Raw genomic sequence first — 121896 nt, forward strand, 5'->3', positions numbered from 1 at the left:
GAACCAAGACAAATGACGAAGATTTGTATGCTCAGTTCCCACACCGCCCGCGTGCCCTTGACGCACCACATGGAAAAACAATACCTTCAGCGATGGACTGAGCTTAAAGGGATAAAATGTCGGAAATGAAAGCACTTAAAAAGCCTACAGCCAGAGAAAAGCCCCGAAGCTCACATTCCCTCAAGGATTTATGCCATGTAATACTCCGATATCATCAAAATCTACCTTGAAATATGAAGACTTTGCCATGAATTCTTTCTATCAGACCCGACTTGCCTGGCAATATCATTTAATGCCCAGGAATGCCACTGCGGTCACCTCTGAGCTTTTAATTTGAGACTAATAACACTGAAGGAGGGAGAAAAACATCTGATTAAAAGAAGCCAAAAGCTCCATGAAGAACAAAGCTCCATCCAGCTGTTTTACACCCAGTCGGGCAGCTCCTATGAGAGCTAGCCCAGGCTTGTGTGCAAATCACCACATCACAGCACTGCTGAATGGAAACACTGGACAGTGGGAGAGACTTGATCCCCCGACTCAGCTGGTGGTATTAGTAACGCTGCTCTGTTTGCTGTAGCTGATCTTAAAAATCAAAGGAGACACTTCACAGTTTGCTGCATGTTATGCATGTATGTATATAAATGTTTTTTTGGTTTTTTTAACACCTGCACTCGGCTTGGACCACAGCAACGATCTGAGCGGCTGCCAACAGCTTGTTTTCACTATGATGAGAGCAAAAACTAACAGTGTGCGCTTGAGAGTGTTAAAAAAGGAAACCTGGTGAGATGTATAATCTAAAACACACTTAACACTTTTATGCAACCCCTTGGGTTTAATAGCAGGTGAATTTAAGGGTTGAGCACATCCAAAAGAAAACTAACAGAAATCTAGCTGCGAAACTGTTACCCGGTTATAAATTAGGTGAATAGAACATAAAGTGGTACACCGTGCCATTATGTATTTAACAGAAGAATTTTTTAAGAGAAAATGCAAAAGCAGTTCGGGGGTGTGCTGGTGTGGAGCATTCAAGCAGGAAAGAAGTCAGAGATGATCTCAGAGAAGCTTTTGTTGCTGCCCATTAATCTGGGAAGGGCCATTTCCAAACAGTTTGAAGTCTGTCATTATGCAGCGGAAAGATTATTCACAAGTGCAAATCATTCAAGACTGTAACCAATCTTCTAAGGAGTGGACGTCCCAGCAAATTCACCCCAAGGTCACAACGTGCAAAGCTGAGATAAATTGCAAACCCCCCCCCAAACCCAAGCGCTACATCTTAGACCGCACAGGCCTTAATTAGCATGTTAAATGCTAAAAGTTCAGGACAGCACAATCAGAAAAAGAATGAACAAGTATGGCTTGTTTGGAAGGTATGCCAGCCTCTTGGCTCTAGAACGAACAGGAAAACCACAGGACCTCTTGGACAGTGTCCTTCAAACAGATCAGACCAAAGTGGAGATGTTTGGCAACAACACGCAGCAGCACGTTTAGCAAAAAAAGCAAAGGCAATATAATAGAAAAAACAGCTTATATCAGTGTTGATTGAAGGTGATGATTTGAGCTTGTTTTGCAGCCAGGACCTGGGCACCTTACAGTCATTGAGTTGACCGTGAACTCCTCTACTCTACAGTCAAATGATCCCCATGGCTGAATAGCTGAAAAAGAAAAGAATCGAGATGTTGCAACGGCCCAGTCAAAGTCCAGACCTCAACCTGATTGAAATGTTGTGGTGGAACCTTAAGAGAGCTGTGCCTAGATGAGTTCATGGAAACCTCAATGAACTGAACGAAACTGTAAAGACGAGTTGGCCAGAATTCGTTAGCAATCAAACGAGAGCCCGATCCAGTCGCACAGAGAACGATTACTTCAAGTTAAAAACTGTTAAAGATGATTCTACAAGCTAAAACCTCAGAGGGTGTACTTAGTTTGTCACACGCTTCTGCATTTTGGCTTCGTTTTTGTTAAACAATGACAGTGTAATATGTCATGTTGTGGTTCATCTGAGATTTTATTTGCTGATTTTTTTAAAATTATATCCTATATGTAAAACTAATTTTATCCATCAGTCTGCTAACATAATGTTTTCTGAAGTTTGTGCTCAGTGGAGACCCGGGGATTGTCTGGAAAACTGGGGAATAACACTATCGGATCATTTTTTCTGAGAAAAATGAAGATTGGAACGGGAATTTCAATTACGGTAGATATACTAGTTGATATTGACAGTGCTTTTTATAAAAAAAAAAATAATAATAAAAAAGGTAGATCTGTGATCTTTTAGCTTTACCTGGCAGAGTTGGGTCTGGAATTTGTTCAGAAGCATCATATAAGCCAGAAAAGTGGAACTAAGAAGAATCCTGAATAGAAATTTGCCGTTTTCACACCTCATCCACAAAGAGCCAATCAACAGCTGAACTATGAAACATTTGAGCCAGTCATGTTGCACTGAAGCATGCGCACAGCAGAGACGGAGTTTCAACTGAGTGGTGGGACACAAATCTGCTGGCTATTGGAGTAAAGATGGTACTTGGTGTACTTTTTTCTCACATTACTGTGTGAGCATAAGTTCATTAACCAAAAAAACCTCCCCAAAACAAAAAAGAAACAAAAAAAAGGACAGAACTAATTTTTTTGAGGAGGGAGTGGTTTCTAAAGGTTACTGAAGCTTAATGTCAGATTTACGCAACAGCCTGAGAATGAAGGAGGAGAATAATAAATCTTTGTTTCTGTGAAAATCTGCTGTTTCGTTAGATTAAGACATAATTTGTTATCTCCAACAATGTTTTCCTAAGTCGTGGTCAAATGTTTTTTTTTTCTCTTTGTGATAAGATTGTGAGCAACATCGCTGATATCTTTCTGTCATGACGTTAGACAGACCTGATCCAGAGTCAGCAGTGTCATAGGGAAGCCTGTGCAAATATCAAAATTATAATGAAACGTGAGCTTCGTTTTGAACCACAGTTACAAATCTTCTTACATTACATCAAAGACAAATGTGGACCTACTCGAAATGGAAAACAGACTCAGACAGGGAAATAAATGAGGAAATGATTATATGGAGGTTATACGTAGCTTGTTAAAAGTGACTTTATAAGAGGAGGCATCAGACGCCTGCTTCTTTGCACTTTTTTAGTGTTGAATGTGTGACTTTCTTCCACTAGTTTTTTTTTTTTTTTTTTAACTCTTCGTTCGTGAAGGCAATAATCAGAACGGCTCCACTCAAACTCTTTCTGGCCCTTCGCTGCTGCTGCTGCTTTCCCAAACTGCTGCTCTATCTAAATCAAAGCACCCACAAAACTCCCAGAGTCCCAAACCACGGCGAACATTTCCAGTTGGCCCGATCCCACTGGTGAGGTAAGAAGGCTGGGACCCCTGACAAGAAGAGAGACTGTACAGTATTTATGGGAAGAGAAAAATCCTAAATTTCCAGAGCAGAGACCAGACAAAGGACTTTTCTTCTTGTTATCTCAGAGTCTGGCAGTGACCGCGCAGGAGTTGAAAAGGGTAGACAAAATGACACTTCAACTTCAGGGCAGCTGCATCCAGAGGTGGGAAGTTATAGAGTACATAAAAAAAAAGAAAAGAAAAAAAGAGAAGAGTGGAGGTGCTTGAGTACTTTGAAAGGCTTTCTACTTGGAGATCAGAAGGAAAATTGCACATTTCGAAAGCCAGTACACATTTATCTAAGTTACTTACACAGATTAGGAAGTAAAAGCCATAAAATACTGCTTTGGTTCAGTAACAAGAGAGTAGAGCCAGCTGTCAGATTGTACTTGCATGGGGGAAATGCCAAAACAATGTCAAAGGAAAGAGGAGCTTTGAGCTACACTTGACTCCCTGTTTTTGTATTTTAGATGCATTTAGGTAAACTTATATAAACTTGAGAGAAAAATAAGTAATAAGATACAGTACAGCCATACAGGCTGTAATTTGGCACAGAAAACGCTCATGTTTAGCAGGTGTAATGCACGCTAGCGGTGAGCATTAAACATTAAGAAGGCTGAGCCAGGAGGGAACGTCATTGCTTCTAGTCTAAGTTTTTACCCGAGGGTGGCAGGAGTAGGAAACCCAGTTTTAATTTTCCTCAGTGGGACACGCATATCTACAAATTTCAAGTTGCTAAGACAAAACCATGATCGTCAATATCACAGTGGTGCCAAGTGAAAAGCCATCAGAAACAGCAGGTATTTTCAGGCTCTGGGGCTCATGGCAATCAGGTTGATGAGATTTTTTACTCTGGACCAAATGTTGGAAAATACATTTTCTATTTTTGTTCAGAATTTTTCTTCCTTTGGGACAAATTAAAGACATCCATCCATTTTCTTCCACTTCTCCAATTTCCTTAATCCAAACCTTTGACTGTTTTTGAAAAATGTTGAAGAAATAAGAAAAAAAGTCACCACCATAATTACTATTAATAAAAAAAAATAATACTTTTTTAATTCTGAAAAAATACACCAACATAGACCACACACGAATGGAACAGGAATTTCACAGGGCCCCTGTAGTCTCATTTTAGAGTATTTAGCAGCTGCTTTGGCACTTTAAAGGTTTTTGGGGGATTTTTCTTGGAAGCCATCTGATTCTTCGTAGCTCAACCTTCAAGAGGAAAAATGGAAATGTGAACATCTGCATTTCAGTGTCAACAACAACACCTCCAACAGCTGATGTGGACCATGCTTCACATAAAAGTTACAGAAAAGTGACTAAATGGACCTTGAGATGAGATTGTTTTGTAATCCATCCAAACTTCACAACCAGCACTTTTACTGCATTCCTGCACTGGCTGCTGATACAGATGTGCAGGACAAACCGGGCTACAAATTGTGCCTCCTACTTCCTTTCCTCGCTTCCTTTCGCTGCAGTTTGACTGCATCTCTCTCAGTTATGCCGGCATGACTCTCCCTCTCGCTATGAAATTATTGTGCAAATTGTCTGAGTGATGCTTTGCAATTATGGAAATGGTTATTTGGCGTCTTTGGAGATCTGCTAGTCTCAAACTGCTTTGACTTCCAGACCACTTTAACAGCTGATAAATGCTGGTAACTGGCATCCAACCCAGTGCAACCCCAAATTACAGCAGCTTTTGCAGAGCCAGACCGATGCATCGGCAGACTGACAGCACTAGCTGATACGATATATTATGTTTTAGGCATTTTGCACAAATGCTTTTATGAACCTTCAAGACATCAACACAAACTCCTTTAAATGATTTCAATCACAGTGTGTCAGCAACGTAGCCGGTTTTGTTGGTGTATTACCATTCACTAAAGTTACTTTACAGTGACTACTGTGATGTTAAGTACAGAATTATTGGCTATGATTTTATAATACAATAGCACATCTGTCCAATCTGGATTTCAGAGGCAGGCATGAGATTAAAATGTGTATTTTTTCTTTTTTTTTTAACCCCTTTTTTGAACCAAAATGCCAATTTTGGCAATATATGTGTAATATTAGTCAAATTATAGCAAATATGGGTGAAATGTGTTTCTATTTTTTTATTGCTACTTTCTATTCTTTCAACTTTTCTGAAAATTTAAAGAAACTATAGCCACATGGCCACCACACACAAAATAATATAATGATAAAAAAAAACAACAGCAACTACTCTGAAATGAACATTAAAGTAAAGCTGTCAGTTAAGCCAATATCTATATGCAGATACAATAAAAACTTCATGGCTCCATTGAGGTCCACTGAGCAGAATAGATTAGATTCAGTAAAAAGGTGAAATAGAAGCAGCTGCTCTTCCGTGGGTCCATTTCTTGGCTTTTTTTTTTAACCTTTCCGTTTTGCTCTCCAAAGACACGCTGAGGTTTTCTCTCCCAGTAAATTTACAGCGCACTCTAATCTAGCCTGACAGTGCATTTTCATTGCCACTCTGAAAGGCTGCAATAACACACCACTTAATTGAACGTTCGGATTCACTTAAACACACTTAAGGATAAGTGGACCCCAAAATGTTTTTTTATCTCAACCAGGTTATTTGAAGTTGCTGCCAAATGTTGCCTTCCACTGTCACTGGCAACAGATGGATTGGGTCAACTGCAGTCCCATAATCCTCTGCTGCTCAGACAGGGTTTTCATCAGGATTGGATGTTTTAAGTGGCTCTTAACTCTCGCAGCGCTTTCATCTGCCCAGCAGCCTCGGGGAAGATTTTTATTGCCTTCTAACCTTTATACATCACTATGGCATAAGGCGCAAAGTTAACACAAAGTTTGTCCTGAATGGAGGCAAACATCAAGCCATGATAGTGAACAGGTGTGATGAAGGGAATTTTAACCTATGAGTGACCCACATCTTACATATGTGCGGTTTAAATGATTAGCAAAGTAAATAAATTAACTTAAATGACCGTCTGAAATTGTTCTAACTGTACAGCTTGTATAGAAAAACAAATACGAAACACATGGACATGTTTCCAAGCGCACGTGGAGTAAAACATGCTTTGAGCTCAGTTTTTTTAAAATCTTTTAACACTGACACTTGTTGCAGCGCATGAAACCTCAGAATAACAAACACTAGCACATGGGGAAAAGTTTCTTACCCAAAAAAGCAACGAGAAGCAGCTTAGATGACGGCCCCATTTCAGACTTGGTTGGATTAAAACGAGCTTCACGCTGGTCACAACGGAGATCAGGCTTCCCTTTATTCAGCGTCCGAAGTTATTCCGACAGAAATCCTCACATTTTGGATCCAAAGCGTGGAGAAAACACTTTTGCAAAATCCGAGCATCATATGAAGAATGCTCTCGATACGCAGAGGGAGAGAATAAGAAGCCCGCTGTACTTTCGCATCCGAACAAAGAATCCTCTGGAAATCAAAGTAAAGTTTAAACTTTACAGCGAGCCACCCTGAAACAGTCAGAGATTGTGGTGCTGAGTTCAAAAGGCTTTCTTACTTTAGCGCGCGTGTCCTGTGTGCTGCGCCCCGGAGGAGTGTTTGGAAGTGTGTCCAGAGATTGGACTCACCCCGCCCATTTAGATATTATATGGGCGTGGGGAGGGTGCTTAAGCTTCCCCAGTGAAGTGCAAAATCCAAAGAGAGAAAAAAAAGGTATTTTTCACCTTCTCATATTTTTTGGGGGGAGTACATTTTCTGTATTTTCGGGTTGAATATGTTATTTTTCTCATTGCATTTTAAATATCCATGACTGTAAAAATAAGATGCCATAAAAAAACAGATATTGTATTACTGGTCCAAAATTTGAGAACAGTTTTGGTTTTGTCTCTTTTTTCTCACTCAAAAATATCTTCGCATTACCTGATACCTGCCCCTAGTTTCTCCTGCAACTCTCTGGGGTTTATCAACAAAAAGCCAGAAAGGGTCTAATGAAGAGGTGAACTGATCAAAAAGTAGAGGGGTGTATTATATTTTGTGGTTAAAAAAAGTCAGTTTGTTAGTGATTAAAAATGCCTTGCACCGAACATGAAAGGGTAAATAAATTAAAAAAGAAAAGAAAATCTCATGTTGTTTAGGATGAATTAGGGTTAGCCTTTACTGGTTCCTCCTTCATTAGGTCCCACATCCTCCTTCTTATCATCCATGATGGATGCTGCACATTTTTCTTGACCATGGCTTTCAAATTATACACCTTCAGATCGTATCCTCCTGCCTGGAGGGAGAACAACAGAGGTTCAGTGTCCTTCTCCTAGAACACCTGTTATGTGTGTGTGTGTGTGTGTGTGTGTGTGTGTGTGTGTGTGTGTGTGTGTGTGTGTGTGTGTGTGTGTGTGTGTTTGATAAAGAGACTGTGGCCTTGAGTTTCCGACTCTTTTCAATTTGAGGTTCTCTTGTCTCTCTCTGATCTTTTAACCCTGAGGCTGCACTCCAGCTCCTCCATCACTCACCCAGTCTGTTGGAGGCTGAAAGTTGGAGGCTGAGGCATCTGTGGTACATTTGCTTTTAAAACTCTATTGTATCACTGCAAAAGCACCAAATCCATTTAAAAATTGAAAATCAAAAACTTACTTGTTAGCGTCATCTTACTAGCTTATAATCACCAGACTATTGATTATAAGCTTATCGATTTATGACTTTCACTCAGTTTTAACTCAAAATGATCGGTTAAAAGAACAAAATTAATAAAAACTTATAGAGTAAATGATCTTGAGAAAACTTTAGAATAATTTAGAAGTCAGTGAAAAAGATCTTTTAGAGATCATCTCTGCAGCTCTGAAAAAGGTTTTTAGCAACTTACTGGGAGGCAAATACACTAAAGTGTCATATGGCACATCAAGAACAGGGGTGGACCTGCAGGAGTCCTTCGACTACATTTCCCCCACCAGTGTGCAGCAGTGTGGTTTAAATCTCTGTGTATTAGCACCTAATGGCTTCATTTAGAAATGAAAATGGGCTATAGAGGTTTGTATATGTTTTTCTGTTTTTTTACAGAAACTAGCAGCCTTTAGCACCAACCAATTTAACCTGAAGAGGCATAAACTAAAAACACTTCACAGATTTCAGACAGCTTCTTCCACAATCAGGCTTTTCTATAACTTAAACAGTTTAATTTCCCTTTAAAACTTACTAAGCTGTAGCTCAGTCAGACAGTCAAACAGATTTTATATTCATAGTTTTTTGTCACATGTCCATCACAAAAGTTGAACACGCAAGCCAACACTATACTGGACACTGCAGATCTGCAGCACTTGTCTGTCCGGCCCATTCTCATCCTCAGGGTGCCAGTTGCTGCTCTTTCGTCAGTTTTGTGTTATTAAATGACAGTAAAAATTGAAGGGTTGGCCTCTGCAAGCACTGCAAGACATGTTGAGGAGGTAATTTAGCTATTTGAACGAGCTGTGTTGGATCACGGACACATCTAGTTGGGGACCCCTGCCCTAAAGCAACTCCAGGTGGGGAACTCCAGGCCTCAAGGGCCAGTGTCCTGCAGGCTTCAGATATCCCCCTGGGACAGCACGCCTGAATCAAATGATTAGGTCATTACCAGGCCTCTGGAGAACTTCACAACATGTTGAGGAGGAATTTAGTCATTTAAATCAGCTGTGTTGGATCAAAGACACAGCTAAAACCTGCAGGACACCGGCCCTTAAGGCCTGGAGTTTCCCCACCACTGCCCTAGAGGATGGCATCATATCCGTGTGACCTTCTGCATGTTGCCACTTTCTTGCACACTCTTTGATCTTCATCCTCCCTCCAGCTGAATCTAACTCTACTCATCTACAGGCAAGGGGTTAAGTTCTCCTTTGCTTGTTTATTGTTCATTTATTGTACGGCTTGGAAAGGACTGAGAGATTTCTGTCACAAGACACCTTCAAATTAATTTCCTCTGTTATCAAAGAACAAAGTGGACAAAACTTAAAGCGATTTAAAAAACATAAAGTAGAAAAAATTTCTCATAGAGAGCTTGATTTCCATTATTTGAGTCAACAATAAATGTGATGTGTTTTGCTTGAGTTTTTTTCCCCTCAACCTTAAAAATGTGTAACAAGCTTTAACTTGTGTTCTGGAGTACCAGGTGCGATTTGTGTCATAAGGTGCTAAAACATGTTTTGCAGGGTGAAGCTTATATCCATGCCTTCAAGATTAAAAGAGTAGCCTTTTTGAAGGAGGCCTCACCATATACAAAAACAGTATTTCATGTGCTTATCCAGTAATCCTCCAATCCTTAATCAGTAGAGCAATGCTCCACTGAGGGAGTTCTAATTAATTCCTATTGTTTGGAGTCTTAACCCTCGCTGCTGCCTCCCCTCGGTATGCTCCACGGTATTTGCTCTTTTTCCTCTAATCCTGTATCCACGCTCTGGGAGAGTGACTCCAGGCCTCCTCTCTCTCTCTCATTCCCCTTTCTCAATTTCTTCTTTTCTCAGGATCCGGAAAAGCCGTTGAGCAAGATCCGGACAAACAGAGTGATGGGATTTAGAGGAAGCCCGGAAGGGGTATTAATAAGAAGGCTGTATAGAAGAGAAGCTGGAGGCAGGGAGGTGAAACTGGGGAGGCTTGTTCTGGTGTGTTGACCCTTGTGTTGTCCTGTGTGGCTAATCAAAGCATCACTGCACCCTCTTTGTGTTGCTGCAGGAATGCGATCTATGAGAGGTGGAAATAAAGCTGCTTTGGTTGTCAAAAGGCTCAATGGGACAGTAAAGCCCCCGAAAGCCTGTATCTGAGGTATTTTGGCGTCTTTTTTTGTCTGCAGGAAGGGTTAATATAACATCTTTTAAAAAAAAACAAAAAAACTTTGCCTTGGTCAACATCAATTATGATTTTATCTGCAAATGATAAAAGCTGTTATTCCCTGTTTAAAACACCAAGGCTCTTTCTGACATGTTTTTTGCATTAAGTATCATCAGTGTCGCTAAACATGTCAGAGCAGATGAATGTAAGAGGGGACGTTTCAAAGATGCTTTCTCTCTGTTTCTGATTAAGCCTGTGTTCTGGAGAATTGGATGACTGTGCTGTTTTCTGTTTGCCTCTTTCTTCATGTCTCCCTGCAGACATTTGTGTCATTTCTGGAGAGCGTTGCAAGAGGCGGAATGAGAAGGGAGTGGCACGCAGTGAGCATTAAACTCACACTGAGTTATGAGACATTAATTGTTTAACCGTTGATTATTTGTTACTGTATATCAGGACAGAGGAGATACTGACGGCAGCTTTGTGGTGGGTATATCAAGTTAGAGGGTGGCAGCCAAACATTGCAGAGAACCACATGATTTTTAAATACAAGATAAGTTTGAGGATATGTGTTAAAAACAGAATAAAGGATGCACAAGACAAGGATTGATTTTAATGGAATTGTGCAATTATATTAAACATAGAGTGTCATGTTTAAAGATTTATTAAATGTGTGTTTCAGATATAAAAAACATACTTCTGAAAAAAACAACAACTGTTTAACTTGGGAGGATAACAGTGATTTTCTTTGGTGGTACCCTCTCACAAACAGCAGTCAAACATGTGAGGTAGCCCAGAGCCCAGCTGAAGAGGCCTGGCTCCAAGTATAGTTCCAGTATGGCCAACATATGCTGCTGCACAGACAGATGAAGCAGTACAGTTAAGTCAATCCAGACTGGGAGTGGGAAGCAGAGACAGAAAGAAAGGAGGAGGCAGGCGAGGACTGGAGGGAGGTCTTTTCATCTGTGTTGCCTTGGTAAATACTCCCATGTGCAATGAGAGATCCCATTGTGTAGAAGGTCTCTGAAATAAAGTGGCCTGCAGGGTCAAGGATAAACTGTCCCTGAAAATATATGTTAACAACCCCAAAACAGTTAGGAAGACACAAAAGGATGAAAAGTGCCAAAGCTGAAGGAACACATTTAGTTGGTCTGATTTTCTTTCCATCAACCATTTAACAGATATTTTATCATTTGCAAATCGAAGCTTTCGTGTTTGAGCTTTAGAGGCTTGAAATCTGAAATCTGTCCTCCTTCAGAAAAACCCATATGTTACACCACATTTCTGAGACAACAAGCTTTTGAGCAGGTACTTCCTCCCAGAGACCTCCAGGTCCTCCTGCGGGTGTGAGGTGACTGACAGTGAGCAGAGCGTAACCCAGTGCAGCGCTGATATGAAAACACTCTGCTCGGCACACAGGAATAATGATAAAACCGAAACACTGACAGAACCCATATGCTGTCATGTTTTCAGTGATGGATTGTTTACCTTGGGCGATTTTCAGGACTGCTGAGGCTGTGGTTTTTTTTTTTATAGCGGATAAGAATGAGCGAAAACATAAAGCCGGGGGAGAAGATTAATCAGTGTGCACAAACCATGAAAAGGTAACAGTCTTAAAAGTCACTGGAATCCATGATGCAGGATGGATCCATGATGCATGCCTGTTTCTCCTTCTACACGGACCTAAAAGAGGGCTAAGCTGTTGCTCTGCCTTGCCAGAGTTGGGATTCTTGTGGTTTCTGTGGCCTCTGGCCCGTCCAGGGGCCTCTGGCCTTCTCTGACAGGCCACTGTTTGTCCTCCCTGGTGCCAACTGCTTGTGAACACACAGGCTGACTTGGCACTATCCTGGACTGCCGGAGCAGATATCTTCAACCAGTGGAAGCTGCAGTTTATGTTAAAAGGTCTGATTATGACATAGATATACATGACAAATGATTTTAACGTGTTTGAAAAGAAGATGTACGAGGAAAAAAACATAAAAAGATAACGATACAAGTGCACTTTATTAAGAGTGAATGTTGGCTGGTCAAGCAGCTTCAATTTTGAGCACGAACAGCTGTGAGGACGTGAGAAAATGTGCTTGGTTTGAACTCCTATCCCACACGTTCTTTTGTCATCTGTTGTATAACGATCCCTGTCTCTTTTCTGGCAATATCGAAGGAAATGATAGAAATATCTTTCAGGAGAGAGCCTGAAAACATCAGCCGCACCTCTCTCCGTGACAGATCACTCACATTGTTGTAAAATGTAATCAGTAACTGAATTAGAAATGCATTTCTCACTGCAGCTGGCGTAATAATGCGAAAGGAATCTTATAAAAACACGTAGCCCGTTCTGGACACTTTTGGGTAACTTCAAAATCAAACGCTGACAATTTTGCACAAAGATTCACCTCGCCACAAAACTTCTCACAAATATTTGTTCCGTCTTCACAGATTTTCAGTGCAAAAACTACTTTGCAGTTGGACATATTATTGATACAATCACGCCAAAGAAACATTTTCACAGTACTCTGTGCAGTCCTATTAAAATCCAAGTCATAACTACCCCATGCTTTGTTCTTTGTGTGACTTTATCAGTATGTCACGTTGTTTTGGAGGAATTTTGGCCCACACTTCTTCACAATATTGCTTCAGTTCATTGAGGTTTGTGGGCATTTGTTTAAACACAGCTCTTTTATGGTCCAGCAACACCATTTCAGCCGGGCTGAGGTTTGGACTTTGACTGGGCCATTGCCTCTCTTTGATTCTTTGCTTTTTCAAACATTCTGTTGTAGATTTGTTGTTTTGTGTGGGATCATTGTCCTGTTGCAATGACACAGTTTGGACCAGACAGATGTCTCTCTAGAGCAATTTGGTATACATAAGAGGTCATGGTTGACTCGGTGACTGTTAGGTGCCGAGGACCCGTGGCTGCAAAACAAAACCAAATCATTACACCTCCACCACCGTGCGCTACAGTTCTCACCAAATGTGCCGCTCTACATCACGGACTATATTGGTCTGATCTCTTCAAAGGCTGACATTGTTCCAGAAGTCCTGTGGTTTGTGCAGTGGCAACTATGCAAAACCTAACCCATGCTGCCATGTTCTTTTTAGAGAAGAAGCTTTCTCTTTGCAGTCTTTCCAAACACTCCAGGAATTTTAATGTTTAACATCGTAACCAAGGCCGAGATGTAGCTCTTGGGGTTTTTTGCCGTTTCTCTGGCTATTGCATGGTCTGACCTTTGGGTGAATTTGCTGGGATGTCCACAACTGGGAATATTGTGGCATGTTGTTTAAACAATCATGGATGCTTTAGACCTGCCAATGGCCAAAGCTTCTGCTTTTATACAAGTCCACTCTTGTTTAAGATCAGTTAATGAAGTGGTTTGATTAGCATTACTTTCATAGGATTAGAATTCCTATGAAAGTATAGTTTTTTACATATGACTGGATCAGATCCTTTTTTTATGAGTACATATTTGTGATTGAAGCCATCAAAAAGTAATCAACCATTTCTTGACAAATACAGCTTTAATTACACAATTTTTCAAATGTAAGCCTATTAACCATCTGTTATGGTTACTTTTTTTTGTTAATCTGATTACGTAAACTTTATATACTGTCTACTAGTGTCCAATAGGAGAACTCAGTGCACAATCTTTTCTATAGACACAGGGCCAACATCTAGTTTATAAGAGTCAGAGTTTTTTTTCCCCTGAATGCTAATTTAATTGTCAAATAGTGAATGCAAAAATTTTCTGATTCAAATATGTTAGGAAATGCCCAGCAGACATTCACCATATGAATCCTCAGCCTAGAGTTATTAAATTTTCTTCCGTAGTTTTATTGATTGTTGAAAAGCAATTAATATACAGAAAATCTATATATGGCAAGTGGCAAATATTTAAAAAGAAACACATGTTGTATTTGTTGCATGTAGCAAGTTTAGTAAAGACAGGAAAAGAATGATAGATCAGAAGTGAAAAGTGTGTTTTTATAATGAGTCAAAATGATGCAAAACCTAGCCAAGTTGGAAAGTTGGCAGCCTTAATCAGTCTCTTTGTCTAAATCTGAGGTATCTGCAGGTCAAAATGTGTTTTTTTCCTTCTTCTTCGCCACAGGACTCAAAGGTTTGACGGTTTTTAAACAGAAGCACTGGGCACAAAGTCAGACACAAAGATTTCAGCTTGTCGGTGTGTTGGACAGCTGCAAGCATCAAAGAAATGCTTCCTGTCCATCCAGAACGTCCTGCACACAAGTGGCACAAATCACACGACTCACTGACAAGAAGTTATGGCAGGATTGCAACAACGCTGGGAGATGGAGAAAGGCCAAAAGGCATCCATCATTTACATTTAAAGTCCGTGGCACCACTTTTAGGAGATTTAGTAAATTTGTGGAACTTTTTTAAAGATCTGTTTTTTGTTTTTTTTTAAAAGAACACAAAAACCCCCAAACCCACACACATTGATGACATCCTTATTTATGGCAGAGCTTTAGAGAGATGAAAGTTTAATGTAATAAAAAAGAACTTTCCACATCAATAAATCTACTTTGACGGTTGGTGCCACTCATTAAAGGTTTTACATTTGGATGCTGTAAACATCTATGAGAGAGCGAGAGAGCGAGCGAGAGACCCTTTTTGATGAGAAACATGTTGGAATAAGAAAGCTGAAGCTAAGATTGTACACTAAGAGCTGCGATAATTTATTATGTTATATACATATGTAATATTAGGGACTCATTAGTCATAATTAATCATAAAACACCCCACTTTCAGGCTCATTTATTGCTGATTACCCCAATATTAGTTTTTGGCATTAAGTAGTTATTCAGTAGCTTCTCGTTAAACAGGTCATCCATGTTTCTGTCCTGTTTTGTACTGTTACTCTTAAGTATTAACAATATGATAAAATGCACAGTAAATGTTAGTGCATAAACCTTTTTAATGAAATTTGACCTCCAGTTTTGGTATTTCTGTTTTTCTTGTATATGTTCTTGGCTCTGTCTGCTAAAATGACAGCTGGATTTGGCCTTTGCACTTCCTTGATAGCCTGAAACCAGAGGGTTTTTGACCCTTGGTTCCTGAGGTGACATTAGCACATGGCTGCCATTTATATATTTCATTAGCTGCGAATTACTCACGGTTAAATTAAAAATATATCATACATACATTAACTGTCCCCTTTATTAGGTACACCTGCTCGACTGCTCGTAAACGCAAATATTTAATCAGCCAATCGCATGGCAGCAACTCAGCGCATTTAGGCATGTAGAACTGGTGAAGGTGACCCACTGAAGTTCACACCAAGCATCAGAAAGAAGAAGAAAGGTGATTTAACTGAGACTTTGGCATGGTTGTTGGTGCCAGACAGGCTGGTCTGCGTATTTCAAATACTGCTGATATACTTGGATTTTCCCACACAACCATCACTAGGGTTTAAACAGAAGGAACTGAGAAAGAGAAACTATCCAGTGTGAGGCAGTTTTCTGGGAGAAAACCTTGTTGATGCCAAAGGTCAGAGGAGAATGATCAGACTGCTTTGAGCTGATAGAAAGGCAACCGAAGCTCAAATAATAACTTGTTACAACCAAGGTACAGTATGTAGAAGAGAATCTCTGAATACACAACATGTCCAACGTGACGGGCTGAGGCAGCAGAAGGCCACAGCGTGTGCCACTCATGTACAGAAAGAAGAAGAAGCTGAGGCTACAATATACACAACTGACTCACCTAAACTGGAAATAATTAAGTGACTGTTTGCATTATTTTGAAATTCTTAAATGAATATTTACTCAGCCTGGACAAACAGTTTAAAACCACAAAACGTCCTATTGTCACAAAAGACTGGATCAGACCCTTGCTGAGGTGAGTTGACGGGGCTAAACCACCGAGCAGAATTTCATGAAAGCTGGTGGAGAGGTGGAGCACAAGCCCAAGCACCTCAATATTTAAAACTGTAAAATACTGGGTTGGATTTTGGTTGAAGATTTACTGTGCAGTGATGGATTGAACATCTTTCTGGTTTAATCTGACTCACAGCTGTCAGAAGAGATGAACATCTTCACTACACATTACAACAAAAGCGTGCTTGCTGAGGAATCTATGCAGGTATTCTTGCCCAGCAGCACTACAGCACTGGTGGGTTTGAGTCAGTCTTCCCTTTGCTTTTTAGCCCTGCTCACCACTCAGCTTTCATCTGTTACTAATTTAGATGACATAGAGCAGAGCCTAAATGCAATTTAATAGCAATTCATCATTCTTCTCATCAATCGTCAAAACATGTCTGAACAGAGTAAAAAAAACTCTTCTCTCAGATCTCAGCTGTCTCACACGGAGAAGCAGGAAAAGGCAGGTACACTCATGTTTGTGTTTTGGTGCCTCTGAATGACGGGAAAATTGCTGGAGGGTCGAATTTCAAAACGTGCCATCACAGCCCTCAACATTTGATCTCTCAGTGTGCCTCAGTGTGCATGTACGTGCCCAAGCCTGAAGACGGGAAAGGCATTAAGAGGACTTTTGATCGCCGCTGATCTTTTTCACAGCGCAGATTTGTTTGTTCGGGAATTCCTTTTGATTTCTTTTTTCAAACACACGTTAAATCCTGTCGTCACAGTTTCACTCAGACGGTCTGTTTAAAAATGATGCAACACTAATAAAATAAAAACTGACAATAGAAAAATGTCCACCCAAAGCCTGTGAGGCTGTAAAAAGGATGAGCGTGGGAGCCAAACTCAGACTATCTGTATGAGTGAAGCGGTTGCAAAGATTGATGGATTCTCAACGCAACACCACTGATGTGAGCTGCACTTTATTTTTTCCATGAGCAAAGACAGATTTGCGGTATGTGTGTGAAACAGAATTTGTCCCAGATTTTCTCTCTTCTTCTTCCTCCCTCTTTGCTCTCCTCTCTTCTCTGTGGGCTGAATAGAAAGAGCTTTGATGTGGCACTCTGTCAGTGTTGTGACCGCAGGCCCAAGAGGAACCAGATGCTCTTTGGACTGGCTTGTGGTGGAGAGGCATATATATAAATAAAAAAAAGAAAGAGAGAAGAGAAGATGGGTGCAGGGCAAGAGGGGTGGGAGCTGCCTTCATGCCAGCTAAGTTTACTATAAAATTACCTTCACCACAGCAGACAGCTTGGTCATCATCTGAAAACATCAGAAATTATTAATGAATACACAGAGATGACCAGAGAATATTCAACTGCTGACACAACAAATGTCAACAAATTTCCAACTTTGTTTTGTTAAGGAAATAAATCACATCATCGGCATACGTGTGTATGTCACATTGTAGTTTCAGGGTTGAAAGATCTTCTGTCTAAAACAAAATTGCAAAGTCAAGACTAAAAATATTACCTATAACAAGAAAACAAATATCAATAAATAGCAACAATTAAGCACATTTGTTGAATTTGTTAGCTCAGGCGGTTGAGCGGATGTTCTGCAAATCACAAGGTTGGTAGTTGGAACTAGATCCAGTACAAACTAGGTTTTTGATGCCACAAACATTCAGGTTTCAGTTTGTAGTCAGGTTGTTGTCCAAGTTATACTGACCAATCATATCTGAGCAAGCTTTGATTTGGATTTGGAGAGCAAAAGGGGAACATTACTTTGCCAAAGTGCAGTCTTGAAATTATCAGATATTTAGGGTTCAGGCCTAGAGAGCTGTTGGCTCCCTAGGCTTGTGGGAACCTAGGGGAAAAATATCTATTAATCAGTCAGCTGACAAGTGGCAATAGCTGGGTGAAAATGAAGAAAGCAGGTGCTGCACCAAAAAGTTCATTGTGATTGCTTTAGCCACTAGAAGGTTGCGAGGACTGGCTGCAATTTGTATGCAAGATGTTGAAATACTCCCTAATTATGCACCAAATAAAACCTGATGACATGAGTTGTGCAAGTTTACATATCAGACAACTGCAACAGCAACCTGCAAACTGTAAAGCAATCTCAAAGGGACTTTTCAGTTCAGAAGATTATTTTTTTTAGCAGTTTAACTTAGCTGTGTGGCTGAAAGACTTGTTGCTTTGGTGTTAGCAGCTTTGATCATAATGAATGGGCAAACTGAACAGTGCAACATAATATCCACTTCCAATCAGATCTGCGTGAAAGACTTTAGACTTTTTTTTTAAAAATCTTCTGACATGGTCTCTAAAAGAAGCTGTTATCAGAACAAAACTTTAATGTCAGCAGTGAACATCGTGACTTTCCAGCCCCCACAAAAACATTGACAATAGATAGCAGATGAGCAAGTAGATGTCTCTCACCACAAAAACATGACTGCATTTCATGTGACTCATGGACAAAAAAAGATGTTTTATTGAGGAACAATTTTTAATGTCCTGGGCAGAGTTTTAATGAGAATCGTAAAATCCACATCCAGAAAAAGGCCATTGGAGAATCACAAGAATGGCATTCACGGTTATTTAAACGCTTTAAGCAAGGGCAAAACTTAATTTGTCTACATGTGTTCCTTTGCCCCTTAACTTTCCCTGTATTTGACGAAGTCAGTGGTTTCCTACATTTCCCAGAAGGACTTATGACTGCACACCAGGAGGCAAGCCTGAACTTGTTCCTTGTTCAGCTGTAGCCTTTTCTCTGTATGCGAAGGGAATGATGGCAGCAGTAAAAACAAAGAAGCAGCCTGATCTATTAAATGAAATACTTTAACATACTTTAAAAGTAAAATACTAGAATTAAACAGCATAAGGAAACATGGCTAAAGCTTTGAATTCTGAGGTCAGTGAATGTACAAGTAATTAAACATGAACCAACCACTGCTCTTTATGCTCTGTTACAGATATTTTTTCTGCTGTTGGCTCTATACTTGTAACATGGTTACCTCAGGCACACAGATCTAGGTGCAAGCACTTGCATCTCCACCCACCTGCTGCGCAACCTCCAGTTGGGAGGGGTAACTAATCAATGAGCAGAAAGTTGGTTTAAAAAGAGGGCGGCCTTTGAGTGTGAGGAGATAAAATGGTTTGTTTCACACAGAGGATGAACAGAGGGGGTGCACCCAACTCCAGTATGAGATAAATAAGGATTATTTTGACTTGAGAATCATGTAAAGATTGAGTGCATACATATAGAGTTGGGAATAAATAGTCTGTGTAACTCAAAGATGGCACTTCACTAATAGCAGCCATAAGGCTTCTGAATGCCATTAGATGAGTTAAAAAGTAACTTATTTAACATATTTCTCAAGTTATTTAAAAATAACTCAAAGTTAAGTGAAAACACTGGAATAAAATGCCCATCATGACCAATGTGTCTCCTCTCTTCTTATTCCATGACAACATCCAAAAAGATAGATGCTGAATTTCACACAAATAAATCAGAGAGTGGAAATATTTGAGTCGAGTTACTGAAAAAATAAATACAAATAAATGACATTAGAAAACAAAACAGACAAAATGATTTCTCTGAAATCCACTGTGCACCACCGGCTGGTGTTTCCCCTTGTTTCATTTAAGGACTCTTGAGCCGGATATTTGCTGACACAGCGGGTTCTCTTCCTGTCTTTGAAGGACACTCTGTCTGACCACAAGGCCACCAACAACCACATCAGCATCAGCTGCATGACGAGCCGAATCAAATCCATCTCCTCCACGACTCTCCGTAACGGCCCGCACTGTACCATTACAGAAACCTCATAATAGTTTTGATTTATGACCCCCATGTGACACCGTAGAGTTTGGCAGGAAACCTATGCAGCTCCGTCTTCAGCCACGACCACAGAAACATAAAGGCTTACATTAAGAATTTTCCTCAAGCTGCTGGCTGTTTCTGTTCTCTCGGAAAGGAAGGAAAGATTACGGCAGAAAGAAAGTCAGTCTTTCCGTTGTTGTCCTCTCCCTACATCGCTTCATCGTTGTTCTCTTTGTGAGGCTTACATGACATGAAGTGTTTATCTTACATGTCACATAACTGTTTATGCAGCAAACCAAAGCATGGCAATACAAGGAGTCTGTAATGGATGCTAGATGCTAAGTACAATGGAATGATCCGGCTGTTTTGATTGGAAGACAACCGAACCCGGAGGAGAATAACCAGAAAAAAAACTAAACTGATTTTGTTTATTAAGATGAAGACAAATCACAGAGAGCCATTTTTTGAGCGATAGTGTTTTGAGCCTCTCTGCCTGGTGAATGTCAAGGCATTTTAAATGATCTACAGGATCAGAATCACTTTAATCATCAGCATTCGCAGAGATTGGGAAACTGAGTGAGGATGACAGGTCAACTAAAGATCTAAATCACTCTGCATCTTAACCATCAGGCCACCAGGATGCGTCAGATTTAATATGCGTAAGATTATATTGCTAAATTAAATAACAACATTACAACTTTTCAGGTTTCTCCTAAATGAGAATGGTTACAGTGAGTGACAATGGGGTGATCAAAAACAAACACACACCATTTAAATTTAACTAATAATTACAGCGATCTCCCTTTCACAGTAGTCTAGTTGTGCACTTCACTGCTCGGCTATTCCTGCTCTGAACACATGTAGTTCATGTAAAGTCCTGCAGAGCACAGTGGGAAACATTACAGTTCACTTGGTTTGTGCTTACTGCGCTCTCTCATATCTCATATTTAAATAGTCAGTCCAAAGACCTTCATAAATGTTTGATCGCTGCCCTCTCATTGTCCCAGGGCAGTAATGGAGGAGCTACCCTGCAGCATGACTCATCTGTATGCTTGTAAATGTATATTTTTATTGGTTTGAGGTTCTCATGGTGAGCTGAACCTGCTTTATGAGCAGGATCAGTAATGATGTTTTGTTTTCAGATTCTTTCAGCTTATCTTGGATTTTAACAAAGGAAGACCACAAATTATTTAGTGATTTCGTTTTGATGGGTTCCTTTGCTTTGGGTTTCATCTGTGTTATGTCACTGGCACAAATATTGCCTCTGATTTCTGACATATTATATGGTCCATATACAAAAAAGCTATATATTGAGAAATTTCTGTCTTGTTGTACCTTTGGACAAAGACATACAGTACAATTCAGCACACGCTCTATTATTCAACTTGTACAATGAAACTGATATAAAAGCAACAGGAAAACCAGGAAATCAAATCAAATTTATTTATATAGCACATTTAAAGACCGAAGTACACCAAAGTGCTTTCTAGTAAAACCATGATACAGATAAAAATCACAATATAAAATATAAAATAATTACATAATCTAAATGCAGACCCAGATGTAAATGACCCTATATTAGCCTCAAATGCCAGGTTAAACAAGTACGCTAGACGTGATTTAAAAGATTGAATAGAATCTGATGCGCGGATGTCAAGAGGAAGATTATTCCATAAAGGCAATGGCAAAGGCACGGTCTCCTCTGGTCTTCAGCCGAGACCAAGTTTGCACTAAGAGCAGTTGGCCCGATGATCTTATTGCTCTCTTAGGGCTATACAGACAGAGGAGATCAGCTAAGTAATCAGGTGCCATATTATTTAGGATTTTATAAGTAAACAATAAAATGTTAAAATCAATTCGATATTTAATAGGAAGCCAATGTAAGTTGTCTAGAACAGGGGTGATGGAATCATACCTTCTAGTGCCAGTTAAGAGACGTGCTGCGGCATTTTGGACCAACTGCAATCGCTGAAGGAGGGAAGATTGGAGACCCAAGTGAAGAGAATTACAATAATCTAGTCTTGAAGTGATGAATGCATGAATGAGTTTCTCTAGATCTTTGCGTGGTATATAAGGTTTAGCCTTAGAAATTTGGTTGTAGTTGGTGGAAGCTGGTTTTTTTACCACAGTAGACACCTGTTTATCTAGTTTGAAGGAACTATCCATGAAAACGCCAAGATTCCTAACAGCATCAGTGAGGTGATTAGCAACAGACCCGAGTGTACCAGTTAGTTGTCCCAGAGGCATATTTCTATCAAAAACAATAATTTCTGTCTTCTTTTCATTTCAGGAAAGACACACGTCACTTTCAAAGTAAAAGTTGCACCTTTTGAATATAGTAATAACATTTCTACTATATGAAAAAAAGGAAAGAATTTACTAAAGAATGAAATAATTATTTTTAATGACTTAATGATGTCAGTCTTCCCTTTAATATCATCATTTGCATTTCTTTGAACAACATAATGTACAACCCCCCCCCCCCACACACACACACACACACACAAAATACAATACAACATGTTAATGATACTGACTCACATGAATCTTTGAAAAATTGAAAAATACAAATAAAACACTGAAATTTATTGCATTTTTTTTCTTTTTTTGAGAAATTCCAGCTGTTTTGTGGACAGTGGCTCTTTCAGACGTTTCACAGAGCTGCACAAGGAGGGGCCCATGCAGGGGAGATTGGCCAAATTTAAATCAGGAAACATTTTACAGGTGTACTTCTGTAATTCTTTGATTGCACCAATGACATCACAGGATTTTTGTTCCCTTCCTTGTGGGTTTTAAGGCTCATACTGTTATTAATCAAGGAAAGTGGCCACTTTTTGATGTATCTCAAAATATAGACATAAAAATTTAATATAAATCAAGTTAACATTATGTTTTAGAGGAAAAATTCAAAAGATGTCTATTCTATTATATTCATATCAGCAGGTAACCAGCTTGTTCAAATACAGAGGGCTTCTTTGACTCCGCCCACTGATAAGTCCTTTGTCCAATAAGATGTTTCCTGCCTCAAACAAATTGTTGTGTTACTGAAACCTATAAAGAACTTGTTTAGAGTTTTAAAATGGAGCTTTTTCCACCAGGCGACGAGTCAGATGAAAGTCGTTGACAGAAGAACTTCAGAACTATGTCAGTGGTTTATTTCATGTGGAAAAACCGTGGCAGTTTAAGGATCCTCTTTGGTTTCCCTCTTAAAGATCAAAGGATTGGGGATAATCTATTTGTCTGGGGCCCGCTGTCTCCACGACAACAAGATCACAGACAGGAAGCCTGTCCTTCCTTCACGGCCCCTTGTCATCAACAATACAGCCCCTCAACAGCGTCTGACTCTCCCATAAGTCACAGTGTATATGCGAGGGTGATTGTTTGCATTTTTGTGTAATGCAACACCAGAAAGCACAAAACGCTTTTTCATTTTTCTTCTGTTTTATGTTTTTGTGCAGTTGTACCGGGGAGTTGCTTGGAAAAAGGTTTTCATTTTGGAGTTAAGCAAAACCCGTTATATCTTTTTTTATCCAAGGGTGTTTGTGTGTCTGTTTCAATGTGTGATGCCAGTGAGAGAAAGCACTGTGCCTCAGTGAACTACAAAGCATCTTTTAACACTTCATGCTGAGGTCATTACAGAGCTGCCCATGTTTGTCCAACACAAGACTAAAAAGCGAGACCGAGCCTTTGTCTTTGTCTCAGAGAAGGCGCAAAACATTACCACAATGTATTGGCATAAATTTATCAAAGTAAAACTGAAGTAATGGGATTCTTGCATGGAACTCTAAACACACTATTTTCATATTTCAAACTGCACCACTCCAAACAGTTCACAATGAGGTGGTAACCTACGGAGATGAAAACTGAAGCCAACGCAGAAGTGCTAAAAACTGCAGTTGTTCAACGACCACTTGAGTCTGGCTTCACAAGTGAGTCAGTCTCTACAGTCTTCTGTTTTAAAATGCCCAACTCTGTGTAATGTGTCATATGAATAATGATGTGGATTTGTATTAATTCTGCTAACAGACCACCTAGGAGATCTGTGAAGCAATTTTAGTGGATGAAATCTTAGTATTTTATTAGAGTGTTATTAAGCTGTAATTAGTGTAGCTAAAATGAGCTGATAGCGTTACATCATCTTGACATGCCCTTCTTATACAAAAAAACCAACAAACCAAACAAAACTAAGCTGATGGCCCACAAGCTTGAGGCTGGAGCCATCTTTTGTATACAGTCTATGCTTAGAAGTAATTAGAACAAAACATTGCCTCATCGCACAAAGGTGGAATCTTTTTTGTTTCATTTTTTAAGCGCCCATGAAATCATAGAGACTGGTGAAACGTGAACCTAGATATAAACTTTTAGGAAACTTATCTGAAATAACATAAGTGCAACAAATGGAAAATGTTATGTATTCTTTATAAACACATATATTGTAGTTTTACATTTTTAAGTATTTGTTAAAGAACCTTGGCCAACAAAATTAATTTCTTGTTTCTGCTAAAACATTTCTGGCAAGAAAATATTTGGTTATCTGGCGAGATGCATTCATGACATCTAGTGGAGCATTACACTCTGGATCGAAACATTGGAAACAACATGTCATCTATAACTATTAAGAAAAGCATAAACACGTCATAACTGCAGTAACTTGAACTACATCTTAAATTCGCCGCTGTTACACTGTGCAACACGAATTTCATAAGCATCCTTAAAGGTTTGCACTTGGTTGCACTGGCTGTATGCTTAAAAAGTGATGGATGGATGTGAGGTCAGAGTTCAAACACTGCCGTACATTCAAACCACCACATATGTAACCACATCCCTCTGATCTGATGAAGCTCCTTGTTTGAAGCATGATGACAGCTTGCCTTGTCATGTGTCGCTCTGTGGCAGGCAGAGGTGTGGACCCAGTATGCAGGACTGAACTCAGAGGAGGTTTACCGTTGGATTAAAACTAGGTAGGTACTTGAGCACTCTAATTAGGAAACACTGAGCAGACAAGACACAGCATCAAGGGAGATCACCACAAGGAACAGAAGGAAACTCAGGGCTTAAATACACACAAAGTAATCATGGAGATAGAGTACACCAGGGAACACAGGTGAACTAAATCAGACTAATGAGACAGAGGAAGCAAAGCACATAAGACAGGAAACAAACATAGACAGAAATCCAGACTCCAGACATACAAACCTGATGCAGAAAAAAAGGTAAACAAACAGAGATGAAACTGAGTTGATGACACTCATTTAACACAGTATAAAGACACGGCATGGGGAAACCAGACAGACACCAGCACACGACTGGGGAATAGACAGTGATCACAGGAAATAACAAAACAGATGAGACAAGGAAAGACGCATGAGGACAGGCTGATAAAGTGAAACAGGAAATAACTGAACAGAAATGCAAACTTGACGCTGAGACAAATACAGAGACGGAAAACAGAAAGACAGGGAGACAAACACGGAGACGAGACTGACTAAATATAAGGGAGAACACACACAGACAAGACTAAGACAGACTGGGCATGAAAAGGAACCGAATAAACGAAACTAAAGGAACTGAGAACTAGAAATGTAGATAATAAAACGTAAGTATTAGCAAAACCAAGAAGTAGAACCATGCATCTGTAACAAAAACTCAAAACACTGAATCCAAACCCAGGGATCCTACTATATATTATTTATTAATCAGTGTAATAACCGCTTTTTACACTACATTTTTTAAACAATAAGGACTGTGCAAAAAGTCAAAACAGGCAAAGCTAATAAGAGGCTTCGGTAGCAGCTCGATTTGGTATCTTTCCTGTGGAAATTATGTGTAGGTTTATTTTATGTGTTTTGTTCCAGCACTCCAACTTCAAGGATTTTTTTCTTTTGCACCAAGTCAGCAAGGAAACAATTTCAAGGTAAATGCAAACAAGGAATTTCATACTTAAAAAGGCTTGGAAAACACCCACTGACCACAGTTAATCTCGGTTACTGGAACTAGATTTTGGCTTGTTCACCAATATTTGCAAACTGGATTTTAAATCAAACTGTACTGAAAATCTTACTACTCATCTGTTCCCAAGTTTCCAGAAATCTAACTTAATTGTCTTTGGGGTGCTCTTTCTTTTGCCCCTTACAGCTCACAGTGCATGGCGAGCAATGTGCAGATGATCACCTCTCTCTCCTCCGAGGCAGTGCCTGATGGGAACAGTGTGTGTATGTGTGTGTCACAGACTTTTGTCATCTTCAGATTGTTTCAAGATGAATGTGAACAATATGATTCGGATGCCTGCAGGCCTTTACAGTGTCAGGGAATGTGGCGTCTGCATCTGATTAAAAATCTGTCATAATCTTGTGATTGAAAGATGGAATGAGGCCGTGGAAGCTGAGGGGATCAGCTGGAGAACATTAGGACTTAAAGCCTCGCAGATCTTGCTCTTCTGGGTTTAAGAAATAGATTCTGTGATGTCCGATTAACCAGATTTTCCCTCTCCTCTCCATCTTGTTTGCATAACTTCAAGGGCTAAGAAAATTGAAAAGATAATCCTCGTTCTTTTATGTGTTACTGTGTGCCTATGAGGCTCTTTGTGCATTATTGGACACTGGACATGAAGGAGAAGCAGTCTGTATGAGGAGATGAATATAAGCCACACTTATGAGCTGGATCAAACTGCACTCACATAAATCGTTTTTTAATGGCTTGTCTGAGGCACAAGGTGGTTTTGATTTTCCTGTCAGTACATTAACGTTCAGCAGTATCACTCCAGTCATATTATATGAAAGGTAGCCGTGGCTTTAGAAATGGTAATGATCCTTTGTGGGTCATATTGATAAGAACGACACTGTGCTTGGTTTCAACGTAATTTTATTCTTTGAAACCAAGCACACCATTGTTTTTCTTGTGACATTACCAATAATGTGTCACATGGCCCTCTTCCTATTGAAAAAACAAAAGTTGTATCCAAGATGGCCGACTTCTAAATGGCCACCGTGGTCACCACCCATCTTGAGGAGTTTGCCCCCTCACATATACTAATGTGCCACAAACATGACTTTAATATCACCAACCATTCCCATGTTATTATGGTGTATCCATATAAATGGTCCACCCTGTACTTCATATTTACTTGGTCATACCGGAGCCAAAGCACATCCTCCTCATGGTTTTAGCCAAAGGCAATCAAACACTGGCAAAAGTAGCTGCTGAGAGGGTGGATTGCTCAGTGGTGCAAAATGTCTCACCCTGACATCACACCCTCAATTGATGGTCTAATAACCCCAATTTCTGCCTTATTATGCCCAAGAGATGTTGCTGCATGCTATCCAAATTTGACACTGCTTACCCTGCATGACCTGTGGCTAATGCGACATCATTGGCATAAAATGGAAGGAGAAGAAGGTAAAGAGCATCAACAACAAGACTGTAGACAGAAATATCGAGGTAAACTTGCAATGCAAGACTACAATATCTGTGAACAGACACAATTCAATCTAACTGAAGAGCTATAGTGAATGAGCTCCAAAAAATGTAGCAGTGCATTTTTAGTGAGAGATCAGATTGAACCTTTGCTATGTTTCAATACTGAGACGTCTTGTGGTTCACTTCAAGAACCACTCACAGAGTCCAGGTGGGGTTCATTCACCCTCACCACATAAAGTGAAACATTGAGCAAAGATTAAAAGTCAGTTTACAAGATAATGATTGAGAAAAGCGATCGTGAGCACTGGACCTTATTGATGATCAGGCCAAAGTGTTGCATGACTCTTTCTGCCATTAGAAACTTGCAGAGGATTCGTCACTGAGCCTGAAGCCACTCTCGCTCCTTCACTACTCTCCAGCCCACACTGTTTCAAACACTTCATTACTGATGAGTTGCGAGGCAATGGATTTTCAAACACATCACTGACAACATCTCTTGGCAGGCTCGTTTTGTCTGGTCTCGCCAGCAGGTTGGAAACAGACTGCAGGAGCGACCGAGGAAAATGCTGGACAATATCTAAACTATCGCAAACACTTGTCTCATTATTTGTCAGGGCGCCCACGAGGATTTTCAAAGAAAGCCACGGCGCAGCTGCAGAACTCAGTGAAATATAGCATGCATTTCTAAAAACGTGAAGTCGTTTCATCTAGACTCCTTTTCTTTTTGGCCTCCCTCTTAAATAAAGGTAATTTATTGCCACTTTCAGCTCTCTTAACCCAAACAACCAGTTACCAAGGCAAAGCAATTTTTTTTTGCTTATAGAGGACTTACTGTGTGCAGCAGCAGATAATTACTTTACTTTTATGCGCTTCAGATGGAGACAGTCATGTTTTCTATTGACACTATTATTTTCATGTGGCATTTTTTTTTACCCTTTAATTCAATGGAGCTTATTCAGTATAGTGTGCAGATAAAGAAAGAACTGTTTATTGCTTAATTTTATTTCTTTTTTTTTTTTGGTGCAGTTTGTTGCTCAGAGCAGGAGAAGGAATGCATTTATCCAGTGCTGTGACACATATGTTTGCACGCTAAGCCAAGTAACTCATCATTTACTTACATTTGGTTTCCATTTTTCAGATGCATATTGTTTTTGTCAACAGTGAGGCTTTCTCGCTGCTAAGCTGCTTTTGTTGTACGCAAAGCAAACTCAGACTCCTTGTATGTTCATCAGACATTCTCCTCAACGTTTATTTGAATATTCTTAATATCCTTATATTATCATTAACTTAAATTAGTCAGGTAGAGTACAAACTGTATAAACATGCCAGAATATCCAAAAGGCTTTACATTTATCAAAATGAATGCTTAAAAAAACTTAAATCTGTAATATGAGGATATAAAATAAAGTATATATTCCAGTACACTTTGTTCTCAGACTGCTGGTTTACTTCCTAGAATATTAAAAAGGAGAATGGGAGGCAGATCCTTCAGCTTTCAGACCCTCTTCTGTGGAACTGGCCCCTAGTTTAAATATGGTAGCCAGACCCCCCACTACTTTTAAGATTAGGCTTAAAACTTTCCTTTTTGATAAAGCATATAGTTGGGTGTTTCCTCTTCACACACCTCTCGGCCTTAAAAGATTAGTTGTTTTTCATCTCTGGCTCTTCCACAGTGTGTCTTTTGTCATGGCTTCCTCCCCCAATCTCCTTGAGCCCAGTTCTGCTGGAGGTATTTTCCTGTTAAATGAGAGTTTTTTTCTTCCTACTGTCACCAAGTGATTGCTCATCTGATTGTTGTTATTTTCTCTATGCTATTGTTGATTTCGCATTATATAAATAACACTGAACTGACCTGAATTAATCTATTCAACAACAAGAATAATTCAAAAAAGTTGCCCCTGTTAATCACAATACAAAACTTTGAACCTTCAATCTTCAGACGGAGTTTATAGAAACAGATTTTTGAAGAGTTGAAATGAAAATATAGTTTCATGTTACAAACTCAGAAGTGCCAGTTTTCAATGAGCAACAAACTTTGCATTCAGCCTCACCACAAATAATTTCCTCTGAAGATTATATGTGAACTGCATGCAACAAGCAGAGTAAGATATTCACCTACGTGTTCTCGTGATCTTTAGAAATAAGTAATTTGACTGTTGGGGTGTTTAGGGAGAAGGTGGAGATACAAGTGACAGGGCTGAACTTAGAATCAGCTGAAAGATGTTAGAAGACTTTTTTAGTAGCTGGGACATGTAGGGATACTACAGTCAGGTAACTGCACATTACAGTCAAAGAGCCTTACTTTGGTAATGAAACTCTTTATAGTTCAAAGACTTTGATGAATTAGATTTCTGGATCCCTGCTGGAGGAAATTACATAAATGAAGTTCATTGCATGTCTTTTTAGAGTCCACTGAACAAATTTGTTGTCTTCAGCTGCAACTGACATGAACTCAAGTGAGGCAATTTGATTTTCATGTATTTTAAGTGTCTAAGTCTGATAAAGTCAACCAAAGGTCTTTGTGTCTTGGCTGCATCGTCGTAGGGCTGTGGAAACACGCCATGAGAAGAAGGGTCAACATACCGAACAGCGGTCAGAACCAGCATTAAACCTGTCATCATATCGTATTTCAGGGACGTGTATTGATGTCTTTGGTACTGTTAAAGAGTGGGCAAGTAAAAGATTTATTTAGTGTAAAGTGTTTGGAATACTACAGTGACTTTTTAATGGTTTATTTTGTGTAAAAAAAAAAACTCATACTAATAAATTCAATGTTCAATGTACTGTAGAATTTCTAAATACACGCGTGGAAAAAAAACTCCATTCCAACCACAAAAATATTTTTGGAACACAAAAAGTTTGCGTGATAGTGATTAAATATAAGCTCTAAAAGTCCTAAAAGTGTCACGGGCTGCCGGGGCAGACTGTGTGGAGAGAGTAGAGGACCCAAGTGCAGACAAAACTGGAATTAATAAAAAGCGAGCCTTTATTTAGGGCTGAAAACTCACGAAAACACAAAAGGGCAAAACTGAGGGCAAACCTGAACATAAACTGGAAAACTATGAGTAGGACTCTCACTGTGACTAGACAAGATAACAACTCTGACTTACTATGACCAGACTGGGAAACTGTGACAAAGGGTAGGGAAGATAACACAGGAAGACTGAGGAATTAAATACACACAAGAGTTGATTAGGGGAAGTGGAGACACATGAGGACACAGCTGACTAGAATAAAAATAATGGATTGCATTTATACAGCGCTTTTTTTCAAGGCCCTCAAAGCACTTTACAATTCCACTATTCATTCACTCTCACACTGGTGGAGGCAAGCTACAGTTTTAGCTACAGCTGCCCTGGGTTAGACTGACAGAAGCAAGGCTGCTATATCACACCATCAGCCCCTCTGGCCAACACCAGTAGGTGAAGTGTCCTGCCCAAGGACACAACGACCAAGAGAGACAGAGTAGGGGATCGAACCGGCAACCTCAACAAGATGAGCTTCCCAACCCCGTGAACCATGCCTAACCTTTCAGTAAGCACCAAACACTGACCCAAAGACTGTTAAAAATCATTACTACTCTGTGTTTGGACAAGGCAGCGTTTTGGCAAATGAAAAATAATGACACAGGGGAGAGTAAAATCAACCACATGAACACAGAACACAAGAGCCTTTTCACAATAAAACAGGAAATATGAAGACTTAGACACAGCAACACAAGGCTAGACAAGGAACCAAACACAGAAACCAGGGAGACAGATGATAAATAATCACTATCCTAAACCTCCACTAAACCCTAAATAAGAATAACACACAAACTTATGACCAAACTAACATGAAAACTTCAGAAAATTACAAAATAGAACTCAAAATCCTGGGTCAGAGACCCAGCCTGTGACAAACAGTCACGTCCGTATCTAAAAAAGATAAAATAATAAAACCAGTAAAGGAATACTGTCTCAGCCAGTATATATATATAATAATATAACACTATAAAATAAACAGTTTTTGTTATGTGATTGTAGAGTAAAGACAAGTCCTGGCATTCTTTTAAAATGTGAAAGTTAGGCAGTATTGACTGTTTCATACCCTAATGCGTTTTTGTGCAGCTTAAAGGGCCGGTGGGCTTGTTTGCAGGTGGTGAGGTCTCGAGGGCCAAATCAGATACCGAGTGACAGAGCAATCTGTATGAGCTCAAAGACAAACTATCGGCATTCCTCATTCGGGGGCGGACCACCCAAAAAGACCCCCATGCTGCCCCCTGCTCCCGCCTTCTGAGCTCACTCAGCCCTCCCCTCTGTCTTGTGTTACAAGGCATCGCTGATCTCCAAAGGAAAATGTCACAAAAAAGGAACTTGAACTTCAAAAGAGGACTAATCTGAAGTAGCCTGAGTTAATCGTGTGCATCTGGTCCACAGCTCCGAGGCTTCTGACCCACAGAAGTCTCATGCTGCTGGCTGCCTAACCATGCAGTAAGCACCAAACACTGACCCAAAGACTGTTAATTGTAATAGTACCAAAATAGTACCAAATAGTACTTCACTCATTATATTAGCAACTCTAAACGTAGGTAATTACTCATTCTTGGAAAACAGAAAATTATTTGAATCATAGACCACTGTCATATTTAAACTTGTTCAATATTCTCTTTTTTTAAATATGGCACACCCATCACCTAATAATTAAATTAAATAAAAACAAATTGCAATTGCTGGAGCCAACTCCTTAGACTGCCCTTTGTTACAATCAACTGATAAATTGGTTCTGCTCCTAATAATAAGTATGTTTCAGAGATATTTAAACAGTTATTTTGTAAAAACAACCAACCAAACAAAGGAAATTACCCAAAGAGACCAGATTCATGCTGCTGGATATTTTAACATGTTGGTCTCCGGAGCTTTTTTAGCTTTTTTGGCTGAAAACGTGTGCGCTGATGTTGGGAGTGTCACCAACGAGAGAAGAGAGAGAAGCAGAAACTGAAAAGAGAACTACACAGTCAGGTGACAATTATCTGTGGTTTGCCTCTTTCACGTTACCCACAGTCATCTGATCTACAGAGAAGTTACACATACAGCAAAAGCCCATTTGCACGCACATCTCCATTGCCCGACAAGCAGATTTGTGTTTGATGTCTCTGCTAAAAGACACTCTGCACACTCTACTTAAAACAAGCCCACACTATGCAGTGCAATTTGTACTACGCTTAAACAACGCTGAGACAAACTGAAAAGTTTACATGGAGACAGGCTGCAAAAAAAGACTTTGGTTGCCAGATATTCCAGCTGTGGCTTAGTGTCCAAGAATGATCTATGCTGAGACTCCTTTTTCCTTTGGCAGGTGCTAAACAAATGAGTCCAGATGTCTTATTTACCCATTTTTAGGGAAGTAGACTAATATACCAACACTGCTGCACTGCCACTACAAAAACCAGCAAAAGCTACAATAACAGTGTATTGATGTGAATGTGTTAGAGAGTTCAATTCAATTCAATTCGGACCTAATCACAAATCACGCCTCAAGGCGGTTTGTGTTGTAAGGTATTACACGACAATAATACATCAATAACCAGAAGACCCTTATGAGCAAGCAATTGGGAAACACCTGGAAAGGAAAACTTCCTTTTAACAGGAAGAAACCTCCAGCACAACCAGGCTCGGATAAGTGCAGCCATCTGCCATGACTGGTTGGGGTGAGGGGAGGGAGACAGGGCAATAGATACGCTGTGGAAGAGAGCCGGAGATGGATAATAATTAATAATTAATGCAGAGTTGTTTCTATACACTTACCTAACTATAAGCTTTATCACAAAGGAAAATTTTAAACCTACTCTTAAAAGTAGAGGGGTTGTCTATCTCCCAAATCCCAACTGGGACCTGGTTCCACAGAAGAGGAGCCTGAAAGCTGAAGGCTTTGCCTCCCATTCTACACTAGGAACCACAAGAAAACCCACAGTCTGAGAGTGTAGTGCTCTAATGGGGTGACATGCAACTAAGAATAGAAGTTTATTGATCATTTTTAAAATTGTAGTTTCAAACACACAGACGAAGACCGTTCAGTTCAAATACTCATTTGAACTGAACGGTCTTCGTCTGTGGATGGAGTCTGGTGAGTTGGCATCTGGGTGGATCTACTTAAGGACTTTGGATTTGGAGATAAATGCTGCAAAACATGGTTTGAAGTTGCTGCAAAAACTAGCAAGTGCAGATGGGGACAGTGGGAGGACCTTGAGTTGGTTTTGAAATAGCGCAATTGTTGTATAATATGGAAACAAAGATGGAAAAACAAATCACAATAATTGCTTAGTGGTGATCTTCAAAGCAGTTTGATGTGTTACACATCTGTGTGAGTAACCACTTTCTGATGTTGCATATCATGCAGTAGGAAAACGACAGAATAGCTGGCCTTAACGACCACTTAGGTTAAGTTTAGCTAATGTTAAAAACTGAAGCTGTCTCTGTTTTTCTGCATAATTTGAAAGCAAAACAGACAAATGATGCGTTTTCCTTGCATGTCATGTTCAGTCTTTTAGCTCAGAAACCTAAATAATGCTATACACTAATATTATCATAGTGAATCTGTAAGATATTTAGTGTTTCCAAATATATTTCTTATTCTGACCACTACATAATTAACACAAAAGGTGATTTTTGTGAGCCTACATTAGTTTAAATCAATTATGCCCTTTGAAGCTAACCTCTTGAACCCTCGAATTGCTGCAGATTCGTGGTATGTGGCCAAGCATTGTTCAAACCCATACAAGTTAAACTTAAATTCTAGTGGAGACGCCCATGTTCTCAAAGATACCACATATGTCAGACTGAATTAGAGGAGCTGCACATAAAATCAAGCGTGAGAAATCTGGTGCAGCCATAAAAACACTCAGATAAAGTGTTGGAACAAGCAGACATCACTGATTTATTTAGCTTTAGGGGCAAAATTGAGGCTCAAGAGGTTAAAATAAAGCCTAACTATTATGCATTTGGAGTAACATGCCCCTTATTAGTTTCACCTGTTCAACGTTTTTTAAACCACTGAAGTTTAAACGACTCAGAACAGCTATGCGAGTTATTTTAATGTCATTTACGCTGTACTGGATCAAATTATCTGCCATCATACGATATGACACACAGGAGCCAGATGTCACTGACATCAGTAATGGCAACGTTATATTTCTGTCTCTCCGGGAATAATGGCAGACACCTCCCCTCCCCCTCCCCCCCCCCCCCCCAACCAAACTGTCTGCATTCCTCACTGTGGGACAGAAGCATAAAAAGAACCCCCAGCAACTATCATATTTCATTCACCTTTGCCAAGCAGATAGCAACTCCTGCAACATGTGGCTGCCCCTGAAGGCTACCCGAAACCACATGCGTGAATCCCCTGCCCCCTCAGATGCACACACACACACGGGCAACCTGGTGTCACTGGAGCGGAGCAATTGAGGGGAAGCCAAAATCAAAGGTACAAATCTTGAAAATTAAAGGACTTGCAGATGGGCCATCTTTCCCCCCCTCTCTCTCTGTGTCTCTCTCTCTCTCGCCAAGGCAGGAATGCTTCTCATTAAACAGCCGCCTCAACCAGGAACCACAGATGCAGATTAGAGTGGGCGTTTGCTGTTCGAAGCCTCTTTGGGCAAAACAAGCCAAAAAAAAAAAAAGGGTTCAAACCCTTTATGTTACACTGTGTCTGAATCGCATTGTAACTGAATGTGTTGTGGATTTAAGTCGGCTTCACTGTTGATGCACAGTAAGGATGAGCTGCACGGAAATGAGATCAATTATTAAATGGATGGCTCACAAAAATATGGTTAAGGTTAGGAAACTAAAGCTCTGGCTAAGAGTTTAGAGATGCTCTTGGATACATGCTATGTATTACTCCAGACCTCCACGGCTTAACTTTATCCATAACTAAAGTGCATATGGAGCCTATTAATTTTTGCACTGGCACTGGACATAAATCATGTTGGAATCATCCAACATGGATGCTGTTTCTTGGAATATCACACTGGGTAATCCACAGGCCGCAGTGTAAACAGTTTTTCTTGAAACTATTAGTTGTTTGAAAGTTCTGCTTGCATAAAAAAGAGATGGTGGAGCGCAGAGAGAAATTGGAAAAGGTTAAAGAAGGTTGTAAAAATAACAAATTAGTTGGTGATAATGAACTTGGACACGGAGGTGTGGACTAGCCCCCAAATTACCTTTTAAAATTACACTTATGTGGTGTAAACAGAGGGATATGACTACACTTTTGGAAAAAAAGAGCAATGCTGGTGTTACATTTCTATTACACTCATAAAAATTAAGGTTTTAGTGGTTCAAGCTGACTCAGTCCACCACCTACTGTTTTACATCATCCAAATCGATTTCTAATAAGTCCTTGGTGCTGGAAATACTGGTTTAGGCGAGAGTGCCAGGTGGACAGAGTATTCAGGTAACTGCTCTTTCTTAATGTGCACCACATCATGGGTGCAGAGCATGCCTGAAAATGTCTACAGAGTCAGCTCTTTACTGTGTATCTAATTCATAAACGTTTTAATGTTAAAAAATGGGCGTTAATGGGCTTTGATTCAAAATGACGAGCCTGCTTCCTCTAAACTTTAATGGCAGTGTCTGACATCAGGCTGTTTTCCAATATTTGCTTCACAAGAGTTTACGAGTTTTTACTGAGCCGCTTTCTTTGACAGAATGCTTTGGATTCATGCTTTTAACATCTGCAGAAGCATCAGTGGAGTGCACTGTTTCTCTTATGCCAAAAAACACTGGACGTCATCTCGGCCAAGGCCAAACTGATGAAATTCTGAAATGTTTGGCCCTGGCAGTTTCACTAAGAAGGTGAGTCATTATACTGGCCCCCTCTCTATCAGTATCAAATCATCTGCAAAGAATCTTGGTGTTATTTTTTAACAGCATTTGATGTTTAAATCTGAACTTTTTAAGCTCATCCAGTCGTGTTCTTTTCATCTCAGAATCAGTATAAAGAATTAAGCCTTTTATTGTGTGCCAGTAACCTGAAACTTTTAGTATCCGCTTAAATTCTCTCTAACACAATTTAGTCGGCGTTCGCACATCATCCCACCCTTGCTTCCCTTCATTAGCTTCCAATAAAATTCTGAATTCTTTTTAAAAAGTTGTTTAAAGCCTGACGTGACCAGACTCCTGCACAAGTAACATGACTGCTGAGGTTCCAGCAGTCATAATGTGATTAAGATTAGGTGCTTTTGTGGTTGTGCCGGCTAAACTTTGCTGAGTCATTGATTTGTTTTAAAAGACTGCTGAAATCTTATTTTTATTGCTTAGCCTTGTCTTAATCAATCAGCCCAGACTATAGTTAAATAGGCTATAGTTCACACAAAATGTATCTGTGGATGTATATGTGTAAGAAGGAATGTAAGACCGTATGTTGCGATATCCACTCGCCTCTAATTTATAGTCATTAACAAATTCATTAGACCAGTTGTTAGAAACATAAAAGAAAAAAATAATTCAGAAATCTGTCAAAAAACCTGTTTAAACCTAAAAAATGATGTTATTTTTTGGGCAAGTAACAAAGTTAATTTACATTGTTGTACCCACATTTGAGCCATTCACTCATTGAAACTCATTTTCCTGTTCAGGAATCCAAGTAGTAATTGTAATTTGGCATCTTAATCAAAAACTAATCATGCACTTTTACAAAACAGTAAACGCAATCACTCATGGATAACAGCAGTCATTATATTTTATCATTAAAAATATCATTTAGATTAAAGAACTTCCACATACTGGTGGATTAACCGTTACAGAAACATTAAAAAATTATTTTAGTTTTTATCCAGACTGTTAATTTAGGACATAAAATATGTGTTAAGCACTTTTTTGTATAATATATATAATACATATATATTATATATTATAATATATATATGGGGTTTTATAAATAAAGTTCCACTTGTTTCTTTGCATTGCTGTGCATCCTTGTTGGATAAGACAGATCTGTTGGTCTCTATAGTGACTTAAATATCTGTTCCCCCATAAAGTGGATGCAGTGTTAGGCTGAATGGGAAGAAAAGTATAAGAAGCTTACATCTGGCCAATAAAAGGGTGGGTTTAACAACATCTCTAAACTGCTGTGAACTGTTAGTGTTTGCTGCTAATGAACTGAAACCAACTGCTGGTGGCAGAGAGCAGCTAATGATCAGAGCTGGATAAGTTACCTCGATAACAACACTAACTGAATAATATTAAAGATATTTAATCATTACCCCACTTCAGTTTTCACGGTTAGCCTAACCTTAAGCAAATTTGTCAAAGTCAAAATAAGTGGTGCTTCACCTCTCGGGAACATTATCCTTTGCCTTTCCTCAGGAAGAAACAAGTCTATCACCATTACTGGAGAAGGTGTGGAGAGTCATTAAAAGACTGTCAGTGAATCATATCCCCTCCTCCTCCTTTCATCTGTCTGTGCTCATGACATGATGGATAGGAAATGCTAGCTCACATGTTTACGTTTAAAGGGCCTCAGTTATCAGATCCGTAGCCCAACACCTATGCACATGTTTAACTTGAGTTTGTGTCTGTGTGTGGAAGGTGGCGGTGATGGGCGAGGAGGAAGCACCCATTCAGTTTATCCACTTTTTTCATCACTCATGTTGGGTTTCAAGCCTTTAACACTATCAGGCTGGTAAATAATTCACCTTGTGAGCCATTTAATCATCCAAGTTTCTTTAACCCCCTCAGAAAGCCTGTGACAGCCGATAAACTTGTGTCATAGGTGTGTGTACACTGCAGGGAAAGGCATGTGCTAACGGAGTGTTTGTATAGAATTAGAGTCAGTGCTGTATCCTGTTTACATTCACACGCTGCGCCCCGCTGTAACCACCTTTAAGTCTGGTATAAATCAAGTGATCCATCTAGAGTTTTTAAAATTTCGACTGTGTTCCCTTGAATGTATTTTTTTAAACTTAGCAGATCAGCAAAAACAAGAAAACTAACCAAAATTACCCAAAGAAAACTTTGCTCTTGTGCACTTTCATGTAAGAACTATTTTCTACGGTGGCCCTGAAAGTTCAAATGCATTGCAACTTCAGAAACACCAGTAAATAGAAAAATTCTGCAAAAGCACATCTAACTATTTCTATTGTGTTTTATTCAACTTTTGTTGTGTTTCGTGCACCTTTTCAGCATTTTAAAAAATATTTGCTGGGTTTTTCTTAAGCTGCAGTCAATTTGACCTCTTAGGGCCACCGTAATTTCTTTTCACCCGACAATGTGTCATACCCCATTTTTACCCCTTGCAGTGACACGGTCGCCATCACGCCACCTGTTCCCTGCACAATGTGACAACTTTGAGCTGAAACAGCAACTGCTATGCAGGAGGGGATTGAAATCCATGTGAAGGAAGCCTGTCGACCTCGTGGCCCTCGTGGTGTTTATGGCGGCAGGTCAAACTTTAGGCGCTTGTGCGTTCCTTGTCCGTGGCTGAGCTTGATTTATCTTGTGGGAGTTTGGAAAGGAAATGCCCATTTTTAATCACTGCTCGAGTCTTTTGTATCAAGAGTTTAAAGTCTGGTTTGATGTCGATAACTGTGCCTTCAAATGAGTTCCCAGGAAGTATGTGCACACAGCAAACCTCACACATCTTTCCATTACCCTCTTTGTTCTATTGCGGTCATTCACTGGGCTGGCAGCCACTACCTGGAAAATAAAGGTTTCCTTTGAACATGTCGGCCGCAAGATTAGTCTGATTCAATAAGCGCCTAAACTCTCTGCTCAGCCACCACATTACATGATGCTGGGCGCTTGTTGTTAGATAGTGAGTTCAAAACCGTTGACTGTGGTGTTGTTGACCGCTTGTGCTGGTTTTGAGACAAGGCCGTCACTGTTAATGGAGCAGCTCTCAGAGGGTCAGAGCAGCTCGAGGACGCCGGAGCAGCCGATAACAACAGCTCTGGGCTGATGTGAGTCATGTGTGAGAGGATGAAAGCAGAACGGTTGATGGTGATACTTAAAGCCATAATCGTAACATTCACGTTGCTTTGATTTTGGTGACATCTGTGGCGGAAAGCGGTCACTGCTGCTGTGTATTGTTTTACACAGAAACCCTGGAGATAATTTGTCAAAGATTTCACTTCCTTTGAAAGTGACATGAAAAAAACGCATCTTTCAAATCTAAAGACTGTTCAAAGATTGCACAATTTGAAACTGGAAAAGAGGAAAGTAGATAAATTTTGCTTTTGAGCAAGAGATATACAATATAATCATATACTTACTAAAGGCTAGAAACCATGTGATAAACTTGAAAACAGAAGAGAGGCAGCCACAAACTAGGATGGTTACAATGATGTTAATGTGTGCTTGAGTGATCTGGAACGGCTTTCCGGGACATTCGGTTAATAAGAAATTAGGCAGGTTAACCCACATTACTATCAAATGAGTTCATGTTTCATGTGCTACAGGCTGGCGGTGCACTGGGCATGCAGATACTTGTTCAGTAATAAGAAAATAATGAGATTTAACAGCCTGATTACACCTTTAACACATGCCTTTTCTCTCGTCATCCCCGTGATGTGTTCATGGTTCACATGTACAAAAGTTGTTGTACGCCACCATTACACCTTTTTAAGTGGCAGGTAAATTCAAAATACACATTTTTAAAACCGCTCAACAAATATCACAAAACACACAAACTGCTTCTGCCAAGCTTGTCTGTGAGCTAATTGTAGTAGCGGCTGCATTTCACTTTCATATGTGGAGAAAGACATAAGATAGAGAGGACAGAAAAGGACTTTGGAAAAGTAAGAACTGATTTAAAAAACTTGCATGTATTATCTTTTTTTAATTAAGTGTTACGTTAAATCAAGGGTAGCAGAAATCAATTCATGTTTAAGTGAATGATGCTGATTGGATTCACTGAAAAATATTCTACCTTTTTACTACTTTATTAGTGTCTGGGGGGTTTGGAAATCATCCGTAATCTGCAATTTGTGAAACATTTGCTTATATCTTGCTGAACACAGAGAGCAGTGCATATATCAGAGCAGCAGAGCAGGTCAGCTGATCACAGCACGCACACAAAGAAAAATCTACTGGAGCTCATAAAGCTAAATTATGGTGACTGGTTTCTTTGTTTTATTCACACGCCACACCCACTGGACATCTAATCTTAGGTGTCCCCCTGCAGAATCACACACAGTCATAATTACTTACACGTAATAATATTGATTCATTAGCAGCTAATGAACAAGTATTTCATTGAGCTGTTGATTCTTAATAAAGAATAAATACTGGAATTACTGAACATTGCTGTTCAGTGGTAGCATGAAGTGGCAAATGCATGCTAATTTCTTATTTTTTACAACAAAAACTGTCTACTTATTCTTTTTATGTCTACATCTATGCATTTACTGTATGTACTGCTTACAATGGTTTCAGAAAAGTATAAAGAAAAGTAAAACCGATGAAAATGACTTGAGTTTTCTGTAAACTGGTGTGTTTACTTACCTTTGCTCCGAGCAAAATGGGGATCATGTTTGTTCAGTTTTTGCACCTGTACAGTTGAGCAGATGGTAACTAGAGGATTTTTCAGATTATGTGACACTATGTCAAGCATGGAAGTGTGCTCAAGAAATATCAAAGATCCTTCATCCTCCCTACTCCAACACTGACAACACTGCTGAAAACTTGTTAATAACATGGTTCTTATCTTATCTTACGTCAAACTGCAGATTAAAAATCTATCTGTAAAACATGTTTTTATATGAAATTTCCCAGAAGTGAAGCTCTTGCAGTGCTGGTGTCTGGCTGAAGAAAAGACAAGGCCCACTTTTTATGCAGACCTACATCAATGCTGCCCTCCACACTCGGACACATACAGGACAAAGAGTCCAGGTGGAACAAGATCAAAGCAATACCCTTTAACAGCAGCCCAGGAAACAACAGCTTATAATTGGTATTTTAACATCTGGTGAAAAAAACATTAAGGATCCAGACTTCAATCCAATTGACATGCGCTGCTGTTTTCCCATAGCTGCTGCTCTCAGTGGAGTCATTGAATGAAATGTTTCTTTCACCTCCTTCCCTGTTTTGACAGGTCTTTATAATAATATTGTTGAGGATGTCTAGGCTGACACAGCTCTTGAAAACAGCAAGACATGCTGCTGAATCCCAAATAGAGACGATCCGTACCGACTTCACAGCCTGAAGTAATATACAGGGTGACCTCCCCTTTAGAGATTGGTGACCTTTTCTTCTCGGGAAGAAGCCACAGTGCCACTTGTGATGAAGCCATAATCTGGGAGGTGAAAGCTGAAGACAAAGTAGGCTGTCTTTACCTTGATGTCTGGATAGCTGGATTGGAAAAGGATCAGACTCTTTCGACAATTCTTTAAGTGAAATGCAATTCGTATAATTCATCACGTCGTGCATATAAATCTATTATATACATGTCATATAATGGCATTACACCATTGTAGTTAGGAACCCAAGTGTCCCCTGTGAGCAAGCACTTTGTGGGGAAGAAAAAAACCTCAGACAAGACCAGGCTGAGAGAGGGTGGCCATCTGCAAACAGAAATATTCTCAAGAGCTTATAACATGGGGTAGTGAATAATCTGATAATGCCATGTGGGTTTTGTTCTTACGACATCATGATCAATGTTAGGCCAGCAACAATCACGCTTTGTGATGTCATAGCTTAACAGCTTGAAATGAGGGGGTAGGATGCACATGGGCAAAACTTTTTTTAGGGCCTGCTGTCAAAAAAGACCAGTCAGTAGTGGTTTTTTTTAATATATATATATATAAATACAGGGTCAATATAACAAAAAGGGTTTATTTTAATGTAAATGTCCTTAACCTGAAGATGAGCAAGTAGTTTTGGTGCCTTACCCTAACAAAGTTTTTATTCATGCTTAAACCTCAACTGTGTTTTTACTGAAAACATTAAGTCCAGTAAATCCAGGTTCACATGTAACACAAACCCCAGTCTGGTGGGTGAAAGTCCTGAATTTTATGCCTTCATCCACCACCACCTAATCTTTTATTGACTTGCTCTACACGCTTTCCACCACTCTAACCACACCAACACAGTGAGGTCAGACGCACGTTTCAGCAGAGGCATAAATGCACAGAGTGGACGACGGATCAGCTCTAACTGTAAGCTTTAACACAAAGACAAGTGTTAAGCCTAATCTTAAAACTCTTAAAGCCAAAACTGGAGCTTTTCCCACAGCAGAGGATTTACTGTACACATTTTTGGATTGACCAGGGAAAACTGCATTTCCGGTTTGGCAGTTGTTAAAACTCGTGGATTCTTTGATCAAATGTGTTACATTTCACCAAATCTACAAGTTACTTTAATCAAATCTTCTCCTAAACGATTCCACATTAGGACAGACTCCAGATAACATTTTTTAGAACCAGATTACAGTTGCTTTTCCTTTTCATGCCCTCAGCTACTCCCCAGATGTGGTCTCCCAACAAACACTGCCTTCAGATCCGTCAGAGTGATCAGCAGGGGAATTTCATTAAAGCGAGACTTCATGGCGGAGACTGATAACAAGAGGTGGAAGGAGGGGAAGAAGAGAACAGCGTGAACTGTGTTTGACCAAAGTGAGTCCCTCGGTTGTTATCGCTGAGGAAAACGGGAGAGTAACATGAAGGTAAGGAGGAAAGAAAAATGATTAAAAGAAAAGGATGGAGGGAAAACAGGTGCATCAGGAGTTGAAAGAGGAGGAAGAAGAAGAAGTGAAGAATAAAGAAAAGGAGGATGTAAGGAAGGGGAGATGAGGAAATAAGGAAGGAGAGGATACACGATGGAAGCAGGGAGTAAGGGAGGAGCAGAAACAGGAGAAAAGAAGGGAAAGAGTAGGACGGAGATAAGTAAGAAGGGAGCAAATGTTGTGGATGTAGAGAAAACAGAGCAGGTGGAAAAGATAAGGGATGAGAGAGGAAGGGGAGACAGTGACGTAGGACGTGGAGAGTGCGGCTGGACTCCCCACTGAGGAGTGATATGATGGTAATCTCTCAGCTGGAACATCTGGTCTGGGCCTGAACAATGAGTCCCGCAGGCAGATTGCCGCGATCCAGCCGACTCTCTCAGTCCTCTGTAGATGGCCCGATAACCTACCTCAACCGGTCCGACTCTCGCCATCCTGATCAACAAAGACATACATTGTCTGTGGACACACAGGGTCACAGTTAATAAACCTACATCTATGCAGTCTGATGGGAACGGGAGGGGAAGCAGGTCAGATAGGGAGGCCCATGCGTTCAAGGTGATGAGTGAACCGCCCCAGGAAAATTCCTCAGAGATCCTCCTTGCATTAATGTGACATTCACTCTGAAGACGAGCCGTTAATAGAGCGTTATTTTACAGTCGTGTCACTCTAAGTGCCATCCCACAAATCAGTTTAATAGCCCGAGTGTGTTTATACAGTACATAAACTGGAGATGCACAGTTGTTCAGTGATTTATACTTTTCTTCTTCAACATTTAAGATGCCTCAGAGATCATATCGGGAGCATAAAACTACTCGTGAAAAGACAGCAGAGGACAGAGCGACACACAGCACGATCAAAAAAAGTCCTTTTAGAGCTGAAGAAATTCCAGATGGTGCTCAAGTGGAGGACAACATCGTAGGAGACTATATGGCTCGTGCATGTCAGCAACTCTGATTAAAAGCCGTTCTCCGCCTGGGAGGAAATAAAACAAAAAAACCCAAAACAAAACAAAAAAACCTGCTGGCTTGGCCTTTCATTCTCATCTATCACAAGGAATTGTTTATATACAGTTATTTTATTCTCCCCAAGTGTGTGTGTATGTGAGTGCGAGAGAGATGAGATGAATGTAATTAAAGTTTTTTAATTAGACACTGTTCTTTTCTGGGAAGCCTGTGGCAGCGCTGGGTGGAGCCACAGTGGAGACAGGAGGTTTGTGGTCTGGCTGAGGGAACCACGCCGGCCTGGGTAATGGAAACCGGGTGTTCATTGTACACATATACACATACATGCCAACACACACTGTTGTACACATGCACTCGCGCCCACACACACACACATAAACCAAAGCTGAAGAGAGAGTATGCACGCAGAGAAAGCCGCATAAACTTCTGCAGACATGAATCTGAACGCACAGCCCCCCACACTACTAATGTATGCCACATTCAAATACATATATTCATTCATGTGACGCGGCGCATTATGGAATTCATACTGCAGAAGCAAGAATTCCCTAAATAGTGTTGATGTGTGCTTCTGCACGCACGCACGCACAGGCAAGCTCATGCATACGGAAGAACATATAAGCACTGACACACAAACGCATAATCCTAATACAGGCACGAATGGGTGCGCACGCATGCATGAATACACATTTACTCGTTGCCTGTCACTCACACAAGAATGTGTGTTTGCACACAGAGAGCTCATTATAGATGCATGTAGCGCACAAAAACACTCAATGCAAGCGGACACACACACACACACACGGATGCACGCTATCCACCAGCCCCTCCTCGCTCAGTCATCACACATGCATGCACACGTGTACGTGCGTGCACGCACATATAAATGCGCTACTTTAAAAAGCACACAAAAAGCTCTCATCACACCAATCCCTAGGCGTGCACACACACACCAATTCACATACACATTACATTTCAACCTTCTTCAAAGATACTGACGTGCAGGCAGTCACGACACAAAGACGCACACACCCAGCCTCATTGAGCCTAACAATGTGATACAAACCCATATCCTGCATCATTCACTGGCTTTAATGCACACCCCCCCCCCCCACACACACACACACACAGTACAGTCCAGCAGGGCCAGGAAATGCAGAAAACAGATCTCGGGCATCTACTGACATCAGTGAGGCAAGGCTCGCCTTTTCCATTAGACACTGACGTCAGTTTTCCCACAAAAACGGCTTCACCCCAAACTACAGGCGATCAAACCTGTTGACAGTTTAAAATAGATCAATGTGAGATACAGGCATCAAACGGGATCAGCGCTGATGATGTTCTCCCCTTCCTTAAACTGTACGGTCAAACTGTCATAAATGAGAACTGAGCTTCTCCATCTGCCCGTCACTGCAAACAGAAAGGAGACTGTAAGACCCCGATGCTGCAACTGGCCTCGCTCCAACCACTGGAATCAGATGTATGTAAATATATGGAAAACACTGAGGTGTGAGAACGCATACATTTTCAACACACAGGAACCATATGTGCTCTTTTTTCCCCCTCCCCTCTTCTCCTCCCTACCCGTGAGCATCCATTAGAAACTGAGTAACTTTTATACTGATACCTATATCTTTCGCTCCGGACAGTCAAAGAGAGAGCAGGTCAAGCTGGGCAGCAACAGGTCAATCACTATGAACAGGGCACCATCTAGTGTTGCATGCAGAGTATGAGAGAGCTGCACTTATGTTTGGATTTTTTTTTTTCCCCTTCAAGATTAAAGGACAGCCATGTTGGGTGCACTCGCTGGCTTCATGCCGTGTGCAAATTGGCTTTTCGCTCACATGATGCTCGGGTCAGTGCGAGGTTCGTCGCATGTGTTAAAGTATAGAGATGCAAGAAAGCTGAAACAAGCTGGACAAACACACAAAGGGCTCAGCGGACTTGAGCGCTGGTTAAAGCGGGTGGGAGCAGGGAAACAGATGTGATTGTTTGCATAGGCCAGGCTTATAAACCAAACCCCGAGGTGCTGCTACATGTGCGGGAGAAAGGAAGTTTAAGCTTCAACTACCTGCAACATGTTGTGTTCCCCACTCCCCACTCTCAGTGAGTCTGTTGTCTAATTTAGAGAAACATTTTTGAACAACTAAGTTATTGAAAAACACTTAAAAAGTACCAACCTAAAAAATAAATAAAAACAAAAAGCTTCCCCCAAGATCATTTTGGCTTAACAGGAGGGCAGGCACAAGTGGATTAACGATGGCTGCGGTCCAACTTTGAGGAGCTCCCGCCTCTTTGCTGGTTTGCCATCAAGGCTTACTGGGAAACTTAATGGATCGGAGCCACTTGTGCTTTCTCTGCTGTGACGAGTGGACACGCCTGCTGCTGTTTCAGGCAGCTCTTTGCTTCATGTAGCCATTTAGCAGACCAAACTCAATCATTGCATGTTGCTCAACTTTGAAGAAAAAGAAGATCAGATCTGTGTCCCGCGGCTGATCTGGGTGTGGCACCGTTACCTTCATGGTTTGATATGACAGGAAAAGTTATTCTGCATGACACATATCCCACGGAGCGTGCTCAGCTCGCTTCTACCTTCCAAAAAACCCCTTTGACAAAGCAATAAAACACAGCAAATGGTGTTTATTGTCAAAGTGTTGGAGTAGGACAATGTTATATGTGCATAATTCATTATTGTGTACTCTAATTGTGCAACAAACTAAGCTACAGTATATACAGACATCTATCATTAACTGTTGATAGCTGGATGACAGTTATACTGTATAACAGTAAATCTAGTTGGCCGGTTGCTTGGGCAGGACAACCTCAATAAAGGCGATCCATCAAGAGTCCCAAGACTTTGGTATCATCTGCGCTGAATGCAAAATGGTGACTCTTACTCTTACAGTGTAATATCAATCAATACAACTAAACACAGCCATTAAAAACATCCACGTGAATATACTCAATGCAACAAATGTTATGCAGAAATATCTCCCCGCCCTCCCCCTTTCTCTATTACACTCTCTCGTTTCATCTCCATAAAATCCAGTAAAGGTTAAACAAACATTTAAATGTTACATATCCCATTAAAGTAAAAGAGAATAATGTTATGAGAACCCTCAGTCTACATAGCAACAATGCTTTGTGAAAAATATATGTAGAGTGTGAACTAAACATTTACATGATTTTACAGGTGGAAAGGAAACATCGCTTTGACATAACTCTTTAGAATAATAATACAGCCCCACAGTCTTATTAACATGCTATGATCTCTTGTTACTCACTCCGATTGCTGTTCATGTGATGTCAGGCCACGCAGCCTGTCACAGGTTTGTGGTTGTGTCAGTCTGTATACATATTTATTTGTATGTAAGTGTGTCTGCGTGTCAGTATGTGTGTCTGTGTGTGAGTGTATGCACGTGTGCTTGCAGGCTCAACAGTCCCCAGAGTTATGCGAGTGTAGCCCGGTCTCCATTTTCCAGTCTCTCTGGTCGGTGGCGTCTCCCTGGCCTTGCTGGGAGGCGGCGGGAGACAGCGACATCTGTCTGCGGGGGTTGGCGCTGTGCATGGTGTTCCAGTGGCGCTTCAGATCCGACGCTTTGATGAAGGCTTTGTCGCAGGAGCCGCAGTTGAAGGGACGCTCGCCCCGGTGCTGCCGTTCATGGTCTTTCAGGTGGGACTTGTGCTTGAATGCCTTTTCGCACATTTGGCACGCGAAGGGCCTCTCGTTGCTGTGGACCCTTTCGTGCCTCTTCAGGTCGGGCCCCCTGATGAAGGCCTTGCCGCACACCACGCAGCGGTGTGGCTTGAAACCGGAGTGGATCTTCAGATGCTCTTTGAGGTGGGCGGCAGTGGTGAAGGCTTTGGGGCAGTGCTCACAGCCGTAGGGGCGGTTGGCGGTGAGCAGCCTCTCCTTTTTGGCGTTGTGGTCCATGGGCTTTGCTCCCGTGCTCTGGCAGGAGCCGTGGTCGCGGTGGCCATACAGCAGATACTCCAGCTTCATGTCGCTGGAGGTCGATGAGCCCCAGGTGTGGCTGTGCGGCTCTTTGCCCATGTTGGTGTTATAGTTGTGCGGCTGAGACACGTGTGAGCCACCGGGCCCCATGCTATCCATCCCCTGATCATAGAAGCTGTTCTTCCTCACCTCCTCCATAGCCAGCTCCTTCAGGATGGCATCCTGAGCTCTCATCCCATGGTCACCCGGAGCCTGGTTTTCCCGCGTTTTCATGTTGGTCAGCTCGCGTTTCTGGGTGCACAAGTTATCCAGGAAGTTGATGCCCAGGATCTGACCAGACGACATCATCATATTGATGTCCTTCTTCCTCACAGCCAGCCTGGCTGTGTACATGTAATTAAGCACCTCCTCGAAGATATCCGAACGGATGAAGTCCAACTCCACGATGGAGTTGTCCTCGTCGCTCTGTTTCTTAAAGAGCTTTTTGAAATAGTTGCTGCAGGCGGCCAAGACACAGCGGTGAGCCCTGAACTCTATGTTTTCCACCACGACCACCACATCACAGTGCTCACCTTCCAACCTCTGCTGGTTGAGCATCTTCAGAAAGGTGGCTTTGTGGTCATAGTCGATATATCTTAGTAAATCAGACATGTTGCAGGACAAACTGGAGCAACCTGCAGAGGGGGGCAGGGGAAAAAAAAAAAAAAAATCAGCAAACTTGTCAAATATTTTGATTCCCACCAAAGAACGAGGGCATGCATGCACCCTGCACAGCTGAGGGGTGGAGCTCTATTTGCATGCCACTTTGGAAAATATATACAGGTAGCGTATGCAGCGCGCCTAACAAACAAAGTATCGGAGAAACTTGCAACCGAAGGTGAACCTGTTCATAAATAAGCGCCCGACAGACAAGAGAGCAAACAAGTGGCAAAACAACCGATGCAGAAACCCCGAAGAAAAAATACGGCAGGGCCCAGAGCCGCAGTAGCGCTAATAATAAGCAAAAACAGAAAAGTAACGGCAGCAGAAACAAACACGCGCACTATTCTCCACTTAAAAAGCGCGTTTTACCGCCGAGTTCGCGTGACAGTCGCGTCGCGTGCAGGAAGGATAACCTTAGCAAGAATATTTCACATTTCACTGCGCCCAGCCATTTTGGTCAGCAAGCCTCCATTGGCATGTTTCTGGTGCCTTTAACTGAGTTCACAAACAGCAGAGGAGACGGCGGCGAACAGACCGACAAACCTCCAAAAACCCGCCGCGCGCTGTTCCGCGCCGCCCGAGCAGACAAAGAGGAAATAAAAAATGTTATTACCCGAAGCCTGAACGCGATTCCCTGTGTTGTCACGCAAGGCAGTCGACGACGATCCAGAGCTGTCGTTTTTCCTCTTCCTCCTCTTGTTGTGACTGTGCGGCTCCACAGGAAATGCTGCATTGTTCTGCTGCCACCTACAGCACCGGAGCGAAGCGCGCTACCGAGATCGTCTATACACGCGGTGGTGACTCACTCTGCCGGAAATCAGACGACGTGCTGAATATATTGGTGATTTTTAAATATAATACAAACAAACACCCATCAGATAGTCCGTCTGTTCACGTCTTGAAGTTAAAATTAAGAACATTTGATTACAAAAAGTATTTATTTATTCATATTAACTGAACAAAATTGCCAAGAAATGCAGATACACAGTGACACTCAATGAGACACGTGACACCCCCTTAAGGGACAATTCCCACTAGGATTTAAATACCAGGGACTCTCCACCATTTGGTTTTAGAATTGAAGAAGTCTGTTGGATGAAAGGTGAAATGTCTTCAAGAAACATAAAGAAGTCCACTCGCTTTCAGTCCAAGTCTTAGACATAACCTGGGTGTCCAAAAACCTACCTACAGACACAAAGTATCATCTGGGCTTGAAGCTTTTCTTTTTGATAAGCTTTTAGCAGGGGGAGACCTACAGGGGGGCACGGGGAAGCAACAGCCCCCAGCTGCCCACCACAACTTTTATGTTCATCACCCCAGTACAGTCATTTAAGTTCTTTTTCTGTATTTATTTTGGGGAACTTTTGGGGGGAGGGGGGTCTCATTTATACAAAAAAAATTCTTTGTTTTCTCAAAAGAGATAATAATACAATAAATAGATTTAAAGTGTTTTTGTGGATATTTTGTTGACTCTGTTACATGTAGGGCTTTTCACATACTTGCTGAAGAGGTATGTGTCCCTCCTTTGCCCCCCACCACACACGTAAAATTTTCTGTTTTTCGGTGGCTCAAGAGTTGGGTGTTCGTCTTGTAATCGGAAGGTTGCTGGTTTGAGCCCCAGCTCGGACAGTCTCGGTTGTTGTGTTCTTGGGCAAGACACTTCACCTACCGCCTACTGGTGATGGCCAGAGGGGCCAATGGTGCAATATGGCAGCTTCGCTTCAGTCTGCCCCAGGGCAGCTGTGGCTACAACTGTAGTTTGCCTTCACCAGTGTGTGAATGTGAGAGTGACTGAATAGTGGTATTGTAAAGCGCTTTGAGGGGTTCCAAAAAGCGCTATATAAATGCAATCCATTATTATTATTAATTAAGATGCTGAAATTTAAGAGTAGCGTTCACAAGATTAGAAATGAATACGTGAGGCAGAGTGGTTTAGAGAGGACAGGCTGAGATGGTTTGGACAGGAGGGATGGTAGATATACTGGACAAATGATGCTGAAGATTGAGCAGCCACGGGCGTTTACTCCAATATTGTTCAGCAGGAGTGTTAGTTCATGGGCTACAGCCCAGTGTGGTCTCAAGTGGGCTAGAATGCTAAAACAATTACATAATGCACCATTGTGCCACATGTTTTCTACTGTCACTACATGTGTGACAATTCTTAAAAAAAACAAACAAACAACAATAAACAAGCAAAAAACAAAAACAAAAAAACATTTCTATTGTAGATTTTTAAGTGTTTCAAAAGTTTCCTTCCACCTGGAAATACTTTCACTTTTTTTATAAATTTCTAATCCTGTGTGTAATTAATATTCTTTGTAACCACTGTGGTGACATTCATGCGACTCTGAGGTGCACTTTAGTAACAAATGCACATTTACTCACACAATAAGAGACGGAGTGAGCGCTCTTACTCTCTATAAATCTTGGGAAATAACCGCACGTACGCAGAGGGGCGGGGCTTCCGCGTATTCACAGTAATTACCTCTGACTGCACAACGCCTGTCTTAATTAGCCCGCGGGCTCTCCTTTTAACAGGTCAATTAAGGGTTTGGAGCATTTGGTTTCATAAATAATAGATGGGCTGCAGCTTACAGCCTCAACCGCCTCCCATCATCATATTTAAACATTAATTTAACTTTAATTATGTCATTTTTAGAGAATTTCACCCTGCTTAAGTTTGATTTTACCGCTTAAAGATCGATCCGTTTCTGCCGTGTGCTCAGCCTAATTGATTTTAGCATATTTCCATAAAGTGAAACTTTAAGATTTAACAATTTAATATCAAATTAAAATCAAAGTTACACATAATTTAAAATTAGCACAACTATTCAATCATATTTCCACTATTTTAACTATATTTGGAGATGACAAAAACTGATACTTAAAGAGGCATAAATGAGTGCTGACACAGGTTTCAGTACTGTGGTGGTTTTTATTATTTTAGAAGAGACCAGCAAATTAAAAAAACCAAAACAAAACAAATGCACTTGCCACTTTTGTTGCACCTTTTTGAGGAAAACACAGCTGTACATCAATAATACTCATTTTTTTGGATACATTAGAATGGATAAGAGGGGGGCAACACAGCTGATGTGTTCAGGGTGGGCGAAAGTGGAGGGGGATTATAGATCTCTCTTGGCTTTGAATGTAAATCAGGGGAGAGCTCGCCAGTCTGAACCCTTTGCCTCACAGTCACACAAACCTGGGACTTGTGCTGCAGCTGATCATCTACCCTGGAGAAAAAACAAACCCTCCACAGGCAAATAAAATCCATTTCATGCCCAGAAACCTTTGATTCCTTGACTTTTTTGCCAGGACATAGTCTCTAAAAACCTTGAAGTGGGGGAATCAATGAGAAATGATGAAACACTGATATAAAGGAAAATGCTATTCAAGTAGACATGACAAAAAAAAAAAAAAAATCAACTTTGAAAGATAATTTGCTATTTTCCTAGGAAAGCTTTGATATGTACAGTACGTAGCTGTAGTGATTTCTGTAGTGACATACCTGCTGGATAACCACGGAGCTGTTTGAAGGAATGAGGCGATGCTTGCTTGTAAATAACGTTGGCACTTCTACTGCGAGGTTAAATAGTGTACGCTCTCTAACATATACAGCCTACAGCGATTTTAAGTTTCCGGAGTGATGGCTTTATTTCATAAATAAAACGTTGCTACAATAATTATTCTCAATAATCATAAAAATGCATCAAAGTCATATAAGGCAGTGAAAGCAAAAGGTTTTGCTTGCTGCACACAGGGATTTGGCGTGCAGACGGCTTGAGGAACCACTTGGAGAATCACATGGTTTTCTGTATAATCTTGTTTGATAATGGAACGTTGCTTCCTTCTCATGCAAAATGCATTTAGTTGTTTTGCAGATGATGGCTGTGACTAGCGGCGGAGCTGCAGCACTTGGAGAGTAGGAGGCCTTTCTAGTCTTCTGAGAGTCCCGACGTTATATGTGGAGTTCTGGATGCTGGATTCTGGGAGGGTGCAGAGGTTTAAAAAAAAAAAAAAAAAAAAGCCCTCAGAGTTATTCCTGTAAGAGGAGAGGAAATAGAAGTCAGTGAATCCTGTAAGCTGAACATTTACTGCCACTGTTCATTCTGCCAAAGAGTGAAAATGAGCCTCACTTCAGCTTAAGGCAGTTAAGTTAAACAGACGCTCAGAGAAAAGTTAGAAAAATGCAAATATACAAGACAGATACACACAGGCTAGTCGGGCAACAGGAAATCCACAAAAGTACCATCCTGACAACGGATTCAACAACTCCTACACGTGTTTAGACCAGGGGTCTCAAACATGTGGCTCTTTTACCCAACCAGCAGCTGCTTGTAGCTTTTAGAAAAAAAACAAAAACCCAACAACTTCACTTTAGACCCAATTTCCCTGAACTTTAATTACAGTAGCTAGCACAGTTGTATAGCACGGATGTATACACAAAAAAATGATTTATCATTAGTCCCCCCGACTAAGAATTATTATTTTATTTACTGTATTTAAAACTGCCTCCACTTAAACCCAGCTCCACTTTGTTGGTACTTGAAATAAGTAAACAATAACTAAACAACTTCAGTTATTATGGCTCTAAAATATCATAAATGCAACAAATGCTAATGCAATAAGAATGCAAAGTCCAAATACCAAATAATCATAAACATCTGCATAGCAGTCACAAGTGGTAAATATTTGAACTATTTACACCTATTGGTGATGTTTAATGTTATTTATACTTTATTAGGTTAGGAGACTAGAAAAGTTGAGGTATTTTTTTAGTGACAGCTGGTAAATAAGTTAAAAACAACAAGCGCATCACTAATAGCTCAAAAAGTAGGCCTTATAATATTGCCTTTTTAAGTTATTTTAAAAAGTTAGGCGCTATCATTACTTATATCTTCACTCGTTGATTTATTGGTTAAGGGGAGGGAATATTTAGGAATCATTAAAATCACATAGTAACACTAACAAACTAGTTTATTTTCCCTTAAGAAGAACATGTTTATTGTTTTTACCTGTGGCGCTTCACAGTTTGACAGCTACTAATTTGTTTTGTTTTTTTTAACCACCATAAACCACCAAAAAAAGAAAAGAAAAAAAGAAATCATCATTGTCCTGATGAAGACGCCCGTCTGAGGCATCTCATAACAGTTTTTGTTGCGGGAAGTAAACATGCTTCCAACTGACATTTGTTTCCAGGTTGTGTTGACCGTCACAGGCGATTTGTGTCCATGTCACATTTCACTTTTTCAATCTGTCCTGAGGCTGGGCTGTATATTTTTTTGCTAACGGTCTGTCTGCATGCACGTGGCTTTATTCTATGTGTTTTGGCCTTTCATCCACACAGAAAATGGAGCTTTCCCCCCCCCCAGAAACTCTGTTCTGTGTTTACATGTGGACAAGGAAAACCAGGATTTTGGCTTGCAATGTCAAACTTGTTCACCTTCATCTTCTTTTCCAGTGTCAGACTGTGTCACACTTTATCGCCCTTACTGGTCCCCCTATGGCTACGATTGGCCAACATTTGTATACAGCTAGGCCTTGAGTCACCACCTGTTGATATCAAATCCTTCACACCCACATTAAATGGCATATAAACAGGAAACTATCTCAAGCAATTTAAAACAATATAAGTTACATTTTGACTTCATTGTGGACGTGTTCCTAACATGAGAAACAAAAAAGGAAGAAAATGGTGATTTCCAATTTTTCTGGTTGCACCACCACTCTGTGTGTATCTAGCACCCAAGGGAAACAACAACTATCCAAAACACTACAAACATTTATTATCATGTTACCAGAGCTGTTCAAGCACACTCAGATAAGACAGCACACACGCAAACACAGGACTGAGGGCAAGGCTGCAGAAACAAAGTCAAGCATTCCCATCTGGTGAGTCACACAAGCACACACATGCACGCTCGCTCATCCCAAACGCAGCGCCTTGGGACCGTTTCAGTCAGTCAGAGGATAAAGGAACAAGTTTCACTGCCAAAAGGTGAACTAGAGTAAAACTTGACAGCGAGCACTTTCCAGAGACTATAAATGCTTGAGAGAAGGCAACTAGAATGACATGCTGTGCTGCAGTGAAATGCAAAGTTCTTTTATAACAGCTCCACATGAGAAAATCCTCACAATACCCACAGTGGACAAGTTGAAACACAAATGGCTGTATTTGCAGAGTTTGTTGAAACGCCATAAGGACTGCTGACCTATTTTTCCCTTCGTGCAAAAACAGGGAAGTGCAACTGAAAGCAGAAGTGTGTCACAGTGTGCCCTAGAATCATCTCAGGGATGAACCCCAGGCTCTGGTGTTCATTTCCATGAAAAGCAGGCTGCTGTCTGCTGCAAAATTATTGCAGTTTTCGCCTTTGTGTCACAAACTTTTCATAGAGTTTTTAAAAGAACAATTAGTGAACAACTTTCAAATCAGATTAAATCTGATATTTTATGTCACATGCATATTCAGTAGTTTCAAAAAAGCCCTAAAAATTAATTTCTCCAAATGTAATCTTTTTTGTGACCTGTACAACTGGGTACACAAGGATTTCCTCAGCTAACATATATAATTTCAAATTTACAGAGCGTAGTTGAAAATAGACCAAAGCACATCTGTGTGCACTCAAGATCAGATTTCAGTCCATACGGGCGCGTCTGCAGTCGCAGGCTCGGAGCGGAAGCCGGTTCAGCTGGAATTTAATCGCTCATCCCTGCCTGTGCTCTTTGTGAGCTACCACAATGCAGGCAGAACAATATATGGAAGATCTTTTCACTCAATGTTTCACAACATGCAGGCATAATTTCAAACATTTTTCCACATGTGTGTCTAATAAATAAATAAGAATACACTTCTTATTTAGAAAACTGTAATATTAGCGCAGCAATTTAAACTTACAAAATATCTTTAAAAAAAGGGAGTAAAGACATCTTTAAACACACAGTACATGGCTGTAGCTCTCAAATAAAAGTTCATTGTGTTTCTCTCCAGCAGAGGGAAGTGTTGTAGCCATATTGCACTAGATTGCATGAGACTGCCGGCAGCATTACTGTAAATGTTTTTAAGCCTTGTCATTACGAATTGAGACTGTAATATCCGGCCTGTGTGCACACATGCATCTTCAGTCCTTTTCCCTGCAGAGGGGAATGAAATGACAGCAGCATGATGCATTAGTTGTAAGTACCACAGAAACAGGGCTATCTGCACCAGTGAGAAGAAGTGCTGATGGAAAAGCAGCATGCCTAAGAGAGGAAACCAGCTTGAAAGAACAAACAAGAAAAACAAAGCCCAGTTCAACCAAATTAAAACCAGACTAAACAGGACAGCGCCGGGATCGGGACTTGGGGCCTTGCTGTCTTACCTGGTTCAGTCCTCCCCCTCCTCTGGCGTGATCTCTGTCTCTTTATGTACCACTACTTTGGTCACTGACATGTCAGGGTGCTGTTCTTTAGCCTCCTTTATGGCCTGAGCCAGAGCCTACATACGGGAGTGCAGTGCCAAAAGGGATCACCAGGGGGAGACAGAGAACGGAGAAAGGCAGGGAGGGAGCGGGGATGTTGGATTGTAAGTCAGTATGCCAACAGGGAAGTCATTTTTAGTCACATTTCTTATACGTCCAGAACTTGTTAAGCCATATGATGAGTTAATTTGTTTAAAATGTCACGTTAGCCCATTCCTGTCCTAAATATCCTGACGGTTACTAAGTCACCGCTCAGCACTTGACCTTTTTAATTTACCACACAATCAAATAATCAGCTTTGCAGAAAGAGAAAAATAATGAGTATGGGTAAGCAGAGAAACAGTATGAAAGGACTAAAAGACCTCGTCATGGTCGATGTCTGCGTCTCCGGTGATAACGATCCTTTTCTCGATTCTTGTCTCCGATATGCCTCCTTTCACCGTCTGACCAACAGAAAACACATAAAATAAGATAAGATAAGATAAGATAAGATAACCTTTATTAGTCCCACACGTGGGAAATTTGTTTTGTCACAGCAGGAAGTGGACAGTGCAAAAGTTATGAGGCAAAAATTAGAATACAATAAGAATAATACAGTACACAGCTGTACAGAATAGAATAAAATAAAATACTATATACAGTAGAATAAAATAAAATAAATATACAATAGATAAAAATAGAATACAAATACAAATACTATATACAACTGAGTAAAAATACAACGATGACAGAAAGGATTATTGCACTTAGTATTATTGCATATGTATGGATGTGTGTGCTTGATCAGTTAAAGTCTTTATTATGGAGTCTGACAGCAGTGGGGAGGAAAGACCTGTGAAATCTCTCCGTCCCACACCGTGGGTGCCGCAGTCTCCCACTGAAGGAGCTGCTCAGTGCTGTCACAGTCTGCTGCATGGGGTGGGAGATGTTGTCCATCAGGGATGACAGCTTAGCCGCCGTTCTCCTGTCACTCACCACCTCCACTGGGTCCAGAGGGCATCCTAGAACAGAGCTGGCCCTTCGGATCACCCTGTTCAGTCTCTTCCTGTCCCCAGCAGAGATGCTGCCGCCCCAGCAGACCACACCATAAAAGATAGCAGAAGCCACAACAGAGTCATAGAATTTCTTCAGGAGTGGGCCCTCCACTCCAAACGACCTGAGTCTCCGCAGCAGGTACAGCCTGCTCTGCCCTTTCCTGTAGAGGGCGTCTGAATTATGAGTCCAGTCCAGTCTATTGTTCAGATGAACACCAAGGTACCTGTAGCTGTCCACAGCCTCAATGTCCATACCTTGGATGTTCAGTGGTTGCAGTGGAGAATGCTTGTGCCTGCGGAAGTCTACCACCAGTTCCTTGGTTTTACTGGCGTTGATCTGGAGGTAGTTCAGCTGGCACCAGTCCACAAAGTCTTGGGTCAGACCTCTGTACTCCTTGTCGTCCCCATCAGTGATGAGGCCGACTATTGCAGAGTCAGAGAACTTCTGCAGGAAGCACTGGGTGGAATTGTGGGAGAAGTCTGCAGTGTAGATGGTGAAGAGGAACGGAGCCAGAACCGTTCCCTGTGGGGCCCCCGTACTGCAGACGACCCTGTCCGACACACAGCCCTGAGTCCTCACATACTGTGGTCGGTCGGTGAGGTAGTCCAGGATCCAGGTAGTGAGGTGATGGTCCACTCCAGAGTTCACCAGCTTGTCCTTCAGAACCGAGGGAAGAATGGTGTTGAAGGCACTGGAGAAATCAAAGAACATGATTCTCACAGTGCTTCCAGCGGTCTCCAGGTGAGCGAGGGAACGATGTAGGAGGTGAATGACGGCATCATCCGCTCCAATGCCAGGCTGGTAGGCAAACTGAAGTGGGTCCAGTGATGAGCTTATTAGGCGCCGAAGCTGAGCCAGTCACTGCAATACTCCCGTCAGCTCGTCATAAGAAAGTCTTAATCTAGGTATCTGAACTTGTTTGGCCTTTTTTGTAGCTTAAGCAGCTGATGATAATACTAATGATGATGATAATAATAATAATACTACTACTAATAATAACAATACTAAAAGCACCGATAAAAACAAAACTGTAATAACTCATGAAAATAAAAACCAGGGGATGGATATATGCATCTGTTTTCATCCCCTTGGGCAGGCACACACTTGCGATCACTTGATGAGAACACTTTCCCGGCTTATTCAGCGATTCAGGTTTGAAACTTGCCAGAAAGAAGAGAGACGCTCAGATGTACAACAAGCGTGAAGAGTCTAAAGCATAGGTGTCAAACTCTGGCCAAATTTGGCCCGCAGCCTAATTACATTTGGCCCGCGAAGCCATACCAAATTACTATTAGAGCTGGCCTACTGGTGTTATACAGCTAATATATATATATTGTTTAATATTAAGCTTTGCTTGTTCCATAAGAAAAGATTCATTCTTATATCTGGAGGAAGATTTTTTTTTTTCAATAAATATTAATGTTAGCCCGCAACTTTGTTCCAGTTTTGAATTTTGGCCCACTGTGTATTTGAGTTTGACACCCCTGGTCTAAAGCAACAACAGATGTGCCCTGACCTTTGTGATGTGTGTGGTTGTCGTGGTGCTGGTGGTCTCTGAGGTTATCGTCTGAGCACTCAGCAACACTCCGGGGTCTGCATCACCGTTAGTCTCAACCTGTTGATACACAAAACACTCTACATGAGCACTGCACATAAAACCATCTAAACACAGCAGCAGTACTACCTTCTTTAAATTCCAATAAATACTGATTAGTGGAAACCTCAAAGCTCAAACTCATTCACGTTTAGTTCTTTTTCAATTACGTTTCAGCCTCAACTAACTCCTGAGAAAATTATCTGGATTGTGCTGCATGCTGCTACATGTTGACTTTTCCCACCATATAGTAGATAACTGTGTGTGTCTGTTGCTGTGCAGGTAGTGTGTTTCAGCCAAGTCTGCAGCTGAAGACAAACAGTGAGACAAACTGCAGGTCAGACGATAACTCTTGGTGGTTTTAAGTGAGCCACACATTATGCACAATTATTTAATCAAGTGCTTCTCATTTTTCCCAGTAATGCAGCGGTCCCCAACCTTTTTTGCGCCACGGACCGGTTTATGCCCGACAATATTTTCACGGACCGGCCTTTAAGGTGTCGCGGATAAATACAACAAAATAAAACCAGTACCGGTACCGAAAAAAAGAAGATTTATTCATAACACACGCGAAAAGACCCAGGAAAACCGAGTTAACGACAAAAACGATAACAAAATAACGCTGAAAACCGATAAAAACCCTGAAAAACCATACATTTCACACCTGAGCCTCAACTTTCGCGGCCCGGTACCAAACGACTCACGGACCGGTACCGGTCCGAGGCCCGGGGGTTGGGGACCGCTGCAGTAATGTACTAACACTGACATGTTTATTCAGCCCAGTGAGTCTGTTTGTCTTGTGTGAGAATCTTTGTCTCTCTTGGTGGCAGGAAAGCAACTAGTGACACACTTCACATTTAACAGTAACCCAGTAATCAGTAATATTTGTACTAAATAAATAATTAAATGTTGCCCCATGTAGCAATGTTACAGAATCCTTCCAAATATTCCTGGATCCAGATTGACTGCATCAGGTAATCACACCAAGTTGTGCTAAGCTCCACCTCTGGTGAAATTTTAATGCAAATCCCTTCAAAACTTTTCCAGTAATTTTGCTATAAACAAACAAACAAACAAACTGAACCAATCACATAACATCCTTGGCAGAGGTAGACATACTTACCCCCCTGCAGTTTTTAAAAGCATGCCTAAGGGATGCGAGTACCCCATTTAACAAACGCTGACTTAATCCATCGCTAATCCATGAAAATTTATAGTTGAGCTTTAAAGCTGCAGTAACTCCAACTGCTGCAGTTCCCATCAGCTCTACAAAGCTTCAAAAATGTGTTTTTATCTCATTTCTTACTGCTCAGACTTTCCAGTAACTTCAGTGTTTTGACTCACTCTCACTGGTCGTCTGCTGTCACAGCAGGCAGTTGCTGTACCTTTTTTCTTTTTGCGTTTCTGATAACTGTTCTCCATTAAATGCTGGCTGCTCACCAAGCAGATGATAGTCAGAAGCTAGCAGCTGAACACAATGCAGCTTTAAGCTTCAAAACAAACATTTCTCACAAGAGGTAGTGGGGAGCAAAATGGCGCTAAAAGTCGGGTTAATATTTGACCTCCCAGGCAAATGCAAACACTGCACTCAGTGAACGAGTGCTGCTCTGCAACATGATTGTCAGTTCACCTCAAATCCTGCTGTTGCTACTGCTAAATTTCTTATACCAACTCGTACACTATTCCTCCATCACTGCCATCCAATAACTACGACAGTCACACATTGTGGTCACATGTACCTCTGCAGCTTCATAGGTGATCGTTTTTGTCTCAGTGTGGATCACGGGCATGTCTTTGGTAGCCACTGCGGTAATGTCGGGACTCTGTTTGACAAATACACAAAACAGGGACAAATAAATGCCTGCAGGGGAAGACCAGCATTATGAAAAGCACCCTACCTGAGTCAGATGTTATGCCTGAAATCAAATGCTACAGGTGTTCACTGTTAACTGTGTGCTTCTGTTCTTAAAATAAGTAAATCACATTGACTAAAATAATGCTAATAAGCTAAGCCAAGGATGGTCACCGAGTGCCTCAGATCTCTAAAAGAGCATGCAGTCATGTGTTAGTCCCTCATCCAGTGCAGGGGAGGACACTGAAGAACGGGAATCACAAGTTTTCTATCAAGTGTGTGCACCACATCAATTAAAAGGTCAGCTGATCTGCACAGCAACAAACTGCGGAGTTAGGAGCTTGAGAAATAAATCCATGCGTTTGGCAGAGCTAGATCGATTACTAGTGGTGGGCCGTGATGCGGGGGGAGATGGTGAGTCTGTAATAATGAGGCTGAGGCGTCTGAAGCTTATGCAATGTTACCTCCAACCGAGGCACAGCAGAAGGCGAATTGGAAGCTGGTGTGTGTGACCTAAGGAGTTCAGATAGAGTCCCTTTGTGTGGGCTTGTCTGGCCTCGCACCTCAGTTTCTTTTTCCAGTGCTTTGCCCTCTACAATTTCTTCTGATGCCATCATATCTCCTCTCCCTTCTGACTCATTTTCTTCCATTTTTTGCAAATTCACTTCTTTATTGTCATACTTGTGAGGTACTCCCTTCTTTACAGCCAAGGGTTTAACCTCTGCTTCCTCCGTTTCATCTTCTGGGCTTTCCATCTTAACATGGTAATATTTCTCTTTTTCAAACGGCAAACGGTTTGACATCTCTGAAAGTTTCTTTGAGTCATCCTCTGTACACTCAGGGGCCACTGGAAAACATTCCACCACCTCTTCATCCACCTCCATACCATCTTCTGTCTTTACGGGGAATTCTTCTTTGAAAAATTGTACCTCATCAGAGAACTGAACCCTGTTCTTCACTTCTGTGTGCTTCTTCTCCCCTGCATGTTTAAAAGCTGCAAACTTCTTTTCTAAAGACTCCAAAAACCTCTTATTTTTTTTCTTCATCGGGTTCCTCCTCTGTTAAAGGCAGCTCTCCTTGCTTTCCATAACCACTAATATAATCAGGAAGAGTAAATCTGAACCCATCATTGCCATTTTTTAACATCGGTGCCTCCACCTCTACATCTGTTAAGCTTAGCTCCCCAGCATTTTCATGGCTTGTGGCTCTGCTGTAGGGTGCGATTGCTCGGCCTGTACAGCCTCTGTGGTCTGGATATTTACCGATGGCCCTGCAGACTTGGCTGGGAGTGCCTCCGTCTCTATCACCGGTTTCTCCTCCTGACCAGCTGGTGCCTGTGAATGATAATTATATCATTAGATAATGTCAAAATTCAAACACACAGGGCAAATTCAAACCTGTAAAGGGAACAACTGTTAGTTATGAGCACGTGTACAACCAGTACAACAATTACATACAACCTGTGTTCCAATACTTATTTACTGTAAGGGCCAGAGAGCAGTGGTCACCTTTTGAGAGGAGGAAACACACTCCAACGTAGACTAATGGGACAGGAAGATGGATGGACACAAGAACAGAGAGAGAGAGGTGAAGAGGGAACAGTCAAAAGTCACAGTCTGGATTTAAAGAGCCAAAGGAGAGAGCATGGAAAAGGAAAAAAGGGACTGAAAAGTAAATAATGTAATGATTGTATGGAATACCATTATGTAACTTATTAAATGTGCTGACTTATGACAAATCCTAAATCCTTTAAACAAAAATCCGGTTTTAGAATCACTAAATCCACTAGGAGCAAATTTCCACTAATCTGCTTTTCAAAACTGCTCCATAAGAACAGTGAAATCTCTTCTCGGGTAGATCCATACAATTCCCCCCCCCCCGACCTGTTTATGAGGCAGAGGGGATTTTGGAGGATGAAAGCTGCAGCAGTGGCACCGAGCCAGGGCTATGAAGTCACCGCTTTCAGGGAACTGATAACGGAACCGAAAGAAAGAAATGGTGTCGCTTAGCAGAGCTGTAGAAACAGACAGAGACCCAATTTCTTCCTTTATCAGCTGCGGGAGTTAGCTGCTACTGTAAGGCAAGCTGTTAGCTGTCAACAAAACTCAAAAACAAACCCAAAGCAGCTGCACTGAAAAAGAAGCAGCGGGCCCGACTGCAAAAGAAACCAGCGGTTTGGCAAGAATGCGTGTAAACGCTAGGTGTTAAGGGACTGTTAGCCATGCACGGGGCTTGAGTTATTAGACCGGTTTGGTCGCTGCTGGAGTGAAGGCAGTAAATGAGGCTAGGCAGCGGGTGGTGGTGGTGGAGATATGAGGGGAGGCAGCCAAAACTGAATAGTTACTTTTAGTTTTCATACAGTACCACAACTAAAGATGTAGTTGAAGATTCAGAAACTGTAATCTGAGTCAGGCTGGACTTTGACTGCTCAGACTGGACTTCTTTGAAAGTGAAGATTTCTGCTCTCTCCTGTAGTCCATCAGAAGTCTTCATATCTTTTACTTCCTTTGTTGACATACTGATGAACTCTGGAGTCTCCGTCTTCACCTCCTCAGAGATCCATGATGCCATAGCCTTCTTAGGCGAGTCAATGTCTTTAATCTGAGTCATGCTGTCTGTTTTTATCTCCACCTTCGGACTCAGCATCTTGGCGGCTGTAGTTTGAGCTTCTGTAACAACTGAAGTGTCTGCTCTGGGGATTTCTTCCTCTTTAGAAGCCATCCGCATTACATGCTCATCAGCTTTAAACTCTCCAGGGACAGCACTTTTCTCTTTGCCCTCAGTGTCTGATTTATCCTCGGCGTCCTTCAGGATAATTAGCGTCCCTTTCTTGTCGCTGATGGCTTGGGACACTTCTTGTCTCATAGCTCCGGGGCTGACCTTCACCACCAACCTCTCTGACACGTCGTCCTGGGACTCAGGGGTTTTCTCCTCCACCTCCCTCAGGGTCCCGTCCATAAAGACGTCGTCGTCCATAGTGGTTGACAGACTAATCCCATGAGGCCCAGAGGAGGTGGGCCCATCAGCTGTCATACTATCCACCACATATTTCACCAGATAACCTGCTGCCTGGGGAGACACTTGGCTTATTGGACATGGATCGTTCAAGTTAGTAGACAGAGGACATGACAAAGCCAATACACAGCAGAAATAAAGAACGCATAAGGAGAAAACACACACACACACCTTTTGCTAAACAAACTTAACATAACATTTTACATATTTCAGTACATTTAAAGACTGGGCAGTCCTAAACACTGGCCATAGGTTTAATTTGAGATTTCTTCTGTTGTTTTTCTGTGATTTGCTAACCAACTTTTGTGGATGTGGTCAAGTCAATTTAAATTCTTACAACAGTTTAATGGTTTGTTCAACTACAATCAAATCTGGAAAAAACATGCATTTGCACCACAACGGCGTCCTACTCTCAACGACCACAGGCAATTTGCAGCTCTTAGTAATCACACTTCAATTTCTCCAAGAGCTGCAAGTTCTAGTGTCCCTCCGCAGAGACAGAGGTACTGTCACTATAAGAACTAATGAGTCTTTAGCGGTTTCTAAACTTGAAAAGACAAAAAGGACGTTTTAAAAGCTTTCAAACAGCGGCCAAAGAAAGCTTAGAGAGTGTTGAGGGGGAAAAAAAAAAAGCAGAAATTGACAGAAACACTGTTCTTTCAAAGAACCACAAGCTACAAGTAACTCCACATAGATAAAGGTAAAAACAAACAAACAAAAACAAGTCTCACACATGTTCAATATTAACTCAGTGGAAGCAGCTTACCTCAGTGATTTTAGGTTCCACCTCTTTTGTCTCATCTGCTGCTGGCTCATCTTCTTTAGTCTGCAGAGGGAACAAAACATAAATAGACATTTAAAGAAAGTCACATATATTCAAGAAAAATACAAGAACGGGCAGAACCAGTGGAACCGCATGTTCCATTGTGGCAACTCTGGATCCTAAAGCTCCTTCACCTTCTTGCCTTTTAGTCAGACACACTGGTTGTCAGTGACTCGTCTTCAGACTTTAATTAGTGCCGCTCATTTGTCCTGTGCAAGTCCATCAGATAATTTTACACATCACAAGTAAAGGAGAAACTCTGATAAAAATGCACATGTCACTGAGCACAACAATCACACCACTGATTAATGACTTCATCATCCATTACCGAGACAAATTAATATGATAATCAGTTACCGAAGACATGAGCTGATAAGAGGGAAAGAGAAACACACTCACTGAAATTAACTTTATTCAGCTCTGAATAACTTTACAGATAATTCTCCTCTGTCAAGGTGCCCATCGTCTCCTTTCATATGCACTAAAACCATTTGGGATGCAAAATGTGTGACCACACTTGCACCGTTTGAGAAAAAATAAAAATCTAGGCTCATTATGAATATTAAATTTACTGCTTTATGAGTCAATGTGCACTAAATCCTGAACTGACTACTTTTTTTTTTTTAAAGCAAAAAAAACCAAAGGAAATCTCCTTGGTGATGTCATGCTCTACACACACATGCCATCATTCAGTCTGCTGTGGTGCTGCAGCTTACATCCAGCTCCAGCGGCTCTATCATTGGTGCCTCATCCGATCTAGGTGAGCGCATAGGGGACGAGGAGAGTCTCTTCTCCCACTCTGTCAGACCGGGCGTGGCGATGCTTCCGTCGGTCTCCAGGAAGGAACGCTTCAATTCGCTGATGTTGGTTTGGTGCTTGACGACCTCCGCCGGAGGCTCTGTGTCCTAAAGTGGCCGATCAACCGTGATACAATGATGAGGGCAGGAGCAGCGCGGAGGGAACGACGGCCATGCTTCATGTACGCAATGGTAGCTTGCATTTCCAAAGAATTACCAAAAATACGCGGACAGCATAAAATGCAGCTCGGAAAAGATCTGCGACGTAAACTTCCGCAGACCTAAATCAGTTGCATTATTTGCTTCCTCGGCTCTTCATACTTATTGTTCACAGGCCTGTTTAGGACTTTGTCCAGGCTACCTGTGCAGCAGCTAGCACAAAACGCAAAACAAAAGCAAAAAAAGGTACACCCACATGGCAGCTGTTAAGAAAGTAGCAGCTTGTACTGAAATGCTAAAGAAGCATTTAAGACTAGCTTAATTTTCTGGGGCGGGGGGGACTGGTTTCATGCAGAGATTTACAGATTTAGTTTCATAGGTTTAGTTAAGAAGAACACTCCCAAATCTCATTCAAGGTTAATAATGACCTATTTCAACTTAGCCTGTTTTGTCATAAGAATGCATTTGGATGCTCACAGCAAGTCTAACTCCCCAAAATCTCAAATACTAGCAGCCACTCATCAGTTAGACACATCTGTTACCACTTCGATTACCAGTTAGGTTTCCTCTTACCAAAGTAACCTGCATGCACATTTCAGTCATGCATTTTTTTTCTTACCAACCTCTAGCATCAGATTACTATGTCTGATAAAAACGTTTTCCCCTTTTACTCGTCTTATGAAACTATACTGCAAAGACAAGAAAGGGGGAGAGGAACTGTAAATAAGGGAATTAGATGCTTTATTAAAATCAAAATAGTTTTAGGAGAAACTGGGAGCCTCGGTTTGTACAGTATGACTGACAAATGAGGGTAAGCTTCAACGCACTGAAAAGTTACAGGTTATGAAGAACCTTGAAAACTGAAATCTGAGTCCTGGGTGTAGCAACAGCAGGAAATTAAACATAACCACGACTCCACAAAAAAGCAGCAGAAGTCTGCGCAGTGGATTTAAGCAAGAGTCTGATGTAAGGTATGATAGTGAGCAGCAGCAGCAGCAACAGCAACAGGCAAGCGAAGGCAGATGGATTGAACAAAATGACTGATGGCTGATTTGTGAGCGGCTCAGTGCATCTGATGTCGGTGTGATGCACTGAGCAGGGCTGCGAAGCAAGCCCGGTGTACCTGCGTCCGCATCTCAGAGTCCTCATCTGCTTCAGACTGGCAGCAAGTAAGGAGGAAAGCATAGAGACAGTGAGACAAGACAGTAATGCGCTATTAAAGAAGAGACGCAGATGGAAAAAAACAGGTGAAGGGAAAGAGAAAGCGAGCAACAAGGACAAGCAAGCAGAGGTAAGAGAGGGAAGGAACGGGTAAAGATAATGAACAGAAACTGACAGTTAGCTAATCCCCGGCTCTGAACAACTACAGTCCACGACAAAATATGTAACAAGGAACTGCAGCCATGTCCACCTTTGGATCTTTCCACAGGTTTAAAAGGACTGACAGCAAGTTTTATCAGGCAGCTGATTTCATTTCAACTTTCCAAATCAAAAAGTGGAAGAAACTGAATAAACAGTGACTTTCTCTGCTCTATACTACACAGCTATTGAGCTTATTCTTAAATCAATGAACAAGTATTACCAACATCCACAAACCAAGTGGACGTTGACTTGTGTGATGAGTTTTTCTTTAAAAAGCTCTCTTTTGTGACTTTAAGTGTAACCACCAGTATTTAGCCATTAGCTTCTAGCAACAGCTATTTCTGATGCTGCCAGACTTCAGAAGCGATTAGATAGAAACATCCAAATTAGTTTGGGATGGTTATGTCTCCCCCTTTATGGCCAAAATGAGCGTATTACAGGAGCTTAAGCTAACAGAATCTGGCAATATTTTTCACTTCAGATGATGAAATCAGACAGACACAAGAAGCCTGTCTGAAATCCTCTTCGTTTAAAAAACGCTTTTGTTTTTAGGTATTACAAATTAAAGTCTATCATCAACAGACACTGCAACAGGTGCAGGGCTTAGCCAACAGTCAGTATTAATGGAGTCTGTAGAAAAGACTGATAAAGAGATAAAAGTGCAGATACTGTGACATGCATTTTAATACATAAAAAAGGGAAGGAACTAAAATGGCATAACAAGATCCAGAGCACGACATACACGACTTTTGCATTTTCGCAAAAAACGTTTCAGTGGTTACCAGACCTATAATTCACCGGCACTTCCTTGCTTTTCCTTTTTATTCTGTATTTCCTGCATGCCTTAATTATGATGGTTTTCTTTGTGTACAAACCTCTGTAGCGGTCATCTCTCCATCAAAGGCAAAATCAGTTTGTTCGCTGTCAGTCTGCATTCACAGACACACCCAAACGGGTCCAAGTCGAAAGCAAGAAAAACAAGAACAACCAAACTTGTGAACTTTTGACTATTTGCATTTATGCTCTACAGAAATTCTTCATAGCCACAATAATGGGGAAGATGGAAATGCATTGGCTGTTTGCACTGTCAGCTACAGATTATTAGACAATACTGCAGATACGTTCTGCAAAAGAACAACCACAAAACAAACAGTTAAAAAGCAAATGAAAAATAAGCAGAAGCAAAACAGACTCAGAGGAAGATGAAACCTTCGGTCAGTCACTTTGACATTTCAGGGTAACATTTGATATATATTTTTTAAATCAATAATACAAATTTGTGATTACGAGAGGCTACATCCTGGTTTATGTCAATCACTCCACGTGGATATGACATTTGCTGTGTAGTCACTGTACAAACACAAAACACTTGACAGTAAAAATTTGTTGCCGAACAGTAACCTGACTTTCAGGCCCTCCCCCTCCTCTCACGTCATGCATGCTGGGGTGATTAGGATGCATTTATCGGTCACCGTCTCTCTGCATCACAGCGTGTATTACACTACACTCATAATTGGTGACTGCAAAGAGTGCTGCTTGAGGGAAAGGTAGCACATCTTTGCACTCCACATGGCAAGCCTCTTCACCGAAACACTCGGTGCCCTTTTCAGCTGATGTTCTGTTTGAATGATTCATTTTAATTAGTGCTGCTCTTCTGGACGCAATGCAGAGAGACTGAGTGCAGATATATATGGATGTGTTCCCATGCAGCTGGTATGGATAACGGTTTAATCTATAAAAGCCCTGAATGTACATGATAACACTGAGATGGGTTAGCCACAAAAGCCGTGTTTTTCTTTGTGGGGTTTGGTGAAGGATTAGTGACTAAATGAAGACAGGTGACTTCTTCTGATACTCATAATCTGTAAACACAATGTGCTCATTCAGATAGTGAAATAGTCACATGATGAACTGTTTTTTTCTTCAGTGAGAGTTCATGGTAACGTGTCACTGAAGCAGCTCAGAAGCTCTTAATGTCCCTGACTATTTGTGTCTAACCCTCTCTTTAAACATACATCAAATATGAGATGGTGAGACTTGCAAGTTCATCTCCGTGTACTCGTGATGCTGATGAGGATGTAGTCTACAGGATGAATGTGACTGGGCAGAGATGAGGTTCTGAAAGTAGGAGACTGACAGACACTGGGACAGACAGTCTCCAGGTCGGCTCTGAACTGGTGAAACGGCAGAGGACACGGTAAGGGGTTAACCGATATCATGGACTGTCATTCTAAGCCAGGGGCGGGTACTGGAACATACAGGCGTCCGCAAAACACACCTCCTCTTCCTCTGAACTGTCATGGTCATGGTAACTCTGGGCTAGGGAGGCGGTCAGGGAGGCTGCCTTGGGCTCCAGGTAGCAGAGGCACAGCGCCAGCGGGAAGGAGAGGGTGAGGGCATAGGGCACAGAGAAGGAAGTGGAAAGCAGGAAGAAGAAGATGAAAAGGAAGCAGGGGATGAGTGAAGGTGACTTAATGGGGAGGAAGTTCTGCGCACACTCAGGAAGGAAGCGCATCTCTGACAGGTCAGGGAATGTGATGTAGCCATCCTCATCTAGGATGGACGACAGGTCGGGCAGGTGCAGGGAGAAGGAGAAGAGCGTGCCGCCCCGGCTCTTGCCCTGCTCCAGCCTCTGCTTGCGGGCTGACAAAAGCAGAGCCTGCTCCTCCAGCAGGGCGGCTTTATGGTCGGCGCGGGCTTGCCGGCGGCGGCACCCGGTACTGCTCTTGACTGGACTGACTGATGAAGCTCGCTTGCGGGCGTTCTCCCTGTGCCTGCGCCGTACTTTAGTTGATGAAATGGGGGATGAAGGGAGCGAGAGCTCAGAACGGAGGGGGTCAGATGTGAATGCATGAGGGGTGCACTGACGGAGGGAAATGACAATGAAGAGATGGCCGTGTGTGTGTAGGGGAAAGGAAGGGGGCGAATAAGCATGAGCACACACACGAGTATAGTGTGAGGGTCAAAGGAAAAACAAGAAAAGAAAAGCTAATTAGTAAAGCGCACAGAAAATGAGAAAAAGCATTTAGGCCTTGTCTACTGCAGAGGGTTAAGCTGATAGCAAGTGGGAAATTCTCATCAGCCAAGAAGAAGTCTATTAAGAAAGAAAGCAAAATTAAAATCTCAGAAAGGGCTTAAAACATAATAACTGCAGCTTCTAAGAAACAATCTTAGTCTTTCACGTGTAGCACCTCTCTGAATCAAACAGAAAACATCCAATGTCTCTGAAGTCCTTGAAGTCTAAATGTGGACAGCAACTTACCTTTGTGTCTTGTCTGAGCGGTGATGTGGCAGCAGGTTCTGGTGTCTCTGCTGTGTCCTTCTTAGCGTCCCCCTCCTCAGCCTTCTCTTCCTCTGCTTTTTTCTCAGTTGTTACAGTGGTGATAATGTCTCCCTTGGCAATGACTTTGGCTTCCCCGTCAGCAGCATTGTCCTTCATCAGGGTCTCGTGGTTCTCCATAATTGGAGCTGAAACACCAGAGGACAAAGATGGATGTGATGGCCAACTGCATGTCATTCACTGTGAAAAAGCTTTGATTTGCTCCTGGACATTGCTGCTATTATATCCTTTATGCATTTGTCACTGTGCTGCTAAACATGCACCAAAAATTTAACAGCTACGTTAACAGTCAGGTGAAAATATTTTTCTTCCACTTTCCCGAGGCATAGCAACTTTCTCTTGTACAGAAACACATCCAAGAATCTCTGTCTCTGGAAAAACAAACACCTCACCTCCATCTAAGCTGCGGGACATGTTGTAGCGTTTGCTGGAGGTGCGTTCAAAGAACGGAGCAGGTCTGATGATCTGAGAACTGGCCCTGCGTGTCTGAGCCTGTGTTCTGCCGCTGTAGCGAAATTTGGAGCCGAGAGTCAGGAACTTCTTTGGGGGTGCCTCGGGGGATACGAGCCTGTCAGAAGTTACCAACACTCACATTATTCAAACCAAAAATAAAAACACAGATTTAAGCATAGTGCTCTGAAACGCTAACTGCTACTTTAGTGAACATTCCCCAGAGAGCCGTGGGGCTGAGCACGCTACTCAAAACCTCCCTTTTTTTTTTTTGCTTAAATGAACAAACTTCGCATGTTTTCAAAACGGCAACAACTATTAAGAGTCTGGACGATGCTTCTCTCACGACATGAATTCGTGTATAATGATTAGCAGTAAATCTGTGCCGACAAAGCTGTACGATCACATGTCTGATTCACAAATTCATTTGGGAAACAATGTATTATGCATGGTATTGAGTGGAGAATAAGCTTGAGCTGCCGAGGTGCACATATTATTTATAATTAAAACTTCTCAATGCTGTGTTCTCATCACAGGTCTGTTGCTTTTTCTTACCTGAAGAAGGTGTGGTGTTCCACGCAGACTTTCCAGAGCCTTTTGGCAGCACGATGATTTGGAAGCTTGAAACCAATCGTGCTTTCAAACTGCTCGAACTGCAAGTGAGACAAAATGCTGTGGTATGAGTCACCATGGAGATCCCTTTGACAATCACAATTCATTACTTTTCCCCCTAATCATATTAATGTGTTTTTATAAGGTATTTGTCTTTAATTAAAAGGATAACTGCTTTGCATTCTAGCTTGATAATACCGTAATGAATTGTGTTCACTTAAATTAACATTTGAAAACAAAGAAGGAAATTCGCCCAACTTTCTTTTTCCCCAAAGCGTTGCTGAACTTAGCCAGTAATTGCTAGATGCCCAGAGGCAGCAGCAGTTATTGGCTCTTCTCTACTTCATGAGATTTCTGCAAGAACTGATGTCAACTATTCTAGGAATGTTTGGTTTCATTCTTCTTTCATACATGAAACAGTAACTGAACTGTTGATTTATTGTCAAATTACTGCATGAAGTCACTTTCATTATTACGGTTAGCTTTTGAAAGTACTAAATATAGTAAAGTTAAGCTTGATGGCGTTTGAGTCAAGTTTCCTCAGAGTATCAGTGGTACAGATGGTGTGTGTGTGTGTGTGTGTGTGTGTGTGTGTGTGTGTGTGTGTGTGTGTGTGTGTGTGTGTGTGTAACACCGATAAACGCTCTCCCCGGTTGCTCTAGACACTGAAATTAATTCCCTTTGCAGTAAAAGTACATGCACTTTGAAAAATCCAGCAACTAAGCACTGTCACATTTAGAAGGAAGCTGATGTTAAAGTATCGTTGTCGAGGAGCTACAACCCTGCTTGCTTCTAAATGTACTTGTTTGCTATTTTTAAGCTGTAAATGCAAACTACTAAAAATAAATAAAATAAGGTGACACTGTGAAGCAGAAACCATTGCTTCATTTGTTTTTGTGCAAATCAAAGTGACTACAAGTGCACTGAAGAAGCAACAACAAGACAGCCCACATAAAGGGAATGGTGATGGCTACAGACTTTTGCTGTCTGATGTGAGGAAATGGGGGCTATTAAGGGAGAGTTGGACTGAAGAGCTTCAACCCAGCTGCACAACAAGCATCTGCTGCTTTATGTGAGGAGAAACAGGATGAATGGTGCACGAGCACATCTCCTGGTATTTTGTCCATACTCTTGAGACACAGCAAACATTCTTGCAACAGCATGTACGGATGCGCCATCCTGGAGGAGCTGCACTACCTGTGCAACCTGACAGGGCTGCAGGTACCAGCAGGTCATGCTATCAGCAGTGACAAGGGCACAAGTGAAAACCAAAAGTAATCAGGAGAGATGACGGGAGGCGCAATGGTTTGCTGCCACCACCCGCAAAACAATTCTCTTTTTTGGTGCTTGTCTTGTTGTTGCCACTGTGCACCAAGGTAGAGGAAATGAATTCACACTGGTTAACATATCCTAACCAGACAGATTGACATCCCTGAAGTTTGACTGACTGTGTGCAATCTAGTGTCCCCTTTGAAAACCTTTGAAACAAACATGCTAAACAAGACAGCTTTAGTTTAAATGCAGATGCCTTACTTTGTTTAATACTTGCAAAAGCTAAGAGCAATAATTGGTAAAGCTGCATTCAATATTTAGAAGTGCAGCCATTCAAAAATAAATCAAAGTTAAAATCATCTGCCTCTAAATTACATATAGTGGTTCCATTATATTCTTAACCCTGGAGGTTGTTCAAAAACTCATCAGCTCTTAGAGATGTTTCATGAAGTCCAGAAGAAGTGCTACCCACTGCTGCCACAGGGTTTTTAGTAGCTACTGGCTGAATGCAGACGCCCAGCCAGGCAACTGAGAGCTAAGTTGTTGTCTCTCTCTACTCCAGCTGAGTGGTCCATTGCTCTTCAGAATATTGCTTTAGTCTCCAAGCAAGAGGAAGTGCACACCAACATACCTCCATCCCACCATTCGACTTAGCAATCAAGTCAAATAAAGCGTATAATGGATGGCACGATCAGGCCCATGACTGCTTTTTTGCTGTCCTTGTGTTGTGGATTTTTAAAAGTGCTCTATAAATATGTATTTTTTTAGTTTAAGCATAGTGAAATCCCAGTGCTGTACTTTTGCCACAGATCTCAATGACACATTTTACAATCACCCAATTCCCTGCCCTAATTTTATATTCATATTTCCAACATAAATCAGCTACAGACTACAATGCACACATAGCAGAGATGGGGTATTATGAATGTAGTGGCAACAACACGTGTTAGAATTTAAATTACTGGTCTTTATAGCTGATACACAATTTCAAAAAGGTTTCTAGTTTATGTTTGCTGCTGCAAGAAAGTCATTTCCAGTATCTTCATAACGTATCTTTACCTCGCCGGGCCGGATTTTGATGTAGAAGTTGTTCCTTTTGTAGGAGATTTTGAGGATTTTGGGCCAGGCGAATCTGTTGATCCGCAACCTGTCTCTGTAGATGAGTAGGCCACTTGCACAAACTCCCAGCATAATCTCCACACCCTCCGAGTCCTGGAAACAACACAAACATCAACACACGACCAAGCAAAATATGGAAATACGTTATGTTTGAAATATTGTTTACAAGATGTTATTTAACACAAAGTCCTTGACAAGCTTTACAAAGAAGTTCACTGACCACGGCACCGTTTTCTTTTTCTTTTTTGTGGTCTCTAAAATATGAACTTCCATAGACTCTACAGGATATACGGGAGGCGTTTAGGTGACGGTGCACAGCAGGACAAAGTGGAGTTTAAGATAAGAGCCAGGTTTGTGATAATAACAGGGTTAAGCAGGCAGGTGGAGAGTAGATTCAGGCATATGGCACTCTAAACTCTTCTATGCAGGCTGTGTGGAGTTTGGATTAAGACTGAAGGGGTTCCAACTGGCAAAAGGAACAGTGAAGTTTCGGGAAATGGTGGATGAAGCACAAAAATGACGCTCTTCACTGCACAAAGCATGAGATGAGCAGGTAAAAATGAATGACGACGTTTTGAAAAGGCAGGCGCTGATCCAAAGCATGAACAACCAGCCTTAAGTGATTTGTGGGGTGCTTAAAATGACACCTTTGAAGGAAACCATGCACAAGTAGAGACCACATAGACACACACTCTCATTCGGGCAAAGCACATGGAAAGCAGCCTCTTACCTCTCCCTCAGCTGGAGCCAAGCATTCATAGAGATTCCCTACCAACTTTGCATTTAGTGAGAGAGGAGAGAAGACAAAAGAGGGATGCTGGTCTGATATGTACATCTTTTTCTCGTGTATCAAAACTGTGACTCACAGAAGCAACACTGAGCATTGATGTCTGCTCGTTTGATCAAGGCCGCTTCCGCATCTCTGTCATCTCCTCTATTCTGATCTAAATCTGTGAAGGCAATTTCCTCCCCATCATGTGCATCTAGACCCTTTTTTGACTTTCAAAGCACATTTGATAACAGATTCATATCAAGAAGACTGATGGCTGTAATTTTCTTTTATGACAACAGCGGCCCCGCTGTCCTACACCAGCTCTCTGTTTTTACCGCCCGTTTTCTAGTGACATATTTGATCCAATCTGGACAGTAGAATAAAACAGATGGGAAATTATCCAAGTCAAGCTGGGCTCCAGACCCCCTCCCACCTATCGCCCCTCTTAAACCCATCCCATCCCCAGAGAGGCAACAGTGACACAATGTCAGTCAGTCAGGGGAGCAGCGGTGGCATGTTAAATTGAGGCATTACTGTGGCAGCCATGATGTGTCTGAAGCAGCAGTGTTGTGGTAGCAAGCGTCAATACCGACTGCATGGGTGATGTGTTTGTATAAGACCTCACACAGAAAACGCCAAAAACAGTTTACGTCCACATTCTGAAAAACATGAATTGTTTTGAAACACCCACCACGTCTGACGAGGTGAAAGTCCTTCAGCTCCACCTCTTTGTTTATAGTAACAAATTAAATAACTAGTTTTTACATTTTGGTGTTTTTATCTTAGGCCTCTGTGATATCGTGGTAGCTAAGTCCATCTTTTACACAAAGACTATTCTAACCTCACATAAAGGTGAAGCCTCTCATTTGTGTAAATTAGCGATATATTCATGTACTGGTGGGAGAGAGACTTTTAGACTCTGTGCCAATGTTAACTTCATATTTAATGAGTAAATATGAGACTGAGCGATGGTTGTTTGCTTTCTTGCACATGTCGACTGTAAAGAGGGGAAAAAAGTTACTGTTTGGTTTGCATGTATAATGAAGCACGCTGTAAAAACTCACAGGTTAACCTTTAAAAAAAACAACTAAATCGATTTCCACATTTGACTTCACATTAACCAGTTAGGTTGAATTCTATAGACTGATATATCATTGTGTTGTAAGAAATATTAATAAATAAATACTTAAGATTTGTTGCGATTTGCTACCTTAGCGTGGTGGAGGTCCACACCGTACATGGATAGCTTCTTGGCATTTTCCAAGAAGTGCATCTCGGCATCAGCCGGTGACATCCCCCTGAATGCACACAACAGAGCACGTCAGACATAAACACGTAAGGCAAAGAGATTTAAACCTCTCTTTTTTTCTTAAAAGCAGACTTAAACCTTTCTGACCAATGTGACGAGAGAGAGAGAGAAAATCTCTACATGGATTATTAGCAGGATTATAGCTTGAAAGATTTTGGAAAAAGGCTGTTTTCATGGATGTTTTTAGCTGAAGTTCTATTGAGAATTCTAAGTGTATCCATTTTTAGATTGTCTAAGACCCTAATCCTGGAAATGTCACTGCAGCCAATGGACCAGCATCAAATTACAGACAAATCATTGCAATAAAGGGGAATGAGGGGGCTCAAAAGAGAGACTTAGGTCAGATTGTGAATGTTCACTCAGATTCACAGATTGATTCAAGGCCTAATAATGACATAAAAACTAGATGTGCAATTCAACTTCAGATTTATGAAGAATTTGATCAGAGGACCTTATTACACACATGTCATCACTAAATGCAAACAGAGCATTTTATTAGTAGAAAAAAAATGATGGGTCCTTTTTAGTGCTGTCAACGTTAATTTCGTTAAACTGACGTTAACGCGCTAACTCACTAACGACATTAACATCATTTTAACGAGATTAACGCTGACAGCACTAGTCCTTTTATGTTCTATGTATCATATGCGATCCATTCAGTGAGACGAGAAAAGCAGTTTATATTTTCTAAAAACATTCTACGAACATGTCATGTGTCATTTCCACAGAAGAAATTTAAAGTGACATGTTTATGACCACCAATAATAAATTCACTGGACTATTTGACACCCTTCTGACTCTTTCTATTAATAAATAGCACTACAGATACTAACTTGTAAGTCTTGTGGAGCTCCATGACCTTCTCCTCTAGCTCTTTGGTCTGGTTGGGTGCGAAGCGCAGTTCACTGAGGTAGTCGCTGGCGAGTTCCTCTGAGTCATAGTCTCCAAGTTCGGACTGCGCTGTATACGAGCCCAGCACCGTGTGGGTGGCAAAGGAACAGGGCAGGCGACCTGAAACTACATCATCCCTCAGCTGCAAGCACAGGTAGTACCTGAGAGAATGAGGACAAAATATACAATATATATGTAAACAAAACTGCAATTTCGTGTTTTTTTTTTTAAAAAAAAAAATCATATCTAATGTCTGGATTTTCTCATTTCTTTGAAAACTTCCTGAGATTTTTAAGTGCTAGAAGTACATTTTTATGCATCCAAGTCTATAAAAGGTTTATAGAAGAACATAAGCAAAGGACAGCAAAACCGACCTTGTGATGTCCTCAGTCAGTTGTGAGGGGTCTGGTGGGTAAAACTTTACATTGAAAGCAAAGTTCCAGGGTCCAGCTGAGGTATCGACAGAACATCAAATGATTAAAAATCAACATTCAACAACATCAAAGGCTTCACTTGGAAATTCAGAGGATATAACAATCAGGTAGCTTCACTGGATTGCTGCACTCACTCCTGATCTGCTTCTTCAGCTCCTTGGAAGGATCCAGCCAATTCTGCGAGACAACCACAGAAGATGAAACATGAAATCATCTCTAATTTGGGAGCAAATTACCAAGAACTCAGAGGGGGAAATCCTGCCTGGTATGCATATGTAACAGTTATCTTATAAATGTCTTCTTGAAAGAAACATTTAACTTCATTTCCTACCGTCGATGAACCACTTTCCAAGTAAAAATATATAACATGTTAGTTAATAAGATTGCCTTAAAATAAAAAAGTACCTTTTGATTCTCTACATCTCTATATGTAATGCCAAAATAGTCCTTCTCTAGTAGGTTGAGGTGATCACACACTTTATCAAAGAGGAACTGGCCCTTGGCTCGTTTCTGTGAACAGAAAAAGAATAAAAGCACATGTTGAATGCAGAGTCATTTGATGGGTATACTGATGTGAAACATTTGAACATACAGAACACAGAAACTCATTTAAAATAAACAGTCACACCAAATTAGATTAGTAGGATTGTGTAATTTCTTTTAAGAGTTTTTCCAGTAATGCAAACTCTTCATTTGTCCTGATTTGCTTAACAATTACCCACAAAATAATGATAAACACAAACAATAAAGCAATATCATTAATCCATGTTGCAGCTTAAAAAGCTATTTTACGCTGCCGTGGGACTGCGTTCCCCTTCAAGTCCTTCTCTTCTTATTGTTATCTCAATAATTAAATGAAAGTGAGCTCATCTCTGCAAAACCCCATTATGAATATAAATTTGTGAAAATGAAGCAAATTATTATTATCATTATTCTGCTGCGTGATGTAAGCCTGGGTACCGGAGACACAATCCACCAACCTGGCAACTCTGGATCGATTCCCTCTATAAAAAGCATAAACACACTTTCAAATTCCTGACCATTGGTTGCGTGAATGCATTACATCGATCGACTGCACATCTGAGTGCTGGACGTCATCAGCTGGAGCTTTGTCATCCCCCCCTCGTGAAGAGGTTGGACTTCCAGGACTCATTTGACCAGCTCACAGAGGATATTTTAAGGCCCGAGTTGCCATGACACAGACGTCTTCTGCTTGCACAAAACCAATGCCAGCTCGTCACGTTTGGATCGGCTGAAGCCCACAGCCACAGCCTAACCTATCCAGAACACGGCTATTTATCTGCCACACTCACATGGATGCAATAATACATCCTGGATGTGAAACAAAGAACTAACGGGTGTGTGCATGAGCACACACACATCTTTAAATAAGAAGATTCTTGCATGTGTGTGCGCATGTGATTTTAACAATGCTGGTAGAGGTGCTGGTGGCAGAGAGTTAATCCTACCAGAACATCTCCGAGGGAATTAGCACAGTTATGTCAGACTACTGCTGCCTGGGTGTGACAATCTCCTCTTAATGCAACACTTAAAGCTGGCTGGCTTAAATGACGCAGACAAAAAAAAAAAAAAAAAAAAAAAAAAAAAAAAAAATGGCTGTGATATGCAAACAGAGGTTTTCAGATCAGTCAAATAAGCTGCCAATCATTAAACTATATCTATAAATAAGCTAATGGGGTACTGCACACGTATTCCTGGAGTTCTCTAGCAGAAGAAAGACCAGAAATCAGAAGTATACTGATCTTAAATTGTGAAAGCTTGATCAATCAGGACAGTGAGACCGTCACAGAGGTTAAACACTCCTAAGGATTAAAAACTGATTGTGCATCAAACCATGCATTATGGTTTATCTGTTACTTTAATTAGTTTTCTAGTCATTTTAAGAACACTTTCAGTCATTACTTGACCTATAAAATGTTAGACAACACATTTTTCCAGAGTCTTTGTTCCCTTCAGGCATCTTGTGTCATCCAACTGACTGTCCAAAAGCCAACAATAATAATTTCACAAAGATAAAAGACTAAATTTGATTAACTGACTATCAAAATAGGCTAAATAACTGCCTGCCAACAGACTCACTGACTAATCACTTTAGCTCTAATTAAAGCCAAAATTTAGCATGAATTCTCATGTCCTTTAGAGAAAGGATGATTTAACTGAAAGCAATTCAACACATTGTGTGGGATGTTTTTCTGCCTCCAACAACCTCACGAGAGCGGTTCAGCTGTTCTGTGTCATAGAAAATGATAGGAAACGATTAGTGCGGACATTTTTCCCCCCACAGGAGGAAATTAAATTGAGCTGGAAAACTACAAGGTCAGGAGGATAAAAATGTCAAATCCTGACATTCTGGACCAGTTTCAAGTCTGGACTGGGAGGAGGAGAAGAACTCCCTGGCAATTATGAGGGTCTTCTGACATCAGCTGTACTACTGTGTCAAACACCATAAGCTGACCTGGCTTTTGTCCGGCTCACCCTCAGCTGCAGGAGCACACAGAGCATTTTTTTCCCCCTAAAGCTGAAATTTAATTCTTCTGACTGGTCATGTTAGTGCCTTAACTGTTGCTATGAAAAGCCTTACAGGAAGCAGCGAACTTATTAGTCTCCTGCTTTATATCATAGTGATTGCAAGTATTAGTCACTGTTGTAAACAATGCACAAATGGAGACACCTTTACTGTGATTAAGAGCATTATCAAGCAGGTGTCATGCACGCCACTGCATCGATTAACACAGCCTGATTTTGTAGCATTACTCGTTAAAAAGGTGTGCAGAAAAGTAAATGTCCCGAGTAGGTGTAAAATTTCTGCACCCACAAATTAAAAAATATAAATAAAAAAAAAGCACTGCTTCTTAACACAGAGTGTCACAAAATGTCTATGTTGTGCATTTCTAAGCAGAAAACTGCACTGTAACAATATTGTTATTCATTTAACCAGGAGTGTCAAATGAAAGGCCCTGGGTCCAGAATCAGCCATGTCAGACTCCAATTCGACCCACTGGAAGGTGTTGGAAAATGTGAACGAGTGTATAGATTTTGAACTTTTACAGCTTTTCCTATGAATAAAGCCCCCCCCCCATTACCATTTATACTACACCAAAGTAGTAAAGTAATAGATAAACAATTGAATAAGATAAAAATTCCTGTTTTTACAATCTAGCACCCTCACCCGATGAAGCCAACATCGGGTGAGGGCCTCCAGCTCGCACTGGGAATGAAGATCAGCACCTCCAAATCTGAGGCCATGGTTCTCAGCCGGAAAAGGGTGGAGTGCCCACTCCGGGTCGGGGATAAATGGTAAATGGTAAATGGCCTGTATTTATATAGCGCTTTACTAGTCCCTAAGGACCCCAAAGCGCTTTACATATCCAGTCATCCACCCATTCACACACACATTCACACACTTGGGGATGAGTTCCTGCCCCAAGTGGAGGAGTTCAAGTATCTCGGGGTCTTGTTCGCGAGTGATGGGAGAAGGGAGCCGGAGATCGACAGACGGATTGGGGCTGCAGCTGCAGTAATGCGGACGCTGCACTGGTCCGTCGTGGTGAAGAGGGAGCTGAGTGTAAAAGCGAAGCTCTCAATTTACCGGTCGATCTACGTCCCTACCCTCACCTATGGCCACGAGCTGTGGGTAGTGACCGAAAGAACGAGATCGCGGATACAAGCGGCAGAAATGAGCTTCCTCCGAAGGGTGGCTGGCCTCTCCCTTAGAGATAGGGTGAGAAGTTCGGCCATCCGGGAGGGGCTCAGAGTAGAGCCGCTGCTGCTCCACATCGAAAGGAGCCAGCTGAGGTGGTTCGGGCATCTGACAAGGATGCCCCCTGGGCGCCTCCTGGGTGAGGTGTTCCAGGCATGTCCCACCGGGAGGAGGCCCCGGGGCAGACCCAGGACACGCTGGAGAGATTATATCTCTCAGCTGGCCTGGGAACGCCTTGGTATTCCCCCGGATAAGCTGGAGGAGGTGGCTGGGGAGAGGGAGGTCTGGGCCTCTTTGCTTAGGCTGCTGCCCCTGCGACCCGGCCTCGGATAAAGCGGATGAAGATGGATGGATGGATGGAATACAATCTAGCATTAAAAAAAAAAAAGTTTTTCTGGTTCAATTTGGTCCATGGTAAAAAAGAAAAGACAAAAAAAGTAACATTTTTGACACCAACTAAATAAGCACTAACTTCACGTTTTATAAGTACGGGACAGTCTAGGCAATGAGCTACGCTTGAGCTATGAGCTAAAGGTTAAATGTGAATTTTCTCATTTTTGCTTGATGTTTTTGTATAATCAAACATTTTAGACGATACAATTGTCAACTTTTCTCTGCTTTATATTTCTTACTCCACAGAGTAGTTCATATCCCCTCTAATACACCAAATCCACCGTCATCTGGAAGTATTCCCTAAAATAATGGATCTTAGTGTTCAGAAATAGTAAAGTGGGGCAAAGAAAGCCTTTGCTTTGCCCATCCTAGCAGGTGGGCAGCACTGGGAGCTTACAGGATAGTAAGCAGATGGGATGCAATAAGTAAACACTAAGTATTAAGATGAAAAAAGAAAAGAATTTAAAATTAGAAACTTTATTTAATTATCAATTTTTCTCTTTTGTGAGCTCCTTATAACTGACTGTCTATTCATAATAATCTGAAGTAAACTCAATTAAAATAAACAAATGTACTGATACATTATAAATAAATCTCATAAGGTAACATGTTTGAAAGCACACGATTAGGTCACATCTTGCTGCTGTCTGGTGTAACCCTACTGATTACACACACAAGATCAGTTTGCTTAAGAAAAGCATCAATAACGTTTTCTGTGAATCTGGAGGAGTGGACTTCAGTCAGAAAAAACCTAAAACAACAACCCTTGGTGGTAAAGGTTATCTCAGCTTTGGCTTAAAGACCTTTATCTCTTAATATTAAGCTTACTTTAAACCATTTACAAGCAAACCAAGCCAAACTAAAACCAAAGATGCTGCTTAGTTGTGTTTGTGTTTTGGTGCTTGAGCCATGTTTGGTAATAACACAGAAGGCACGTTGCCTAGCAGCAGTAAATTAGTAAATGGCCTGCATTTGTATAGCGCTTTTCTAGTCCATAGGACCCCAAAGCGCTTTACACTACATTCAGTCATTCACCCATTCACACACACATTCACACACTGGCGATGGCAAGCTACATTGTAGCCACAGGTGCCCTGGGGCGCACTGACAGAGGCGAGGCTGCCGGACACAGGCGCCACCGGGCCCTCTGACCACCACCAGTAGGCAAACATGGGGTTAGTATCTTGCCCAAGGATATTTGGCATGCAGCCAGGATGCAGCCTGGGATCGAACCACCGACCTTCTGATTAGTGGCTGACCTGCTCTGACCTGCTCTGCCACCTGAGCTACAGCCACCCAGGGTGAGATACCCCTTTACCCCTCGTGTGACCCTCGTGAAAAAAGGGTCCCGTTTGGGTCCCTTTTTTCACGAGGGTCACACGAGGGTTAAATTACCTGCCATTTGTGAAAGAAGGCTTCAGAGTCATGTTTTGAATTTTTCAGGTTGTGTAACACATTTATTAAACATTTCAATAAAACATGAAATGTTTTTAATTGAAAATTCTCAAAAATGTCTTTGTTTTCTTAAAGTGTTCATATTTTAGACCATGTGTAGCTCTTTCAGCATAAACTAAAACAAAAAAAAAAAACTTTTCCTGACTTAAGGTTAACAAATCTGGACTGATCCCCCACTTCCACGTCACCATCCTTAATAAAAGTCCTTCCAGTGGCACAGTGGGCCTTCGTAATCATGCCAACCCACTGTGTCAATGACACCGATTCCCTCCAACAATTGCCCCCATTGCCCCAAACCAGCCAGCCAATCCCTCCATCCCAGCCCCTGGTGGGGAGGAATCCACTAAAGGAGATTTGCAGAGGAGGGTCTGCTTCTCTTTTTCAGCCTGAACACGTTTTGGGAATCCTACAAAGTTTCCTAACTTTGACAAAAGACTCAACTTTGCTATGGAAGAAATATTTCATGAGCCAAATGTCACATAAGTTCAGAAGTCAGACTTACTCCTGAATTAATGACACTCAGACAGAAAGAAAGACTGTTTGAAGGGCAGAAAGCAGCTGTTCGGCTGTGGAGCTAAACTCATATTTACAACAGAAAGGCATTTGCCTCAAAGGCTCTATTAGTTGTGAGGTTATTCCTGAATACTCGATACTTAAAGACTGCAGCTTATCAGAGGGTCCCACTCAAGCGAACAGTTCTGCTTTAGAAAAACTTTACAAAGCAGAAATAATAAGATAATACAAATGGAGAAATTCAAAACAGTCTGACACAGTTGGTCAAAACCACACAGCAAACCGACAAATAAATAAATAAAATTCTTTGACAGATTATCGAGCTCTGAAAGTAATGACTCCATCCACACCCCGCCATGCTAATAATGATTAACAACCAACTCATGCTCCATTTCTTCTCCTCCCAAAATATCCCATTTCCATATTTAATTTCCCTATATTATGATAAAAGCCATGCTTCTAGGCTAGTGTGGGGTTCCGAGTTTCACATTTACAACACAAAGACACATGTTTTTCCACTGATTGTTGGCTCTCTTTTCCTCAAAGGGTTTATTTCTGGAGAGCAGATGAGCTTTGAAGTAAGAACTGAACATTTAAGAACCATTACATGAATATTTTGTTCCCCCCTACAGACTACCCAGAGAAGGTTTGGAGGAAAAACAAAATCCCATAAAACAGTTTGACAATGCAAATGCGAGTGTGCAGAGAAAAGCGTGAAATCACTGCTTCTAAGCAGGGCCGTCAAAACAGCAGCTTTATTCTGTTAATACAACGTGCAGGGATCATAAAAGTAACACACAGATGAATTCTGGGTAATGGAGAAGACCACTGGCACAAGCTATCAAATCATGTGAGTACTGATGATCACTGACGCCCTGACAGGAAACATTTGTTTTATATATTAAAGCAATACGTAAGGTTGCTCACATCGTTCAACTGTAATAATAATAATAACAATAATAATAATAATAATAATAGTGCAGTGGAACGCCATGAGCTGCATTTCACATGCAGAAGGAAAAATAAAGATAACTTTACTTGACAAATGTGATGGAACAGGGCTCATAAACAAGTTCTTATATAAACACGACATAAAGGGAGCCAACCAGCCATTCAGCAGTCAGAGCTGAAAACACTAGAAATCAGCCGATTCTGGTCCCCACCAGGCGATCGGAGTGTTTACACACATCTTCAACCTTTCCCTCTCTCTGTCTGTAGTCCCAGCCTGCTTCAAAATGGCCACCATCGTCCCTGTACCCAAATCCTCCACCATCTCCTCACTGAACGACTGGCGACCTGTAGCCCTGACCCCCATCGTGAGCAAATGCTTCGAGAAGCTGATCAGGGACTTCGTTTGCTCTGCACTACCCGACTCACTGGACCCTCTACAATTCGCATACCGCCACAACAGGTCCACTGATGATGCCATAGCCCTGACACTACATACTGCCCTCTCGCACCTGGAGAAGAGAGACACGTATGTGAGAATGCTGTTTGTAGATTACAGCTCAGCATTCAATACCATCGTTCCCTCGAAGCTGGACAGGAAACTGCAGGATCTAGGACTGAGCAGCTCCCTCTGCAGCTGGATCCTTAACTTCCTGTCTGACAGACGCCAAGTGGTCAGACTGGGCAGCATCACCTCATCCCCCATCACACTGAACACTGGTGCTCCACAGGGGTGTGTACTGAGCCCTCTCCTGTACTCACTCTACACCTACGACTGCACAGCCACTAACAACTCCAACATCATTGTGAAGTTTGTGGACGACACTACAGTGGTGGGTCTTATCACCAACAGTGATGAGACGGCTTACAGGGAGGAGGTCAGCGCCCTGACTCACTGGTGTCAAGACAACCATCTCACCCTCAACGTCGCAAAGACAAAGGAGTTGATAGTGGACTTCCGGGGGTGCAGAGAAGTACACACCCCCTTCACCATCAACGGCGCTGCTGTGGAGAGAGTGAGCAGCTTCCGGTTCCTTGGTGTACATCTGGCTGAGGATCTTACGTGGTCAGTACACACAAACAAAACAGTGAAGAAGGCGCAGCAGCGCCTCTTCTTTCTCAGGAGATTGAAAAGATTCGGCATGAGCCCCCGCATCCTCAGGACCTTCTATCGCTGTGCCATTGAGAGCATCCTCACTGGATGCATCACCACCTGATATGGCAACAGCACCGCCTACAACCGCAAAGCTCTCCAGCGAGTAGTGCGGTGCTCTGAACGGATAATTGGAGGTGAGCTTCCCTCCCTGCAGGACATCTACAGGAAGCGGTGCCTGAGGAAAGCGGGAAGGATCATCAAGGATTCCAGCCATAAACTGTTCAGACTACTTCCATCAGGAAGGAGGTTCTGCAGCATCCGGTCCCGTACCAGCAGACTGAGAGACAGCTTCTTCCATCAGGCCATCAGACTGCTGAACACTTCATAGACACCTCAGCTTCACTACTGGAACTTCAACATTATGCACTCCATACTGTACAGTAATGCCCCTTGTTTTGCACAATATCCAACTGCTAACCTCTGTATATTCTATTTGTGTTTACTCCATTTAATTTTTAAATATGCACACACACACACACACACACACACACACACACACACACACACACACACACACACAGATATACATATTTAGTATACACATTCAGTAATATGCATACACTCTTATATTGTACATATATTTATTCATATAATTCTCAGATTTAGCCATTCTTATATTTTGCTTGTTCTTATGTTATTGTATTTTTGCACACCTCTGTTGCTTGTGAAGCTCGCACACAAGAATTTCCCTCACATGTACTGTACCAGTGTACCTGCACATGTGATGTGACAATAAAAGTGATTTGATTCTTGCCTTCTCTTTTTGGACCTGAACAGTTTCCATGTGGCTCGAGTCTCTTACATATTAAAGTAGTGACGAAGCTGATGGAAACAGAATATTTAAAATGACCACCACTCTGTGTTAAACTTAAAGCGTCTCACCTCTACATTGAGCGTGAAGTCTAAGCCATCCAGCAGAGTGACTTTACACTGCATGATCTTCACCTTCTTGACTCCTCTCAGCGGAGACCTAGACAGACGACTGGTGGATGACCTGTGGGATACCAGATCCTCTTCCTGCTGCTCCTGGCAAAAAGAGGAAAATGTGTCACTTAAAAATAATGAGAATAATACATTTACAATAACAGTTTTCTACATTTGGGATAGAGCTGAGTGGAATTTCCTTGTTAAAAGTAATGAGCTGCTTCTACCTTGTCATGCTAATTGTGGATAGAGGCATTAACGTCTCTAAATGTCCACCAGAAGAGAAGTTTCCTTACCTAAATGACCGTTAATGTAAACCTAAAAATAGACACTGGGACCCTGACTGAGTGTAATCAGGTCCCACTGAGAACAGCTAGGGGTGTACCGCCATTTTGTCTTAAGGAGAGAAAATCCAATTTTCCACTTCGCTGAAAACAAAGCCTTTGCTGACTGACTTTATGCTGAATAGACGCCGTTGCTTCGAGATATTTTTCTTTCTTACATACAGTGAATTTAATTCCCCCCTTTTATTCTGATGAAGAACATTTCTTATCTTGCTCTTCAAGCCATTTTCATTGCATTGTTCCTGCAGTATCTACTGCAGCTCATGTGGACTACTCTCCCCGTAGACTCATTTTGATGTAGTATTAAACAATAGAAGCAGAATAAGATGACTCTAAAGAACACAAGAATGAAAGGTCAAGTTAACATTTCTAGGAAATACCACAAAACACATTCTCCCCCCCCCATTTGTTTGACGTATGACTGGTGAGAACAGGCACCACAGATGTATGAAATCACAGTTACATGTGCACCCTGCTGGAGAACGTGCCTCGCAGGGAAGGCCGACAGTGTTGTGTCAGACTGGTGCAATTTCCCCTCAGTCTTGCTCCTGGCAATTCCCACAGCTCTAACACTGATGGTGCATCACTGATCATCCTCAGTGTGGAAAAACAAGGGGTGCATAATGTTGCTGTGTGAATTTGAAAGAATCCTGGGGTCGATTAGCTCAGTGGGCAACACTGCAAGTTATAAAAGAAGATCATATATATGTATAACTATTCCCCTGGAGCTACTTGGATCTAGGAGAATAGCAATGTTCACTTTGGACCAAACCACAAACTGTAGCCTGAGAGGTGAAGCCAAAAGGGAGCTGCCTTAGCATTTTCTCTAGTGGCCAGCAGGGAGCGACTCATCTATATGCAAAAAAGAAATCTCAGGTAGAAACCTGTAAGATAATGATCCCACTTCTCACTTGCCTTATTATCCCAGCAGGTGCTTTCCTAATCACTTTATGGTAACAATTGCCCATTCAATTGCTTCAATTCCTGATCCCGATTTCGATAAAAGCAGATGACGGAGCAGGAATGCTTTAGGACATGGCTATGCTGTGGACTGACGAGTCACTACTGTGTGAGCACGCAGTGTCCTCGGTTTCTCAGAACACATGTTTGTGCTGGCCATATTACACCCATCTTTTATATCCAGTCTCTGTATACATCTTAAATATCTCACCAAGTGCTTGACTAATGTCTGAGAAATGCAGCACAAATAAGCATTACCCTGGGAAGACAGGGTAGTAATTGGATTCCCAGTATTTTGAATCCAGCGCCATCAATAGTCCAAGATTTTTGGTTTATGACTAAAAACCCCATTCCTAAGGACAACTGAGGCCAAAGGGAATATGCTGCTCTTTTAGCAACGCTAAATAGCTTTATAAAGATTGCAGACACAGTCAAGTTTTAGCATCTGAATGAAAGCAATGCTGCGCCCATGTAAAGCCTAAAGCTGAAATTAAAATCTGGCTACCACAGAAGTGTTTAATGTAGACAAATGATATCAATAACATCAATGCAAAATATTGTACAAGTCAGACTTTGTTAACATGAAAACATGTCATTTATTTCATCACCGTTTCACCACATTACCCTGCATTGTATATAATTAATTTATCCATCACATCGCCCTGCGACTGCTGCTCTCTCATTACAGCCCGTTATGATTCACGTGTAAGCTTCTTTTCAACAAAGGCACCATTTAAATCCTTCTCCTTTCCACATCATGATAAGAACCTGCTGAATGAGTGGGGTTGTGAGCCTGAGCACATTCAAACTATGGTTACACGCTCCAACATATTAAGAAGTTCAAAGTTCAAAGTCACCAAAAAAATAAATAAATATTGAACATGGATTTAAAGTTTTCTGAGTGAGTAAACACATCCTAGACGTTTAAAGCAACACAAACACTATGTAGACTGGGAATGTGACCTGTTAAGTTGTTTGAGATGTAACTTTTTATATACATTTTCCACTAACTACCACAGTAAGAGACCACATCTACAAGCATGTGCAGCTGGTGAAAATGTTTTTCTTTCAAGTAATAAATTAGAGAAGAAGCAGGGATCTACCTCACACTGAACCTCTGTAGTTTGGAAGCACTGGAAATTCAATCTGTAGATCGATTAAATAGTGAGCCAGAAGGCTGTTTGGGCCAAAACCTGAAGACAAGCACTTAGTGCTCAGATAACATCAGTAGCTTCCCAGGCTTCATCAGATATAACATGGATAGGCTACAGGGTATAATATTATACTACCAGAGATCACTGTTCTCTGGTTTTAGACTCGTCCAGCTTCTTTGTCAAACATGTAAAATCATTTAAACATGTTCATGCGTCGAAGTGGTGTGCAATCTTATGGATACATTTTAAAATACACCAAGTCTTCATCATAGTTCAGACTCAACTCAACGGGTTTAATTCCAGGTTGTTCCCTAAATTCTTCCAATCATTGTCCCCACAGCTGCAGGAAGTTGCAAATTGGGAGAGATGTAAAAAAACAGTCAGTACAACAAATGATTGTTGTGATGATTGCAAATAATGCCAGGTTTCTACTGAACTACATTCATAAGTTATTCAACATAACAGCAAGGATGGCTGTGGCATCCTTGCTGTTATGTAGACAAGTTATTTAGAAAACCTGTGAAACAGGCAAAACACAAAGACGGCAAAATAAAACAACTAAAATCATCCCTCACCAAACTGCCCGTGCGTGTGGCCGATCAGTGACAGTGACTATATCTGTCAAACTGCCTTAGTTGCTGTAAAGCCTGAAAACAAAGCATCCACAATTGAAGGTTTCTTGATCTATCCGTCTTCCCATTTCTAATATATAAAGCTCTAACTGAACACCAGGCTTTCCTCAAAAACAAACAAATGCATCTGACGCATGGTTGTAACCGCCATGGAGGACTGAGGTCACGTCTTCACATTCTCTCCCCCTCCCCACGTTCATTTCCATTTTTTCCTCACAAAGCCACAATTCATTCAGAAGAGGGATGAATGGTGTGTAATGTTTTGTCAAATTCAAAAGGATCTATACAATGTTTACACCACAAAAGAATCATTCTTAAATAAAGTGGCAAAGTTTGTTTTGTTTTTTTCCTAATATTAAATTCAGTAAAAGTATGTTTAAAGGAAAATTATGGTGGATGCGATGGATGGATGTTCCATTTTTAAAAGAAGTGACAGTGGGTGGATGTGGTTACAAAGAGGCTGACCTGTTCTTTCCTGGCCGGGGTACTGTGTCCGACGGCGGCTGGAAGCTGCTCCGGTTGGTTCTGAGGCAAGGCGGGCTCGGCTGCCACCTGGCTGGGTTGGGATGCCGCTTTTGCTTTCCCCTTTTCTGTCTCCTTATTCTCCTGTGGCTGCTTGGCCTCCGAGTCGGCGCCTGATTCAGTTGTCATGGTAAATCACACTGGAGTGGAGGAAAATGGAGGGTAAAGAGGAAAAGTGGATGAGTCAGCTGACTTGTTATGAATTGATGCAGTGCCGCTTTTCGGGCCCGTCTAACGATAAGCTCCCCTCTGATGCAAATGCAGAGATGTGGATATTGTTTGACAGCAGAATAGGCATGAATGCAAGTGGCTTTGGTGCACTCACGTCCCCCTTTTAACTAATCACAGTAGTGTCAGTAGCTGACAATGCTAAGGGCTTGGACTGCTTGTACCATGACGTCAACAAATTCTACAATATATCCAAAGCTCACTAAGGGGAATTAAACAAATTTAAAATAATATCTGCAACTGTAACAAATATCTATTTCTGCAAGTATTTTTTTTATAAATTGGTTTCTAAAATATGAGAAAAAATAAGTCTAGGAAAATGTCTGAATATATTTGCCAATTACTTTTGTCAGTTTATTAATCAAATAATTTATGAACTTCTGCAGTTGTTTCACATTCTGATAAAAGCATCTGTGAAAAATTTACATGTGTAAATCAATTAAATTGGCCTAATTTGCTGATTAGGAGGAAATTAAGTGAGAAACCATAATAAAACGATTTAAATTGATTAAATATTTGAATGAATCCGATGGAAATGTCAAACATCTCAAGCTCTCCAGTGTGGAGCTCCACTATTTTTTGCACAAGACAAAAAAAACATCACTTTATGCTTCCTACCTGTTGTTCAGACAATTCTGGGAATTTGAAGTTGGAAAATATTTTACATTTTCGAAGCAAATATCAAAAATAAACAAAAAAAAAAAAATCAAACTTAAATATATTAATTCCACAGAGGAAAACTAAATGAAAAGCAGCAATTCACTGGAGAAAGCAGAAAGTAATCTGCCTTTTTCTTATCTGCAGTTACTTTAACAACACAAAACAGCTGATTAACTCTGTATTAAAGTACAAGCCCCCAGTTTCTCTGTAGTGTTTACACTCAGGAATCCAAAGTGTCTGAGCTGCACCAGTACGTGTTTTTCATGGCATGACCTTCTGCTTCTGTGAATAGCAGCATACCAGCGATGGATGTGGTCCCAAGGGCCTGAGGCTGGGTAATGAGGATATATCTAATGGCTAGATTTGACAAACAAAAATGACAGAAAGGACAGCTCACACCGGAGGCTAACTGTACCCACAGTCTTTGACACTGGGATGTGGGGTTTGGAGGCTGTTTGTGTGTGGAACGGCATACTGCGCCTCTGCTGCACAGAGCCTGGGTTTTGTAGTATGGATGCCTGTCATTCTGCTGCTGGTATGCTTTTCCCTGAGCTCTATTTATAGGGCTGTGTTTACTGCAAGCATGGAAGATTCCAAGGAAGATCTACTTCTAGCTGTGGGCATGGTCAGCACTGTCTGGATCAACAAAACCAACACTTCTTAGGGACAATCCCCAAAATAATCAAACAGTCATTAAGAAATGGCAACATCTGCAACTCAAACATTGAGCACATTAAAACAAGATAACATCTACTTGGTATGACTGATTACATCTGATTGTTACAAGCCTTTCAAGACATTTTACCAGACTGGAAAAAAAAATCTCTGAAAACCTTAAAGATTTAAATTTGGCAAACACGTCCAGCTCCATGCGTCTAGATTATCAACAGCTGGACTACATGACCTCATGCCTCGGATGCGTTGTTCATCTTGCACTTTTTAGCTTCAAAATAGTTTTGAGCTGAATAGACTCAAGGTTGTGTTGTCAGCCCCTTGATTCAAAGCCATTTGGTATTAGCTGCTAATTCTAATGCAGAACGATGCTTTACTTAAACAGGCAATTGCTTTTTGAATGCCAGAAAATATTTCATCTTTGCTAATGAGCACTCCTCTTAAATCCTGATGGAATTGCTTCAAACTAGCAGTTCAAAAATAATGCAAACTCAAACTTTGCCAAGTAGCAGAAACACTTCAAACCAGCATGTTGTTGGTCATTTAATGGATCAGAATGATGCTGATATAAAGCAACAGTAATTCATGGACTCAAATCAGTGGAAACTATGCTTTCTAAAAAGTCATGAGCATTCTAAGCTCTAAGGGTCACTGAATGCAACGTGCTGATCAAACACTTTTCAACTTCAGACCTCATAAAAAGGGCTATAAAGATGACCTAATCAAGATTAAAAGCCTGAGCAGCAGCACTTTGAATAAACGAATAAAGTCACAAGGTCCAAATTCCAACCCATGTTTTCCAAGTGAAGACGAGAAATGTAAAAGACCACTGAGCTGAATTCAAGCAAAAATCCTGTCAAAACCTCTTTCGCTGCAACTTTGTTGTGTCATGTGCGGCAGAGTTGAGGCGCGGATCACTAATCAGCTGACAGAAGATGGCTGCGTAGCTAACCTTTGCCTTTCTTAATCCTTTTATGAAAAAGGAACTATGGAAGGAGTGGTGGAACGGAACATCTTAGCACCATAGAAATGGAGGAAGAATAAGTTCAGTCACTGGTGACAGGCACTCTTCACAGTGCAACACAACAGCCTACACAGTAGTCCTGTGTGTGGCCCTCCACCATGGACTGGTACATAAATTATGCATTCAGAAAGAAAGCCATGTATTGCCTGGGATTTCTGCTAGTAGCTGCCCAATATTGTACCAATATAGAAGACAAGTTTCAGCCAAAGTACTTCAAAAATGTGTGTTTGGAAAAGAAAGGGTTCAATGCCATTTTATCAAGTTCAAGTCTTTTTGAAGGCTCTAGTAAACTTACAAGATTTACCTTTTAACAGGTATATAAGGACAGAAATAGACAACTCAATGTGCTGACAAAGCAACTAAATTACTGCTCATCCTCTCACCTCAACTTCACTAATGTATGTACTTGATCTAGAATCAGTTACATGCAAAACATTTTGTTGACTGGGAACCGTCTCTAAAACAGAAGCGTATTATAAAAATGGGAAGTTTTAAAACATCTGTTTGTTCCCCCTGTAAATTCTGGAAGTAATAAAAGTAGAAGTCAGCACTTACAGAAGAAAAAAAAAAGCACTTAGTGTCAAAGATATAATCAAATTTCCCTCTTGGATTAGTAGCTTCACGGTCAAATGTGAGCTGATGAAAGCAGATATAGTCTCCTCAGTCACACCTTAAGATAAAAGCTAATACTCTCTGTGTTATGCCTTCCAAGGAAGGACAAGTAGAAACCACCCACCTCTGAAGAAACATTAATACTGCTTTATCATGCTTCATCCTTCTGTGAATCCAAAGAGGCCCACAGTTAATAAAACCTGCTGTCTGTCACTGGACAGACCAATAAAATCCCACTGAGCTGCAATGGTTGGGTTGTACACTGCAGTGGATATTCACATCCATCCTAAAAGTGCAGCCAGGGTTTTATCGGTGTGTAGCTGCATTATTATATAATTGATCACAGACACTAAATACTGTAGTAGGACTGCCCATGCATGCAGACCTCCATTTAAGGGCCATGTGTGATTGTAATGCACACTGCTGGAAAGGGGCCTGTGCACATTAAGTCTCATGCACACACATGGGAGGATGAGGGACTGCCATCTGTGCCGAGTGCTATTAGCCAGAGTACACCACAGCTGGGCCCATCCCTGCCGCCCCTGCCCCCACAATCATTACCCCTCAGGGACTTATGGAGGTTACATGGAGGGGAATAGTCTGCGTTGCTTGACACGTCAAGGCCCATCCCGAGCAGGCCTGCCAAATAAGATCTGACCATTTTGCATGGCCGCAGGGCCGACAGCTGTCGCAGACCAAAACCCAGCCGCTGTAACAAGATATCACGTAGCTGGTCTGGACATTCAAATTAGGCACCCCTGCAGATCCCCAAAGTCTCATCAACTGTCCTGACTAAGAAAATTATTGACATGTTTTTGGAGAAGTCTGTGGTTTAGTAGATTTAGTAGATAAATCAATTAAGTTTATTACTTAAATAGTTATTTATCAAAATAAATAACTTAAGTAATTAAAACATTTTTATTTAAAGCTCTACCTCTTACTTTACTAAAAAAAAATTAATTAATTAAAAAAAATGTTGTTTTGGGTTTGTGCTGTACTTGTGACACAAAAAGACATCTAAAGATTACCGCCATATATAAAAAGCCAAGTGCTGTCTTAACAAATTCAATTACCAGATTAATCAAAAAAAAAAAAAAAAAGATTAATCACAGCTTTAGAACTTCCTAAACCTTCAAGACTTCTGCCAAAAATGCTGTCCAGCATCATCCCAGGAAACTTCCGAGTTTACTGAAACACAAAAACCTGATTGGACATCACACAAGGTGACAACAATGAAATAGAGGTCATTATTGCCATTTCCAGTTAATCAAAAGTTGAGTTGAAAACCTTCCTTACAACATTTTCATATAGCTTTGTGCATTTTAGTCGTGCACTTGAGTAAAGAATTTTACACGACCCAGATGTTTTATACCACACTGGGTTGAATGTTCTCCTGCTCTGGTGTAGGAAAATTTGAGCATGTCAACAGTTCTGACAATTAAAAACATGGGTTTCATTTGAAGAGCCAGCAAAGACATTCCAAAAACAACTCTCTGTAAAAGGTCCCTGCAAGACAATAAATGCGTGAAATTGTAAAATCTTAGACTCAGCAAGCATCTGAGGCAGATGGTTTATGGCTTCTGTGTGTACGCTCCATTGCCAGTTTACAGCTTAAGAGTGCAAGTCATTCAAATGATCCCTGTAAGGTTTCGCTGAGACTTCCATGAAAACGGCCTTGTGACATCTGATCAAATAGTATTTGCACATTTGATTATATAATTTAGCAGCCGTTTCAGATGTCAATTTTAAAAAGCCCTTTGGTTGAACCCTCACAAATCTAGCCGACACGTGAGACCTCAAGAGCAGAATTTGGGGAAGGTAGACTGGTCACATGAAGGTGACTCCAAGCAGGGAGCATTTTTGCTGAGGCGGCCATAAATCCTGTCGGCTTTCTGCGTTTACATTACTGTCTTTAGCAGTGAGGCCTCCGATGATTCGGTGGGCAACACAGCTAGCTTACCGGTACTGTTATTGCATTCTGACTATGCACACCGTGCGACACAATCAACGCGGGATTGTTAACATGCAGTTGCTTAAGGCCATGGATGACTTCTGTGAAAGGGTAACACAAACACAATCTGTCTGATAGGATTTGTTGGAGTTAGTGGCTCTCGATTGAGTTGTCTGCCTTAGTTGACAAAGGGAAAAACCCCTGTTAATGTAAAAGATTAGAACTAAGTCTCTGTATATTGATGAGAAGCTAATAACTTCTTATACTGTGGCCGAGACGGACCAGAAGGGATTAAGCATTTTAGGAGATTTACAATCAGTAAATCTGACTTAATTACTAATAATGCCTGCTGGCACTAATAAAAAAAAAAAAAAAGTTAAAATAAACCTTTTATTTCCCCGTTTACGTTGTTTACTGTGTAAATTTGAAGGCACATTTGCTCATTATGTTTTTAAATTAGTTTTATGCTCACTGGACAGTAATAGGCCAAGAATGACTAACTTGAAAAATACTGATGGAATACCAGTGCATTCCCATTAAGAGCAGTCACTACATGGCATTGTGTCTACTAGAACTTAAAGGTAACATAATTCTACAACCTAATCCAGCTTGATGAGCTGTTACAGACAACAACAACAACAAAAAATACAAAGATACACTGATGTCTGAGTGAGCTAGCAGAGCCATAGTCATGTGGTTTACTATTAAAAATATGTTTTAGTAATGATCAGATCATTACAAAGCTATTCATGTGATTTTTGTGTTACAAAATCCTGATGATGAAAGTGCTATAATCAAGTCACCTGTCTGTCTAGACATTTTTACATTATATATACACACAAACACAGTTGGACAAATAACTGATGAGTGACATTTAGAAGTAGAAAAAAGTTACAAATGGTCATTGCTCATCTTTGTAGCCTTTGATATGAGAGTCACCATTTGTATCACAGCTACAGATGTCAGAGCATCTTATTCTTTAGTATATGAGACAAATTATGGTTTATATATGTATAAATACAAGCCAAAAATCATGATTCAACAATACTGACCAATATAAATTTGGGTCTTCCTCATATAAAATCAATGGTCTCAGCAGTTTTTGTTGAGTGAAATGAAAAGACTGCCTCCTCCATTGTCACTGTGCAAACTAAAGCTGTAAACAGAGGTGCAGCCTCAGTAAACGAGTTATGAATCCCTGCCTACAAGGCCCACAATGTTCTTGCCTCTCAATGCTACTGCAACAGCAGCTTACTGTGCATCTTAATTAAATTGTCAAATCAGTCTCAAGCCATTGCATGCTGTGGCATCAAGGATGTAAGGATGCTAAAAGAGGATCCAGACCGTGTCATCCTGCTCCTAACCACGCCTACCGCACTGCAGATCAAAAACACCGAAGTGTGTCGTCTTAACCTCGGACAATCTGACAGTTTTAATCCATTAATTGTCTGCAAATTGTAACACTGCCTGCCAGTGACTCAGCGCTCTCCTTCACTGATGTAAAAACGGGAGGGATTGAAGGTCGGACAAGCATCTGTATCGTCTCATTTCACCAATTTCACCCACTTTCTGGCCCCGAAACTTGAGCACGTTAGCCAGCTTCACCTCAAGCGGTGCGCTTCTTTAAAATATCCGTGCATACCCCGACTTTTAGCTTCAGATTAACCACCGCTGCAGGCAGCTCAGTCGGCAAAAAGCAACATTTTCTGCTTCAGTGTTACGCGCCGAATGGTTACAATGTGAAACCACAGTGGGATTAAAAAAGAAAGAAAAACCATATGACCCCCGTTTCTGACTCGGTTAACCACGTCCACTAGACTTTTTCCGCCTGAGTAGATACAGTAAAACTGTACTCTAATGTTAATCATCTGTCATCGGCTGCGGGTGCTGTGAGCACGCGATCGAAAATGTGGCACGAGACAAAACCTCACAAAGAGCCGTTCAAGCAGCGAAACTTGCATCTTCTCTAAGTGAGCCTCGGTGTAATGGTACAAACGACAAGCAGCGAAGAAAATGGGTTTATTACCAGACACGGCGTCCTCGTTCAGCTGGTTATGCGAGTTGCATTCGTAGTGGGCTTCTGTTTCCTGACAGCGGTGCTACTCTGCTGCAGTTCCCCTCTCCACCAGCCTATCAAACTCCACTATGCAGCCGAGAGTAGAATTGTGGGATATCAGAACAGCCGGGGCATTATTTTAGCAGCACCCTCCTCCCAATACACATACACGCACGCGCACAGCAATTGATGGCACGAGGTTTGTTGTTTTAGTGACGAACGACACTAAGAGTCATCTCTATGTACGGACATGAGATTAAATTAAAGTCAATCAGTGGAGGAATGTAACAAAGGAAGGATGATGTGCTCAACTGATTGTTGAGTTTAAAGGTGTCCGTGGGCCGTTCTACAGTCTGCAGGGTATTTTCTGTCCCACCCATGAATTTGAAAATAATGCATGCGCAAAAGACTAAAGGATACTTTTGTTGCGTAAACTGCACTTTTCCTGAGAGAATTTTTTTAAAAGCCTTAAAATACAAAACAGTTCTTTGAGAACATTTTCTCAACTTCTTTGTAACCAAATAGGATGTTAAAATGACTTAGAAATCCACTTAAAAATAGTTGACACTTTTTTTTACATCAAGATATTTTAAAGAATAATTTTGCAGCGCTGTTACCGGAACTCATTTAAAGGAAGAGACAACACGGTGATAGACATGCAACTTGTGCTAACACCATGGGGACACTAAAGGCCCTCTTTGACATATTTCGTATTTTTCCAGTACTTTCTGGCTAGATGGAGTGTGCCACTCCAATCAAGGCAAAACACTCTTACTCATATTCCCCAAAGAACACAAATCAAATTCCAAGTTTCCTTGCTTTATTTCCACTGCTAGCATCTTTCCCCATGAAAACACTAACACAAGTGTGTGAATGTGTGTGTGAATGGGTGGATGACTGGATATGTAAAGCGCTTTGGGGTCCTTAGGGACTAGTAAAGCGCTATATAAATACAGGCCATTTACCATTTATTTTTTACAAGCACTTTGCCCTAACAGTGATCAGTCTGTTATTTGCAATCCTGTTACCATAAAACAAATCAATTTAAAACAAACATATGCTACAAACATTTAAAATATTAATAAAAAATACATCTGCGGTCCTTGTCATATGCATGTCATCTGTTAAGCCATGTTAGCGTGTACAACCCCGTTGCTCTAACATGTAATTTTCAAAATGGTTTAATCTGTTGCCTTTATAATCACTTGAATTATTATATGTGTTTGTGAAAAATATTTCAAAATAGATACAAAATTTCTAAAATAAACTGACTATTAAAGAGTTGGGCAGGATAGATTTCAAAAGTTGTTTAAATTAATCTAAATTAAGTCTCATCTAAAATTGAGTTTTCAATGTGAGTAGGACCATTTTTAACTGAATGGTCAAGAATTCATTAAACAATTTTGTTAAAAAAAACAACAACAAAAGAAAACAAACTACTGTGCCAAGCATAGCACACAGCAACCAAATCTCATAAGTGGACCTTTTTATTTGTTTAAAAATTGTTTAAAGAAATTTTAAAAACAATTTCTGAAGCCTATATTGTTCACCAATATGCTCCATTCATTTACCTAATGTGTTATAGAGGCAATTGTTGTTTACAACACAAATAACAAATCATTGCCAAAAATATCATCTTTATAACACTGGAAAAAAAACATTCCACCAATATTGGCATTCGTGTATATATTGTCTGATATGTGCCATTTGGTGATGTAAAGTAATGTCTTGCTTGTTAGATACAGAGCTGGAGACACAAACTGAAAATATCTATATCAGAATGCTTTTAGGCTACAGAAACAGGATCGGCCACAAAAATCCAACATAGGTCACGCTCCAAGAATTAAAAGCATAAACATTATCACTATGCCATGTTCTATATCAACATTTCAGAATCTTGTGCGTGCGTATAATATAAATGTGTCTAGACAGAGCGGCGACTTGAATCTCAGTTCAACAGTGTACATTAAACTGTGTTTCACTTTTCTACTTTCTGATATTTATGTAGCGGCTAAAGTTACTTTGCAGACTAGTATTTCAATTCAACTTTATTAATATTGAGCCAATTTACAACCACAGTCACCTCAAGGCACTTTATATTGTAGGGTAAGGACCCCGCAACAGATATTCAACATATATAAGCAGTAATAAGCTTAAAAAACACGCTTCAGGTTAAAATAGTCACCACCATTAAAAAAAGCTCACTTTGACCATCCACAGGAACAAGTTTTTGCATCAGTATCATTTTCCAGAAATATAACACTGACAGGAACTGCACGACAAGCACTTCCACTATTTACATTTCAAGTAAATTTCCCATGAATATTTCTGGACAATGTAGGACATTTACTCTGTGGTATAGTAGAAATTTTACTTGCATAAAGGATTCAAATACTACTTCTGTCACAGAGCTGAAGCTAGATAATCTCTATATCATCCACTGCCAACTGAAAAACAATCTAAGGCACAATAAAAAAAAAAAAAAGGAAATTATGAGGATGTGAACGCAGCGACGCAAACGCACATCTGCAGCGCTCTCCCAGGCATACATATTGGTTTGTGTGCATTCACAAATACAGACATAAAAGCGAGTTCTTAATTAGAGTCTGGGTTGTTCCCTCTGGGGATTTGTGGGTTTTGCCTCCCGCCTCCCAGTGGGAATTTGACCCAACTCGATCACCCATTTGACTTTTCTTTCATTGAACTGCTTTCATGCTGGATGCCCACACTTACAATATGCTACACAAATATAAACATGCAGTCGTGAACACTAATGAGATCTTTCTGCTGAATTCATACATAAATAGTGACAGTGACAAAGTGGGCGTGCTTTCCACATAGCAGAACAACACACAGTGACACTTATATACAGAAAGCAGACAGCTGCTTCCTCATTCAGTCTCTCGGTGGACAAGTCATAAAACAAAACCATAAAACAATGTTTTATATTTAGTGGATATAGTAAAGTAATTAAACTACACTATATACAGTCTTTTTATTCAAACAACTCTTACTTGTGTAGTTAGGAGATGATGTAATACCTGTAATATATAATAAATGTAAATGTAATAAATGTAATAACTTAAAGGGCTACCAGCCTGAGTGTTAAAGTGATATGTCCATTAACCACAAAAAAGTGAAAGGATTTGCTTTTGTCACATACCCTTACCACCAGTGGAGATCAGTGATGGTCTGTTACACGCCCTCCCCTTCACGTCCTGTCTTGTTTTTGTAATGAGTACTATAGCTTATGCTTCCAAAACAAATTGTTGTGCACATTACCACAATGAGGCTCTCTGAGAAAACATAGTGTACAAGAGGCTGTAACAACTAGCTACAATATCTTTTTTTCTGTCCAGCTAAACAATGGTTATCTACATTTAGAGCTGGTGGAGTCTGGCGCAGTATGACCAGACTGATTGTTTCAGACATTGCTCATCAGGGCCTGTCTAGCCAGCGGGTCGCGGCGGTATGACTTTAATGCAGTAAAATAAGGGATGAGAGCTTGCATATTAGCTTGTCCCTACAGGAAATATCAATGCACATTGAATACTTGAAGCATTAAATGTAATGGAGCTTGGTCATTAGATAACAAATAAAAATGGTTAAATGTTGAACATTTAAGCTGCTTAACAAAGGCAAACAGACAGTACTTTATTGCTGGTCATGAAAAACTACTTAAAAAAATGTTGCCAATAGAAGATAAAATATGAAACTTGTTTCAAATCAATCATCCTCAAGGGGACAGGGCCTTCTCTATTGCTGCTCCTAATCTGTGGAACAATCTTTCCCAGCACTGTCCACTTTTAAAACACGTCTTAAAACTCATTCTTACTCTTTGGCTTATGACACAGTCTGACCCTGATTTTATTGTTTTAATCTAATGTGCTGATTTTATTGTTTTAAATGTGTTTATATATATATTACTTATCTTATCTTATTATTACTATTTTTCTCATTTTTTTTTAACATGCTCAATGTATCATGTTTGGCATGTCAAGTGTACAGCACTTTGTGTTCAGCTCGTGGCTGATCTGAAAGCGCTATATAAATAAATTGCTTGCTTGCTTGCTTGCTCCCACTTTCATATTTGAGGGTAGGGAGTAGCTTAAATATATTTTGGGTAGTTCTGTAATGAAGTTGTTACAGTCTGTGATGGTAGTGACATTGGGGGATTATCCCCTAAACACCTCATGAGGTGGTTTTTGGCTACCACACAGCAAAAAAAGAGACCAAAATACACCATCAGAAAATTGATCCTTGTTAAAGCAGACACTAATACTGGGTTGGATCCCTTTTTTGCCTTTAGAGCTGCCGTAACTCTTCATGGCAGATTCAACAAGCTGCTGGAAACACTTCTCTGAGATTTTGCTCCATTTGACATGATAGTACTACAGTTGCTGTAGATTTGGCAGCTACTCATCCATGATGCAAATCTCCTGTTCCCCCACATCCCAAACATATCTATCAGACTGAGATCTGCGAGTGTGGGGGCTATTTGAGTAGGGTGATCTGATTGTCATAAAAGCAATTTGAGATGATCTGAGCTCTGTGACATGGTGAGTTTTCCTGCTCGAAGCAACCATCATGTGCACACTGTGATAATAACGGGATGGACAAAGTCAGCAACAATACTCAGGTAGGATGTTGCGTTTACACATCTTGTTTTTTTAAACACTAAAAAATGCCAAGAAAATATCCCCCACACCACTACACCAGCAGCAGCATATTGTTTATGCCAAACTCTGACCCTAGGGTCAGAAATCAGGACTAAGAAATCAAGAGACATTGACAACCTTCTATTGTCCATCTTTGGTGAGCTGGTATGAACTGTAGCCTCAGTTTCCCATTCCTAACTCACAGAAGTGGAACTCAGCGGTCTTCTGCTACTGCAGTAAATCTGCTTCAGTGTTCAACATGAACAGGGGACTGTATAGACTAGGTCTTAAATATGCTAATATTTTAAGCCTGGCTTTGTCAGAATGCCTTTGGTTTTTGTCAGCTGGTAGCCTAAAACAAGCTCCTCAAAGTGGAAGAGTATCTATTGTAGGCAGGGTTTTCACAAATCCATGACTGGTCTGATTTAATGTTAAATTAACAGCCAGTTTTGAAGTTCCAAAGCAATGTTCAAAATGTGTTACTGTCTCAATTGTTTTGAAAATCCAAAAAAAATTCTAAGTCCATATCCATTAGAAGGCAGAAGGTAAACAGAACTGTTCTGCAGAAAAATATTTAAACACTTGTGGGGTTTTTTAATATATAATTGTTAGCTCAACATGTAATAAAACAGGCTGCGCGTGTCACCCTTTCTCAATGGTTATTTAAATCTGAGGCAATAAAGCCTTGGCCTTTAACTGTGCTGTGACTTTCTATCTTCACATATAATTACTCACAGATAAGTGAGTGCACATCGGTGACTCTTCCAAGTCTCTAGAGCAGCCCTTGGTCAGCAAAATGATTAATACCACGCAAGACAGCCAACATGTGATCTGTGGACTCGACTTAGCTTATGTGGCTGCTTAACTCTTCACTTTTTTCTGCTGTGTACAGACACCGAGTTCCCGTGCAGGTCGTCTGCTGAGAACCCTGACCTTGAACCCAGTTTACTTCTAAAATCTTTTCTTTTCTTAGAATCAAAACAAGTATGAACAAAAGCAGATAACATAAGACAAAAAACAATAGTTAACAACTCTACCACTGTCTCTTTTATTTCAATTGACTCAAAACTGAAATGTAATAGAAGTTGCATTCAGCTGATCTTCTTACATTTCACTTTCATTTAACACAAGAACATAAAAAAGTGAGAAGTAATACTACAAGCCCTAGTTTTTTGAGGAAAAAAATTTTTCCTTAAAATTCACACTGTAAAGCTTGTTAAGTATAAATATGTCTATATGCTCATTCTCTATAATCAGGAACCTCATGAAGTTCATTACAGCAATCCAATTTACAGTACTGTGGTCAGAACAAGCAAGCTGGCACTTCATCAATGTACAATTAAGTTGAAGCATGTCCCTTACAGAACCTGGCAAATCACCCGTGTGATCCAATTACAAAAAGAAGAAAGAAAATTCCAGCAGTTTCAGCAAATCCCAGGTCCGGGGGAAAATAACTGCTACTCTAAAATGTGCCTTTTTTGGTTTGTTTTTTGTTTGCCAAACACAGGATCACTTTCCATTTTGTCTGCTGGGTTTTCAAACACAGTAAGAGAAACACTTCACTAGATGATATTTCTATGCTTACCTGAACCATTCCGATAAAAAGGCATTTTTAATCATTGCAATCTGTGGCTTTTATAGGGTTTTTTACAGTTCCATTATTCAAACTATGAATGCATTTTTGAGAGTTTATGACTGCGTTAGTTCGTCTGTAAATTACACTTTGAACTGAATGAACTCAAATCAAATGGGCTGAACTTCACCTCCAACCAGTCACGACTACCATCCCCTACTGTCCAGCTCAACTCAGCTGCAAATGCCTTCACTCCCAAAGGGCTGCAGGTCAGCAAGCACACAATGGAAATTAGAGTCTGATTTTGACACCCCACACTGGGCAAAAGCTTCCAAATCAACCCCCTACCCCACTTTGCGCACACCCTCATTCCACTACACCTCCTACACTTTTTTCAGCTCTGGCTGAAAGGCACACGTTGCAGATTAAGAAGAAATAAAAATGAAGTAATAATAAGATACTTGCTTTCTGCATGTAGGAAGCACATCTTATCTCGAGGCATCATAAATGAGGGCTGTATTTACAACCTTTGGAATTCACAGTTTTGCCCATCAAGTAACTTTTGGTTAGGAACTGTCTGAGTAAGCGAGGGGCGGCACGTGTGCAGCACGTGGCAACAAGGAGAGAAAAAAGCTTCCTTTTTTGGCTTTGCTGTGGATACCAATTCGTGAAAAACAAAGCACTTTAAGGAGGATTTCGACTATGTAATCCAAACCAGCCTGGTCTACAATAAATCACACTTTTTCCTCTCAACTGTTGCAATTAAATCTAAAATATTTATCTGTGTTGATTTCATGAAAACCAACATTTCCAATAAGCACTCAACACTGTTTCTCAAAGGGAAAAGCTCTTTTTTCCCCTTCCCAGCCAGAGTTAGATGTGAAACTTAATCTACCTGCAATAATTATGAAGCTGCCATCAAAAGTCAATGAGCTTAGCTTAATATAGCATAAAGGCTGGAATGTGGGGGCAGGGGAAGCTAACCTGTCTGTACACCTCTGAAGCTCAATAATTAGCAAAGGAGCTCTTGTTTAATTGGTACAGAAAGCTAGGATTAAAAACAGCAGCCTGCGCTGTGGTTTTATAGGAGAGATGTTCTAGACTATTTCCTGGAGTGCTTCTGCGAGACAGAGGAAAACCAGGGGATACTTCATGAATAGGTGAGCCTTTCTTACCAATTTGAATATTTGTGCTAAATAATGCTAACCAGGTAGCATCGTTAGCCTAAAACAGATTCAAGATTTGAGTTAGAGTCAACCTTCTCATCTAAAATCATTTAACTCTCAAGCGCAGAAACCCACTTAACAAAAATATGAAGAATTTATTTTATATCTACCGAATATAAAATATTCTATCCAATAAGAGTCTTAGCTTTACTCTGATGTAAACTGTTGGAAGTCCTGCCCAGCATCCCATTGGAGGTTAAGCTGAAAGAGTAACCTCTTTGCTGCCTGTGACTTTCAGGGTGCCATCGCGCAGACTACGGCTTTATAAGGCAAAGACCGCTCCAGACCACTTTCAAGTGGTTGGGCATGCTGGGAGATAACAATGCTCCCAACAAGCTTATCAACGCACTGCAACAAGATTGAGTCATACGTTTTATCTCCTCCAGCCTCTGAAGACAGCAGCGCTGCACTCACGCGTTGGGTTCAACTTGCTTTAATAGACTGAACTAGACTGTACACCTGAAGGCACAAAGTCTGTGATTATCACTGATTAACACTTTGCTATCGAAACTGTAAATAGACTGGTACTTATGTAGTGCACTTAAAAGTCGTTTTTACTACAGGGCTCTTTCACCCAGTCACATACATTCAGACAAGAGCTTTTATCCAACATTCCTCTCTCTCTCACACACACACACACACACACACACATGCACTCTGATGGATTCTGAGGGAGAAACACAGATCCTGCTTAAGGATATTTCGATGTGCAGACTAAAGAAGCCATGGATTAGACCACTGACTTTTCAATTAGCTGATGATCTGAGCGACAGCAACCCCTTGATCATTATATCTATCTATCTATCTATCTATCTAGAGAGAGCGAGATATAGATATATAAAAACTCACAATTTTGTATTCGAATTCAATCTCACTATTCAAAAGCACCCAAGTTTCACTAGAACTGCAAAAATAGATTGATTTGAAACACTCACTTTGGTATAACAGTATTCAAAAGCATATATTGCTTTCCACAAAGATAATGTAATATGAGCTTTTAAAATCCAGCATGTGCACCATGGGAAAGTTGTGGCTTTAATGTAATAACCATTTCATTCCATTTAAAGTGCACAGACAATACTCCAACCTTTGCCTTACTTATCTATGAATCGTTATAACAACAAGGGTTTGCTGGCTGTTCCTTTTAACCTTTAACCTCTTACTTCTGAGTCACACACCTAGCCCTTCCACTGGTTTTCATACAGCAGCACAATGAGTCACAGCAACAAAGAGCAGTAGGTAAAATAATGTATTCTCCTGCAGTCCAAACCTAGTGCTATTGATCATGTACTAAACTGACAGCAGCATTGATGTAAATTCCTAAGATGAATAGGCAGAGATAGGATTCATCAGCTACAACATTACATCAAAACAACAGTAAGAAATCTGTCTTTGTGTAGCTCTTAAAGCCTTAGATGTGTGACGTGAATGACTCTTTTTAAACCACGATGAAGAGATTTTATCTGGTTTTGCCTGTATATAGTGTAGAGGCAGCTAACAAAGTAAAAAAAATAAAATTTAATACAACTTATAGAAAATCCTCTGATTCTCAAAAGGCTATACAGGCAACATGGGGAACTCTAAAGGACTACTCCATTATAACATCAATGTATCCTCAGACTTAATATCTCATGAACTATGCATGTTTGAAAAAAATATACAGCTTTGGAGTTTTGGTCACAATTTGGAATTTCCCAGCTGCTTGCCTGTAATTACAACCTTCCCATGTTCCACTGGTCCAACTTGGAAAAAAAATCAACAAGCAACATGGACACCCAACACATTTAAATAGCCTTTTCCATGTTCCAGCTGTGTCACATAAATCACAGTAGCTAAGACAATGTTTTATTGGCTAATCTGTAAGTGCAGCTTGCCATTTTCAATTTACGGTGTACCTTTTCCAGAAAGAGCTGGAGGAAGAGCATGCTGGAAAACTCTTGTTTGGAGTTAATGCCTTTCCTTAAGTGGAATTCATCCTTTAAACAGGTCCTGGAAAACTTTCCTCTCCTAATAGTTTTATTAGCTTTTGCACATTTTTTGCCAAAGTTAGAAAAGATCAGCCATTTCAAAAGGTGCACATGTCTGGATTTTTCTATATGGTGATCTTCTCAAAGTAGTGGTCAACACAAACTTACAAATTCCCGGTGAAGAAGCAAATTAGCAAAAATTTTGTGGATTAAACTTTTCATAAATAATACTTATTTTACCTGCTTTGAATATTTAAACTGGCTGTATTATTATCATCATAGCAATGTATGAAATAAAAACAATGCAGCAGTGAGAGGGATGCTTTTAGCAAATGATTGAAAGAGTTTTATCACCCAAAGCTCGCTGAGGCTTTATTTGCCTTTGCAGAATGCAAACTGTTTACCTATCCTGACAGGAATGTTAGCGCTAAAGTAGCTTTGCTTGGGCACCATCTGCAGCTGGATATAGAGACAGCCATTTCATCCAGCAGTTGGTAGAGACCAAAACAGTGCTGAAAGAAGTCAAACAGACCTTATACTCTCCAATTCTTTGGCCATGCATAACAAGAAAACAAACATCTCCACGCAGTCACGACAAACTTGCTGGTTGGCTGAAGGCAAATTTTATGTTACTCAGAAGCTCGCATATTTGTGTACACAGAAAATGTAACACCAGTGTAAATGATCCACTGTGACGACTGGGTATGTAAAACAACTGTTAGCTAACAAGTTGAAAAAACAAAACAAAAACAAACAATATGTTAACTTGACCCCAAGCAACCAAAATAACAAAATATATACTACTGAAGTAAAATAATAATAATAATAATAATGATAATAAAAGAAACGATTTCATAGGAGTTAATGGGTTTAAAAAAAAATCAGCTAAAATGTGTTTTTAGTTAGAAGGGTTTAAAAAAAACTATAAAAAAACAAAAAACAAAAAAAAACAAAAAAACAACCCAACCATTCTTTGTGGTCCAAGTTGTCCTTAACGACAACGCTAACATATCAGTGAAAGACACAAAATTAAATAACACTACTTCCTCTGGTATGACAGAGTGAGAACATTTTGGCCAGTCCAAGCCAGCTCATGGGGTACAAGAAATGTTAAGCCTCAGCAAAATGCTACCAATCATCCGCAGAAACATCAAAGACTGCACACACAAGCAAGTGAACAAGACAAGTCCCACGGACTTTGGCCGGTGTTATCTCCTCAGTCCTGTACATTCAAACTCATCATTCGACCTTATAAAACTGCTGAAATTACTCAAGCGCAAATGGTCAGATGGCACTATAAAATGCACTGTCCCATATTAAGATACATACATATCTAAAAGATTAAATATCAAATAAAATTTCATTGCAGCCATATGGACCTCCCTATTAACAATGCCATGAGATGAATGTTCAGTTCAGTGTAGATGAAAGAGAATATTATAACAGAAACGTCTTCTCTATTTCAAGGAGAGGAAACACATGCTGTGACAACTTCCCCTTTCCGAATAGCCTGTCTGTGCCCAGCAAACATTTAATCAGGTGTCTGTGTGTGTCTGTGTGTGTGCGTGTCAAAGAAAACAAGAAGTGCTTCCTCAGCAGTTATGAGAAGAAACGAGTTAAGAAATAGCCCGAGAAAAATGCTGATGAGGAGATTATAGACGCATTCAGCAAATTGTAAAAGACTTGAGTCAAAAGTGTGACACAGAACTTAGATTTATCGAGGGCTTTGTATTTGTATCGGGAAGAAATGGATCTGACTTGTTTTCACTTTTAAACAGCTGTTACACGAAGTTTCTCAATGCTCCGTCACGTTAGATTTTCAAAATAAAGCGAGGTAAAGTATTGATCGCGTCTGTTTGGCCCTTTACTCTGCAGTATAATGTGTGAAGTGGCTGCCGCTTGAAACGTATTTTGTTCTAACTCCAAATTATTCCTTGTGCTTGTCTCTCTGTGTGTTTCACATTGTTGCCCATAAACACTTGTACTCACCGTTTGAAATGTAACAGATCGCCGGGAAAGCAGCAGGTCAAGTTGTGGTGGAAAGCCCGGTGATTGCAACGGAAAAAAGACATGAAAAATGAAACAGAACATTACTAAGATATGTCAGACGACGAGAATAGCCCTTTAGAAATATTAACAACCACATATAACATCCTAATGCTGCATTAATTACAAAAAAAACCCGACTTAAGTTTGCTCGTGCTCATATAGTGACAGCCTGTTTTTCGACACACAAACTAAACAACAGTGTAAACACAAGCGAGCACTTTACCTGAGTGTTCAGCGAGGGGACACAAACTCCCCAAACGCCAGCTGTTGGTCAGGGAGCGCTACGAAGACCAGGAATCCCCTGCGTGGGTCTCGTCCGGGTGAAAGGGATCACACACCTGTGAGCGCCAGATTTGGCAAACCTTCCCAGAGACGGAGCGAGCTGACCCCGCCCCCTCCTGCCTCTAAAAAGAAATCGGCCCCGTGGTGCTCATAAACGGGCACGCCCACGACTCAACCAGCATAGACCCAGTGCCACCTGCTGGTCGCTTTATTTTTTGTACTTCTTCTTCTTCTTCTGTTTTTTTCAAACATCACATGACCACTAGATGGCCACGTTAGGCTGAGCTGCGCTGGCTCCTCTCGTGAATAGTCTGCAAACTTCGAAGTGGACTTTTTGTCTGATCCTGTAAGAACTGTTAACAATATGTAGGACTTGGAAGATGAGTGCTGTGCAACAGTCTTGAAGTACCCCTTATTTCTTTTTATTTAACAAAGAAAATAAAAATAGTCACAGGAATTTATTGAAACGGATGCAAGCATACATAGAAATGTGTATAAGGCAAAAACAGAGTCTGTGTACTTCCAATGAGCTTGAAAGTCAACGTTTTGCTATAGCTACCTTTACTCTTCAACACAGCCTGAACTCTGAACTGTCTGTTTCTTTAAGTATACTTAAGGAATTGTTCTCCAGGCTTGTTGAAGGACTGTTGGTTGACATTTGATCCCACACTGCATCAGTAATGTTAAGGTCCGGGCTTTGGGGAGGCCAATGCATGACTGATAGTGTTCACTCATGCTTTTACTGCAGTGGCAGTGTGTTTGGATCATCATTATGCTGAGAAAACAAAAAACAAAGCCGTTGCTAATCGGACACTTGACAGATGGTATTGCATGGTAGATTCAAAATCTGATGGCACTTTTATGAACGACCTTCATAAGCCCCAGAGAACTGTTGCTCAAGATCTCTTAAAAAAATACAAGAAAGCATTTTAGAAGCAAAATGTAAAGAAAGGGGCCTGGCTCTATGATGCGCAGCACTGTATACACAGTGAAGTGGCAGTGGTGCAATATGCATTTACAACAGTACAAGGCATGCATTTATCTCATATAAGTAACTATATTAAAAAAAAATATAGGGCTGGCTATAGAGTAAGTCTATTGTATTTTATGTGCACAACTTAAAGGTGTATCTATAACTGCAGTGAGGTTAAAAAGTACAATAGTACAGTAGCAGATTATGATGAAGTCATGTAGACATATGATAAACTCTATGTATAAATTGCCACAAAACAGGAGTATTGATGCACTTAGGATAACTGAATACTACCTGTTTGGGGGTTTTTTTGGTGCTAATCATACAAGTTGTATGGAAAAATCTGTTTAAGTAAATGGAGAAACAGTAATAAATGCACCTGCTTGCATACAAGGGATTGTTGAATGATTAGCATCTATCTGCCAGATCTCAGCTGAACATGATTTTCAAGGGATTTTTTTTTTAGCATTTTGAGGCCTTATTTGACAATACAGTAGAAGAGATCGTGCGGAAATGACACACAGGAAACTATCTGATCTAGACTTGTGCTCAGACCCCTATACAGCAGCCTTTGACCTCCGGGTCACCTGCTCAACCAGGTGAGTTATTGGGCACTGACAGTTATGACAGTCACTATTATCAATAAACGCCCATTTTATTTTTCCCTGTTTATTTTGTCACCCATTTGAGCAGATACTCAGCTGTTAACTTCCCTTTGTAATAGTGAAGACAATTATTAAGAAGACTGTTGTAAAGGTCACTTATAGGTCACTGGTCTCGGTTCAGCTGGCAGAAATAATAAAACATCAATACCACTGCAGTGTTTCCCAGTAATGAGAAGTACGGCTAAAGTCCAGGAAAAAAAAATCCATACAGTCTCTACGTTTGCCACACAATCAATCATAGTCCGACTTCCAGTTTTTTAATCCTTTTAATTTTTCTTAACGCAAGTGAAACTATTTGGAGCAAACAAGCCATTTTGCATTCGTGGCATTTAATCTAATATCACACAAAGACATCTATTAGACCCAATGGAGGTGTTACAGTCAAATTTATTAAACCATGAATGTTTCATATAAACAAGTGTGTGCACATAGGGAAGACCTTGTCCTCAAGGTCCCGATCCTAAGCCAGACATCTACCTGAGATTCAGTTCAGTTCACCTATTCACGTGGTATTCACATAACAATGCAGAGAAGCAAATCTAGACTATTTAAATATCTGTGGCATATGTTAATGCTACAGTACGACATGTTGGACAGTAGTTCAGAGTGAAAGTTTTGGCAATTCTACAAGCTACAATGTTTGCCTTACTCTTATACAAAAGAAAAAAAAACCCTCATCTGATCAAATTTTCTTTTCTTTTCTTTTTTTTTTTACAAACCATTTCTAAATCTCCTTACAAGTCTTTAGTATTGCTCTTGCTACATTGAAAAAATAGAAAAATTACATCTGAATTTTGAACTGTTGGTCTGGTGTATTTATAAAGAGTCTTGCTCTTGAGTATTCATGGCTATGTTTCAATAGTCCTTAGTTGCTTACTCTCCGTGTTTCCTTTCCTCTCTAATGGCCAGCTTCACCCATTAGCAATCACATAAGAGGGTGCGAAGCAAATAACAAGACATCAAAGAGTTTTAAGAGGCCTAGGATTCTCCAGAGGTGCTCGGTGTCGCCAAATTGTCCTGTCCCTGAGCTTCTTCCTCCGCCGCTGCTGCATCCATTGCTACTTCCTGTTTAGGGGCCACCAAAGAAGTGTCTGCGTCGGGGGCTTCGAAGGATTCACCCCCCAGGTCATTCAGTTTTATGTAGCCCTTGCTGTTGGAGTGCTCCAGACGGGGGTAGCTGAACCGCCTGGCTCTGTCACCTTGACGGCACCCAGACACAGACAAGCTGCAGCGGCGTGCTGGCCTGGGCTGATCCGTGAGAGAGTTGAGCGACAGCCGTGAACCCATTGCCCTGGCAACAGGAGATGGCGGAAACAGCTGAGGCCTCTGCGGTTGACGCTGAGCCTGCGGCACCCCCTCTTGGATACCTGTGTCGGTGTCCTCGTGGCTCCGGTGAGGAGGAGGAGAGTCCATGATCGAAGCCTCCTTCTGCTTACCGTACATCACGTCTCTCTGGCTGCTGCTGCTGGCCTGTCCCTCCTCACTTATGTTTTCAGCAGCAGCTTCTATAACAACCTCCTCCTTTGAGCATCCCTCTGCCTCTGCTTTCTCCCCCACCTCACAGTTGTTCAGTTTGATTACTGGCAGGGTAAAAGCGTTCACAGAAGAGGTGACGATGGAGGTGGTCTCCCATTGTCGGGGCTGAGGTGCCTGCTCACTGCTATTGCTGTAGTCTTTATAGATGCTATAGACAGTCTCTGTGAAGCTCTGCACATCTTTGGACAAGCTACGAGGCCTGCTGACCAATGAGGAGCGTCTGAATACCTCCTCGCCATCTACCTCACCTTTGAAAGTGATTCCAGTGGAGGGCCAGGAACTGCGAGTAAGCATCCCACTTGTTGGGAATGTACCCGACGGCCCTTCTGCACTCTTTGACTGGGTGTAATTCACCATGCCGTTCAGAGGTGAGTACTCCTTTGATCGTATGCTGTGCAGATCTATCACTGTGGAGTAGATATCCCTCAGGTTTATGATTTTAGTTTTCTTGTCTCGGTTTTCATGGAGGACGGCGTTAGCACAAATGAAGAGAAAGATACCAATTCCCATCACAAGTGGTCCGAAGACTTTCAGGTTGTCTGAATACAAATAGTTATCCAGGAAGTCACAGAAAAAGCCACAGTGACGGGACGGGCTGGAAACACTGGTGTTAGAATGACTCTGGTTGAACAGATTTGATTGGCCAGAGGAAGGCTCACCACGGGTCAGGTTGGAGGTAATCTGAGGACTTTTGGAATAGCTCATCCTGCTGGTGTGAAATCCCCCGGTTCTGCGGCGCTCCTGGTATTCCTGCTGGTTCTGGCTGGGCCAGTAGCCCAGTACAGCCATGGAAATCCCAACCATAAGAACTATAATTCCAACAGCGGCCACCAAACCAGCAGGGGAGCAGAGATTGAGTTTGCCCTTCACCACCACCACATCGTTTTTCTTCTTTTTCTTGGATTTCCTCTTCCGTTTGTTCTCCGCTCGGTTTTTCGATCGGAGCGAATCCTGGCGCCTGTTCATGCGCAGCAGGCCACCCGTGGCTATCATGGTGGCGACTACACCACAGGCTTGTCACTCAGTCTGTGAGAACACAAAACAAAAGAGAGAGAAGATAAGCCTGAGGAGAGAGCAGAGAGGATGTTTACTGCATACTGCATACTACTACAAGTCAGATCTCGGTAAGCTCAAACGATAAGAGTCTTAGCATTTATCTAGTTTCACTCTAAAAAAATAAAAATGCTAACATGTGAAGGTTAGTTTAGAAGAAAGGTGTAAAGCATGGGGAGAAGTTAATTCTTTGGTGAGCTTTAGAGAACCTGGCAGAGGGATTTCATTACTACTGGGTACAATGAAGTTGCCTGTTTCAAAACTTTTGCTCAAGCTGTGTATCTGCTGTACAGACATGTTTTTATTTTTCATCAAATTCTCGTCAAGAATTTCTTTAAGGTGTAAAAAAAATATCAGAGGTGGAATACTAGTAAGATATTAGCAACAAAATCTGTCCAAGGAGGACCTAAAGGAGGGCCATGGCTAATTTTCATGGTCTGCCAGTGATTTAATCCAGCCCTGAATCTCAGATTACGCAACAGGTTTATTTAGCCTGCTTCTTTGCACTAATCCGACTAAAGGCAGAGGCAAATATTAGTCATCAGAAGGAGTCTAAATAAAAGATAGTATACATCTGCTGCTGCTGGATCTACAAATCTGAAGACGTAAGCAAAAGACAGACAAAAACCCAAGTTGACAGCGTAGAACAAGAAGTGCTTGTTATCTATATTCAGCTGTGCCGGTGCGATATCAGCCTATGAAAATGTAATGTGTCCAGACAGGAGGCCAGCAGGCATGTTCTCTCCACCTCACTCTGTTTTTCTTGCTCTCCTTCTCTTTCTCTGCCTCTCATTTCTTCCACCAATCTCTCCCATAAAACACTATCCCTTCCTGCTTTCCACCCAAATCCATTTCGTCATCAACCAGTGCAGCTGTGCTTCAACATGACTGCATCCACACACACACCACATCACAAAGGCAAATATGAGCTATTAGCCATGTGTTTACACAGCAACACAGCCATGTAGGATGTTTAAATTTGTTTGGGGTTTTTACGATTATGCAACGCAGACCAGCCACTGCTGACTGATCGTAGAAGCTCTGGTTCAAAGGGCAACGAAGCCACCAACACTTATCATGATTACAGACATCTGCTGATGCGCACCAACCACATGTGGTGAATAACAATCAGAGGATAAGAATGATTAATTAGACAGATTCTAGCCCCTGTCTGATTGTGTCTATAGCTAGATATTTAATTTTATAAATCACGCCTGACTGTGTACGACTTAGACCTTGGGTTCGTGAATAACTTATTCATGACACTCCTTCCATTTAATAAGACGTTTTCAAAAGCTGTCGTGGGACAAAATAATAATCACGATGGCCTTCGAAATCCCTTTATAATTCAAGTTATTACATGCTGTTCCAACGAAAGTAGAGCACGGACCTCTGCACCTGAGCTTCAGCAAACATCACACAGGTACTCAGCTGCTGTTTATAGCGACTTTCAGTGTATATCACATCCAATAACCACTCAAAATACGTCCTGGGCGAGAGCAACTCAACCTGCACTAAAACCGATAAGGCGTAGGCGGTACTCTCTCTATGTTTGGGGAGAGAAGGGCAGCGGTAACGTGGACCAAAAGTGGGTGTGGACAAGTCGGATTTTGTCTCTGTCTGCGGTGCTGAACAGGAAGCTGCCAACCCGTCGGTTCGCCCCCGCCCCCCCCAAAAAGAAACCCCCCCAGCTCGTGTGGCAAAACGGAGACCAGGGTGGTCTTAACGCTCAGTCCGTCTGAGCTGCGGGGGCGCATTTTTCGCGCAATGTTGCGTGAGTAATCGGCTGTTGACATTAGGGCGCATCTGTTTCCCTTCTGTTGTAAAAAATCCCGTGAAGCAAACACGAGCTGCCGTGGAGCTGGGGGTGCCGTGAAAATGCCCAGAACCACGACGCACGCTTCTCGCTCCAACACAAAGCCAAATACGGTATTGGAGGAGGAGGGGGTCTCACAAGGTGCAGACAGATGACAAACATCCATATTTCTTCCACGGCCCTGACGAAGCTCGTGGTTTCATAACTGAAACTACAATTCAGAGTTGTGTCGTAAATAAAAAATTATAGCAAGCAATGCCTTCGGCTCTCCCTGCTTTGCCTTCACAACTTATGCGAAATCGGTATCTATTGGCAACACCACGACCATAAAAAAGTTAAGCGGCATGAGCCGATCCGCATTTGAAATGGTGCTCTATTTACACATTTTTATCTGTCGTGCATTTGAAAGAGGAGGCGTGCTATCAGGAAGACCAATCGAAATATTTATATATGTATAAAAAGCAGCATCATAAATGAAAGTAAACGGACTCCAGTGCCCAGTGCTCTGAGTCTACCGCCTTCCTGACATCAAAAACTCATGTCGACTTACTCGATTTTCACAAATACTACCAACCTAAACGAGGCGGTCGCAGAATTAAACCACTTCACAAACCTCGTTCTACCTCGACACCGGGAATCAGACCCGCTTCATAAGCGCGAAAAATAGCCCGCCTGATAAAAACCGCAGATTAAATAAAATCGTAAATCAGCGCGTCTCTCACCAGAAATTGTAGCTTGGCAATCAAACATCTTCAAAGGCGCACTCCTCGTTCAGCTGTGCATGTCGTGGTGCGCCACTTTGGTGCCAAGGCTGGAAGAGTGGTACCCAGTTGAACGCAGATTCACAATAGACCGGCAGGGGCGGGCCAACCGCATTTCCATTGGTGGTGATTATTGAGTAACGAGAAAGGGGAGAGCTGTTATCATACTGCAAACACCTCCAGATTTTTCAGGATTTCTTACCTCTATAGAAAGACAAAGATTCTGCACCATGAGACTTTCCTTGATTTATGTATTTGCACTGTTGTTTGGGGAGTTTGATGACAATTGCAACTTGTCATCCATGCATGAGTGAATTACTATACTATGGGTTTAAAACTGCACATAGTGGAGTTGAAGTCCACATTTAAATACACCAAATGCATCATCTATCATTTGGTTTTCTATCCTTACCTTCCCCCCAGTTGGGTTAGATTGCTATAATTGCTTATATGCTGTGTCTTTGTGTTTAACAAAATTAAATATGACAGAGTCCAGATGTGTTTTAGTGATGTGAGACTGGAGACAGAGGCAGCAGCTCTACACTGGCCAGAGGAAGCACACATAACAAAGCTCAGCTCTGATGCTCCAGAGAGTTGGCTGCAAATTTATGACCCAGAAATGTGTTTTGTTTATGGCATAAATTAGAGGAAAGGAACAGAGAAAAAACTCTAGCGTGCATGCCGCAGTCAGAGTCGAAATATACAGAGACATGGTAAATAATCCGACGGGGTTTTAAAGAGCTGTCTTTAATCCCCAGTGTTGACTGGTGCACTGTAGGTCTGTAGGTCTGGAACAGATTTCTGTATAGCTCTAAGCTTGTGTGGTATAGTAAGACACAGTGACACAACAGACGTTTCAGTGTTTCTGACAGAGACTTAAAATCCTGCTACTGCAAACAAACATTCCAAAATATGATGTTCCATGAAAATAAGTCAACAGATAGTGATGCAAAAGAATCAGCACAGATCGTGTCTTAACATGATTTATTGAATATTTGATTGAATATAAGTTGTGTGTCTGTTATTTTTAAGGGCAAGTGAAAGCATCTCTTGTCTTGATGTGGTTACACTTTTAATTCAGTCACTTTAAGCAGCTTTTGAAAGCAGCTTGGTGCAAAGAAAAAAGAGGAAATACTTACCTCCTGCATCTCTTAATCGTTGATGTTCTAAATATACATCTGGAAATATAATTTTTAAAGATAGCAACAGATGCAATCCAAAGCACTGCAGTCAACACACTTATTCACATCATTATCTGCACATCAATTCTCTAGTACGATCTCATTTTCAAGAGATTACACCCCCCTTCAACAACACTTCATTCCAATCAGTAATCAGCCTGAGATCACACTCTCAGATTCACAAGTTTAGCCTGACACTTTTCTCTATTTTTTGATTGCACTGTATTTCAAAGGGTTTTTTTTTTTCTCTTCTTGCTGTTTATCAGTACAGGCGAGATAGGAAATGCAGGGAATTCAAATAAAGTTTGGGCTCACTCTGCTGTCTCAAATAGAGGATGGGATGGGATCCACTATCAGCGCCTTCAATCTATGTGTTCCACGCCAAAGATGTATTCCACTGTAACACAAGGAAAAAGAGCAGACTGCAGACTTTTGTAGAAACTTCTACTTAAAAAAATCTGCAGACTTCCCAACTTTCCCTAATGACTATGCCCTTGCATACTTAATCATTTATTATCAAGACTTCCCCAGGTAATTAAATTCACCTACAGCACAGTGATAAATTACAGCTGGTTTTCACTACATATGGAAAGAAATGAAGGAATATGAAAAAGTAAAAAGTAAAAAGATGGGATGGAAAGAGCGATATAGAGCTTTCGCTATGTTTTAGTCTTCTAATACTGGGTCTTCCATCAGCAGTAATTCAATAATTCAATTTATTCCTCAGTGATCATATCATGTCTGTCACGGTTATTTAAAACACCAGCCTCCGGTCCTGCTCGCTATGAATGATGTGCCCTGCATATACAGTTCTATTCAAGCCCTAACAAATCTGCTTCTATAGAACATTCTGATCCTTATCCAAAAACAAAAAACAAAAAACCCCACATCATCTCTCACATATCGAAGTATCTCCACAGAGAAGCTCTCATATACTGTAGTGTCAAAAATAGCTCCAGCGCTTCTGCAACTGAAACATAACCAGCTTTGTTACTGTATCTGCACAGCCACAGCACAGAAGAAGACATTCACTTTGTCCTTTGGCTCCATTTCCTCATCCAACATTCTTTTTGAGTGTAATATGCCGGTTAACAGCTAAAAGATCCGTCTGAAGCAGTTTCAGGAGCTGCGGGGCGTTCAGTTCATTTCTTTCTTAGCTTGGTCTCATAAGTTAATTGGGAATGTAGGAACTTGGAATGTGGGCGCAGCGAGAGATCAGCTGCCCCCAGGAAATGCTGCCACAATTACACCTGAAGTTAGGAGTCAGTTCAAAAGATCAGGTCATGCCACATTTCTAGCTCTTAGAGGTGATGACCAAGAGTGATGATGGTTCATCAGTTAAGCTGATTTTTTTCTGATCTGAGCTCTCAGTGATTAAAGGATAAAGGATTTTTTTCTTCAAATCAAATCCAATCAAAACAAAAGGCAACAATGTTTAGGGCTCACATCCCTAACCAGTGCCCACTGGCCTGTACAAAAATATATTCAGAATAAGAACACGAATTATATTTTTTAATTCTTTGAAAAATAATCTCCTTAAACCGTTGGGCACTGACCTTTAGAAAACATTACTCATACTAAAATTAAGGGGCCTATTTTCAGCTGCAGGTGAATACACAATTGACTCTCTAAAAATAGCTACAAAAGCAGAGGGGTGAGTGGTGGACACAAAACAAATTACATTGCCCATGTTCATTATAACAAACAAACCCCCAGCAACAATGTGCTTCATAGATGTTTTTAACTAGTTTAGCTACATTCGTGGAGCTCTAAGTTATTAGAATATTGCCACATAATCAATAGTTGTTAGCAGCATCTATATATTTTGTGGGTTTTGCCATTTTTTTGTTATTTCCAAGAAAATATGAAATATCCTCAGACTTATCGTTTGACTAGATTATCTGTTAGAACTCAATGAATCCACCAAGCTCCCCAATTGCTGCAGGTATATAAACAGGGTCAAAAAGCTGAATTTCTACTCTTTACCAAAACCCATTGCAATGAAAGCTTAACTCCAGACGCATCAATCTCTTGGCCCATAGAGCCACTATGTTCATTATCTTCCACAACATGGGAATGTTGGGCCTCCTCATAAATCACACCAAAGTTTCCCAGAGTAACCATCTTCGGCACCACTACTCAGGTGCTGTTGGGAGAAGACCTCCATTTGATGAATGACCATTTGGGTCCATGTGCAGATTGTGGTTGTGGCTAATGAGATGCATGACAGCGCTAAGACTGATACAGGTCATGGAGACATATGGGCATTTCGGGTCCGTCCGGTTCTATGTTCAGCAGCCATGCGTCACTGACATCATGCAGCACGCTGGAAATGGAGCAAGACGCCCAGTCATCGCAGGAAGAGAGACCAATAAATTGATGAGGAAGTATCAGGAGAGGGTGTGAATAGAGAGCAGCAGGTGAATGCTTGCTCCCAGCAGGTAGCTGGTTCCCACTGGTGGCCCTGTTTCATTTCCACATAGTGTAAATGGCTGATTAATAGGCGAGCAAGGACCCAGGACTCGGATAGAGGCCAATATTAGCTCACATATCATCAGCTTGTAACACTAATGGGAATTCATGGGTAAAATATGGACCCAGTGTCTTTTGCAAGATAAAACAGACCCAGATACAAAACTCGGACAACTTTTAAGTTTGAACTGAGTTATACCAAAGTTTTTCAAAAAGTAAATGCATATATTGAGCCCTAGTTTATGCACAACTTTCTCTGAATATGATTATCAGTTGGGCAACAAAACAGAATTGTGCCGAGTATGCATTACCTAAAGAAAAGGCAGTAATTACAATCCTGAACATCAAAAAGCTGTGCAATTCCTAAACTGCAGGATCATGAACCCTGTAGGCTGAACAACTACAAAAGAAGCTGTTTTTCCATGCAGTGTTTGCCTTCATGGCCACATTTTGCAGGGGAGCGAGGCTGTTGCGCAATCTGGACTAATTCTCGGGGCTTGGAAGACGCGAGCTTCATAAGATCAGTGAGGAAGCCTTCTTTGATCTCCCATCCTAGATAATATAGGTCATCTCTTCAGGGAGAAACAACAAAAACCAAAATGAGGCGGAAAACACCATTCAAGTCACTGTGGAACACGAAGCAAGCAGCGCCTCAAATGAGGACCACAACATCGCCCGGCAGACCTATTTTTAGGGTCTTGATCTTTGGCATTTTTAACACAACAGTCCATCAGCCTGTGTGCTGGCGAGAGAAAGAGGAATTTCTGAAATGTGAAATATTGCATCTGTCATTTTCTATTCTGCTGCCTGTATGTGGAGCCTGTTCAGACTGGGTATCCATGGCAACCGTTTCATAATGCCTCGCAAAACACCTTAGAAGAGGTTCCTTTTTATCTAGGCTGGAGGGCTGGGACAGAGGCAACAGAGAATCAAATGAGAGGGCAAAAGTGATAGCTGACAGGCTGTACACAGCATATTCTTTAGCTGACATTTTTAGAAGTCGCCCCCTCAAAATGGAATGGGGAGATAATGAAAAGAGCTCACCCAGAGAAACCAGGGAAAAAAATAGGATGACATAAGAACATTTGATATTTATTGCACTGCACAACTGTCAAAGCAACCCTCTTTCTCTTGCAGATTTAGAGCTTCTACTTCTGCAGTTTGTGCTACATGCATAGAAAGACAACCGTCAGTTCATGTGATTCAGTGAGACATGCTGGCACTGACACTCACTGTATAGGAGCATGTTCTCTGGGTCCTGGAGGACAAGTCCAGTCATGTGGAATGCAGCAGGCGTGAGCTTGATGGGAGGGCAGCATACAGCCAGCTGGGTCTTCTGCAGGGGTGAGACAGAACCCATGCCAGGAACTGACAGGACCAATCAGTGAAGGGCTCAGGCCTCATCCATGCATGCTAATCAGCCCGTCAGAGGAGCCTGGGTCGAGGGCATTTGCAGGGGTTCATTGCTATGGATACAGCAGCAGCAGTCACACGATATTACCTGAGCAGGTAAACCAAGTGGAAGGAATCTTGGCGTTGGCCGCACAGGGCTACGTGACCTTCGGTTACGTCATGCATTCTCAGATGAGTCAAAAGCTGCAGAATGAGAAAGCAAAAGTACCGATATGACTGCAAACACTGCTTGATTTATGGAAGAATTCAAAACAAAAAAGTTGAGAGGAAACTAGAAGGCTATGTTGGAAAACGGACACGCGCACACACAAACCCCCCCAAAAAACAAGAGCACAGTCTCAAAAACATGCAGGCTATGGCAAAAGAAGCCTTTCATCATTTTAGCACAATCCTATAAATGGGTTTTAGGCTAATGTGGCCAGTTTGTCTTTTTCACAGCTCCACTCCTATTTCTATTTTCTGTTGTGTAACACATATAGTGTTACCTCAACTTTGTGGCACAGAAAGTTTGGAGACTAGGTGCCGCGATGGGAGACCAACAAGCCAATTGTTCCCCAAAGTGTTTTTCTTCTTTGGATAAGCTCTTTAATCATTTCAAAAGACTTGTGAGTCACCAGATTGAGTGACACAAACAGCAGTGGATGATAGATAGATATGACTGCTGGGATAAAGGACTCCATTATATTAGTTTGACTTTGGAGAGTCGAATATGCTGTAAATTTGACAACACGGATTGTTTAGAAACACAATTTCCTTGTCGATCCTACAGTGCATATATTTAGCACATTAATCACTTATCTCCATCACAACATTCCCAGTTGTGTAGCAACAGCCGGAAAATGTATTTCCAATCAAAAGGGTTTCATCTCAGTGGCTGACCTAACACAACCACTTTTGACTGCTTTTATCCAGAGAATCTTTGAGGTCATTCATCTTTTCATATGCTAATATTTTAATCAACATTTCCCAATGAATTAAGCCTTTGCAGGCCTCAGGCTCATTTGTGTTATCGGGCAAATTAACCTCTACTGCTGGAAGGACAGTTGAAATCCCAACTGTCCGAGCATACTCAGAGGACGGCAATTTTCCTTCTGCCAACAAAGTGAGTGAATGGAGTTACTATTGTATATCATTGTGTGTGCATCTGGACGGATAATCAGTTTCAGCCACAACTGCAAAATAGTCTAACCTGTTTAACCTTCGTTTTCATCACAACTTTAAATGGACAATATGACAAAGCGAAGGGATCATAGATTCAGACCTCTCTTTAACACACAAGCATGTAACAGATACAGAATAAATACTGATTACTGGCTGTGAGGCTCAGAGAAGCACAGCCAGTACTGTCATTATTCTTCGTTATTAAAAGCTGACATTAGAAGGATAATAATGGAGAAACGCTCAAAGCAAAGCAAGAAAGTTTTGAGGAAGATGTAATAAGGCTGCACTCATGTAGTACATTTCATTTTGAGTGGAGAAACAAAATGCTTCGGAGAAAACCAAAGAGCATCACAGGAATCTTTCCATCTGCTTCTGAACGATGTTAAACCC

At 41.1% G+C, this 121896-nt stretch overlaps 4 protein-coding genes across 33 annotated transcripts in view; all 4 read right to left on the reverse strand.

The window, feature by feature from the left end:
- LOC113011419 (protein APCDD1) overlaps positions 1-7020 on the reverse strand; it is a 21553-nt gene extending 14533 nt beyond the window's left edge. The window contains exons 1-2 of the mRNA XM_026150994.2: positions 6900-7020; positions 6546-6811 (exon numbers count right to left, since the gene is read on the reverse strand). Coding sequence (XP_026006779.1) covers positions 6546-6585 — 40 coding nt within the window. The 5' untranslated portion in view covers positions 6586-6811; positions 6900-7020. The remainder of the gene's footprint in view (positions 1-6545; positions 6812-6899) is intronic.
- Positions 7021-46462: 39442 nt separating this feature from the next.
- Positions 46463-49262, reverse strand: LOC113011276 (zinc finger and BTB domain-containing protein 14). Its single transcript, XM_026150742.2, has 2 exons — positions 49113-49262; positions 46463-48471 (listed from the first exon to the last, which is right to left on the reverse strand). Exon 2 carries the CDS (start codon positions 48446-48448, stop codon positions 47276-47278), a length of 1173 nt encoding a protein of 390 aa, XP_026006527.1. The 5' UTR covers positions 48449-48471; positions 49113-49262; the 3' UTR covers positions 46463-47275.
- Positions 49263-51414: 2152 nt separating this feature from the next.
- epb41l3b (erythrocyte membrane protein band 4.1-like 3b) lies at positions 51415-108577 on the reverse strand. Of its 30 annotated transcripts, none has more exons than XM_080293258.1 (27): positions 108417-108557; positions 89461-89630; positions 85864-86001; positions 77201-77305; positions 76930-76972; positions 76736-76811; positions 76304-76522; positions 75372-75459; positions 74120-74164; positions 73330-73482; positions 70942-71039; positions 70329-70504; positions 69859-70064; positions 68875-69459; positions 67472-67525; positions 66358-66393; positions 65858-65923; positions 64995-65183; positions 64222-64281; positions 62805-63509; positions 61949-61981; positions 61703-61774; positions 60328-60411; positions 58511-58609; positions 56322-56402; positions 55861-55976; positions 51415-52544 (listed from the first exon to the last, which is right to left on the reverse strand). In XM_080293258.1, exons 3-26 carry the CDS (start codon positions 85915-85917, stop codon positions 55866-55868), a joined length of 3438 nt encoding a protein of 1145 aa, XP_080149384.1. In that variant the 5' UTR covers positions 85918-86001; positions 89461-89630; positions 108417-108557; the 3' UTR covers positions 51415-52544; positions 55861-55865. The 30 variants fall into 30 exon arrangements, with proteins under 30 accessions (XP_080149384.1, XP_080149383.1, XP_026004251.1 ...); XM_080293257.1 differs by having other exon boundaries at positions 85864-86007; XM_026148466.2 differs by lacking the exon at positions 108417-108557 and adding an exon at positions 96691-96830 and having other exon boundaries at positions 89461-89657.
- Positions 108578-110480: 1903 nt separating this feature from the next.
- tmem200cb (transmembrane protein 200C, genome duplicate b) lies at positions 110481-115380 on the reverse strand. The gene is made up of 2 exons (XM_026150566.2): positions 115241-115380; positions 110481-112675 (listed from the first exon to the last, which is right to left on the reverse strand). The coding sequence occupies exon 2, from the start codon at positions 112640-112642 to the stop codon at positions 111092-111094; it is 1551 nt and encodes a 516-aa protein (XP_026006351.1). The 5' UTR covers positions 112643-112675; positions 115241-115380; the 3' UTR covers positions 110481-111091.
- Between the last annotated feature and the right edge of the window lie 6516 nt (positions 115381-121896).

Source organism: Astatotilapia calliptera, chromosome 18 (genome assembly GCF_964374335.1).
Source record: "Astatotilapia calliptera chromosome 18, fAstCal68.1, whole genome shotgun sequence".
Classification (NCBI taxonomy): domain Eukaryota; kingdom Metazoa; phylum Chordata; class Actinopteri; order Cichliformes; family Cichlidae; genus Astatotilapia; species Astatotilapia calliptera.

What these genes read in the sequence shown, in the direction of transcription:
- LOC113011276 (XM_026150742.2), bottom strand. Translation starts at nt 48,448, where the DNA reads ATGTCTGATTTACTAAGATATATCGACTATGACCACAAAGCCACCTTT.
- epb41l3b (XM_026148465.2), bottom strand. Translation starts at nt 89,646, where the DNA reads ATGACAACTGAATCAGGCGCCGACTCGGAGGCCAAGCAGCCACAGGAG. An exon ending in GCTGAAGAAGCAGATCAGGA is followed by an intron (nt 76,812 to 76,929) that starts GTGAGTGCAGCA and finishes TCGATACCTCAG; the next exon opens with CTGGACCCTGGAACTTTGCT. An exon ending in ATAGTAATCTGATGCTAGAG is followed by an intron (nt 65,184 to 65,857) that starts GTTGGTAAGAAA and finishes CGGCCACTTTAG; the next exon opens with GACACAGAGCCTCCGGCGGA.
- tmem200cb (XM_026150566.2), bottom strand. Translation starts at nt 112,642, where the DNA reads ATGATAGCCACGGGTGGCCTGCTGCGCATGAACAGGCGCCAGGATTCG.